This window comes from Heteronotia binoei, chromosome 7, assembly GCF_032191835.1.
Source record: "Heteronotia binoei isolate CCM8104 ecotype False Entrance Well chromosome 7, APGP_CSIRO_Hbin_v1, whole genome shotgun sequence".
In the NCBI taxonomy this organism is placed as follows: Eukaryota; Metazoa; Chordata; class Lepidosauria; order Squamata; family Gekkonidae; genus Heteronotia; species Heteronotia binoei.
Genome location: NC_083229.1, coordinates 49,751,484 through 49,873,379, shown reverse-complemented (window position 1 = coordinate 49,873,379; position 121,896 = coordinate 49,751,484). Strand labels below are relative to the sequence as shown.

General features: G+C 41.8%; 2 protein-coding genes and 1 non-coding gene across 4 annotated transcripts; 1 reads left to right on the top strand and 2 right to left on the bottom strand.

Moving 5' to 3' along the window:
* The first annotated feature begins 892 nt into the window (after window positions 1-892).
* ZC2HC1A (zinc finger C2HC-type containing 1A) lies at window positions 893-41,784 on the top strand. Of its 2 annotated transcripts, XM_060243604.1 has the most exons (10): window positions 893-1,062; window positions 21,897-21,973; window positions 22,294-22,410; window positions 22,777-22,812; window positions 27,245-27,386; window positions 31,359-31,507; window positions 33,167-33,242; window positions 34,044-34,152; window positions 37,867-37,977; window positions 40,424-41,784. In XM_060243604.1, exons 1-10 carry the CDS (start codon window positions 1,047-1,049, stop codon window positions 40,596-40,598), a joined length of 1,008 nt encoding a protein of 335 aa, XP_060099587.1. In that variant the 5' UTR covers window positions 893-1,046; the 3' UTR covers window positions 40,599-41,784. The 2 variants fall into 2 exon arrangements, with proteins under 2 accessions (XP_060099587.1, XP_060099588.1); XM_060243605.1 differs by lacking the exon at window positions 22,777-22,812.
* Window positions 15,442-15,516, bottom strand: TRNAT-UGU (transfer RNA threonine (anticodon UGU)). Its single transcript has one exon. It is a non-coding gene; the product is annotated as a tRNA-Thr (tRNA).
* A 3,836-nt stretch (window positions 41,785-45,620) lies between the features above and the next one.
* Window positions 45,621-66,928, bottom strand: IL7 (interleukin 7). The gene is made up of 5 exons (XM_060242952.1): window positions 66,283-66,928; window positions 56,161-56,291; window positions 50,759-50,833; window positions 47,371-47,481; window positions 45,621-45,980 (listed from the first exon to the last, which is right to left on the bottom strand). The coding sequence occupies exons 1-5, from the start codon at window positions 66,290-66,292 to the stop codon at window positions 45,846-45,848; spliced, it is 462 nt and encodes a 153-aa protein (XP_060098935.1). The 5' UTR covers window positions 66,293-66,928; the 3' UTR covers window positions 45,621-45,845.
* Window positions 66,929-121,896: the final 54,968 nt, after the last annotated feature.

Sequence of the window (121,896 nt, the reverse complement as noted above, 5' to 3'; positions counted from 1 at the left end):
TAGATGCAGGCCCATAGCTAACCAGGGGCCCATGGGGCCAGGCCCCCTGACAGTTGGGGGGGGGCCCTCTTCCCAGTCTTTCCCTCTCTTCTGTGCAATTTAAATTGGGTGGGAGGGGCACCCAGGAGCAGCTGCTGCCCCTCCCAAGCCATTTAAAGGGCCCACAAATCAGCTGATTGGTGGGGTCCAAATAGCATGGGAAGGGTGATAGGAGCAGTCACCAGCCTCCTGAATTATTTAAATGGCCCCCTCCCCTCATGGCCCCTAGCTAAGGGGCTGGTTAGGTGGTGATTGGAAAGGAAAGGATGCAAGGAAAGGGCGGGGCCTTTCAAGGAAAGTTAATAGGAAACACTGAGGAAGGAGAAAATGAGATGCTCCCTGGTCCCTTGCCTGTATAATTAGATTTTCTGCTTTCCAGTGGTGTGGCAGGAAGATCTCTGGGGCATGATCTTTCGGCTTCTTTGTCAGCCTGTCAGTATTGCAACGAACCCTAAGAGGCCTATTTGTTTTGTTTCTGAGCCCAGTCCTGTACCATGATCTTATGTGTACGGACGGTATTCATTCAACAGGTGAAGCTTTCCACACCAATGCATATGCAGGCCTGGAAAACTACCTTGAATTTCTGCTCGTCTTGTCTTGCTGCTGTTAAAGCTTCGCCGGAGGGGGGGGGGGAGTGTGGAGGAAAGCTGGCCATCCCAGCCTCTTGAAACAGAGGGAAGGACCACCGAAAGGACTGAGAAATATGGGCTAGAACTTCTAGAAGGCGTAAAGAACGTCGATGCAAAGGCACGAGGGAGCTGAACCATACCCAAGCCGCCCGGGGCATAAGCAAAACGACCCCTGTCTTGCAGAACGCCGCCAAAGCCAGCCCAACCCATCTCCTCCGCACTGCGCGCCGTGCCGCCCAGCTCTCCACTCCTCCTTGCGCTAAGAAGCCAATGGGCGCGGGGGATGTTAGTGGCGGGGAGGTGGCCATGTTGCTACAGCAGCGGCCGCACTTGCCTGGGCGGCCGGGAGTAGGAGCTTGAGGGTCGCTTTCGCACGCCATGGAGGGGCTGGACGGTAAGGGTGGAGAGAGAGGGAGGCAGGCAGGCAGGCGGTGGCCCCGCTGGCTGTGGAGGAAGGGCGTCCGACAGACGCAGCTTGGCCGGGAAGACAAGAAGGGTCGGCAGAGCCTTTGTATTTAGATGTGAGGGAGGGGGAGATTGAGGGGCGGTGAGCCCGAGAAAAAGGGGAGTCGCTACGAGGCTGAGGCCGGCGGCGGGCGAACGACGTCGACCTCTATTTTTTTCTGTGGAAAGGACTGGGTTTGGGAGGCGGATAGCCTCAGCCCTTACACAAAAAGAATGCTACTCTTCATCTGTTTCCCTTTGTTCGGGGGCGGTGTCGGCGTGTGCTGCTTTTGCGGGTTCAATATCCCACACCCTCCTCCCTCTCCCTGTCACTCCCTATTAACAGAAGCCGTAGCCAAGAGGCTGGGCTGCGTCTCAGACTGTTGTGGGGCGCGGTGTGTGTGTGTGTGTTACATGAGTGAAATGTGTTAGGATGAAATTCAAAGCGTTGAGGATGGGGTGGGTAGGTAGTCCAGCGACAGGCCCTTCGTTTTGTGGTGGACGTGTGTCACTGAAGCTAGATGCAGAACCTTTTTCTTTTTAAAAAATCGGTTTTCTAAACCTGATTAGATTTTAAGGGTATTTTCAAGAGTGATGCTAGGATTATTTATTTATTATGTCTGGAATGCATTACTGTCATGACTACAGGACCGGAAAGGATAAGAACCATTTTTAAAGCAACTGTTCTAGCCAGTGTAGGTTTTGTATTTCAATTACAGATGTGAAAAATGCAAAGGAAAGCAAGCAAACGAAGGAAAAACAACTTCAGTGTCATTTGCGGGAAAAGACCGAAACCTTTTATACTTGGAATGAGACCATGGCTGGCTTAAGATATCTTCCCCTGTGATGGAGTGGGGTTTGGCCAGGCTGCCTTGGCATGGCAGCATTCTTTCATTCCAGACCAATGACCTTTTATGGCTAACCTTGGCTGTTCAGTTTTAGAGTTCTTTGCTTTCTTGTTCGCATTTTTGTATACACAAATTAAACTGTGGTTAATAGTTTAACCCTATTTCATTGTCAATATTCTTGCATTCTTATGCAGTATGTGTATGTGCTATAATAAAACTTTGAAATTACAGACGCTAATCCATGTGACTTGTGGGGAGGGGATAAAAATTACTCATGTGTCCCTTTAGAACAGGGGTGGCCAAACTTGCTTAATGTAAGAGACTCATAGAATAAATGTCAGGTGTTTGAGAGCTGCAAGACATGAACAAATATCACACACACATCTTTATTAAAACTCACAGAAAAATAAAATACATATGTATGCACTTTACAACACAACCATGCTACAAGGAGACATTTTAAAAAACAAAAGCTGGGAATAGCTGTCCCCATAAAACCAGCGTAGGGAAAGGTTAGGGAATTATTTTTTAGCATCAGTGTGAGAAGGAAACACACATATACCATATAAATCAGTGGCCACCGCTTGCATCATTATGCATCTCTCTCTTTTCTTGACACCAAGGTTAGTAAATAGATCTCCCACAAGAGCTATGAAACTAAGGAGGAACCCTGTGCTGCCCTTTTAAATTCTGTTTCTCCTTCCAGTGGCTCCCTTGGCTCTTGCACGTTTTCCCCACTCTAGGCGACCTGTGGGGTGGATAAGCGCTTGCAAGCCTGACTATTTTCCTCTCGTTCCCCACTTCACACATGGCAGAAGTAGTGATCTGCCTATGGGTCAGTGCTCAGAGGATGACTGAAGTCCCAATGCTAAGCACACTTACTTCAGAGTAAACTTGCATTAAGTTCCTCCTCAACCTCCAGGAGCTGCGCATTATGTGTGAAAGAGTAGCATGTGGCTCCCAAGCCACAGTTTGGCCACCCCTGCTTTAGAACTACTGGAGTTGTTGGAGAGCTGCTTAAACCCCTCATTGGAATGAGTGTGCAGTGAAGGACTGAAGCTAGTGTACTTTAAGTTACAGAAGTGCTTCTGCAAGTAACTTTTTGTTTAAAACTACATTAAAATGTATATGAGGGCCTATTTCTGTGAAACACGAGAGTTCCTGGATTCTTCTCATTTAGATCTGTCATGAAAATAAAAATGTGCATGATTTTTAGAATCTATTAATATTTGCCTAGGAACAAAAGCAAGAAAAGTTATGACAGTGATGGTTAAAAACTATTAGATAGGCTGTTTATTAGTGGCATGCTGCCTACATTATATTTAGTAGTCCAGCTGTTAAATTACAGTTTTTAGGTACTCTTGTGTAGGGTTGAACATGGAACATTAGTCTTCAATTACTAATCAGTATACTGGCAATAATGTAAAGAATAAGATTCTAATAAAGTTTTTTAAAAAATAATTTGAAAGCTACGTTATAATAACTATACTTAAAACAATCCAGGTTGAACTATTACTCTCAATAGCAACAGTCTGTCTGGCTATCTGGTTTTGAAATCATCTATTAGTGGTGTATTGGGCTAGTACATTGCAAAAACATTGTCCTTGTTGGCAATCAGTAAATATACATCCTCCCTCCCCCCCCCCCCGAAAAAAGTGTCATATTTTTTACTTTCTTTGTGTGGTTCTTGATGTTACATGAAGAAAATGTTACTTTTAGATTTTTGCGGTGCTAATGACCTCCTTCCTATTGCCTGTTTGAATAATTTCAGACTAGTCGATTCCCCAAAAGGCTTGTAGAAGTTTTGTGTTTATACTCAAAAGGCAACATGAGACCCAAGAAGCTTAGATTTCTATAAATCTCAAGACATGGTTAGTCTTGTAAAGTTACTCCACAGTGAGCTTAGAATGGAGTAAATCTGTGTAAGACTGTACTACAAATACGGTTTTACTTTGTATAGTCAGATATGTTCCATATATGCAGAGGATAATATGCAGAATGTACTATTCTCTTTCAAGTTTGTTTGTAGCTATTTTTAAAATTATTAATGGCTATTTCGGTACCAGTTAATGCAGGAACTCAAACCTATATATCTTTCTCCCTAAACTGTTATTTTAAAGACTGAGATGAAACCAACCTTAATAAAAAGTAAAGACCATGAATTTGAATAAATGTTTCATAATAAACACTGATGTTTTAGAAACCTTTGAATTAAGACTTTCAGGATTTGAACCCACACACTTAGGAATTTAACCCTATGTGTTTGCAAATCACTTGCCATTCAGCCGAACTTTGCTATCAGGCCAGTGTAGAACAGCCTAATGTCGTTCAGACTTCAGCTGTGTTTCAAGCACAAAGCAAGAATTTAAGGATCATAATAGGGGCTGCAGCCACACATACTAAATAATGCACTTTCAGTCCACTTTCCAATTGGATATTGCCAGTTCACACAGTAAAATCCAGCTGAAAAGTGCATTATTTAGTGTGTGATCATGGCCTCATGCAGCTTAGACCAGTTGCAGGTTTCAAATACTTTTTAAAATTCATAAACATATATATAATTAATCATTTTACAAGTGGGAAATACTGACAGTTAATCCATATACGATCGTCAGTAATCATGTCATTGTAAAGCCTTATTTTATATTGGTCTCTAAAATATTATTTTGTATAACTGTTGTTTGTACTGCTTTGTTGCTGTAAGGGTTGCTTAGTGCCTAGGCAATGTCTCTGCTCTCTTGAATAGACAATGTGGGTCCATTCAGTGTGGCTGTGACCTAGGATCAAGAATAGACTGCTTGTATGGAACATTTGCCCCAGAAATGTTCAAAATAAATATCATACAGTGGAATTGCTGAAGCTACATCATTTTCTGAACCAAGGCTACAGTAGAACTTTCAGTGTTTTAGGAGTAAAAAAAAAAAAATCCTGGCTTTTACCCACATAATATTTTCTTAGGATGTAGCTCAGCTTTATATTAGTGGAACTGTAAAATGAACAATTTTAGAATCTTTTCTGAGAGATGTAAAGGCCTGGTTAAAAATACTTGAAATATTTAGAAGAAAAAAATATTTTTGTTCTAGTTTTTCCAAAGGTTGCTTTGCTGCCCCTCTCCAACAGGGAAACACCCCCTTCTCCCTAAGAGGCGGAGGACATCTTGGGTGATTCCCACCGTCCAATCAGGGAGGCAGGAATCTTAAAATCTTCCTCTTCCTGTGGCTGTGGGAACCACCCCTTGCTCAATTCCTTTCCTGCCTCGACAGGGAGAGCAAGTTGTTAGGATAGGCTCCTATCCCTTTATCTATTGAATTTAAATAATAATAATACCTTCCTATTTCTTTACCTTTCCCTTTTCTTTCAACTAATTCCACTTGTCTTCCTCCTTTTTTCCTCTGATTCTTTTTTTCCCCACCCTCAACTCTTGAGGAGAACTGTGCCACGGCGGCCTCAGGCTTTAGAGAAGAAGCCGTGGCGCGAAGAGGAGACAAATGGAGCACCATCCGAAGGATGACTTCATGGAGGACGACCCTGCTCCAGGCGCTTGGTGCGGGGCCGAAAGAACGCCTTCCGGAGCCGGCATGACCTCTGGGCTTGTGGCGGCTGCCCGCAACGTGCCCTGTAGGGGCGATCAGCAAACGAGTGGACATAAACGGTGCTGGTCTTCCCCAGCCGTGAAAGAGGTGCGAACTTCAGGAACCCTTCCCGGGTCCGGCGGCCATCTTGAGGAGCTCAAAAGGGCGCAAAACGGGGCCGACCAGCGGCGATGCACTAGTGAGCAGCAGGGGCTCACTGATGGCAACCTCCAGTCGGGAGACTTCGACCACGAAGATGCCCAGTCCGGTCTGGACGACGCACAGACCTGCCAGCCCCAACGGGGGCCAGGTAACGTACCCATGATGGGGTCTTCCTTTATTTCAGAGTTTTTAGAGTCCATTAAGCAGACTGTGGGTGCTGCAGTCAGGGCAGCTTCTCATAGGAGACCATGCCCCTCTAGTTCACATTCTTCTTCCAGGTCACCCTCCCCGAAGAGAACCAGGGATCGAGCCTGGCTTACTAAGGCACAAAAGAAGACGCTAGTCAGTGATCACTTGGAGAGTGAGAGATCTCTCGATGGGGGTCAATCTGAGGACTCATATGGGGGAGATCGATGAGGAGATAGAGAACATTACAGTTCCTTTACGATTTTTCAAAGCAGAAGAGTACCAACCCCTCTTGGCTAAGGTGCTGGCAGCGTTAGACCTTTATGTTTCTCCTGAGGAGCAGGAAACCACCAACCTCCTCACTAATCCAAAAAATAAACCCAAGGGGAACACTTGAGTTCTTTCCCCAGTACCAGTCTGTGGATAAGGTTTTTCCTTTTCCGGAGTTCTTCGAACACCAGTTAAAATCTGAGTGGGCTAAGCCAAGTGCTAGCAGACAAGTCCCTAAGTTTGTTAAGAAGCTGTATGACTTGCCTTCCTTTGCTAATGTTGAAGGTACCGTTGGTTGATGCTCTAGTCGCAGCTCTGCAGTCTCATGGGCTGCTAGCCGAGGATGGTCATGGCTCGGTCCGAGACAACTGGGACAGAAAGATCGACCTGGCTTTGAAGAGGAGCCATGAAGCCACGGCCTTAGCCATTAAGGCGTCTGCCACAAACTCTATAGTATCTCGAGCAGCAATCGTCTGGATACGACGCCTAGCTCAACTGTTACCCGATGCAGATAAGAGGATTCTTGAAGGCACCAACAGGCTTCTTAGGGCAGCAGAATTTTCTGCATATGCCTCCCTAGATTAACTTACCTTCTCCGCCAGAGCGATGGCTTCAACCACAGTAGCAAAGAGGGGTTTATGGCTTTGGGCCTGGCTGGCAGACATCCATTCAAAGTCGATAGTTTCTGCCTACCCTTTTCAAGGTGAAAAGCTGTTTGGAGACGCCCTGGACAAGATTCTGGTGGAGACGCGAGACAAGAAGAAGGCCATGCCTAAGTATCTGAGACGTCCTGATAGAAGGGGTTTTGGATCTGTCTCCTTTCGTGCTTCCACCAGCAACTCCAAATCTAAACAGGACTATAGAAAATCATCCTGGAGACAGCCCAGACAAAACTTCCGCAAAAACTTTTCTAACCCACGGTTTCAGAGAAACCAGCCCGACGGGTCGGACAAGTCCGAGAGGAGTTCCAAGCCCAATAAGGCCTGACTGGGACTCCATCCTAGTAGGGGGTTGCCTGTTACATTTTCACCAGGCTTGGGTGACCTCACAGGCCGATTCCTGGACTCTGGAAACTGTATCTTGGGGCTATGCAATAGAGTTCAAAGAACCCCTTTGGATCGTTTCCTCATATCTCCTCTTCGATCAAACCCGGCGCGAAGAGACATCACCTTCAAAGCGATATACCATCTATTAGAGATTGCTGCAATAGAACAGGTGCCATCGAAGCAGAGATGTCAAGGTGTTTACTCAATTTTTTTCACGGTCCCCAAGAAGAACGGGGACTGGAGGGCAATTTTGGATTTAAAGTTTTTGAACAGGAACATCAAACTATGCCATTTTCGAATGGAGTCCATCAAATCCATAACGGAGGCCTTCAACATCAACATTACATGTCATCCCTGGATCTAACAGAGGCTTGTCTTCACATCCTGATTCTACCGGCACACCGCAGGTTCCTTCGCTTCTGTGTGGACAGGTCTCACTTCCAATTCAGAGCCCTGCCCTTCGGCCTGGCAACTGCACTGAGAGTGTTCACCAAGGTATTGTTGAATCTGATAGCACACCTCAGGCAGAAGGGAATACACGTGCATCTGTACCTCAACGATCTGTTGATAAGGTCCGCGTCGAGGAAGTGCACGGAGTGGGATGTTCGACACACTATCAGTTGCCTTCAACAACACGGCTTTATAATCAATCTGCCCAAGAGTCATCTACGCCCGTCGCAGAGATTGGAGCACCTGGGCATGGTCATCGATACAAACCTGAATTCTATTTTTCTTCCAGAGGACAAGATATTAAAGACCAAGACCTTGGTACAACAAATGGTTCGAGAGTCATTGTCGTCTCTTCAGACCTTGGCAAGGCTCATGGGTCTGCTGATTTCAAACCTCAAGGCGATTCAGTGGGGACGTTTTCATACCAGGTCGTTACAGATGTTTCTACGCCCTTACCAGTTCCAGATCATGGAGAAGCATGCCATGTCGTTGACGGTGCCCATGAATGTCCAGGAGAGTCTACTTTGGTGGACCAAAGACACCAATCTATGCCAGGAGAAAATCTACTATGTGGAGAAAGAGATACAACTATTCTCCGACGCCAGCCTCTCAGGTTGGGGGGGTGACCCTCAACGAGATACCCATGCAGGGCCAGTGGACGCCCAAGGAGTCAAACCTCCCGATCAACCTCCTAGAGCTTCGGGCCATTTGTTTAGCATTGCTGCATTTCCAGGACCAGGTGACTGGACAGCATATTCTGGTCCGGACGGACAAAATAGCAGCAAAAGCATATCTAAACAATCAAGGAGGATCCATGTCCAGTTCCCTCCACAAGGCTGCCATGAAACTGTTCGGATGGGCGGAAGACCATCTGAAATCAGTCAGGGCAGAGCATATCAAGGGGGTCTGCAATATCAAAGCAGATTGGCTCAGCCGAGAGAGCATTCAATCGGGGGAGTGGTCCCTCAACAAGACTCTATTTCAGAAGGTAGTGGAACACTTCGGTCCACCAATTTTGGATCTCTTTGCCTCCTATCAGAATCACCAACTACCATGGTTTTTCACGAGGTACTTCCACAGTCAGGTGGAGTCCACAGACGCCCTAACGTCTCCCTGGCTGCAAGGTCTTCTGTATGCCTTTCCTCCAATTCCGATCATTCCGAAATTACTCAGAAGAATCATACTGTTCAGAGCCGAGGTCCTTCTGGTTGCTCCCCGGTGGCCTCAACGTCCTTGGTTTTCATCAATCCATCAGATGTCGATAGAGGAACCATTTCATCTACCAATTTGGCCAGACATGCTGTTTCAGGGCCCGGTTTGCCACCCACATCCAGACTGGCTGAGAGTGACCGTGTGGAGGTTGAGAGGAGATCGTTTCTAGGCTTGGGCTACACAAGTGAAGTAATGAACACCATTTTAGCTTCCAGGCAGGAGCCCACTACACGGATTTACAACATGTCATGGAAGGCCTTTCACAGGTGGTGCCGGAGAAAGAGTGTGGACCCACTACATCCTACAATTCCTAAAGTTCTCCAATTTCTTCAGGGCGGCCTTCATTCCGGCCTGAAGCTGGCTACCCTTAGGTGCCAAGTCGCAGCCTTATCTTCTGTACTCCAGCAGATAGATGACGTAAAACTGTCATCATATCCTCATATCTGATTTCTTAGGGGAGCTTCTATGAGTTCTTCCCCACAAGTTCATCGTTTTCCTACTTGGTGGCTGAATCCAGTGCTCTCAGCATTAACAAACCCACCATTTGAACCTTTAATGTCAGTTCTATTAAAAATGATGCGTATGAAGACTATCTTTTTGGTGGCAATAACATCGGCTAGAAGGGTTTCTGAGCTCGGAGCCCTGTCTGTTAAGTGGGAGCTGTGTGTATTTCACAAGGACAAATTTGTGCTCTACCCGGACCCTACCTTTCAACCGAAGGTTTCGTCTAAATTTCACAAGAGCCAGGAAATTAATTTGCCATCCTTTTGCCCGGATTCTAAGCACCACAAGGAGCGCACATGGCATACTCTGGATGTATGTAGGGCAGTCAAGATATACCTTATCAGAACTGAACCTATTCGTAAGTCAGATTCTATGTTTATTAACATAGCAGCTCCCAGGTTGGGCCAGAAGATGTCCAAGTCAGCCATTAGTTATGCCATTAAACAGTGGATAACAGAAGCATACAAGGCATTGCATCTCAAGGTACCCACAGGGATTACTGCGGCGACCAATGCCACTTTTAACAAGAACGCCTCTGTTGAAGAAGTGTGTAAAGCAGCTACGTGGTCTTCCATTTCCACATTTATTTGCCACTTCAAATTGAAAGCATACGCGTTGGCGGATGCAGCATTTGGTAGAGGAATCTTACATGTACTGCCTGAGTAGGGCGACCCCCCCCCCCGACTAACATACTGCTCTGGGAGTACCCAAGATGTCCTCTGCCTCTTAGGGAGAACGACCCTTGGCACTTACTGTGAGGGGTCCTTCTCCTAAGAGGATAGGAGGACATCTTGCCCTCCCTTCTATTGCCCTATCTGTTGGGCAGTATGTCTCTTTCCTGATGCAGCAGATAAGGATCCATGATCCACAGGCTGAAGACTACTGCAGAAGTGTGTATGATGATAGGACACTATTGAATAACAGTGTTACCAAGTTTTAACTTGCTATCTAAATATTTATTTATTTATGGGACTTTTCTTCTGCCCTGCAAGTGGGCTCAGGACAGCTCACAACCAATATTCCCTCTAAGCTATGGAGTCTTGTGAGCAAAAATTCTACTTTGTGAGCTACTGGCATTAAAGTTGTGAGCTGCTGCATAAATTAGTTTGCTCTAGGGCCATTTTTCCTGAGCTGAGACAAAAATGTGTGAGTTGGAAGCTAAAAAATTGTGAGCTAGCTCACACTAACTCAGCTTAGAAGGAACATTGCTCACAACATGTCATCCAACACTAAAACCATAATTACAGTAATTAAAGCAACCAATTAAAACATAAGTAACAATTAAAATTGATCTGGACCCATGCCCCTCCTGGCTAATTAAAGCTTGCCAGGAGGAGCTAAGATGTCCTATACGGGACATCATAAATAGATCTCTTTTGGAGGGTCTTTTTCCAACCCCTCTGAAAGAGGCAGTGGTCCGCCCCCTCCTGAAAAAGGCTACATCAGATCCGGCCGAATTGGCGCATTACCGGCCGGTCTCAAACTTGCCCTTTTTGGGTAAAGTTATTGAGAGGGCTGTGGCGTTGCAGTTGCAGAGTTTTCTGGATGACACTTCCACCTTAGATCCTTTTCAGTCTGGCTTCTGCCTGGGCCACGGGACGGAGACAGTGTTGGTCGCCGTCATGGATGATCTCTGGTGACATCTGGATCGAGGCGGTGTGGCAGTATTGCTGTTGTTAGATCTATCGGCAGCGTTCGATATGGTCGATCACCAGCTGCTGACATGCCGCCTCGCCGACGCGAATTACCATCAAGCCATCTTGTATATACTGAGACGGTAGCACCTTTATACTGTTTTTAGATTAATGATTTTAATGTTAACTTATATATTGTATAATTTATATTGTTCTGTTTATTGACTGTATTATTTTGTTTTATTGTTATACCATGATATTTTATATCATGCCTTGTAAGCCGCCCTGAGCCTGCTTCGGCGGGGAAGGCGGGGTATAAATAAAAACATTATTATTATTATTTAAAATTAGTTAACTGATTTAAATACCTGCTGGCTGCACTGCAAATAGTTTCTTTTTTTCAGTGTTGCTGGGAAGGGCAGTGACACACTCTAACTAGAATACATCAGTCACTAATGCCCATGATGTAAATAGCGCCATGGGTCTCTCGAAACAGGGAAGGCCAAAGTTCTGTTATGTCTGCTGCCTCAGCCAAAGGCCTGGTGGAACAGCTCCATTTTATAGGCCCTGCAGAATACGTCCCACAGGGCCCTGATCTCAATCTGGAGCATGTTCTGCCAGGCCAGGTCAAGGTGAGGCAAATTTCTTTCAGGCCAGAGACTATTAAACAGTGTTGATCTGAAGAGTGCAAGGCCCTTCAGGGCATGTATGGGGAGAGATGGCCTCATAGGTATGGTGATCCTTTAGCCGCATAGGGCCTTGTAAGTTAACACCATAACCTTAAACCTGACATGATACTCAACCAGCAACCAGTGCAGCTGGCACAGCACTGGCTGAATGTGCGCTTGCACAGGCATCCCACTCAGCAGGCATGCTGCTGCATTTTGTATCAGCTGGAGCTTCCAGGTCTGGTTTAAGGGTAGGACCACTTATAGCAAGTTGTAGTAATCAAGCCTGGAAGTGAATGTTGCACGGATCACTGTTGCCAAGTCATGGGAGGAGATGTAAGGGACCAGTTGCCTGACCAGTCCTGTTATGACTGTATGAAACTCTGTTAAGCTAATACATTTACTTTCGTTTACTAGCACAAGTATTTTGTACTAAACAAGTTATTTGATGTCTGCCCTGAGAGGCAGCTTGGTGTAGTGGTTAAGTGTGCAGACTCTAATCTGGGAGAACCAAGTTTGATTCCCCACTCTTCTACATGCACCTGCTGAGTGACCTTGGGTCAGTCACGGTTCTTGAAAGAGCTCTCTTAGCCCCACCTTCCTCACAGTTTATTTATTTATTTTATTCCATTTATATCCCGCCCTCCCCGCTGAGGTGGGCTCAGGGCGGCTTACATAGACATGCGTATGCATGAGTAGACATAGTAATGTGATGAGAAAACCATAAAAACAGAATAGTATAAAAACATAAAATACATTTCGGTGCTATGATATTAGCGTGGGGAGGGAAGGGAAAGGAAACCACTGTGAGACCCTGAGTGAAAACTGGTTATAAATCTAGTCTCTTCTCTATTTTCTATTTTCATATTTTTACTGCCTCTCATATAGCAAAAATAAAGATATAGGTACAGCAGTTTTTAAATCTTGCTCTCTCTTCAGTATTTAAAGTTATGATTATAGAAAATTAAGATATTTAAACGTTTGAATTTGTAAATATACCAAATAGTTAATTTTATATGCTAAATTATGATTGCATAAATGATGCCCTTTATATTGCTAATACAGTAAAGGCGGTATACAGTTATTAAGACAGTAAGCATTGAATAGATAAATAAAATACAGCCCCCGAATATGCAGAGATTTTTTGAGGTCTTGCACTGGTAATATTCATGGTGCAGTACATCTGTTATGTAAGGTATTGCTTAGCTTGACAAGGATTTCGCACTGATGTAAGGCTAATGCAATATTAATGTTAATCAACATACAAGTAGATGGCAAATTTCATTGGAAATGTAGACTGCATAACCATATAGATAAGAACCAACAATATGACTGATTCCACCCAGTCAGCATATCCATCCAGGGTTCTATGTCAATAAGCAACTTAGGAAAACTGAATGAGGTTCCAAAAAACAGAGAAAGTATAGTACCCACTGAGCAAATGGAACATGCCTCTTTAACAAGCAATAGTACCCATCAAACCACAACATCAGACACTATCTTTTAGTATGGGATTCCTGATCTACATTAAGAGGTCCAGCAATGGTTCAGCAGAATTTGCAGTAACCACAGTGCTAAATGCAGTCATATCACCGTCTGAGATCATACAATCTAATGTAGGACTGTTCATTGTACAACAGTGCACATGTGCATATATACCAAAGCATTATCTACAGCGCAAAAAGAATCAAACTGAAAAGAGAATTCATACAACAGAAAAAAGTAGCTCCATATTTTCATTCTCAGATTTTTTAAAATAGAAGACTGTTGTTTCTAATGCTTCTGAATGCATACCACTGGGGGCTTCCAGTCTGCATATATAAAAGTGGCACAAGAGAAAATCCTGTAAAGGTAAGGGAAGGTGGGGTGGGAACCCTGCATTTCATTATTACTGTTTCCAAATAAGGATCAGTAAGCATCAGGCACTTACATTTGTGTTGATCTTTTCATCAGATTTTCAGCCAACTGACATTGAGCAGATGAACTAGACACCAAGAAAAATTACAAGAGATGTACCTCCACCCATCTCTCAGAAGCTGAACTTGTGGTGCTTACCAAGTGAGTATATATATGCTGTGTGAGGAAGACAGTGGTACATGGGCTGAACATTGTGAAGAGAACGACATCAGTTGAAACATTCACATACTCACAAACCTTGGTTCTACACTTTGGCTGTATTCCAACTATAAGCCAATGGCCAGCATAATTAACCTGTATCCTATCTTTCTCCACAGGAAGGCATTCATTTGGTGTTTGAGCTGAAGTATGTCATTCATCCAGAGCCTAAAGACTAGTACAGCAGTAGACTGTGCAGCACCTGCAGATTCTGTGTGTTGTTGGAACGGCTTACCACTTCTGGTATTCCATAAATTCCTTGAGCAATGCAACTATTTCTCTCACCATGATAGTTTAGATTAAAGCTGCTTAAGGCAGGGATCTGTCCCTTACTGATATTATTTCATAAAACAGTATGTACATTGATGGCAGTATGGTATGCACATGATTTGTATAGTAATGTAAATAATAATATTTTCTGTATTCTTCTTTGCCTCCCTCAACTGAACACATATTTGATGAATCCTGATACGGGGATTTCAGTGATCTATCAGGAATTATTTATTCTTGAATCTAAACTAGATTAGATATGGGAAGTTCCATGATTGGATCTTCCTGCATTGTTTTAGTCACATGGCATCCTGATAAACCCTATGTGGTTTTGCCAGTAGAATCCAAGCTCCTCCTCTTCTGTGGTTAGCCGTAGAAAGAAAAAAAGTTGCCCATATTCTCCTTTCAACGCTAATAGGGGACTGGCAGTTTCAGTAGGTGAAAATTTCTGATGATTAAAGAATTGCTCCTCTTCTGCATTCAGCTGGACCTTGTAATGACTGCTATTTCTATTAAAATATTTCTCAGCATCTCATCTAGTTAGACCTTCAGTGACAGAGAATCTATGCTGAATATATGCTGTGCAAACATGAAGAGAAACATATTGCTTAAGCATCCACCTAGAATAAATAAACCATCCACATGCATGCATATAAGATAACACAGACAACGGTGGGACAAAGGGAGATGGTGGAACGCTGGACAAAATGACAGGTAGATTAGGAGGGGCATTGGGCAACCAGGCAAGGAAGTAAAAAGGGATTTTTAATTGATTCAAATGTTCATTGTAGCCTAGTACTGACACAGCTGTCCAGGATTTCAGCAAGTGGCTTTCTCAGTCCTGAATCTTGGATTCTTTGGAAATATCTGGGATAACTATTGTGATTTCAGGCAACTGAGCTATGACCTTTTCAGATGTGATCAGAGAGCTGTACCAGAGGCCGGCTTACCTTCAGGACTGCCTCTTCCCGTATGAGCCCTTTAGGATTTTACAATCCACAAACCAACTTCTCCTAGTGGTCCCCAAACCCAGGGATGTCTGTCTCGCCTTTTGGTCCTGGCCCCACCTGGTGGAAGGAGCTTCCATTAGAGATCAGGGCCCTGTGGGGCCTATTAGAGTTTTACAGGGCCTGTAAGATGGAGCTGTTCCACCAGACCTTTAGTCGAGGTGATGGGCATTCAGTTTATATCTGGCCTCCTCCAGTGATCCCAGGTCTGAGCACCACTTGGTGGATATCTTTCAAGGCACTGAACATATGAACATATGAAGCTGCCTTATACTGAATCAGACCCTTGGTCCATCAAAGTCAGTATTGTCTACTCAGACTGGCAGCGGCTCTCCAGGGTCTCAAGCTGAGGTTTTTCTCACCTATTTGCCTGGACCCTTTTAGTTGGAGATGCCGGGGATTGAACTTGGGACCTTCTGCTTACAAAGCAGATGCTCTACCACTGAGCCACCATCCCTCCTCACTGGTTAGTTTTAATGCTGATATTCTGATTATTTAACATGCATTTTATTTACTTAATGGTTTTTATTGTATGGTTTTGTGATGGAATCGCCCTGAGCCTGCTTGCAAGGAGAATGAAATATAAATGGAATAAAATAAAATCTAACACTAATGACATTTAATAAAAAATTTTATCAGGTGAATTGTATGGTTCTACCATTCCTCTGATGATCAAAGTGAATCTCTTGCACTTCCATGTTTTTCTCCAGTTCAGAATAGTTATTTAAAGGACTATATAAGAAAATGATGTTTTGAGTTACACAAACCCATATTACCTGAAGATTAATGTTGCATTTAGAACAGGAAGTTATAGCCTTCCTAGAATAGATATGGCACTTAGATATTCTATTTCATATTGAGCTCCATAATGTTATCTTACAGTATTTGAATGTTACGAAGGCAATTGTTACTATTGTTTTGGCTCTTGGAGGGGTAGACAAGGATGACATTTTTCCCGATCTACCTTGCATGATAAAGAACATAAGAACAGAAGAAAAGCCATGTTGGATCAAGCCAGTGGCCCATCCAGTTCAACACTGTGTCACACAGTGGCCGAAAAACCCAGATGCCATCAGGAGGTCCATCAGTGGCGCCTGGAAACTAGAAGCCCAAGAATACAGAGCATCACTGCCCCAGACGGAGAGTTCCAACAATACGCTGTGGCTAAAAGCCACTGATGAACCTCTTAGAACAATATTACTTCCATTTAACATTCTGTGTTGTCACTATACTGCTAGTTAAATATAAAGTATTAGCTGTTGAAACTGGTACACCAATGACTCCTGGCTTGACCACGGTGTTGTACTTTAAATACATGCTACCTTTTAGTGGCCAAAAATAGTTTGAAATATTCAGCTTAAAAAGATGGCAGCACAACATGAAGGCTTTTTAAAAATCCTGTTGAAACATAGGTAATTGGAACAAAGCAAGAGTCAAGTTGCACCTTTAAGACCAAAGTTTTATTCAGAATGTAAGCTTTCATGTGCTAGAAGCACACTTCATCAGACAAAAGTATGGAATGGCAAGCAGTCCTAAATACAGAGAAAGTGGGCAGTGAATTAGTATGCAGAGTCATGGAAATGTTTTTAGCAGATTAAAAAAGTCACAAGTTGGGATCTGGTGTTTGTCTTAAAGGTGCAGCTTGATTCTTACTTTGTTCTACTGCTTCAGGCGAACATGGCTGCCCACCAGGATCTATCTATAGCTAATTGGAGTCACGCTTGCGGCAGCAACCCCTTAAGGAGTTTTCCCTCTGATCATTACTGTTTTAATGACATGGCCTGTTTAGTTTACTCTCTAGGGACATGATACTATGTACACTATTAACATGCTTTTAAAGATAAATGTAAAGCTTAGTTTACGGTGAGGAGCTTGATGTTGCTGTATGATGAGGCAGGGGTCCCCTGCCACCAGGCCCTACATCCTGTTGCCGAACAGCCAGCTGGGGTTGCCAGGAGGGAACCCTAAGAGGTTCGGCAGGAAAAGAAAAAAAATGTTTTGAGAGCATTTTTTTAGAAATGCACTTTAATGAAGCACCAGAATTTTTAAAGTATATATGTCTGGTTTAGTTTAAGGGAGAGTAAATCAATATTTTAATTGGGTATTTTTTTATTTTAGCATTTTTTTATCAAATTTATATTCTGTCCTCCCCTAATGGGCTCAGGGTGGCTAACAGTTAAAAACCACATGGAATATTAAAAAACAGAATATACAACAAAGACAATTCCATAGTAGTCAATGATAATGGGTAGTAAATGATAAGACTTTTCCAATGTTGCTGCTTTCTGTTTGGTTGCTAAAGGCATTCAAAAGACCAGGCAAATACAGTTGCTGGACTTTTGCTGTGTGGAAGAGAGGCTGCAAAGCTCATGCTGCTAGGTGTTGAGTGTATACATTGAGTGGATAATAAGGTCTACAATCTGTTTGGCACTAAAAAAACAGCAGAAAAGAATCTCTCCTTGTCTTCCCCCAATTCACTCATTTCTTTTCTCTGACTGGAGAGATGAGAAGTTTGAAGGATCTGGGTGGGAAGCTGTGTTGATCTGAAGCAACAGAACAAAGTTCACTTTGTCAGACAGAATGGCACCTTAAAGACCACCAACATTTAATTTAGGTTGTGAGTTTTCATGTGCACACACACTTCTTTGGACAGCAGTGTACATACACGTGGAAGCTCACAACCTGAATGAAACTTTGTTGGTCTTTAAGGCACCATTGGACTCTAAACTTGAAGGATGTTCTGTTGATTTCTTCCCTTTTCCTGTTATTTTGTCTTTCCCATGTTAAAACATGGGAAACCTTGGCACCTTACAAACTAACAAGATATTTAGAGAATGTGCTTTTGAGGGTCCAAACTCACTTTGTCAGATATGTGTCTTGTTGGTCTCTAAGGTGCTACTAGACTCAAATCTAGCTGTTCTACTGTGGACCAACACAACTACCTTTTGAAACTGCTGTACTCTTCTCATGCTCAAATGTCTTCCTTTCCAAGTACAGTTGGCTAAGCTCTGACTTTTGAGATAGGAAAGTGATGTTTTTGCTGCAGCTCAGGACAAAGTGCCAGGAGGCCAGAGATGAGTGGAAGAAGTAGTGATGTTGAAGTCATGGTCAGTTGGGACCCTTTGTTTGCAAGGACACAACTCCAGGAAGCATGAGTTTCAGCTAGCTATAGGAAAGCTGAAAATGTAACCATCTCCACTCCATTTGAAAACATTGCAGAGTACAGACAAAGCTGCAAGGAAAATGTGGAATGGGTTTTAACATCCACCCCACTTTTTCCTTGCAGCAGCCAGTAAAAAAAAGGCAGGAAGAACCTGGGACTCAGCCTGCAAGCTTCACAGGATGCTTCAAAGACCCTTTGAAGCTACAGGCTGAAACTGAAAGAGTCTCAGCCTGGAAGCTTCAAAGAGCCTGGGAGCTTCAAAGGGTAAGGGCAGGAGGGGGGAGAAAAGAGCCCAGGGGACCTGATCAAAACCTTGGGAGGGCCAGATCCTGCCCGTGGGCTGGGTGTTTGACACCCTTGGTCTAATATATGTAATATATGTATCTGTATAGTTTGAGTAAAGAGTTCATACTAGGCCCTAAAGTTTGGAAGAGACTCCTAGATCTGGACCTGGTTTTTCAGGGCTGTGTTAAACTGTAGTTAGTGTATCTTAAACATTGTAAGGGATAGTGAAGGTAATTATGAGCATATAGGACAAGTACTTACACGATGCCAGTTGTAGAGTAAGATTCTATTGTGTGATCTGTTGGTGATCAAAAAAGGGACACTGCTATCAGGTATAACATTCTAAAATGTTTGCTTCAGATATACAGGTCAGACCTGGCCAGAAGCACAAGCCCATGGCTCTTAGCCCCAGGCCCACTGGATCCAGGCCTGGCTTAATATATAGCTATTTATTCTTATTAAAATTGTACATTTTTCTGTTCTTAGTAATTTTTGTAACTGTTGCAAGCCTCCTTAGATCTCCTCAGTGGGCGGGTGGGGGGAAACCCCAAATAAATATTCCATATAATTTAGTTTCTACTAAGGACACTTAAACTAGAAGGAAGTACTATACACATTCTTACAGAAACTATAAAGAAATCTAAAGCTTTGTTTTAGGGTATGTACTAACCTAAAGTGAAACTAGACTAGTTTCTAAAACTATTATTTCAGATAGCTGGTGTTTGGCATTTTCCTGCTATATCATTGAGTTACAAAGTTATCTGCTGGCAAAAATCATTGTTCAGATTTTTTTTGTTCAAGATTTTTTATCAAGAATGGGGAAAGTATTGGAAGAAGAACAGGACTGTCTCTCCCCTCACCCAACTGTTTGGAATAAGAATAGGACTCTTTACCCGGCCCCCCATTGTTTGGTTGAAATACAGAAGAAAATAGGAAACTATTCTGTTTCAAATGAGATTGTTTGTTTTGGGCAAATACAGTTGCAGTCAACTCTGGGCATCTGCCAAGAGCAATAGGGGATAAAAAATTTTGCCACTGTGTGACACAGAGTGTTGGACTTGATGGGCCGTTGGCCTGATCCAACATGGCTTCTCTTATGTTCTTAATAGGGGAAGGATAGGAACACTGAAAGGAAATATAGTGCTGCTGTGGTTCCAACAACGGGCAGTAAGTGTTGTGTATTCTACAATACTGCCTATTACCATTCTTCCATGAGTGCATAACAAGAACCTCTAGATCAGCTGAGAGACACTAGCATTCATTAGCCTTTTGAAAGAATGATGTTTCTTATTTATGTCAATGTTAATACTAAATAGATGTGAAGCATCTATTTATGAAAAATTATTAACACATTCTCTCAAAATTAACCAACTAGGTAGGCAGACTAAGCAGTTCCATTGATCATACAGTAGGATACTAGAAAGCACGTCTTCAGGGGGTTAAAAATGCAAGATGCCTGCTTAGTTATTTTGAAGAGTGGATCCAGGTTACTAGTATTATCTTGAGGTCCCATTTAACGTTTTACTTGTGTTTAATATAACAGATTTCCCCCCATAACATTCTGCCTCCGTTTAATTTATTAAAAGCTTCTTTTATGTTCGTGACACACTGTACTACTGGCTTCATCTGAGGAGGCTTACTTTCTTTAGTTAGAATTTCTTTCTGACACATTCTCATATGAACCTGTTCTTCTTGACCAGGGCCTGGCTGATTTCTATCTTGAGTAGGTCTGTTTGGTTTTTCTTTTTTCTTAGAATTCCTATGGTTCACCAGTTTGTAAACTTAAACTAGCTATATGGCCTTATGTTTCATCATGAGTCTCTTCTCTTGCATATTGTTTGTCTCATTCAGATCAATCCAGTTGAGCAGCATTTGTGAGATTCCCAGTGACACTGGTTGATTTGTTGGTAGGCTGAAATTTACCTTATGTCGTTCACTGCTTGAGGTCATCTGGTGAGACTCTGTTCCATGTTCCTTCTGTTAATAGATTTGAAAGGACATAGAATTGAACCATTCAGTGATGTTGCTTTAATATTTCATTATAGCCAGGGTGGCCAACGGTAGCTCTCCAGATGTTTTTTGCCTACACCTCCCATCAGCCCCAGCCAGTATGGCCAATGGCTGGGGCTGATGGGAGTTGTAGGCAAAAACATCTGGAGAGCTACCATTGGCCACCCCTGAATATATACCATTTGCCAGCCACTTAAATTTGAATAAAGCCTGATGAGCTAATTTCTTGCCATATGTTTGGTGCCATGGCCTACCATATGATATATCCGCGCCCCCCCCCCCCCCCCAAATACAGTATAAGCTTTGTTGGTTGGCACTTAGAAGGAATGGAGGTTGCCACAAAATACTCCAGCTTATTGGTGTGCACCAGCCATTGTCCAAATGAATCTGCTGAGACCAAACCCCATGCCATTGCACTTTGTCAGGACAAAGTGTCTGCAGCAGGAAGACAACTAGACCAGATGCCCAGGAGCCATCTGGCAGACCAGTCTCAACAGTGGAAGAGAGGCTGAAAGTACACATGAAGCACAGGGGGCAAATAATGGTTGTGTTATGAGTAGGGGAAGATTTAAGCATTCTCTACTCATGCACCAGCTGGACCCCACACATTCCAGGGAAGCATAGGCTTCCAGAATATGCCACCTTACCTTGCTTAGGATGTAATGTACATTGTGTAGTTAAGCGTCAGAATGTATATGAATGCCAATATTTGGACATTTGCTTGCAGACAAAACTTGAGCATTTTGTGTTGGCTACATAGTTGATTTCCTAAGCAGTTGTAATGAAAAGAATATTTAAAATATCTGGATACTGAGAACACAGGAATAGATCCTATAATATGGTTTTCTTCCACATTAAAGTGTCATTGAAAGTTTTCTACTTCGTTAGCCTATAATCAGGATTAGAATTATAAATTTTGAAAACAGATGTAGTGATTCTGGATATATTCAAAACTAATATTTTGGGTACACAGGGAGATTGCTCCCTTGAGATTACCATTGTTCTTTTCTGTTCCATGATGTAGCAAATGTCATCATTCAACTCCAAATAGTGTTTGCATAACAGTGCAATTATTATCTGATTATTTCTTTTAGAAACTTACGTGGAGCCATAGAATCTCAGTGTGGGAATCAGGGGCAGGAACCCATCCAGTACTAAGATTCCCAAGGATTGTAGTTCCACATGTTCTCTTAAGTGACTAAGATAGTGTTGTGCTCTCTCTATAAACCACTTCATGAATTACTTAATGCATGAGTGTGTTGTGCTTATTTATGGGAATAGTGAACAAGAATGTAGGCTAATGTTGTTCTGATTAAGTGATTAATGATTAAATTGTTTTGCCGTAATGTGCGGGATAATTTTGAGTCTGTGTTCCTTTTAAGGTAATGGAAGTACAGTGCAAACTGAAGATTTGTTACCATGCAAGATCTGTGGGAGGACTTTTTTCCCAGTTGCACTAGTGAGTAGAAAATTAGTTAACTTCAAGCAAGAAGAATCATATTTTTAAGAGTGGAAATAGTTAATACCAAATTGTTTCTAATTTCTTGCACTCTGCAGAGTCATACTTTCAAATGTTCATGTGTTTATTCTGAATTTTGTTAGATTTGCTTATTCAGAATAAAGTTGGATAATAATTTATATGATCAAATATATATGATTTATTCTGCCATGTTTTCCTGGATTATTTTTTATGATATAGGTATCTAGTAATTTGGGAGTGAGGGAGGGGAGATCTTGTTCTTAATCTGGCCTTGCATTTCTTTTTGTCCCCACTAATAGAAAAAACATGTTCCAATTTGCCAAAAAACTGCTACTAAGAAAAGAAAAACATTTGATTCCAGCAGACAGAGAGCAGAGGGAACGGATATCCCCACAGTAAAACCTCTAAAACCACGGGTAGGTACAGGAATGCTAGAATATGACAATATTTGACAGGCATAGATAATGCATTTGAATTACATGCATGTTATGGCTTCAGTGAAAGTTTATTCATATAGTCAGTTAAGAAATATATCTTAAACCAGTTTATTAACTAAAAAAGGATGTTTTTGAAATATGTGAAATACATGAGTAAAAAATTAGCCAGCCTGATGTTAAGCATATTTATTCAAAAGTAATTCCCACTGATTTCTATGAGCTTTACTTCTTTTTCAGTATTAAGCCATTAGGATTATTATGTTATATCTGAATTTAAGTAGTGGTGTTTATACTACATGAGACTCTTCAGAAGCACCTACTGAAGGGCCTTTTTTCCTTAAATAGTTGCAGCCAAGATCTATTGCAGGGCCATGCAGTACTGTGAGTATTTCTTATATTTGATATTTACTGTTGAACCCAGATTCTGCAGCAAGGAAACGTCTGAAATACAGTGAAGAAAAAAAATATGTTTCTATTTGAATCTAAGTAATGTTTTTACTCAGAAGGTTGTTTGTCCGTGTTCAAGAAAAGGTTTACAAAACACAAAAATAACTTTGCTTAAATTGAACCCCTTTCTGATTATGCAGAAGTTTTTAGGTTGCACAGAAAATGGCTTATATTTCGATCACTACGGCCAAAAGCTTGTTTACCCTTAATACACACAAGGGTTGATTTAGTATGATGAATTATCTAGCTCAGGTATTGAACTTATTTGTTATGAGGGCCAGATCTGACATAAATGAGACCTTGTCAGGCCAGGCCATTTCTATCATGAAATGTAATGCCAGTAGCAGAGATATAAACTTTATAAAGGACACAGACAAACACAATTAAAGATTTTTAAAAGCTTAAAATATGCTTCGAAGATTAGCACTCTTCCAATATTTTGTTTATTTAGCGGTCTCTGATAACTGACACCTCTTGCTCTGAATTATTGCATCAAAATCTGGAGACAATGTCTGTGCTGTAGCAATCTTGAGTATGCTGTTCAGGTGTTGTTCAGTTGTGTGTCTGTGAATTGCAAACCTTCTGATTTATTGACATTCATTACAGAAATTTCCCAATTGCTTTGAGCCTAAGACCCAGGGGAAAACATGAAATAGCTGGGCATTTTGTACATAAGTTACTTCATGTGCTGGTCAGCCAATGGAGAAAATAGAGACTTTGCCTCTGTAGCTCCTGTGCAATTGAGCAAGCCTGGCAAAGTAAACTGTTGATGCAGAAGGAAACGAGAGAAGCAAGCAGTGAGTTGCTCGTGGGCCTGATAGGAGCCCTCCAGGGGCCTGATCTGACCCTCAGGCCACACATTTGACACCCCTGATCTATCTGTTTCTAAATAACACCTGACTATGCATCAAATTATGAATGAAAGCCCAGGAATAGTTCCCAAAGAATGGTATCCCCTGTCCTAACAACAACAGGATAATAAGGCAGGTAGACGGGGAGAGTGTAATGATTAATCTGGCATATGGTACTTGGGAACAGTTGAACTTCTCTGAGCCAATTTTACTTTAGGCATGAAAATCTTGTATTTGAAAATCAATAACATCTGTTGAAATATTAGGAGCACTGCTTCTGTGTTTCTGTCACAACTGCTCCCACAGCTTCCTCTGCCTAGGATCTTGAAATTTGTGGTGAACATGATCAGGTGACCCAAACCCTGCTGAGCTATTCACCCAACCTGTTCAACCCCAGATGAACAACTCAAATAGCTGCCAAACAGAAACTGCCTCCCAAACATCTTCCTGATCCCTAGGCATTGCAGGGATCTAGTGAGAAATGTGGAGGTGGAGATCAAAAGCCAACTCTCAGCTGATACCAACTGAGTTTCTCTGTCTGTTCTCCTCCCCTCCAACCAAGCTTTGCTGTCTATTCCAACAAGGCTGGAACACAGGGAGAACAGGAGCAATCAGTAGAATAAATTTTGAGTCCAGTGACACCTTTGAGACCAACTATAGTTTATTCAAAGTATGAGCTTTCATGAAGGCACACTTCCTCAGATACATAGAAATGGAAGTTAACAGTTTATATTTATCGGCAGATGTCTCTACAAAGGTGAACAGCAAATTAGCATACAGCTTAAAGATGTTTTGATATATACAAGGGCTAAATAGCAATAACAGGCTAATTTTGCAGAGTATGTTTGGATTTAATTACGGGGGGGGGGGAACAGTGGAGTAATAAATATGTCAAAGTAGGAGACTAATGAAGCTATGGGCTTCATTTCTCTTCCTTCCCAAACTGTCAGCTTGGGTGGCAGAGAAAAGGAGAAGACTGCTCTTGTATCTGCAGCCCAAGCAGTTTCATGGGGGATGAGGAAGATGTAGCTGTTGTCTTGGCTGCAGGGAATATGAACAGATTGCTCATATTCTCTGCAGCCTATGCATCGGTTTGAGGTGGAAAGGAAACAAGAGTGATCTGTTTCTTTTTTAAAATAATATATTTTTTTAAGATTTCTTGTACATATATAAAAAAGAACAAGAAAATATAAACAATAAACAAAAAAAGAAAAGGAAAAAAAATGAAAAGAAGATACAGTGGAGAAACATCTTTACAGTTTAACCAAATCCAAAAATGTCTCAGCAACAAAGCCAAATACAATCACTTATTACAACAATCCAATTTATTCCTCTTAGTCATAACTCACCCAACCTTTCCTCTCTATATTATATAAACTTAATTACACATACCCTTACTCATCAAATCCACAGATCATCAAGTCAGTTTTTTCTTTTGCATGCAGAAAGTCAATAAGGGACTTCCAACTAGCAATAAAGGTAAATAATGTCTTTTTCTTTAATTTAAAAAGTATGTTTGGCCACTTCTGCTAATTCCAGTTTCTTCACCATTCCTGTTTGTATAGATCTCCAATTCTGTGCATAGAGTAACCTCACTGCTGTAATTATACATAGAAACAAAGTTCCATGACCATCTTCAAGTTGTCTGTCCATCTGTCCCAACAAAAAAACCTTCTGGTTTCAGTTGTATATTCATTTTTAAATCTTTTGTATTTGTAAGTATTTTTGCATCCAGAATTTTTTGACTTTGTCACAAGTCTACTACATATAATAAAATGTTCCTTCATGCTGTTCACATTTCCAGCAATTATTCAAAGTGTTTTCACTGCCACAGGAGGTGGTGGTAGCTACAAGCATAGCCAGCTTCAAGAGGGGGTTAGATAAAAATAGGGAGCAGAGGTCCATCAGTGGCTATTAGCCACAGTGTGTGTATAATTTTTTTGGCCACTATGTGACACAAAGTGTTGGATTGGATGGGCCATTGGCCTGATCCAACATGGCTTCTCTTATGTTCTTATGTTCATACGTTCTAGCCAACTTATCTGGTGTCACACACCATCTTATAAAATTTTTAAGTTTAACATTTAATATGAACTTCAGTTCCTTCAACCATAATCTTTACCACTGCTCCAGTGGTATATCATGTCCAAAATTCTTAGCCCATTTTATCCTTGTCTTTCTCCTTTTGCTTTATATTTCAAAAACAGTTTATACATTTTGGCAATAACACGAACATCATGTGTACAGAGGTCTTTTTCAAATACAGTCTTATTTTCATCAAAACCATATAACTGTCCATTTTAGAATCTTCCATGAAGGTTTAAAGAAACGATTGCATCAAATGTTGTTTCTCTTTAATTGGATCCATACAGCTGTCAAGCCCATGCCTGTTGTCCCTGCTTTGTCTCAAAACATTTACATCATGTTATATGCTAATTCATTTTTTTCAACTCTATAAATTTGAAGACTTTTCTCTCATTTCATTGTATCTGAAGAAATGTGTGTGTAACACAAAAAAGCTTATACCTTGAATAAAACTTTGTTGGTCCTAAAGGTGTTGCTCGTCTTCTTTTAATACATTTTTCCTTGGTTTCACTTTACACTCACCTTGAGTGAATGCTAAGTTATCCATTCTTCCTTTGGTAACATTTCTCATCTATAAAATGCTTCTTGTGTAAAAATCCATAAAGTCTTTTTAACATAACCTAGGTTTATATTTATCCCAAATCTTTAATAATGCATGTCTAATATAGTGGCTTCTGTAAGCTTGGCGGGGGGGGGGGGGAAGGGGGTGACCTGGTACTATAAATAGAGGTGAGATTGCTTCTCTCCCCCCACCTTTCTCAGTTTGCCAGCTTGAACTGTATAGGTTAGGATTGCATCACTCGTCAGTTCAAGTGGTGATTTTCCAGCTGAGAGAAAAGAACAGTCCTTTTCTCCCCACCCAAATACTCCACCTTGGGTGCAGCTGACAGTTTGGGGTGGGGAGAACAAAAAGGGCATCGACTGGGCTTCTGATCCAGTACCCCAGTTTGCTGCATCTCATCAAGGCTGGGGTCATAAAATGTTCCAGTCTGGGAGAGCAGAAGAGCCCAACTTCCAGTTGACCCTTCCAATCAGCTGAGAATCTGCTCCTAATTCCTCACCCCGTGTACTTTGTTGGGTGCATAGTGAAACTGCCACATTTGGAGATCTAAAGCTGGCTCCTGGCTGATTTCTCATCAGCTGGCAGTCAGATTTTGATTGCTGCAAATTTTCTGTACCTGCAAATAGACTGAAATAGATTGCAAACAGCCTGTGGCTAAATAAGCCGCCCAGTTGCCACCAACAGGTGTTCAAACATTCTTATTAAGTATAAGTTTTGTAGGTATGATTCTCTTTCTGAGGGAGAACAAACTTCACAGTGCGGACAGAATTTTATATTTAATGGTTCTAATGCAAAATTGGTTACAGAACTGAGAAATGCAGTTGTATCCAAACACAAATGTGTGTGTTTTTCCTTATTGGCTCCTTAGCCAGAGCCACCAAAGAAGCCATCAAATTGGAGACGAAAACATGAGGAACTCATAGCAGCAATACGAGCAGCCAAAGGAGTTGATCAGGTTCTTAAAGAAGGTGGCAAGCTACCACCACCACCACCACCATCATATGATCCGGGTAAGTTTGTGCTTGGTGAGAAAGAGAAAAGCATAAGTAGTTTGAAGAAGTGAAAAATCTAGCTAGCCAAGCAATATTACTTTGGATAATATTCTTTTCCCTGTGAAGTCTCACAAGTCTGGTCTGAGTATGACTGTAATAACATGCAGTCCAAAGCATATCAACAGGGCATTTTATGTTTTCTTTGCACTTCTTGTAAAATACTTTGCCCTGACCTGGATATCCCAGGCAAGTCCAATCCTGTCAGTTCTCAGAAGCTAAGCAGGGTCGACTCTGGCAAGTACTTGGATGGGAGACCTCCTTGAAATACCAGGCTTTATTCAGCCACCTCTCTGAATATTCTCCAGTACCCACAGTAGGGCAGTCACCAAAGGTTGCCATGACTTCCAGGTGCATGCACATATTTACACGCAAACACATGCACTCGGGCACATAAAAAAATACAAAAAAAAATTAAAGTATTTCATTTCAAGTATTTCATTAGGGGAGGGACTGTGGCTCAGTGGTAGAGCATCTGCTTGGGAAGCAGAAGGTCCCAGGTTCAATCCCCGGCATCTCCAACTAAAAAGTGTCCAGGCAAATAGGTGTGAAAAACCTCAGCTTGAGACCCTGGAGAGCCACTGCCAGTCTGAGTAGACAATACTGACTTTGATGGACCATGGGTCTGATTCAGTATAAGGCAGCTTAATATGTACATGATAAAATCACATTTAGCAACTGATGCCATTTGGAGTGGTCAGGGTAGTGTATATGTCTTGGATTAGTAGAATAGGGAAATAGAGTGTTAGCTAAATTAAAGAATTATTATGAGAATTGGCTTTCATTTTTTTAAGTGTCCCGTCCTTATGGGTATGAGGTTAATCTTTGTAAGTGTGTAGTAAATGTCCTCCAAAATGCCAAACTCAGTGCTTTCAGGTGGGGCATTGGTGCCATGCTACTTCCTTGACCCTTCTTAGAATGAATAGAATAAAAAAAAAGATGCAAAATAGACTAGTTTCTAAATGTTACACAAAATTAGAGAATCATGAAGGTGATTCCATCATTTATGCACACTGTAGAATTTGGATTTCTTAGGCACAGAGTTCTATATGTAAGTGTATAGCACAGATTACGCACAACTCATAGTAAAGTCATGCCTTGAAATTTATTCTTGCAATTCTGTTTTGCCTTTTCTCCGTTCGAAAGTCCATCACCAAGTCATTCTTATTTCACTGTACTGTCTACTCTAGGAAGGGGCAAGCACCCCATGCCATTGTTAATTCCTTGGTATCCATGGTCTGCCAATAGGCATTTCCATGATATAAAAATGTAACATGGAAATGATCCCACTATTATGCAAAAGTTGGGTCTATCTGCTATATGTGAAGTATATCTTACTTCATCTTGAAATGCTGAAGGGTTCTGGTTTACCAAGCAGCAGGTACAGCATCTAGGAATGCAAGTGACAGATTGAAAAAAGTGTGGACAAACATGGATGAGAGATTGAAAAACTAGTTGATGGTGGCAATAAAAATGTATTTCTCTACCACCATTTTATTGCCTTTCAGCAGAACTTACAGGGTTGCCACTTTCTGGAAAGCCAGGGAAATGGAAATTGGTCAGGAAAAGTCAGGGAAATTGCTCTGAAGTCAGGGAAATTGTGGTTAAAATATATTCAAACTGTGGATTTTTGACCTGCTGCAGGAGCATGATCTGTTCTTGTGGCAACTGGAATAGAGAAGTAGCAGAATAAAAGTAAAACTTAATGATGCCTTTTCCCAGCTTCACCTTTTTCTTAGCTTCACCCCCAGCAACCAGCCTAATTTGTTTGTTGAGCTCTGTCCCTGCATGATTTCCAAGGTCTGCCTGTAGAATTTGCAAAGCAAGGCTAGTTTAAACGTTTAGCAATATACAAACTTTAAACATCTTCACTGTTTTTATCCCTACCTGCTAGTATTGCATTTAACTTACATATAAAGATAAGCATGTTTTTGGGTATGGAATGGATGTTTTGTCTCCTGCTAAACCCAGCACAGAGTTGCAAATGAGTTTTGCTGCTGCTGGATTTCACAGGCAACTAGCACTTTCTACTCTGCACCATGCAAAGTAAATTTTGGAAATGTAATTGCTTGTTCCTGTTGAAGTTGCAGAGTAAAAGCGCTCTCACTTTCTTTCCTGACATCTCCCATGCATAAAGGTTGCAAATGAGGGTCGTCTGCTTCTCTAGATTGCAGAAACTCCACCTCCTTTCTTGCTGCTGATCTGCTCATTCCTACTTGTTAGCATTCAGAGTTTACTTGAAGTTTGTATCTTGGTGTAATTTTTGGTGCAATTGCAAAACAGATGTTGCTGCAGTTAACTTTGAAAGAAGCTGATATTAAAACCAATTTTGCACTCAGCTTACCCCGCTGTCATGTTCCTCTTTTCCGTGCAGCATCCTTCGGATTTCCCACTATCTGCTCTGGAGCTGCAGCAAACATCGCAGTTTTTGCGCGGCAAAGGGAAACTGGTTTTTAGCTGCAGCGATGTTTGCTGCAGCTCCGGAGCAGATAGTGGGAAATCCGAAGGACGCTGCGCGGAGAAAAGGAACATGACAGCAGAGTAAGCTGAGTGTGAAATTGGTCTAAATCTCTTACTTTGACAAATATTTTTGCTGTTGAGACTCGTGTAATTTAAGAGAGGAACATTAAGCCTTGCATTTTTTAACTTATGGTTATATTTGAATGGTGGTCAGGGAAATTGACAAATGTTGGTCAGGGAAAGTCAGGGAAATGAAAAATAAAATTTTAGGGGCAACCCTGACTTACCTTAGAAATTAAATGCCTTTTAAGTTGGGCCCTAAGTGAGATCAGGAAGAAGCTGCAATGATTTCTTTTCAGAACACTTGCTAGGTAAAATCATGGCAAGCCATTTCAGTACAGGCACTGGGTCAAAAGCTTTCATTAGTCATGTTTGCTTGGATGGTTTTCATCTTTTTTCCCATTTAAGGATGTAGACAGTATTCTTGAAGAGATCCACTGTGTTCTGTCTGGGCTACTTTGGGACAGCCTGAACTCTCCCTGGAAACTAAAATAACTAAACTGAGGCTATTGTACTTTGGTCACATTATGAGAAGACAGGAGTCACTGGAAAAGACAGTAATGTTAGACAGCAGAAAGAGAAAAACCCAACATGAGATGGATTGACTCAATGAAGGAAGCCATGGCCCTCTGTTTGCAAGATGATAGGACATTTTGAAGGCCATTAATCCATAGGGTTGCCATAAATTGTAAGTGACTAGACAGCACTTAATAATCCTTGTCTTAATTCAAACAAGGATAAACAGTTGACAGTTGTGCCACCCTTCTAGGATCAGGTGGGTTGTATATTCTGGGCATATCACTCCCATTGGAAGAGTAGAGGGTGTTCTTTGATCTGGCATTGCTGCACAAGATGGTAGCAACCTAGGACCACCTTTTCCTAGCTTCAGCTGATTTGCCAATTGTGCCCCTTTCTGAGGAATTGTGATCTGGCCATTGTTCTTTTATAATATATGCTAATGTTATATTGCCCCATTTATTTCATTGATTGATGCCATTGAAAGTGCTGACTCTTACCTTTAAACCTCTTAATAGCCTGGAGGCCAGTTTGCTTCCGGGAAATACTCCCATATGATTCCATCATCTTCAGAAGCACTTCTCCAGGTAGCAGGCTGATAGCTTTGGCACTCCCTTCAGCAGACTCTGCCAAACTCCTTCACTACTGACACATAGAGTCGGGGTATGTTGTTATTGTTGTTATAGGTTTTAGTCTGTGTGAGTGTGTGTGTATACACTAAACACATACAAGCTATAGACAGACAGACAGATAGGTAGAGATATATAGATATTGATAAATATGTTGTATGTTTTTTTAAATTGTAATCTAGTCTAGACCAAAAGTCAAAGTTAAAAATAAAATCAATAAATGAATCTGTGTTAACTTTTGTGGCTCATGGATTGCTGTTGAATTTAGATTACATCCAGTGCCCATATTGTCAGAGAAGATTTAATGAAAGTGCAGCTGATCGACACATAAATTTCTGCAAAGAGCAGGCAGCACGTATTCCTAATAAAGGCAAAGTGGTTACTGATGCTAAAGGGAAGCTTCCTACTAGATCCCAGGTAAATCTTGCTACCATTCTGAAGGTTTTTTTCCTGTTAATTTGTCAATAACAGGTTTTGAAGTCAAAAATCTTGTAGTTGAGACATTAAAACAAAAATAAGGCAGAAAGACACAGATAAATAATAACGTTATGAGTTCTGATTGCATTGTTATTTAAAAGCTTTAAAAGGAAAAAAAAGTTTTCTGTGACTTATTTTATGACTATTGACCACATTTGTTGGAGAAATTTAAAAACAGGCAAACAAATAATGAAATGCTAATGAAATTCAGTTGAAGAAGACTACTGCTTAAGACATTAAAGAAATCGTTGGTCAGCAAGAATAGCAGCCTATGTTCTTTGTATCCAAGACCAATCCCATATTTACTGGTTCACACATCCTGTATCATAAAGTATTTTTGCACAGAAACACAATGGTTAATCGTGGCATTTTGCAATGTCTATTTCAGAATTATTTAAGAGTAGAAAGGTGTTCTGTTTTGTTTTTAAGTATCTCTATGGTGGTACAGTGGCACTGCCTTGGAAAAATCCTTTGGAGAAGTGGAGAATGTTGTATGCCACTTTCGGTCCCTACTGGGGAGAAAAGTGGGGTATAAATTAATTATTAATCAACAAATTAATACATTGTTGTCATATGAATATTTTTCTGTTCATTATCAAGACATCAGTTTTATCAGAAACACAGCTTTGATCTGTCAGAATTTCTAGTTCTGCTTCCTATCTATCAAGCATTTCTGCAATTTAAATAAATTGATCAGTGTGAAAGTTGGGATTTTATTTACGAATAAGGAATATATGTATAAGAAGGTATCAGTGCTCCTGAAGGATGGGGCAAGTCTAACTGAATCAGCATTGCAATTTCTGGCTAATAAATTTTCTACAAACAAGGAACTGCTAGGACTTGTGGAAGCATCTCATTTTCCCTTGTATTCCCTCCCCCACTATTTCTTCTTTCCTTCCTCCAGTTGCCACCTCTCCTTTTCCTGCTTCCTTCCTACCCACTAGCCAAAGTACCTTTAGCTGCCCTTGGGCCCAAGTCCGTTTTTATCGTATGATAGAATATTGTTGTGGTTGCCTGACATTCTTTCCTTAAAACTTCTGTTCTTTTGGGGAATTTTAATCCCCTGATGCCCTCACCTCCCCCCGGTATATATTTTAGCTTTAGGACAACCTTCAGGTTGTAAAAAAAAAATATATATATATATATATATATATATATATATATATATATATATATATATATATATATATATATCACCATCTGTCCCTTGTTGCATTTTGTGGTTATAGTTATCATATAATCTGTGGCCCAGTTTGGAATGAGGTATTTAATAATTAGGCTTTTGCCAGAGGGAAAGAGACCTCTGGTACTTCTGTATACATTTTGTGAGAAGGTGATTATAGTTTCAAAAAATGGGATTGAAATGCAAACAAGCACATACAAACTAAATTAGTTTTTAATTAGATTCAGATAGATAGCTGTGTTGGTCTGAAGCAGCAAAACAAAGTTTGAGTCCAGTGGCTCCTCTAAGATCAACAAAGTTTTATTCAAGGTATAAACTCTTGTGTACAAGCACACTTTTTTTAGATACCAGTATCTTCCTGACTTGAATCTAAGCAGTTTAAAGTGTTACTTGATTTGTTTTTCTGTTTATTTTAGTACAAGTCACCATCTGTAAAGAAGATGCCTTCCACAGGGATAACATCGCCAGCCTCATCGCGTTTGCCACAGCCAAGTAATACTGCAAAATTATAACGAGAGATTTGATGTACTTATTAGGAATGCATGAATAGTAAAGTAACACAGTGCTAGAAAGATTCACTGTTAAAATGCTTATATGACATTCTGGTAATTTTAGGCTTTTGGTGTCACTTCTGTAAAATTGCAAGTTTCATTAAATTCAAATAGGATCCTTTGTGAATGGACTGCATGTGGGACTGACCAGGAGCTGGAGGCTCTAGCTATGTTCATTTTAACTATTGTTCTTTGTAAGTTGAATATCAGAATAGAAAATGATTGGTTATTGCATCTCTACATACTGTCTCTTGGGCTTGCCTATGTGCAACCTACATGTAGGTTTTGGTCATTTAATGATGTAGAATAAAGCAGGAATGGTCCTGGGTACCAGCAAACCAAAGTGGTAGAGTAGGAGAGACCAGAAGGGTGGTGGGAGAAATGTGAATAGATGGATTGTTAAATTTTCAAGTCTGACTTAAATGTAATAATTGCTACTTTGCAAAGCTACTAAATTTAAGATTCCAGTAAATGAAAGTTTCCAGAATAAGAACTAGCATGGCTCAGTAGCTAGATAGAGTGTGGGACTTTGGGGAGGGGCAACTTGGGTTTAAGTTCCCACTCAGCCACAAGTCTTTCTAAGTGATCCTGGGAACAAGAGACAACTTCAAGGGAATTCCAGGATCACTTTGTGCCTGACTTGGTGCTTCATTTCTTTAAGCCTTAGCTGGCCATCTGTGAAGACAGTTTTAAAAAAAAGTTCTAGAAATAGAAAAAAAATGTTTAATGCTTACATCAAAAGGTACACCTGCAAATAAAATATTGTCTACGAGTGGATCTACGGGAAACAAAACACAGAGTTCATCTCCAGCTCATAAAAACTCACTGAGGACAGCAAGCCCACAAACAGGGTAAGTGCACAATTCTGTGTACAGTGTAGTTTGAGGTGGCTTTTTTCCCTTTTAAAAATATCTGTTGTTGTTTTTGTTTGGTTAAATTGTTTCATAGTTACTTTGGGTATTGCCTAGAGGTATATATCCTGTCCTTTTAATAGTGGATTAATGCATCGGATGGGTGGGTGAAGTTTTTCATGGTAGCATGGAGGTAAATAACATCCCATTAAGCTTCTGTTAAAGTCAGGACAACCAGGACCCCACTGGGTCACTTGTTATGCTCCCCACCTCTAGAAATTTTGAGATCAAAACTCTGTGTAGGTGCAAAGCACTTCAGTCTGAATGCATAGATGACCCCTTGAAAAATAACCGTTGTAGGTAAACTTCCTGTTTTTTTCTCTTGAAGGGGTTTTCATTCATACATTGATAGCATATTCAGTTCACATTTAGTCTTGTGATTTTCGTTAGACAACTGTTTATCTTAAAAGCTTGCTGCATTTTGCATATCCCCACTGAGCTTTATTTAGTAAAGATTTTACGCTTCTGGTCTTGTCTGTGTCTTTCAGTGGGACTTTAATTAGCACAAATGTTTCCCTAGAAGTTGTAAAGAAAAACTAGGATGGTGTTTCATAAAAGTTGTATAAATGACAGCCATCTCTCATTCTGTGTAATTTCCAGTGAACTGATCCAGAACAGATACTGAGTTTATCTTTGTGGTGTATTTTTATCACAAAAAATCATCCCATACTTCCTCACAAGTCTAATAGCTGTTGATTTAGTGATTTAGAGTGGTAAGCTGCAGTACTGCAGTCCAAGCTCTGCTCACGACCTGAGTTCAATCCTGGCGGAAGCTGGGTTCAAGTAGCTGGATCAAGGTTGACTCAGTCTTCCATCCTTCCGAGGTTGGTAAAATGAGTACCCAGCTTGCTGGGGATAAAGTGTAGATGACTGGGGAAGGCAATGGCAAACCACCCCGTAAAAAAGTCTGCTGTGAAAACGTCGTGATGCGACGCCACCCTAGAGTTGGAAACGACGTGCTTGCACAGGGGACTACCTTTACCTTTCTATAGGTCAGGGGTATAATGTAGCATCCTTGTTGAAGCTAAATATGTCTGCTTCCAGTTGGTATTTGTATAAAAATAAAATATATTCTGTTACTGCTAGATGTCATCTAGAAAATCAAAATTACTTGGGAAATACTATTTTTTAAGTTGAATATTTTTCAATTTGCCCTCTAGGTGGCAATATATTCCTAGCTCTAAATAGAAACCAATTAACTAGAAGCTGTGGCTTTAAAAGCTTTTTTTTTAAAAAAAAAGTTGGAGGACTATACAATTGTGGAAAATGTGATCAAAAAGGCATTTTATTGCTACCCTAACATGTATATGGTGCTTGTGTATTTTGAATTTGGGGCCAGATAAAAAGCTCATTTTCTCATTTTATATGGGGAAAGAGAAACAAATCTAAAATTGGGGTGTTTCTGTGAAGCTACTGAACCTAGAAACATTTTCAGCAGAAATCCTGGAAATTTTTTAGCTAATATAGGGAGGGGACCAGTATTATCACTGTAAGGAAAAGAGGGAGATTATAGATTTCTGGTTAGTTATCTCATTGAAACATTAAATTCCAAAGTACACCCTACTTGTCACGTGCACACAAAAGCACCATGTACACAGAACCAGGACCATAGTTTCAAGTTCCTTTATGTTTGCTTCTGTAGAGACCAAGCTCTGCTAGAGAGGGGAGTGATATGTTCAGACTTGTTTTCATTCAAATGAATGAGGAAACCCTGTAATACTTGACAGTATTCATGCACATCTGAGCTCCTCTACAACTCTGTATCTGAGCCAAAGCAATTGATATTGCAGTAGTTCATATGCCTCCATATAATAACAATGAGAAGTGTGATACCTACTCATGTGCCAAGGCAAGTTGCTCACAGAATGAATTCCTGACCCGTACCATTATGGAATATACCAGGAACAGAATTTCTGTTTGAAAACATGAATGAAAAGTTGTTTGGAATTATCTTGCCTGGAGTATATTGCCAGAGAGGCTGCTAAAAACTTGCTCATAGGATTAAAATGTGTCTACTACTTCCTGTTTCAAAAAACACTGCAGTTCATGAGTATGTATTCATACATACTATTGAAAAAGAAACAAAAGGCACTTCCCTACTTGTGCATCAGGAGTGGCCCACATGCGCATTCACACTCATGCACTCTTCGCTGTTCAGAACTGCAAGCAATAGCTCTGTCTCAGTAGGTGGGTTCTGAAGGCAGGGATCCACTCTTGTCGATCTGTATAGTTTACCTGCATTGGGCTGTTGATATGGTGATTGGTCCTGCTATTGAAGGGCTAAATGACCAGTCTATCTCAACTATAACTCTTTCTCCAAATAAACAACAGGTAAGGATCTTCGTTGAGGGTAACATGTGATTCTCATTAAACAGCAAAAGGGGGGGGGGGGGGCTGAACCCAAGATGGCTGTGATTTATGATGGCCAAGCTGTCAAAATAAATTATTAAAAATACAGATATTTGTTATGGTGTACACATTAGCAAAAAAAATAGATTAAAAGAAATGGTCCAAATATCAGGTTCTTAAAACTTTTTACATACAGAAGTAATAGTTACCCATATACAATTGATTTTTCTATCGTATGACCAATAGACCACAGGTGTTTTGGTCTCCCGTAGGGCCTTCCTCAGTAGTCAATACTACTATTGCAAAACAACACATCCAGGAGTAAATATATGAGGAAAAAATTCTTTAGAGTCAGGTGATGCTTTCTCATGTGATGTGCAATCACTAAATGTTCACACATTAGGCCATGAATATTCCTTCATAGTAACTAAACATGGTGTCCAAATTATTCTGCATTGTACCAAATATGTGAGCCAGTTTGGTGTAGTGGTTAAGTGTGTGGACTCTTATCTGGGAGAACCGGGTTTGATTCCCCACTCCTCCACTTGCAGCTGCTGGAATGGCCTTGGGTCAGCCATAGCTAATGCAGGAGTTGTCCTTGAAAGGGCAGCTGCTGTAAGAGCCCTCTCAGCCCCACCCACCTCACAGGGTGTCTGTTGTACGGGGAGAAGATATGAGAGATTGTAAGCCACTCTGAGTCTTTGATTCAGAGAGAATGGCGGGGTATAAATCTGCAATTCTTCTTATCCAACGTGTCTGGATGTGTGTCACTCAGATCAAAAGTATCCATGGCCTTCTGTGTAAACTTTTGGTAATTGCACATCATATGAGAAAGCAACACCTGACTTTAAAGAAAATCTCCCCCCCCCCCCCCCATATATTTACTCCTGGATGTGTGATGTTTTACAATAGTAATACTGACTGCTGAGGAAGGTCCTAGGAGTCCAAAATGCCTATGGTCTACCAGTTGTATATGTGTAACTATTACTTCTGTAATAGTTTTAAAAGTCTCATTAAACAGCACCAGACACTGTAGCTTATATTCCAGTAGCTATTTGTGAGGAATTCATTTACTTGAAGAAAGCTGGAAATGTTTTCTGATAGTCTGGATAATCCTGTCTCTTGCTGCCATCCCAACCCTTGTAGTGTTCCCCATTGGTACCTTCTAGAATGCAGAGACATGCCCTAGCAGCAAGACTGCACACAGGCACACGGCATCTGAGCGTAGACACTGGACTGGAACCCGATCTTTGGATTGTTTCTTTTGAATTCCTTCTAATTTACTGAATTAATACAATTTTGTAGAGGCCCCATGAAATCACGGACAGGAGTGCCTACCGGTGTAGCACGAAATGCTGGCATGGGCATGATGGCAAACAAAAGAAAAAGCTATGGTACTGAAAGCTACTCTAACAGGTTGGTAACAATTCTTATAATCTAGCAGAAAGGAAGAAATAAAGTGCTGTTTTATGGAAATGTGAATGATAGAACTGTATGAATGATAGGGGGCTTGACAAATTCTCCATTACTTAACAGAGTACAGTAAGCCCTTTGTTTCAAACAACTTGCATTTGAAATGTATGTTTGGAAATTGAATGTTTGGAACTTGGAACATATTTCCCATAGAGATAACACGCAGTAGATGGTGGTTAAGTTCCCTTGCTAGCTCTGCGAAGTCTATTTAACCTATTATAATGCAACTAAAATTCTGTATGCTTCTAATGGGATTCCTAGAAAAAATACTGTTATAATAGCGTGTAGTAATTATACAAGATAGACAACAGAATTAAAACCCCTTTTCTTCAAATGCTGGTGTTTCCTTGCTTACGAGAAGTAGGCTTTGTAAGAGAAGACTGAAAACGCATACCCGAGATCACACTTTGGGAAAGGAGGGCATGGATTTCTTTAACTCATGCCCAATATCAAAAGTCTTCCAGTTTTGGGATCGCTAAACAGGGGGCGGGATTTAATGGGGCAGGTGCAGATTAGGAGGTCCAGGCAGCGCTGCCTCTCACCTGATGGGAGCCCAAAAAGTAGATGGAGGGACAGGAGATGTTTCCATGTTCCTACTCACCAGCTACACTATACCTGGCCTGGCACAGGGGAAAGCTGGATTGCTTCCTGGTCTCTGCTGTATTTGTAAGTACAGATTTAATTGTTCATAACAGGCATTTGTAAGTTAGGGGCTTAATGTAGTTAGGTAAGAGGATAATATTGCATATAAGTGCTGAGTGGAAGGGCTTACAATATAAAAAGTATACAATTATCCGACTTTTCCCTCCACAAAATATTAATTTAACTGAGTTAACTTCTCAGTTTACCTGCCATATTTCCCCATTTCTGTGTTCTTCAGAGTTTCATTTTGTTACAATCTTCATTAATCATAGTATCAGGCACAATACATGAATCATGCAGGTGTGTACTGCATGATTCATGTATTGTTTGGAATTTGTATCCCTCCCTTCCCTGCAATGGGCTCAGGGCAGCTCACAGCAGATTAAAATTACAAATAAAACAATAAAAACATTCTGCAGTTCAGCAATTTAATATACCAAGAAGGCTCATGGAACTGTAAAATGACCAAAATTTAAAAAGGGCAGTCGGCATACACTCCCCAGTTGCTGAATAAGCTAAGTTTGGGTGGAGGGGTGGAACAGGGGAGGCCAAAATAATGACACCTGTTGCCTCAACCAAAAGCGGAACATCTCTATTTTACAGGTCCTGTGGAATTGAAGCAGATCCCACAGGGCCCTTATCTCACTCATGAGAGTGTTCCACCACGGGGCTTTTTCAGCTCTGGCTCTGGTCGAGGCTAAACAGATGTCCTTAGGGTCTGGGACCACTAGCAACTGTTGTTCAGATGAGCATAATGCTCTTCAGGCGACATAGCAGGAGAGGCTGTCCTGTAGATATGTAGGCCCCAGACCACTCAGGGCTTTGAAGATTAATACCATAACTTTGAACTGGTTCGGTACTCCACTGGATTCGGTACTCCACTGGAAGTCAGTGAAGAGGGCAGAGCACTGGTTGTATATGTGCTCTAAGTGGTGTCCCTGTAAGGACATGCGCTGCTGCATTTTGAACAAATTGGAGTTTCTGAGTCAACCTCAAGGGCATCCCAGTGTAGACCAAGTTACAGTAATCCAGCCTGCATGTAACCATTGCATGTGAGGAAGGAGATAAGGGACCAGTTGCCTGGCCAGCCAGAGATGGTAGAAAGTATTTCTGGCAATAGCCGTGACCTAGGCAGCTTCATTAGACAGAGGAGAAGGATTTGTTCTTTTCCCAAAGGTAGAGAGGGAAAAGCAGGACGAGAAAGAAGGATCCTTTTCCTATCCTACCAATTTGGTGTAGAAGCAGCATTTGTCTTTTTGCCAGATGCCTACGTCTGCCATCTGATGAAATGAGGAATCCTACTCTGATGAGGTGTATCTAGAGATCAGCTATTATTTTCTGGCTTTGCTTTTGTAATCATCACGATGCCCCTTTCTCCTGCGTATTCATTTGCAACCTACTTCTCAGGAGATTTACCAAAGTCAAGTTTACTGTAAGATGTTACCTTGTTGAATGTGGGGACAGCGTCTGCTAATTTGGCTCCAGCCATGTTCACTTCTGGTAGAACAGTTAAGAATACATAGAAGACCCACTTTAGCCTATTGAACTTACACTTCCCAATGTGTGCCTGATACTTTAGCATTGTTAACTAGCTTTATTTGAGTTTTTGTGAGGTCAGCCTTTTTGCAATTGGACTTGAAAACTTAGTCCATGGGAAAATATTAGTATATATTGTTCTACAATATTCACACTTATTCAAATAAAACTTGTAATATGGTTTATTTTGAATTTTTAATACTTGATGAAGGACTGGATATGAGAGTGGAGACTGTTCATCTTCTGTCAATGGAGGAAGCTCTAAAAGCAGTGAGGGAAATTCACCTGCACAGTTACCAAAATTCTGTTACGAATGTGGAGCAAAATACCCAGTTGAATCTGCAAAATTCTGCTGCGAATGTGGAGTTCGGCGAATGGTTATGTGAACATGGTCTAAACAAGAAATAGAGAACCAGCTCTTTCATTGCTATGGCTGCACAGAAATCTTTGCCTTCCCATCAGAACTGACGCTCATGCACCATAAGTCATTTTCCAAGAGCTTGTCTTTTTCGTTGCAGAGTAATTTATATATAAATAGATATAAATATACTGTACATAAATGGGTAAGCACCTATAATTGTGCCATTCAAGATGCTCTTGAGACACTGATGGAAATTTCTTTAATGGAGCAAAATATTAACTAAAGAAATAGTAGAGTTTTTGTAATCCTGTTATGTATTATACCCATAAATAATTTTGTTGTCACTTACCCATGGAATACTAGCCCTGAATAATTTTTATGTAAAGGAAGTGTTAAATAATGATTTCCTTATGCTAACATTTTGTCAGCACATTACTTAGTTGGAACAGTTCATCCTGAATCTTAACAATCCTCCTGACTTATCGGCATTTTTCCTAGGTCTGCATGCAGAAGTCTTTATAATCTGAGTAGTTGCTTCTTTTGTGTATAATTGAAATATATTTCCTTCCTGTTTTTCACTTATCCTTAATTCACTTTTTTTAAAATGAACCATTTCCCCCCTTCAGATTCATCTTTAGTTTTGCAGAGTAACTCACCTTCCTTTAGGCATCTGTGGGACCAATCCACGAACCCATGCTGCCCGTAATTTATAATTTCATTAGATTTATAGCTTACTTTCTCCCACAAAAGGGCTCAGCGCAGGTAACGTTGTGGCAAAAACTATACAATCTGAAACAGTTACTGTTCTAATTCAATAAATACAATAAAATGATAAAATAAATACAATCAAACATAGTTAATAGATGGTGTAAAATCTCGCAGAGTAAGTATCTATTGAACTTACGGAGGAGAAAAGGGAGAAGGGAAGGCCAATCAAGATGGAGAACTGTCACTGCCTTCAGTCTTATGCCTGGTGAAACAACTCTATCTTACAGGCCCTGCAGACTGTTTTAGATCCTGCAGGGCCCAGATCTCACCCAGAAGAATGTTCCACCAAGTCAGAGTCAGGGCCAAAAAGAGCCTCAATGAAATTAATGGAATATGTGCAAGACCTTAGTGCATTTTGATCCCTTTCCCTATAACATTCTTCTTTCCCACTGTTGTAAAGCACTCCTGTTCCCTTTCTCTACAAAATAAAAGCATAAACACAGGCTGAATTGTTTGTCCTGCAGTCATTTCACACATTGTAAGATACAGTAGTAGAAATCACTTTTTTATCCTGGTTATGGAGCAATTGAGTTTCAAAACACATGTTGGTTACAACATCTGTTTTTGCGTTAGCAACTTCTAAGGTCAAACCAAAATTTACTTGTCTTCAGAATGAGCAGAGTGGTCCACCAGAGTCTGTAACCTTATTAGTATTTTCTTTCAATAATTTAAGGTATAAAATTGTACTTAAATGTGCCTTTCCCAAAATGATTTTGATAACTCTTTTCTATCATCTCCTATCCATTGTAAAGTATAGCATTTATTTGATCACTTGGGGGGTCATTCTGCCATTGGATGATTATTAATATAATATTAAAATTTCATTTTCAAAACCTGTTACAAATACACTGTTGCTAATTGCAGCTGACAATATACTTAGTATGCATTTAGTAGATCAAGGTAATTCTTCCCTGCTTTCTAGAGATGCAAGGCCCTAGAATTAACTAGTTCATTGATATGAAATTGTGAATTTCCTAGGTTTTTCTAAAAGTTGCAGTACCCCGATTGTGATGACCTCATTTTAATTCTAGAGAATGGTTACTATAGTATTTAGCAGGTAAGTTTTAGTTGCAATGTGTTACAATAGTTAGATAGTACTTAATCAGTTCTGAGAGTGAGACCGAAATGTATAGAATTTTGCTCAGTTCTCTTCATTCTGTATTGCTTGCATTATCTTGCAGTTCTTTCATGCAGTTCTTCCAGATATATTTTAGAACTTCATTGTAAAAGTTTTATGGGAACATTTGTGGGTTCTCTATGTAACAATGAATTTTATTAATGCAAAAAATAATGGTTGTATTAGCAATGCATATATTAAAGTAATCAGCATTCACTTCTGAGAAAACACTGTCTACTTGTAGTATGGAAAATGTAGTCCAGAAATAATTTGGATATCACTGTTCTATAGAAATTGTCAAACAAGGCTGATTTCAAAATACTTTGTTGAAATGAAGAGCTGCTACCTAGATACTATATGCTGTAGAGTAACTTTACTGGAAGCCCTTGGAAACTTGGCAATTTCTACTTCTGTCTTGCTGAAATGGACACTGAACCCAGTTTGCTGTACCATTAATTTCATTAGTCTCTGTAGGAAACATAGCCAATGTTTTATAAACCATGATGTTCTCCCAGATTTGATTAATTTGTGAGCAATGACCCAGTTTTTGCATACTGTCCGTGATGATACATTCTTATATTTGTGATTTTGAGAAAGAGTTGGGAACTATATTTCATGTAGGGTTTTATCAGTAGCACAAAAATTCATAGTGCTCATTGTATTGTGATGTGCAAAGGCTTATTAAGAAAGATTATATGTTAATTTAGAATCTGAGGTCTTAAGATCAACATCTTTGCATCCTTTCGGCATTGTGTTCATTGTCTTTGAACAGCAATAATCAGAGTCTGTTATGGATGCAGTTACAATTCTGATGTTTCTATGATAAATAATCCCCCCCCCCCATTCTGTTGCATTTTGTAATGGAAGCTCACTGCTGGGTAATTTTATGAGGTAGGCTGGAATCCACATGGCTACACACTTTGTCCTTGTATAGGCAAGCAACTGCTTTCTGGTGATAGCTTCTCAATGTTATTGGCCATTTGTGAAGGTTAACATGTTGGCATTTTTCTAGCACTTGATATCGCCAGCAAGAGCTGCAGCTGGTAAGAGGACAAGGTGGCAGTTGCTTCTATTTACCCACAGAAATTCTTCCTGCTTTCACATGGTATTCTTGGGATCTCAGTCATACACATGAAGAGAAAACTTTGGATGTAGATTCCTGAGTCCCACACACTTCTCATGATATATTCAAAAGAAATGAGGCTTCTCAGAATTTTTCTTTCACTCCATGTTCTCTAATTTTTTTTTTTTCAAATTTCAGCTGTGAAGTTTTATATGGATTTTTTGATTGGCCAATAAGACTTTGTTTACAATCAAATGTTGCTGTTTTGATATCCAGCATCATTACAGGTCATTATCTAAGTTTCCCTTTTAAATATATGAACACTGTGATTGCCAAGTTATTGAATCTCATTTAAACAAAGATGTTAATAGGGCATGAACTCAGAATACATAAGATTTCACTCAGGGCTACTTCGTGCTACTTCTAGTCAGAGACATTAATACCCATGTTATGAAAACCGCACTTCATAATGCCTAATGATAGAGTGGCATGTGGTGGGTTTTATTTTTATCCTTCTGATCTCAGATGTTAGTTTTTATGTCATGCTAATGTGTGTAGCCATCTTCCATTCCAAGAGGAGAAAATATAGCTGTTGGTCTTTGGTAGACTGCTGCATGTTTGGCATTGTATAGAATGGACTCGTACTACGTGGTTCATACTGAGAAGTTCTGAGTACTCTAGAGATCTTGCTGGATCCATTAGGATTTTGTGCAGATTGTGCTTTGCTTGGATGCTAACTATCTGAAGATGCATATAAAGTCTTACTAATCACCAAAGATCTCATTTATTTTTTGTTTTGTTTCCACAGATGCTTTAATATATTATGCCTGTTAAAGAATACAACTTTATTGCATCTGCGTTACCTCTTTAATGTATCAGATCCTTGCATTTTCCTTTTAACTAGTAAGAATCTAACTTCTACTAGTTATGGGAGCTTGTTCCAATGGTGTTTAGACTTTTGTAAACGTTCAGTCATTTCCCACAAAAGCAATCTGTAACTGCTTACTGTATGTTATCTAGGTTTTGTTAAAATAAAACAATTACGGCATACAGCTCCATTTTGTTTGTCCTGGTAGTATGTAATTGGTCCCTGCAGCTTATGGTCCAGAATGGCTATAATTAGTTGTCACCTTTACTGAAATCCTGGGTAGAGTTTGGACTAGATAAGTGCCAGCAAACCATAATGATGCTAATATAATAATTAGACCTATAAATGTTAACATTATTTGTTTAACATGGTAAATGGACAACTGCTTTCCTTCATCTCTGGAAATAAGATGGTACATCTTCGTAGAATTGGTATTTTCTTTCCCTGTTTTTCTTTTCAGTTTTAAATATTAAAACACAGTGAAACTAAAATGCTTCTAAAACATTGTGTAGGATACATAATTATGAGTATATTTACACTAAAGGAATGAGGATTGTGTAAAAAATCAAGTTACAATTATAAAAGCATTTGTTAACTTAAATACAAACTTCATAGCGGTAAAATACCAATATATTATTTTTAAAAAATGCCTTACAATATTAAGTTACCATATTAAGTGAATTGCTTCAGAGAGTCAACCCCAAATTTGAGCAACACTTGATCATCATTCCTGGAAGAACATTCTTGACTTGCACACACAAAGACTTGTCTTCACAGTTCTTATTGCATCTCACTACAAGCTACCTCAGCTGCCTCCATGCTCACATTCCCTAAACTAGATAATCCTTCTGTCTTTTATAAACAAACATTTTCCCTCTTCTAACCTGTCTTCTGCGTCAGCTATAAAATCAATCATGTCTATCGTTAGTAGAACTCCTCTTTACAGCCATGATCCATATATTTATAAAGACACACAGACTTGGCAACAGAGCAAGATGGGTAGCTGTGTTAGTAGAAAAGAGCAAGAGTCCTGTAGCACCCCAAAAACTAACAAAATTTGTGGCAGGGCATGAGCTTTCTTGCGTCGCTGCTCACTTCTTCAGATACCTCAAGACACTTGGCAAGTTGCTTTCTTGGTAGTTTTAAAGTGCTTAGCTGTTCTTTGAATTTAAAATATGTAATATATATACATGTATCAAAGGGCAAATAAAACTCTTAAGGAAACACAGAATTAATAGTATTCAGCTGCATTTGTTTGTATCTGTTGGTGCTGAGCAGCTCCTCAAAACACTGAGGGTATCTTACATATTTCCAACTGATTTCCCCCAGACACAGTACAACATTGTCTTATGAGGACTTTGCTGAACAATATTTGAGTAAGCAGAGATAAGATGTACAGGAAGTGCAAAGTTATTTAAAAAATAGTCCACAAAAAATGTTGTAGTTGCACCACGTTTCACGTAAGGTTCATATACTGCATCCAGCATAACTTAAACTTGCAGATGGTTTTCTTTATGTGACACGAGAATGTAGAATTTGATTTCTGGCAAGTGTTTGTCCTTTGACGTCTTTTTTCTTCCTTCTTGCATGCCTATATTAAACACAAGTAAATTGATTTTTAAATAGTGAATTGTTCATAGTATTTGTGCTTCAGTGAGCAGTGTCAGGGCCATACATAAACACTTGCAGAATTCAGACATAACATGAAACTGCAATCTATTAACAATGTTTAGTCTGACAGTCAAATCCTAATTTCAAAAACTGTCATTCACGTTGTGACTTGTCTTGCAAAAGTAGCAGTTAAATTCTGCTTCATTGCTTTCTATTGCACATGTGAAGAAAGGGTAAAATTCCTGAATTATTTCATGCAATTTTTAAAGTAGCCAAGGCTGTATTATGATTCTGATGAAAGAGGTATATATTTTTCTGGTCTTATGTTCTTACTATTAATTACAAATAACTGTTTTGCTCTTGACTTATTGATGTCACACACCTCACCACCACTCTGCGTATCTCTGTCTCCATCTAATATGTCTTTGTTCAGATTATAGTTTGTGCAATTGTCTAAACGAGATATTCCACTAACTGTGGTTAGTTGAGGCATCAGGCTAGAAGGTGAAACCTTGGTTTGATATCCTGATTCTCTGCTGCCCTTACCCAAGTACAAGTTAGGATACCAGACAATTCTGCAGTGGAGCAAAAAAGGCAATGAAACCAGCATTTTGTGTGTCAGTTTTCCCTTGGTATTTTGTCCAGAACCAGGAATGAGGAAATAGCTGATAGAATATTGCCTATAGATTCTCCTTTATTTTCTTATGCAAACAGTATAAGGAGGTTTTTTTAAGCTTTTGGTATGTCACAGAAGAACAATCCAAGAAAAAAGGGTAAAATAGTAACCATTAATTACTTTTACTGAGAACAAGTTCTTTATTGAAACTTGTTAATATATGCTACCAAAGTATGTTAACTGTCCAAAATCTGGTGAAAGCTGACATAAATGTGGGAATTCTGACCATTCTAGCTGAATTTGTGAATGTTCAAATCTAGATATTTGTCTGATAATGGCATTCATGACAATAGCATTATTTAAGCTACATGTGGAAGAAAATAAACTGACTCTACAGCTGTAAAAATGCACAGGGATGGCAGTGTGTGGAAGAACACTACCTAAACCAATTCCTTGTTTGTGGATCAAATCCAAGAAAAACATAAAGATCACACAGAAGAGGTCTCAGTGTAAACTATTTCCCACAAATCTTCCAAAAATAAGACAAAAATCATAAATATCTAAAATATGCTATAAAATTGATAACTTTTCCCATTAGAATAGTACTAAAATATGTACTGCTATGGCTAAACATTAGTAGTCTTATGACTTGTCCTTTCATGTTCATTGCTTTTATATATTTGTTACTGTACAGACCAGATGTATATGACATATTACAAGGGACACCCCATTAAAAAAAACAACCTGAGAATACCTGTAGCAAGCTGAATGTGTGGTTATAAACACTGATCATGTTTTTCTTTAAATCAGCATTCATGGTACAGTTGGATAGTTTCTTGAGCTTGCATGCCATATTATATATTTTCTGTGAAGAAATAATGAGTTGGAACGCAGTTAGAATTTACAAGGGGGGGGGCTGTGAGACTCACAAGGGGGGATCACATTTGCTCCACATACTTTCTAGAATCCAGTGTGGTCACTGGGCTGCCCTGCAATTGCTGCTGGGTTTCCTGCAGCTTCATCAGCCCTTCTGGCTTCCCTCCCCACGCTGCTCTCTGCCACTCACCCAGAGCTGCTCTGGGCAAGGCGGCTGAGACTTCCATCTCCTCCTCTATTTGTGACTCCCTGGAGCTGCTCTGGGAAAGCTGCTGAGAGTAGCAAGGGGAAAGTGAGAAACTTCAGCTTACTGTCCTTAGAAGCTCCAAGCAAGTTGCTGAAAGCAATAGGGTTAAAGAATTTTCAACACCTTTTCCTGGAGCTGCTCCAGGTAGCTAACTGAAGCTTCCCTCTCCTCCCCCTCTGCAGTTCTCCCAAAGCTGTTCCAGGGGAATCAGCTGAGACTCCATTCTCCTCTGCTCTTGGTGGCTCAGCTGGATCTGCTTTGGGCAAGCCCACTGGGAATTACACTCCTCACTTTCAGTGGCTCACCTGGCACAACTCCAGGTGGGGGCCAGGCCTGGTTGCAGCTTCCAGTCTCCATTATTGCCACAGCAGCTGCCACCACCAGGACTGTAAAAATAAGTGTTGTCTGCTTATGCACAGACAACACTCTTTTGTTTGGGGGAGAATTTAAACCCCTTTGCTTTTTTTATTGCCAGATTTTTCTACAAACCTAGGGTGTCCTCCAAGTTTGCAGAAACATCTGGTCAGTAAACGTGGCCCCAATCCACAAATACAAGAATTTGCAGGTAAAGGGCACACTTAGGAATTATATAGATGCAATGACAGTCTTTCAGAGTGACCCTTCAGAGCTGTCTTCAGAGGGCATTCAGTCATCATTTCTCCATCCACTTTTGAAAATTCAGTATTTATGAGAAAAAAGACAAGGCATTACTAGTCTGAATTTACAATCCTCAGTCCACTGTACTTTATTTCCTAATGTGAAAAACTGAAAATCTGATATATTGCTGAATTTTTTTCCTTCACGGCCTATGCCTTCAATAACTTCACTAGTATAAAATATATAAATAATATAGTAGTTAGACTTCCTCGCCAATGCAGGTGGTTCTGGCAATGCAGTAGGGAGGCTCTTCCCACCGATCTTGGCTACTCAAGTATAATACATGATTAAAGTATTATATAACTAACACTATCTCAATAGTGTGAGAAGCCTTACACAGTTTAGAACATAAAAATCAACTGACTATAGATGGGACAGGATAAAGAAATACACCCTCAAACAATTGCTTCTAGTTTCACATTTTCTCTTTAGATAAACCACAGTTTCTTAATACTGAATAGATGTAATATGTGTGCACATTCTCTGGAACACAGTTGAGCTGAATTTGAGGGGCACATTTCAGCCCACCACCACCACCTTTACGCACAGAATTGTGTACCCCTTTTGCCAGTCTTTCTGGAGTCCTCAAAAAGGGATCAACAGCAAATTCTGTCACAACTATCTTGGCAGCAGCAACACTATTCTCTTAGTGGGCAGTGGGGTTCTAGCAGTCTTTTTGCAGATCTTAACATTTACACCTAGTCATGCTGCATTTGCTGACATTTGGATATATCTAGTGAGTATTTTGCCTCCAAAGCTCTCTTTTGCACCAGAAATTTCCTAGTGAACATTCAATTTAGCCATAGTCCGAAATACTATTTATAATTGACATGTTCCTGTTAATGCTCACATGTCTAATAGCATGTAACCTCCATGGCACTGTGAGATTTTTAACATCACCACTCAGTATGCACAGAAGGGTCTTGCATGGAAATTATCAATATTCTTATCTCTCCCTTCCCTAATGGAGTGTATAGCAGCATGCGTGGTACTCCCCTCATCTCTCCTCATTTTTCTTCATAATCTCACTATGAGGTAGGCTCAGCTGGAAGGAAGTGACTGTTGAAATCACTCTGAGTTTGACTGGTTAGTTGAACTTAGTTCTCCAAGCTCCTAGGCCAGCACTCTAACCACTACACTGACACTGGATGTATGAAACCAAATATCTGGAAGGTAAATACATGGAAAAACCTTGTCAGATATACCAACCAGATTTAGACTTCCACTGAACTTGTCTGGCTGAACATGACACTGATCTTCCCATGTTTGGAATTTTGTGAGTCTTTACTGTACAGGCCAAGAGCTCCCCACACTACTGCTCTGTACCATATATCATATTTTATAAAAAGGGAAGACAGAAGTACACTATTCCAACCCTTTGCAGGAGTTTTCTCCTATTGTTTAGACACTTGCCTTTAAATCAGAACATCCTGGGAGCCACAACATACTTTGAACTGATAATATGGATAATCCATAGTTGCCACTGGCACTGACTGACGCCAGGAAAGGGAGCCTCTGTCCCCCAGCCAAATCTGAGGGTTGGTGAGGGCTGGAAGAAGAGTCTGTTCTTCAGCCCTAATTGTTCTCAGAACTGCAACTATCTACTTCTGGTAGTGTGAGCCGGAACTGGTATCAATATTGTAACCATACAGAACACTTCTAACAGCTGTGTTGTGTCAGTGTACAAAACAAATGTTAATTCCACACATACAGACTAAAGAATAAACAAACAAAATGATTCAGTTTGTTCACAATATCAGGACAAGCCTTTCTGTATGTTTAGGAGCTACCTCCTTTTCAAGACAATACTGTGGAAGCCAGACCATATTTTGTCACAAAACCTGAACCTTTCAGGAAGTCAGGCACTTAAAACAGTTAGTGAAATTATTGTAACAAAGTTAGAGAGCATAAGTCTCCAAGGTATTTGCATAAGACATGCAGAGATGTTAACATACTAGATATATCCATCTCATACAACTTTATGAAAACAACTGTCTTTATTACTAAACAGAAAATTTTCATCACACCTTTAGGAAAATTTAGTGTGGTCACCTGCATCTGGATAAAGTTGCTTTAACTGACATCTGCCTCAAAAGCCACAACTGGCAACCATGTATGGATCATGCAAAATATTAACAGATATGGGGCTGATTCAGCCTCACACACTCTCAGCTCAGCTTCATATACAGGCAACATTCTTCATCCCAATTCTTCCCTCGTTCCATTTCCAAACCAATTTCTTAGGCCAAATACCTGGCTACTCTGGGCTGAAAACTGGCACATTCACACATACTTTGGTGATGCTGCCAGGTACTGTTCTCTCCTCAGAAACAACATATGCAATACAGAATAAGCACACTACCTGGGTAGCATTGCAGATTAATCCTTCAGTGTTACTTTGCCTACATTCACCATCAAGGCGTTCAGATGTATTTACCTATAATAAATTATAGTGTTTATTATAAAGTCAAATTAACTCAAAATTTTCTATATTTCTCTTTCACGTGTAATATACACTAACATATGAGCAATCAATGACTAGCGTTCACGTCATGAATGAGGACAGAAGGGGTATGACATTTACGAAGACTAACCAGCATTGTTGACAACATCCAAGTTGGAAAAAAAACTTATCCTGCCGGATACGTGGAGTTTTACAGCCAGGAGGGAAAACTAAGCATCTCTTTAACAGGCTGAAAGTAAAGGTTGTCCCCCTGTACAAGCACCAGTCATTTCTGACTCAGATGACATCGCTTTCATGTTTTCATGGCAGACTTTTTACGAGGTAGTTTGCCATTGCTTTCCCCAGTCATTTACACTCTCCCCCCAGCAAGCTGTGTACTCATTTTACCAACCTCAGAAGGATGGAAGGCTGAGTCAACCTTAAGCCAGCTACTGAACCCAGCTTCTGTTGGGATTGAACTCAGGTCGTGAGCAGAGAATTTGACTGCAGTGCTGCAGCTTAAAAAATAGCAACATTTAGAAATCTTTACAACTGTCCATCAGCCCTATCTTCCATACATCCCCATCACTATGTTATGTGCTGCCCTTGGGGGAAGCTACAGGGCTGCCAAGCCCCCAGAGGGACTGGGACATTCCCCATCCCAAGGTCCTGCTTGACATGGCAGTGGGAGAATTTTTTTTAAATGCAGCCTCATTTGTTTACCATATGTTCTCACTGGAAGGAATTGCTGGATCTATGGTTTTACCATAGAATTTCTGGCAATTCCTAGAACTATCCTTTGTCACCTCCAATAAGAGCTTTTGGTAAGTACACCAGACTGCATTTTTTAAAATTGATGTTGAACTCCCCCTCTAGCCCTCACACTGACTGCCTGAAAGCAGCCTACATGGGGGATAGCAAAAAAAGAAAATACAACAAACTTGGTAGTAATGTGTGAGCTGTGCTTCTCAGGTACTGTTTTCAATTATAGCAACAGGTACAGATACACACATACCCATATACTGCTTATTTAGGGCCTAAAATAGCATGAATTTTCTAATGGGATACAATGAAACATGGAGTTGACATCTGTGTTACTGACTCACAGATATAGTAAAAGAAATTAAATACACTCACAAACAGGAGAAGGAAGGCTGAACTTTAGAAAATATGTAGATAGTCAAGTTGGGTGACAGAACTTTAAAAAGATAGCCAATATAGGTCTTTGCCATCATGAAAGCCAATTGTGTGAGTATGGACAGGCAACACCAACCATCAAAAAGGATTCAGAAGCGATGTGAAAAGCTAAAATGTGAGAATCAATGCATGTGACATACTATAATTTTGTCAATGTGGACAAAAGAATTCAATGGCCACTAAGCTATTTTTAAGAAAATGGTGACCTTGAACCAGTTACACTTACTGCCAAACAGACCTCACAGAGTTGTAAGGATAAAACAGAAGAAAGAGGAGAGATATAAGCTGCACTTAATCCCCATTGTGGAGAAAGATGAGTTATAAATGAATTTAAAAAAAAAGATAGCTGAAGATTGGAGGCAGATAAAAGACATGTTCATTAGTGAGTAGGAACAACAGAAGGTAGCAGACGGAGAGAGAAAGAGGAAATAGTGTGTGTGGGGGGAAGGGAGGAATAAAGGAGATTGTAAGGGACCCTCTACAGGGAGAGACTGCCAAGGGGAGACTGCATAGGAAGGCAATGGCAAACCACCTCTGCTTCTCATTTGCCTTACTGGGATCAGTCCCTCGCATACACATACAAGATACCCTCTACAAGTTCTTGTAAAATCCCTACTGCACAACTGGGCCTTGCTTGGCAGCTGACACCACACAACTGGGCCACAGTTTACCTGGGTACAGGCTGCCAAGGGGAGGAAGCAGGGAAAGCTGGAGATAGGAGGAAAGATAACAGTAGATTTGACTGGAGGGTTGAAAATGCAACAAAATGGGAATCCTGTCTTCATCAACCAATCATTCTTGGAGTCCTTAGGTAGCACAAACCAACATATGACAAACTAAGCAGCATTCTCTGAGCTTTCAAAGTGTAGTCATGGTAAATTGTAACAAACCATGGCTACACTTTGAAAGCTCAGAAAATGCTGTTTAATCAAATTCAGCACTCAGGAGCTACAGAGCAAAGCCTATTTTCTCCATTGGCTGAGGTTTCTGTCTTGGGGAGCAAGGGAGAAGGAATACCTTGCTTTGCCAGGCTCTTTAAATCACACAGCAGAGCTACTGAACCAAGCCTTTCTCCCTTCTATTGGCTGAGGCTCCTGCTCCTCCTGGGGAAGGAAGGAAAGAGCTAAAGCTTCCTTTGCCCATTTCCCTGGATCGCACAGGAGAGATACAAAGAAAGAACCTTGTTGTATATGTGGTTGGAATTGTATCAATGATATAGAGTTCTTGCCTGGCTCATTGGAGCCTGTACGACTGAGCTTGGGGACTCAGGAACAATAGGCAGTAGGATCCAAATTCCTGCTGCCCTGCTCCAATCATGAGCCCCCTGTTGGTTTGAATGGTCCAATAGCATGCTAGCATGGGAATTTTGTGTGTATATGTAGTTGGCCCTGTTGGCCCAGTCTTCAATCTTTTGAGGCAGCATATACTATATTGTATTAAATAAAAGATTTATGTTCACCACCACCTTGCCTCATCATTTATTTATTTATTTATTTAAGATTTATATCCCGCCCTTCCCACAAGTGGCTCAGGGCGGCTTCCAATAGTAGATCCATCAAAATTACACATATAAAGGGATCCATATTTAAAACAGATAAAACAGATAAAACAGATAAAACCCTAGTTATTAATACACATAAATATTTCAGCTATATATAAAAGGAATCCAGCAAGTTACAGTAAAATTCTCAAGCTAAGTAAAGGCTAGCCGGAAGAGGGTCGTCTTACAGGCCCTGCGGAACTGAACAAGGTGGGTTCATTGCATAGAACCCACTATATTATAAACCTTTAACAAGTGCTAATGTTTTAAGCATGTTTTATTTTAAGCTTTTAACAAATCTTTGTGTGTCATTTATAAAGTTTATATCTCTGCATTTTATGACACACACAGCCTGGCCCTACAAGATCTCATTTATGTCACATCTGACCCTCAGAACAAATGAGTTCAACACCCCTATTTTACAGTTTGTGAAGAAAGTGGAAAGCAAACCTTAGTGCACAAGCAGGTAAGAAATGTACACTCTTCTTATAATATGAAAACAGCAATAATAATTCTATTTGTATACGGTTATTAAGGGTCTGGGTTTGACAGTTAATGTGTTTGCTGTATTTTATGTTTTGGCGCTGACATATCTGGCAATGACTGGACCAGAGCGGCAAGAAAACAACTTGTACATAAGCTGGGGAAAAACCTATTCCTAGAACATAATAACATTAGTATCTAAAACTAAAAGTATGCCCATTTCCTAGCAATAGGCTATGGAATTATGATCCAAAATATTATTTAATTATAGGGTTATCACAGTCAATCAATTGTCCATGCTCTGAGCTATCTGCATGTTGGTTATTCTTTCAAAAGCACCATCAGAATCATAATGAGATTTGTGGGCAAATTGAGAATAATGAGCAGACAGAAACTTGATAATATACTTTGGCATGAAAATACACATTGACAGCTTCTAAGACAGTGGCCTACCCTAAGCTTAATTACGGGAATGAGGACTTTGGATCTCAAGAAGCAGGGAACCCATAAGGATTTGTGGGTGCATCTAATTTCCCCCCTCTATCCCCTTCCCCCACTATTTGTCTTTCCTAATAATCTTCATAAGCTCTTTCCTTTTTCTGCTTCTCTCCTTTCCACTCACTAGCCAACCCACCATTTCTTGCTTCCTGTGTTGATTTTTCCCTCCTATCCTCCGCAGTAACATATTGTGATGGCTAGATGCTTTCTCAGATGCACACCCACCCCATCACACCTTCCCAATAGAAGTGAACAAGTTGATTTTAGTTATGGCATGGACTGCGTAACCCAACGGGTTCCTGCACAACTAGGCTGAGCACAGCAACTGAACCCATTATGCAACTCATCCAGATTTTTCCTGGGTAGATGTGTGATAGACAGCTTCTAGTTCAGCAAATATCCCAGCCTATACCTTTTTACAGGGGAAGCAGGCAGTTACTAAGTGCCATCAGCCAATGAGAGGATGTGGAACCCGAGAAGGGGAAAGGAGAGTTAAGAGGAGGAAAGTCTGTCATCACCTAAGATAGGGCATGGGGAAGCAACAGAGAAATGGAAAACTACCAGGAGAATAGTTAGGTAGTTAGGTTTTGCCCACTGAAGGACAAGAACTCTGATATCTATAGAATAGGTACATAGGGCTCAGGGGCTAATAAAGAACAGGTATCCTGTGTTATCTAAGGGAAATAGTAGATTAGGGACTTGCGAGGTGACTGAGGAAAATAGTCGAAGAGACAAGCCAATCTTATTTCAATAGACTGAGATTCCTGGATTTAAGGAGTTCCAAAAGAAATCATTATTTCTCTTTCCGTGTGGCACAAATAGCCAATCAACTTAGTAATGCCTTGTGTGTGAAAATTCAATTGTTTTCAAGCAGAGCTCTGCTGTTCCTTGCTGTAAACAACCAATGGCTTGTTATGTTATCCATCAAACCACTAAGCAGTGAGCCCTTCGTAATTTATCTTTTTGTGTTGTGAAAGGAAGGTGGTGTGAATCAATGAGGGAGAAGGGGATGGGGAAGTAAGAACATAAGAACATAAGAGAAGCCATGTTGGATCAGGCCAACGGCCCATCAAGTCCAACACTCTGTGTCACACAGTGGCAAAATTTTTATATACACACATACACTGTGGCTAATAGCCACTGATGGACCTGTGCTCCATATTTTTATCTAAACCCCTCTTGAAGGTGGCTATACTTGTGGCCGCCACCACCTCCTGTGGCAGTGAATTCCACATGTTAATCACCCTTTGGGTGAAGAAGTAGTAGAAAATGTCTCAGAAAGAGCCAGTGTGGTGTAATGGTTAAGATTGTTCGACTAGTATCTGGATAACCCAGCTTTGAAAGTTTGAATCTCCACTCATGCCATGAAAGCTCACTGGATAACCTTGGACCAATCATACCCTCTCAGCCAAACCTCCTCACAGAGTCGTTGTGAGGATGGAAAGGAGAATGATGTAAGCTGCCTTGGGTCTCAACTCTCTACTGGAGGAAAAGGTACGGTATAAAGGAACATGTTGCCATCACAACTTAGGCTCAGAACGCTAAATTTTCTCATATAAACAAGCTTTTAAATATTTTTTGTAAATTAAAAATGTCTACCTACCAATTTTCCAAGATGATGTCTTAGAATATTCAGGTAACGATTCTGTAGACATTCCTTCTCAGACACAGAGGACACCTGTAGCATCAGAACTAGGAACAGTGGTTGAATCCCAAAGACATACCTTAAAAAAGCTAGATTACAAATTTGCATTGCATTAATTCCATTTAATACCAAGAATACCATATGCTTGGACAGTCATGATAACATAACTGATATTAATATTTAGTTGATATTTATTGGGCATATTTAATAATTAGTGATCAGCAAGATTATCTGAATCTAAACAGAAACAGTGGCTGGAGTTTAAATTAAGTTATACTTTCAGCAACCCCAGTAGAGAATAAAACTGCTTACGAAATGAGACATCTACTCAAGTAGAATCCAAACCACCTCTGTAAATCATTAAGAAAATTGGCAGAAAGTAAAAATTTTATACACAGAAAACCAGTTAGGACAATCCTGTTTGCCAGGAAGATGGGCTAACAACATCCCTGTCAACTACATATCTGATTAATATCCCTTCCATTTTGCTGACCTCTCCATCTCCCAGCATCAAGGTTCAAAAAGATGAGATGAAGTTTCTGCCATTCCCAAATGCTGGAAATAACTATGTTCAAATTTATAAATGTTCAAATATTTACAAATGCAGTCGGAGTTAAGAGTCTGACAAGTAAATTTCTCACTGCACACACATAACCAGCACTGGAAACATGAAGGATGTTCATTACCTACAAATTTATTTGAAAGATTTCTTTACCACTCTCTCAAGTGTCTGCTCAAGACAGCCAACAACATAAACTGAAACAATAACTAATACAACTTTATTTGTGCATTTAAAGTTTATTTATTGAAACTAAAACATCAGCAGCCAACAGCAGTATTTTAAAACAGCAAGAACGAAAATCAGCATAGAAGTATACATAGAAGCAACAGTAGGACATAAAGGTCAGTAATGTAGGTGGCAGTCACCTCACCTCTGGGGGCAGAGCATCAAGTATAATGCTTGAGATGAGTACCTTAGCTATTGGGCTAGACCAGGGTTGTCAAATGTCCATCCCGTGGGCCAGAACCAGCTCGCCCAGGGCTTTAATCAGCCTGCAGAGCTCTATTGCCCCCTTCCTCCCTCTCTTGTCCTTACCCTGTGAAGCTCTGAGGCCACTGAAGTTCCCTGCTCTTTCTGCCTTTTCTTTGCTGGCTGAAGCAGGAAGCAAAGCTGTAAAGAAAATGCAGAGTGGACTTTCTGGGCCCAGAGACCTTAAAGGAAAATCTATTCCACGTTTTCCTTACAGCTTTGTGCTGCAACATGTTTCAGTGGAGTGGAGCTCAGTTTCACTGTTCAGCATTCCTATTGGGAAGGGCTCAGTGGTAGAACATCTGCTAGGTAAGCAGAATGTCCCAGATTCAATGCCCAGCATCTCCAACTAAAAGGGGTCCAGGCAAATAGGCATTAAAAACCTCAGCTTGCGACCCTGGAAAGCCACTCCCAGTCTGAGTAGACAATACTGACTGATGGACTGAGGGTCTGATTCAGTATATGACAGCTTCATATGTTCATAAGGCCAGCTGAAGCTCATGTTTCCTGGAGTTGTGTCCTTGCAGAAGCAGAAGAAGAAGAGGAGGAGGAGATTAGATTTATACCTTTTACTACCTGAAGGAGTCTCAGAGTGGTTTACAATCTCATTTCCCTTCCCCTCACCACAACAGTTAGGGGAAGCCGAGAGAGCTCTTCCAGAACTGACTCTTGAGGTTTAATGCTTTGAGCCAGATTGTCTCTGCTGAATTGACCCAAGAACTGGTATCTAGTGAGTACTTTAAGCTGGAACCCACAGCCAAAGGGGGAAATTACACTGGAGAGCCATTGCCAAACTGAATAGACCCGCGGGTTGTGAGAGAAGCTTGTAATGCCCTGCCATTTCATGTTTTCTCAGGCTGAGAGCATTTTTATACGTTTAGTTTCTGCTGCAATCCTTGTCCCTTTTCTTGATGTTTTATTTTTAAAACTGCATTGCCTAATCTCACTATTCCTCCACCTTTCCATTTTAAACAAAATATTGCAAGTTTTAAGCATGTTTGTATTTTAAGTAAAAAAATACATTTAATTGTGTTTGTGTCCTTTATATAGTTTATATCTCTGCTACCTGGCATTACATTTTATGACACACATGGCTTGGCCCCACAGAATCCCATTTATGTCAGTCTGGCCCTCATAACAAATGAGTTTGAGACTCCTGAGCTAGACAGTATGGGAGGAGGTGGTCTTTAAGGTGCCTGTCCCACATCTTTTAGACCAAAATCCTGAGGACACATTCTTGGAAGTAAGCCCCATGAAATAACAAGGGACATTTCTGAGTAGATCTACTTATAATTACTCTCTCAAGGTTTTAATGGTAAGTACCAGCACTTTGAATTGTGCCCTGTAACAGGCTCAGTGTTGAAATGTGAATGCTGAGAAAAAAGGAGAAGGGGTCAGACAGCTATTTTTTCCTCAAGTGTTTTTTCTCAGTTTTTCCAATGGAAGAACTGGAAAATTTGGGACAGCACTGAAATATATTCTATCTTTAAATGAGTTAAGACAAGTGTTTACTAAATCAAAATGAGTAGTATGAAAATGTGCAAGACACTCTACAAATCAGATAATGAAAAATGGGGGACCTGCATGGATTTGTGAGAGGCATCTCCTCCCCTACTCTTTCCCTTCCCTGAAAAGCCCCATAGCTTCATCCCTTGTCCTGCTTCTTTCTCTGACCTACCACTGACCAGACAACCTGCCTTCATCTATCTGTCTTCAGCTTTTCTTCCCCTGGGCAGCTGGGAAAACTCCAACCAAGTTGTGAAGTGCTGGCCACTGGCCCAGCTGCACAATGGGGGACCTGAATGGACTTGTGAGATGCACCTCATTTCCCTTTGTATCCCCATCTCCACATTACTTCCTCTTCTTTTATTCCTGCCAGCCCTCATATCATCACCTTTCCGTGCTTCCTTTTCTCCTTACCCTCACCCATCCTCAGCTATATTTATTATTATTTACTTCATTTACATGACACCTCTCGCCACAATGGGGTTCCAAAGCAGTTTTAACCTGTGGTTAGTCTGAGAGTGTAGAACTGCTCCAAGGTTATCCAGTATGCTTCCATGGCAGGAAAGCAGTTCAAACAAGTGTTCCCTATAAGCTGAGTTAGTGTGAGATAGCTCATAGTTTTTTAGCGTCTGGATCACACACTTTTGCCTTAGCTCAGGAAAAATGGCCCCAGAACAAACTAATTTATGCAAACTAATTAATGCCAGTAGCACATGGAGTAGAATTTTTGCTCAGAAGACTCCACAGCTTAGAGGGAACATTGGTTCTTCAAAACTATCCTGTTCTAAAATTCTACCTTCTACATCACACTGGTTTTCATGGGATGGCTGCTATTGAACAGTAGCAAGCACCCAGGCCTGGATAAGTCACACGAGTCTGGTGGTAGACTGTCACCAGTAGTTGCTATTGGGCCTGGCTCCATAAATCCTTCCTCAAAAACCAAAACACTATAGAAAGGGCCCTGCCCACTGACACTCACCCTCCTTCTGCATTTTACTAACAGAAATCAAAGGCTGGAAAGTTGGTGTTACTATTGTGGTTGCCTAGCAACAGCCATTGAAGGCACTATAAGCAGTACTTTTAATATTTGGGGGGTTTTAAACCAAGAGATTTTCCTGCAAACTTGGGGCTTTTCTCAGGTTTTTAGGAAGATCTGCCTTGTCTGTCCATGGGTCTCATCTTCATACCTAACTAGCTACAGATGAGACCATGTTGAGAATTAGATATATTAATAATTCCTATGTATTCTGTACACATATACAACATACTTTGAAATATATTTACTGTTTAAATGTGAATAGCTTGTCTAACAGTATTTCATAATATATTATTAAAGAGTTCATTGCTTGCAATGTTATGAAATGTTTACATAGCCATCCTAAGGAGGTCACCTAAGAGTTCAACTCAGGCCTGTTCAACTGGCCTTAAGGAAGCAGTATTAGAATAGCACTGCTAATTTAATATTCGAATATGTTGGTAGTACTATTGTGACTGTATAAAACTATTTGGTTCACATATTACACATTCTTTTATTACAAAATTTGTTTTTAGATTATCAACTCTTATTTCTTTCTACTTCTCAGACAAGACATCAAAATGTAAAATACATTTGCTAAGGTAGGATATGATTCAGCAGGTATTGGCTATATTTCATTTTATTTGCAATATTGCCTGCAAAAAACCAAGCAATGTATACTTGTAAATGTAAAGTATGCCAAAAACCATATCTTAATAAGCTAAGTAAATTATAAATGATGCATTTTATATTGTTAAAGTTTGGGCTTGACATATACAAGGCATTTTTGAGAGCTAGGAGTCTGCCTTTGTACTAACTTTTACTAATTCACTAACCAAAACATCACAAAATAGTGATCACAAGCAGGGCCGGCTCGCCCACTAGGCAAACGAGGCACTTGCCTAGGGCACAGGGAGGGTGGAGGCGCCGTATTGGGCTCCACTCCTCCTGATGCCCCAGGCAAGCACCTAGTTTGCCTACCTCCCCCGCTCGCCTACCAGCTGCTACCACCTACCTGCCCCCTCCTTTCCCTTCCCTTTCCCTCCCCCCACCTGGCATGATCAGAGCGCACCATGACTGGGCCCTGCTGGCTGTGCATCTTATCTTTCGAACAACACACTGAAGGAGGCTTGGTTCCCCCTCCCTTCCAGAAAGGAAGGTGGAGAACCCTCCAGCACATTCTTCCAACGATAAGATACATGCTGCATCGCGGCCAGTAGGGCCCAGGTGCAGCATGCTCTGATCGCACGGGGGGAGGTGATGGAAAAGCGAGGGAGGGAAGGAAGGCGCACTTGGGGGGGGGTACGATGGAGTGCAGCACTGAGTTTCAGTGCTGCGGGGGGGAGTGCTGCCTGGGCGCCACACACCCTTGGGCCAGGGCTGATCACAAGTATCACCAGACAGGATGTTAAAAAAAACCCTATCCCCTCAAAGAAAGTGTCCCCATCCTCCATTGCTTCCAAAGGACTAAACTCAAAACAAAGAATCTCTGCAGTAAAAACTGAAGGCAAACCCAGCAGAACCAGTGCAACGTAGAAAATACCCAGCAGTACCCATGCAATCAGAGTACCCAGCAACCCCAGTGCCATTGTGGCAATGCCAGCTGATGTCAAGCACAGAATCACAGTCCAAATGTGTTTTGGGGGGGGGGGGAGAAGTCCAGCAGAACCAGTGCAAAGTACAGTGTCCAGTAAACCCAGTGCCTTCTGTTCACAATATTAACAAAGGTTTGCTACTATACTGTTCTTCAAACATTCTGTCACTAGGCAGGAAAGGGATGAGAAGGTCTTGAGACCACAAAGTGAAAATAATGGGCGGAGGGGCACAGAAATTTGGTGAAGGGAGGCAGAAATGCATGAGAAAAGTGTGGAAAAGAGAGAGAGAAATTAAGAGATGGAAAGCAAGAGGTGGGGCTGTGAGCATATAACTGGTGGAGCTATGAGCCTTTAGACTGCAAGGCTCCTCCTTGCCAGAAGCTCTTGCCCTGTGGCTCTTAGCCTGGAGGTCCTGTCAGAAGGTGAGTAGCTGCTCATAAGTAGTCTCAAGAGGCAGTGGAGTTTTCAGGGATTTCAAGATAAACAGAATTAATGGATTTTGAAAAATGAATCCATTTTGAAATGGATTGAGGCAGTACGGCTGGTGAGGGACCTAAGGCAGTGACATGCAAAGTCTGTGGGATGTTTGTATTCTTACCTGAAGGTAACAGCAATTACACTTACAGCAAGTGTAAGTTGGTAGCCCTACTGGGGAAGATAATGGCACTTCAGGCACGCTTGTCCACACTACAGTAAGGTGAGGATTTCATGAATAGAACACATGAAGTGCTCTTGAGAGGACAACAGGAGAAAGAAGAAAAGGTATCTCAGGGAATGGACAAGAATCCAATGAAGGTGTGTGGAAAAATGTAACCCACAGGAACAGGCCAATCAGGAGACATTCTAAGCCTCTACTGCTAAGCAATCAGTTCCAGGATCTCCCCACAGATACTGATTCTGAATCAATGGAACAAGGGCTATTTCCCCAGCTGCTATGAAGCTTGAAGGAAGTTTCTCAGGACCCTGTCGATGAGAAGACTCAAGCTTCTGCTCCCCAATATGGGAAGAGGTGTATGCTGGTAAATGAGGATTCCTTACTTGTCATCTCAAGAGGTATGCTGTCTACCAGGAGCATGCATCCAGGATGTGACAGAAAGTATCTCATCCAAGTCCTCTGCCTGGATGTAACTTCTATAAACTTTTGTGCATATAGTGCTTGTGACACCAGGAAATTCCCAGTGGTAAAGTCCTTGCCATTCCTCCATGGCACATTCCCAGCCATGTGATCCGCCCAGGCACAGCATGAATGTGCAGGAATGGTGTGAATGCTCTGCCATGTGCATGCGCAGCCCATGCCTATCTCAGCTGCCGGGCAGCCATCATCTGATCACTGTGGTACATCTCTAACAGGAACAGTTTTAAAGCCAAGAGACCATCACGGCAACCAGCTCGTATCATCCCACCCTGTGGCACACACAGCTAGTGTGGTATAGTGGATTCAGTACCAGCCTACAATCTGGAAGACCCAGCTTCAAATCCCTACTCTGTTGTGGAAGCTTACTGGATGGCTTTGAGCGAGTCACCTACTCTCTCAATCTAACCTACTTCATAAGGTTGTTGTGAGGATAATATAGAGGAGATGGGAAAAATATTGGGGAGAAATGCAAGGTATATACGAAGCAAAATTAAAATATTTATTTAAAAATCTGACCCCCTGTAACAGATCAGCAGTGGCATTTTAAGAACATAAGAGAAGCCATGTTAGATCAGGCCAATGGCCCATCCAGTCCAACACTCTGTGTCACACAGTGGCAAAAAAAAAAAATTATATATATACACACTGTGGCTAATAGCCACTGATGGACCTCTGCTCCATATTTTTATCTAACCCCCTCTTGAAGGTGGCTATGCTTGTGGCCACCACCACCTCCTGTGGCAGTGAATTCCACATGTTAATCACCCTTTTGTTGATCTTGACAAACAGACAAGCCTTTTTCAACTTCCAGGTACTGGATTGGGCTTGGATATATTTGCTCTAGCATGTGATAATGATGTCCTGCTAAATTGTCAGGGAAAACCCCTTGCTATGCAAACTTTAGATTTATTTTGGTTAGTGCAGAAAGTTTTGGACAGCAAGTAAATTCATACTTTAAATCAAGATATGGCTGGCCCAACTATTAAGCAGAGGACACAGGTACCTCAGGTAGAAGATTTCATATGGCCCTATGATGGTCTTACTGGGCTTGCAAGACCCAAGGGGCATTTTGTCTAATACTGCAACTAAAAGTCTTTTTGTCCCCACCACATTATTTCATGGCAACATACACATAGTTCTGTAACACAGTGATTCTTAGCATATGAATAATTTCAATATATATATTTATGGCTGCAGCACAAGTAAGTCAAAACAAAAGTAAGCTTTCAAAAAATGGTCATAAGATGTACTTCTGAAGCAATGAGATCATAATGGACATTCTTCTACTTTAGGAGATGCAGGAATATTTCTTCCAGACAACAGTTTCATGGTTAGGAGCCAGCACTTAAACAACAACTTCATATTCCTAGTTAAATGTAGTTCTTCTCCCTGCTACTACTTCTATTGCTATCAAGATTCCCAGTAATGAAGTGCTCATGCAACCTTTAAAGGGCATCCCCGTGACACCATCACAACACAACAAGGGACACAATTCACCATACCTCCTGCATGCACACCCCACTGTTGTATGAAATTTTTTAAAACCTTATTTTTATTTTAATGTTCTTTATATCCACTATATACTAGGCACATTCACAAAACCCAGTGCAAGTGAGAAACAAAAGAAGCAGCACTTGGTCTTGAAATAATATCTCCTTACTTTTTTAATTTGCTGAATGTATGCTTTAATGTATATCACCAGCTTCAAAGAGGGTGAGTTTTTTGCAGTGGAATAATACTCCCACATGCCCCCATTTCATCTGTATAATTAGAATACTATTGGGGGAAAAGCAATAGAGGGCACGAAGCAGGGAAGGATTTCTCTTCCCTGGAAAAAAGGAAAGGGGAATGTTAAAGTTATGGGCAATCAGTAGACAAGGGATATGCTTTATAGCAGGGGTGGCAAACGGTAGCTCTCCAGATGTTTTTGCCTACAACTCCCATCAGCCCCAGCCAGCATGGCCAATAGCTGGGGTTGATGGGAGTTGTAGGCAAAAAACATCTGGAGAGCTACCGTTGGCCACCCCTGCGTTGTAGCATTGCTTTTTTCCAATAGGGAAAAAAACAGCAGTATACAAAGATTGGCTGAGAATGTGCATGAAAGCAAGCGAGGCAAGAGGTGAACATTAAACAAGGAACAATTCTGCTGTTCTCTTATCTTTTTTAACCTCAGCTGCCAGCTGCTCTTCACTTGTGGCGTAACCCATGTGTTAGTGAGAATGAGCAGTAACTGCAGCTTGGCAGACTCTCATTTAGTCCTTGCACAAGTGAAACGGAAGACTTCAGCAAAGAGATGGGGCCATTGGATAGCATGGCAATGAAACAACATCAGAACTGTGAACAGGAACTTTAAGCATACTCCCTCCCCCCCATGGATTTAAAGTTTATTAACGGCAATACTTCAGCAGCAATACTACAGCTGTATCCTGTGAAGTGTTGGGAGAAGGAACTCTCAAGAGGGTTGGTGGTTAATTTTTCTGATCTGTCAATGGGTTCTTTTATGGCCCATCACATTAAGCCACATTAAAGGGCTACTGAGCCTGACAAACCCAATGACAGCTGTAGCACTGCCCATACAGCTTGTCACATCAAAGATAATCACTACAGACAATGATGGATCTATATAACTGTTGTATTTGGATATATACTTCTGTTGATGTGCGTGCAAAAAATAAGGCATAACTGCTGACCCACCCACCACTTTTTTTGTACTGAACTTCCAGCCTAACAAAGATATTTTGCTTGGTATTACATGACTTTTGGAACTAGGGAGCCAACAAGGCTACTTTCAACCCATAGAGGACAGCAATCCTAAATAGGTATACTCAAAAGTAAATCCCCCAAACAGGCTTGCTCCCAGGAAAGTGCTCTGACAGAGCAGCTAAAAGCACCTATTGCAGGCAAGTCTTGACTCTTGCCTTTGGACTTCAGCCCAATAGGTTTGGTTACAGTTGTCCGATAAGATATATTTACATGTTCACACACACCTCAAAGAAAAGAATACGATTTTACTTTCAGTTTTTCCATGCAGGTTCTAAAGCCACAAGAATTTGCGAGCATTTTTTTTTTTACGAAAAACTCATCTAGAGGATTTGGAAGGGTTTTAAAAAATATATTTGCACAATCCATGTTTTCCACCTTATTCTTGGATCTGCCCACCCTAAAGAGTTTACGGGAAAACGCTCCGTTCGCTTACAGGCGGGGGAAGCACCTGCTGGAAGCCAGCCTTGGCTATGGAGACAACCCACGCCCTGGCTGCTGGAAGGTAGCCCGCTGCGCTCGGTAAGAGCAGTTCTCAGCCGCGTCTGGCGCTTAACACCAGCTCTCCAAAACTGAGATGGGGGCGAGAGACAAAAGCACCTGGTATCTGAAACGCCGTTTCAACCTGCCCCAGCTCGCTGTAAACTCCTGCCTTTCCCTGGCGTTTGTTCCCAGGACATGATTCTCGGTATTCCGTTCCGCGATGCCCGGAATAAGACGCTCCTACTTTCGTTCTTAACTAGCTGGGAAATTCCCGCCACGGGCTGAAAGGATAAAAAGGCGCGGGGCAGCAGGGCAGAGCCGCATTGCATGCAGCGCCGCGAAGGACACAGCAGAGCCAGCAGGGAAGAAGGTGCGTGGCTGAAAGGCGGAGGTTGGTTGGCCGGGAAAAGTGCCAGGCGGACAAGCTGAGAGGGTCTCCGCTCCCACTCAGCGTCCTCCTCGGCGAGGCGATAAGGTGCGAGCGAAAGGGCTGGAAGAGCAGCGCGCACATTTCCAATCGCTAAAGCGGCTCTGCGCGCGCGCAGACGCGCCTTACCATGGAACATGGTCCGCGAGGAGGTAATTTGCTGCTCATGGTGGTGCCAGAGTCGTGCTCATAGTGTTCCCTGGGTACAAAACCTTGGCCGCGGCTGCAAAAGCAACGGCGATTAGTCCTTTTGTGTGTGTTTGTTTGCGTGCCCGCGGGCCGGGGTGCGACAACCTGAGCTACGCCTTCGGAGGTCTTCCAGGCACTTTTGGCGCCGCGGGACGAGACAGAGCCTCTGTCGGAGCCGAAGCAGGCTTAGCTGGGCTTTGCGGTGCGCCCGAGATTTCTGTCCCGTCCAAATTTACTTTCGCTTTCCTCTCAGCGCCGCTGGCTGTGGACTGTAGTTAGTCTGTTTGGCACAAGCGCGGCATGTTCGGTTGGAGTCAAGCCTTTCCCCCCACTTGTTGAAGCGAAGTGAGCGCCAGCGCCCCTCGAGGTGTCGTCCTGCAGACTGGGGCCGGCGGCTCTTCCCTGGGCTTCCTGGCGTTCGTTGGCAATATAAAAGTGGTGGAGTTGCTCCTTCAAAATGTCTCGGCGAGAGGCGTGGACGGAGCTGCTGGCGTGCTTTTTGTTGCTGTCCCGGCTGAATGGCAAGAGGAGGAGCGATTCCGCGGGTCTCCACTCCTCGCTCCCCATCAGAGGAGCTGACAGAGGCGGCCGAAGATGCACTGTTCATTGATAATTGAGAAGGGTGGGGTTTGCCTCAGACAGAGAAAGCTGGTTTCCCTCGTGGGTCCCAGACCCAGCCTGTCGCTGCAACCTGTGAAAACACCCGCGAACTGGAGTCAGGGGCGGGCAGCGCTGGTTGGTTTCTTCGTGGTCAGACACGTGGGCTGACATCAAGGAGTGGACTTCCCATAGTCTAAGGACTTCTTGGCGCTGGGAAGGAGGCAGCGGTTGCCATCTTGTAGGAACTAACCCTTGAGCCACAGGTAGCGCTGGCAAAGTGTAACTTGGTGTTGCTGGTCTGTTGTGGCACTCTGCATAATCCTGAATGATATGGGGGCTTATGAAGTCACACTATTTTGTTTATTACAGTTCATATTTTAGAGGGAGATAAATAAGGACAGTAGCATGATGTACTATTGGGCAATTATTTTGGCACACATTATGGAAGGATTCAGAAATGACTTTCTAGAAGTGCGCCCAAGTTCTCTTTCTGCCACAGGGATGCTTTTATCTTCTCCAGTCTCCCATTTTTATCTTCACAACAAACCTCTGAGAAAGGTAGTATTAAAATTAAGTGACTAGACCAAGGGCAACAGTATGCTTCTGGATGGAGGGGCTGATGGAATTTAAACTTGGATTTCTCTAGTCCTCACTCAGTGCATAAGAATCTCAAATTCTGCCAAAAGGTGCATCTTTACCACAATGGCTCTGTTCGTAACAGAACTCAACTATACTGAAACTTTCTCCTAGTTCAAAAGGAGAGAGTAACCACATGAGAAGGCTAATTGCATTAAAGCACCACTTGAGGACATCTGGTTGGCTAATGTGGAAAACACCATGCTGAGCTGGATGAGCCTTTGGATTCACAGGGCTCATTTTATAAAACATGTAGAATTTTAAAGACGAATACATTGTGCTGTAAGTTTTCATGAGCCAAAGTCCATGTCTTCAGAAATCAGGTGTTATCTATGTCCAGTGCTATAAATAGTATTTGTAGATTGAGAGTATGCACACCACAGTATGTCAATCAGTGACTAATTCCTAAGAAACTTGTTGGAGAAATCTTGTGGGTTTGTAACCGCACCACATGTAGTGGCTGTTTCAAGCAGCATTGCACAACGATTTCATTTTGGTATTATGATTAGAATCAGAGGCATATCCCAGACAAAATTTGTATTTTGAAAGAACACTTTCGTAGGAGAAAGCCCCACGGGGTAGACTTCGGCAGGATTCTGAGTCGAATTGTTTAGGATTGCATAGGTGGCTCCTTTAGAAAGTTGTTTGATTTAAGAGGGCTTTTACTGAATTTTATAGAAATGTATTATTTTTAAAATCTTTTATGGCTTGGCTGTTGAAGGGTTCTGATAATATAATCTGGCATGATACTGTTATTGTAATTGTATTTTTGTTCTGTCTCAGTGGCACACGCATTTGTCTGCTACCTTTAGTCTTTGTGGAAAAGGTAAGATTAAGAATATTTTGATCAAATAAATGCTGAGGAAAAGACCTATTGTGAAATACGCGAGGCACAGCTTCCTAATAAATAATTGACAGAACCTGTGGATTTCCCTGTGAGTTGTGAGATTCATTTTACAGTATTCTTTCTCAGTACTACTAATTTTTATACATAACATGCACTACATCACAACTTTGTGAATAAATACACATTCAGGCAAACATGAATTACAATGAGGCAAAAGCATCCCAGATTTTAACCTAGTTCTTTTAAACAATATTTAATAATCCTTGCAGAGTTCCTTATCTTTACTACATGCTCTAAGCTTTTATTGGAGATAATGACAATTTTAACAAAACCTGTAAAATCTTTCTCTCTGATTATTTTTGGAAGGACTAGGAAGCAAAAGAACCTTCCATGGGCCTTTTTACTTTTTGTGATTGGAGACTCTTGAAATGTGTATTGGAGTGCTATGAAACAAAATACACTTCCTTTGTTTGCCATACCTTAAGTGATCTTGTGGCATCTGAAGCTGTTTTCTCTCCATTTGTTAGGAGTCACAGTTATCTTTAGCACTCATTTTTTAAAATGCAGCAAAATGGATTCAAATACTTCAAGATCTATTTTTTTTCCTACGGAATGCAAAATCGAAAGGAGGGTTTCTTTCAGAATATACCTAGGGAAGTTGCAGAGAACTCTATTCGTAAAAACCCATGGACAAAAATTCACTTTCTGGTTATATTAAAAGTCCATAATGCTTGTTAAATGTTCTCTTTTAATTTCATTTTTAAAGACTTACGGCTCTTCATTGTGATAGAATCAGGTGGGTAGCTGTGTTGGTCTGAAGCAATAGCATAAGGTGCCACTGGACCTTAAAAGGTAGAAAGAATAGGTAAAAATCAGAGAAGAAAGACAAAATAAAGAGCAGAACAATAAAGTTAATTTAGCTCTGAGAAGGAAAAAAAAATTACGAGTACCTGCATTTTTCTTTGTAGCACTTAGCAAATGCTTTGGAATGTATCTTTTCCACTTTAAGGGAAACAGCATAAGAGAAAGTAATTACAAATGCAAACCCATCATTTTCATTGTGTGACTGAAAAATTTAATGTTAATTTTATGAGACAGTTTTCCCTATCTACTTTCTTCACAGGATGTGTGATTTTATAAACCGCATAGTCTTTTTTCTTTGTCTAAACAAAAATGTCTCAGATGCTACAGGGATTTTTCATGACACCCCCTTCACTTTGGCCGTTTTCGCACTAGCGTTTACTCCGGCGTAGCACCCCATTTACCTCCAGATCTTTTCCTGGTTTTCCCACCTGTTGCTCCGGCGCTGCGGTTTGCTCCGGCGCTGCAGGGGTTTCACGCCGGAGTATCTAGATCCACCTCCTTCCGGAGTTTTTGAAAACCTCCGGATCCACACCGGATCCACTCCTCGGAGTTTGCTGTGGGAAATCCATCCACGCCGGATCGACTGCTTTGTGGGCGTCACCCTCTCCCTTTCCGTCCTCCCACCCCATCCACCCCCTTGGCCAATCATCAGCCTTTCGCGGCGCTTCCCCAAAGTGCCGGCACGGCCATTTTTTTTTAAACTTCACAGTTTTGCGTAATAGCGATATTTCGAAATTAACAAATAGAAAAAAAAAAACCCTCCTGGAATAGCCTCAATTGCCACTTCAATTGGTTTCGTTAGAATTTTTTTTTATTATTATTGACTTTAGTTGCGTTATTTCGCTGTTGCGTTATCTCGATAATGCGAAAACGACCATTGTTGGGGGGGGGGAATCTAGTGCCGGTGCGGGCCAAAGCGTTCATGTGTGTGTGTTTTAAAAAGGGAATGCCTCCCTCAGCTGTGCCACCAGGATTTCTGGACCTGCACAAAATCGCCATGTATAAAATGGGAAGTTGGAGTCCTGCATTCTTCTCCCTGGCTACATTCCGCTCGGTTAGAAAATAGACGCGAGCTCGCTCTTCACACGCGCCACAGAAGGGGAAGGAGAGAATGGGGCGGGGGGGGGAGCTCTGGCAGCAGGAATCAGTCAGGTCCCCGTTGCAAGCGCCAGCCGGGGAGGGGAAAGAGAGCAGAGGAAATCCCAGCTTCGCCACCCGGGAGGGAGCGAGGCTGGGAAAGGAAGAAGCTGCCACACACACACACAAACCCCTCGATTTCTCTCTCTTCGTTATTGCGATATTTCGCAACTTCAGAATTTGGGGGGGGAATCTAGTGCTAGGATTCTCCACTGTGAATGCTTCTGTTAATACATAAAGGGCTGTGGAGGATTCTACAGCTGCAGCCAATCCATAAGCAGCAGCAGCACACGTGATGCGGTTTGTCCACGAAAAGAAGGGGAGGGAACAGCTGTGTCTGCTCGATGTTACGTTAGTACGTTAGTACGTCCTTACGCAACCAGACTTGCGCTTAAAAAAAAATGATTGACAGGGCATCGAACTCAAGTCGATGCCAGTGGGAAAACGATTTGAGCCGGGGCTTCAGGGAAGGCGACTCCGCAAAGAGTCACTAGTGCGAAAACGAGAAAAATGATCCGGACATAATTGCGCCGCGGAATAAGGGGAGCAAACGCTAAGTGCGAAAACGACCTTTGTTTGCCTGTTTCTGCACTCTTTCCAGCTCTAAGGTGAGACAACCAGAATAGAGTTTACTCTTCTGAGGGAGAAATCCTATGCAAAACTATGTCTTTTTATTCAATGGAGCTTTGTTCCTGGAAAGTGTTCTTAAGGTAGCAACCTAAGCATGGCTGCTCCATATGTGATTGATAACATTGACAGTTTTAATTTATTACATAGAATTTTTTAATACTTCCACTGCACACTGATATTTCCACTGAGCTATTCAACAGAACCCTAAGATCTTTTTTCCTGGTTAACCACTGACAATTCAGACCATATCAATTTATAAATAAAGTTTGAATATCATTTATATTTTACATTGAATCTCATCACTATCCGGTTTGTGGAGAATTGTTGAAGCTTGCTTTTTCAACAATCTGCATTGTTCATCAACATATATTTTGCCTTTCCCGTGGTTTACAAATACAAATTTAAAACATACAAAATACAGTAAAACCTCAAATAACCATAACCAATTGCCTGGAGCCTATACCCTATTAAAAGCCCTAGCAAATATTTCCCTATTAAAAGCCATAGCAGTGCCTATTCACTTATATGGATGGCACCTGCTCACCTCCTTAGGGATCTCATTTCATAGGGCAAGAGCAAGGAGAGAAAAGGCACAGGCTCTGTTCAATGCCACATAGACTACCTTAGATGGGGGAACAACCAGTAGCATTCTGAAGGAAGTAGCTGGTACACAGGGACATAGGGAGAAAGAGTCCTTTAGATATGTGGGTCCTAGGCCATGAATGACTTTTTAAGTCATAACTAGCACCTTGAACCTGTCCCGTATCTATTTTTCTCCTGGAGGGGATCTGGGGGAACACTGATTTAATTAGTAGATTTAATAGGAGATGGAGCCTGGGGAACCAGGAGAGGATGTGTCTGGCAGATTTGGGAGGGGGCGCCACCCCCACAGCCCCTGCCTAGTTTTGGCCATGCCTTGAACTAAAATCTGAAACAGGAAGCCAATGTAGCTGTTTTAAAATAGGTGACACAAGTTCTTGTCCAGTAGTCCCGTGACAGTAACTAGGCTATTGCACTCTGAACCAGTAGTAGTTCATCCCTAATGCCAGATCATTTATATATAAAATAAACAGCACTGCTTTCAGCACAGATGCTTCAATGCCCTCTATTTTATCTATATTATGATAGGTATATTCCGAATATTTCTTAAGAAAATTGTCTTTTCTTTTAAAGTTTGAATAAATTCAGAAAAAAAATCTCACAGGTATTTTTATGGCATGAACTTGTGCAGAAGCATATTAACCAACATTTTCATAGCCAAATGTAGACAACATTTGTTCTGCCAATACTAATGTAGCTGCTAAAATCAAGTTCCTTAAGATATACTTGTGGCCTTTTTGCATCATGTTGCATATAGCTTAAGAGCAGCAGCTTTGGATCATAAAGTACTTTGTATCTCAGAAATTCATGTAATACCTTTTAAAAAATGTCCTGACAATATATTTTCACAGCCAAACATTTTTACCACATACCTTTTAATTAAAGTCCATTTAGAACTTTAAAAAAAAGTTTTAAAGGATATAATGTCATGGATTTCATCCTAATCATTGGGATCTTAGAGACTTCAAATGCAGAGTTGAATTTTCCTCCCTCATCAGCCCACCAAACCCCCTGAAAAACTGGTGTTGAGGATTGGAGACCTCTCTGAACAAAATTTAATGCCAAGAAATGGGGATGCTACTGGTGGAGGAGAAACTTTGACCAAGAAATTGATATATCTCCTGTTCTCTCTCTGAGGCGGAAGCCATCTCTGTGGGTTATTCCCATCTATCCTTTAGGGAAGCAGGAAATACTTTTTTCTACTTCCTGTTGGCACCTTTAGAATGACCCGCCCTTCAGTTCTTTTCCTGCCTCTACAGGGAGAGCAGCTTAGATCAGGTCTTGCCTTTATCTAGCTCTTAAACTCTAGATTTTTCTTACATATTTTTCCTAATAACTACCTTTATATACTTTCTTTAATTCCTTCATTGTTCTGCCTTATATTCTAACTCATTTTGATGAAGATTAACAAATAAAATCTGCTGCATTCTCCTTCACAGGAGAATGTTCCTCCATGTTCTGTGTTTCCTTTCTATATCTTACCACTTTTCTCCTCTGCCTCCCTCCCTCTCTTTTGCATTACGAAGTGCTCCTGCATAATATTTTTACAATCACCAAATGGTGGAGGCAGAACACTCAGAGGTTTTTCTAACTGACAAGGAGTTAGAGGCATCTGCAGCTGTGATTGCTGCATATCTTTTAGGCGGGGCCGCCATGTCTTCGTGGCTTGTTTGTGCTGTCCGTCTCGACGGAGCCCAGCAGTTAGCAACAGTGGTGGCCAAATGACAGGCCAAGAAGTGCCATCTAATTTCAGTTGGGGTCAACATGCTGTGGCTTGTTTGTGCTATCCATCTCAACAGAGCCCAGCAGTCAGCGGCAGCCAAATGACAGACCAAGAAGCGCCACTTGCTGGTAGGGCATGCCAGTCCTTCAGGGCTGTCATTAGCTGGTGGCGGCCATTTTGGAGGCTCGGAGTCTGCATCTACTTCATTCCCTCCACATCAACTGGTCCTGGAAATGGGGTTGCATGTCCCCTCAAGGAGCAGGTTCATAGCTTGGGGGTACTACTGAACTTGGGCCTCCTGTTGGATGTGGCCTATAGTTTATATGCTACCAACTCTTTAATCAAACCTTGTGTTCCCCTTTTTATTTGATTGTGATGGTTGAGGTTTAAAGAACCTATAGGAGAGGACAGAGTAGGGAGTTGGGCATTCTTCAGTCAAGAAGGCAGTTGCCTCAGCGTTCCCTACTCTGTCTTCCCCAAGGCTTCCATAGGCTCTCATCCAATATCTTGTCAATTGCAACCAATGTTGGGAACCACTGAAAATTGTAATTATTATCATTTGTATATTTTTCTAATGGATAAAATGTGATTTATAGAGAGGTTTTACGTTGCTCTGTGGGTAATGTATTCTTCTTTATCAGGGGACAGTGGAAGGGTCAAGCAAATCTTACAGCAACCGTGGCTTGGATCGTACAGCATTGTTCCTCTTGCACTTTCTGATCACTGCATGGGCTTTCCTCTACTGCAGTGCTCCCTTCCTCTTCCCCAGCATTTCTGCATGTGTAAAGATTTCTTGAAAGACATTGATCTTCCATATTCCTCTGCTGGCAGCAGAGGAAGCTGATGCCACAATGGAGGGAAACCTCCACAGTTACCAGAGACAAGTGCAAGGAGAATAATGTCATAGGTTTCCAGCCTCGAGAGACAGCAATAATCTGTGAGATAAATTTGTGGTAAACATCTTTCCTTTTTTTGAGTGCTTGTGGGCAAGGCCTACCTGCTACAGGATGAAATAAGTACCTTCTTAGAACTACCTTCATAGACTAATACACCCCTCAGCCTTCCAGCAGTGAGTGTAGAAATATACATTAATGCAAAAACTTGTAGGTAAGAGGGGGGTGTAAGCAAGGAGTGTTATCTTTACTATGTAGGTAATTCATCTTGTGACCACTGTGTACCCTGTAGTTTTAAATTATTCTTAATATGCATATTTACTGAGTTCTTATTGTTGGTATATTTTCACTAGTTACTGTGAAGGTTATAAAGCAGGGGTGGGGAACGTCAGGCCCAAGGGCCGTTTATGGCCCTTCGAGATCACTTGGTCTGGCCCTTGGGGATTGCTGGGCTGAGCCCTCCCCTCATGGGCATTGTGAAGGACTGCTGCTGGGGTATGTGGGTACTTTAAAGGTCTGCTGGGAGCAGCTGAAGGGAGGGAGGGCTGGCAGGGGATTGTAGATGTCAGTGTTCTTAACCATTTTTTAAAATACCTTATAGCTCCATCCTAAATACCAGCACAAAAGGGCTTGGGATGATGACACTTCAATTTGCACGCGATTATCCCAGATGGTGTGGCCTAATATGCTAATGAATGTGTGAACTAATATGCTAATATTAGGGGATGTGGTCTAATATGCCTGGACCTAGGCATTTGCCTAGGGTGGCAGGCCAGGGTATGTGTGTGAGTGTGTGCTGAATTAGGCTCTCCCCACGTGACTTCAAATAGAAAAACAATTATTTGCATTAATTTTGCCAGCCTGAATCATTCTCCCTCGGCAGAATACTGTTTTTTAAGTTGATAATTTTGTATGGCCCGTGAATGATATTATAAATATCCAAATGACCCTTGGCAGAAAAAGAGTTCCCCACCCCTGTTATAAAGGATGGCCCAGAATAGAAATATGACCCTATATCCTACCCTTCCGCTAAGCAAAGTTTGAAGTCTTCCTCCAGCTTAAGTTGCTGTTCCACTTGAGGATGTGTCACTTAAGTTGGAGGGGAGGTTCCTTAGACCTGGAAGAACTGCTTCTTAGCCTAAAGTGGAATAATCCATACTGCAAAGATCAAATCTAAATGAACAGACAGCCCAAGTTACTGTGTCATGTACTTTCTATTAAAATCTGTTCTTGCTTAAACACAGTACTTGCTTAAAGAATGATGCAACCCAATGACTGTAAGTACATCTTAAAATAAGCTTGTTCCTTTTTTCTTCCTTTTGACATCCTTCATGTTAGGATTATTCTCTCTGAATTGCCTAAATAGTGAGGTTTGTTTTCTTCCTTTTAAAAAAAAATAAGGCTGGGTTTTGCTGACTGAAATAATGATAACTGCCCTTGAAAATAAAGTCACTAAACTTTCTTTTTTTTAAAAAAAAAGGAATACATGTTTCAGTTGTTCATATAGGGGTTTAACAAATTTCTCCAAGTTTGTTGTAAAAACCCCTTAAATTTTGTTTCGTGTTTTAATACACTGGGCTATGATGAAGCTTGTTATTTTGATTTTAGTAACATCTGCTTCAATCTTTCCACTGTATGGTCATTAGAAAAATATTGCTGGATTGCAGCCATAATTTTTATAGTCATTAACCTTATAATTATAATCAAGATTGTAGATGTCAGTGTTTTTAACCATTTTTTAAAATACCTTACAGCTCCATCCTAAATACCAGCACAAAAGGGCTTGGGATCGTGACTAACCCCTGTGCTAGTGTATTTATTTTTTATTTATTTATTACTTTGCATTTATATCCCGCCCTCTCCGCAAGCGGACTCAGGGCGGCTTACAGTATCATAAAAACAATCAATTCCATAAAACATATAAAACCATAATACATTTATCAGTTTAAAACTATTACGCTATCTCAATCCAGTCTGGCGGTATTGGGTTTTGACTATGACCACCAGCTTCTGTAGGATGTCCGGTGGCAGCCCATTTTCAGTCAACCAGAAAAGCCTGTCTAAACAGTTCGGTCTTACAGGCCCTGCGGAACGCCGACAAATCCCGCAGGGCCCTTATAGTATCCCAGAGACAGGCTGGTGATGAGCCCTGTTGGCAACACATCAGTATTAACAATTACTGCCAGACCTCTGATTCAGTGGGAGCTCACAGGAGCACAGCTCCTGAACCTTTCTGAGAGTTCCACCTCCTTATCCATTGATTAGTATGTGCAGCTGCATAACAGTCCTTGGATGAGCTCCACCACCTATTTTTCTACAAAATGACCCGATTACAGTGATATAGAACTGGGTGTTGTCAGAAGCATGGCTTGAGCATGCTTCCTAAGCCCCTCCAGCTCTGAATAAACCCATGATACTAATGTATCATTAAACTGTTTTATATTTGTTCTGTGTCCATTTCATAAATGTGTGCTTAAATGCCTTGAAGAGTTTCTTAAACTTTAATGACAAAATGAATGTCTTAGGGAGTAAGCATTGCAAAGCTGGTCTGTAGCACAAGAATGATTTTGCCATCTTATACAATTATGTACCCTTCTCAATAAAGGGCCACATTCGAGTTTAGAATTCCGCCCCTTTTAGACCACCCTCCCTAAATAAGGCTCAGGGCAGTTCACAACATTCAATAAATACACAATTCCAATAAATACAATAACAGAAAACAAGTTGAAACAAGAACAATCTAAACCAGATTATGTGAAAATATTTGTATCCTACTCCTTTAGAAGGGCAGAGAAATGAAGGAGGCTAGACTTGATGTCAGTCGTTGCTTGTGCTCAACCATAGGCCTGGTGGAAAATCTCTGTTTTGCAGGTCCTGAGGAACTGTTTTAGGTCCAGCACAAGATTACCACGGTGTATAAACCCCATCTTCCAGCACAAGACACCCGGAGTGACTAGTAATTTCTTCCTTTTGGTGTGTTTTCCTTTACTAGAGCTTTACTATGGATTTTCGTTTATGTTAGGCTTCTGATTGTCTCTTTAGACTATTGCAGTCTCTTCTTGGTGTTATTGTCCAGAGCACTAACTCTGGAACCCAAAAAAGAACCATAAGGAATTTAAGACCATCATGCTAATCTAGCAGCTTCCTACATCAGGGCTGCAAAACCTGTTCATGCAGTTGCAAAACCTGATTTGGGAGGGATGCAGTTTTTCCACATAAGGAGTTTGGACTTATAAAGGTCAGGTGCAGGGTCAATAAGATTCCTTGCACACTACTGATGCATCAGAGTTTGTTTCTAAAAATGTAAAAAACCCTCACATAGAGTGCTAATGGCCTCTGAATATGTGTATAGTTTCTTACTTTCCCTGAATGGGGAATGGACAATAATGGCAGGTACAGAGTATCTTTTGTTTGTGAAGGATATGCTTCCTTACCTAGCTTGCTATATGAACCACAATTATCAATTTCAACTCTAATCCGGTTGTCCCCCCTTTTTTTAAAAAAAAAAGTCAAGCAGCGGCAGCTATCTGCAAGTCTATTACCACGTGAAAGCACCACGTGTGCATTTTCAAGCATGCATTTTTCATTGCACTTTAAATATAGCCACTATCCTCATGTGATACCATAAACATAGTCACCATGACAACACACATACGCATGAACAGTATTAATGTTTTTTGAAATGTGGGTTTGTCAGAAAAGAGGAATAGAAATATATGAGGCATAAAATGCAGAGTTGAATGGTAAAACTTGCTTGACTGATTCCTCCCCCCCCCCCCCCAAACCCTTTTGCTTTCTATTCTGGCAACTAACTGGGGGTGGGAGCGGTGCAATAATCATCTCTACGTGGTAGTCTTAGTACTTACATGACCACTTAAAGAAGTTTTAAATATCAGGGCTTTGTCCAAGAATAACAGTTGTCTAACAAATAAGTTCACAAAACTGAGGGGTGCTCACAAAGCTTTACAGGCTTGCCTAACCTCACAGATTGACACAGTTATTTGAGGCAAATAGGTGGCCTGCAAGAGAAAAAGCCTCATCCCAATGTGCAAAAGCAGTTCTGAATGTTTACCTAGAAGCACTTCTTATTTGCTGTAGGTGACTGAGCAGGTGGCTGTTTGCAAACTTTTGTAACAGGCTGCTTCAAGTATGGTGAAGAAGAAGAGTTGATTATATACCCCACTCTTCTCTATCAGGAGTCTCAGAATGGCTTACTATTGCCTTCTCTTCCTCTCCCTACAACAGAAACCCTGTGAGGAAGGTGGGACTGAGAGAGCTCTCAGAGAACTTGTGACTGACCCAAGGTCACCCAGCTGGCTTCATGTGGAGGAGTGGAGAATCAAACTTCATTCCCCAGATTAGAGTCCACTTTTCTTGACCACTATGCCAAGCTGGTGAAACAGACCACTGTGCCAATATAGCTGAAGCCATATCTCTCTGATAAGACTCTAAAAGAATTACATTACTATGAGCATTACATACTGCTGTGGGTATTTGGAGATTTTTAAAAGTCTTGCTTAAAATGCTTCAAGAAGCAGTAATTGTAAGACTCCAGGCTAATCAGACCTGTCTTAGAATGTGTAGGAGGAAAAGGTGACTTGCTTGACCTTTTAATATTGTTGCATACAAGAAAGTACTTATTTTTATAGTTAAAGGGATCTGTACTTTTTTCATATGTTTTTAAACATGCCCTTTATTTTAAAAAAAATATTCTGCTCCTGGAAGTCTAAAATGTGTGTGAGGTGTGGGGGTAGGGTGGGGTTGTGAATACATGCATGCGGTATATAAATATATACTCACAATCTGTTAGGCATTTGAGAAGTTAAATATTTAAGAGTCTCAGGATCCATAATGCCATCCTAATAGTAGCTTGATTACAAGTGGCTTGCAATTACTGGAACTAACATAAGAGGCTTATCACAAAGTAAACATGCCTAAACTGGTGTTAACCCTTTACTACTAGAAAACAGATCTGAAATAAATTACTTGATCAAAAACTACATGCTCCTGTGTACATTTTAGTTGTTTAAGAAAACTTTTTAACAGAATATGCCACATACAGAAAAATTATATATTCTAAGCGATAAATATGATGATCACAGATCTCCCATCAGTCTGCAAAAGGAAATGGTGTAAACAAAAAGCCGCAATTCATGTCAGGGTTGCATGGGTAAAGAAGTTTTAAGACTTCAACCCATTATCATTTCCCAACTGAAAGGGGGCTGGCTGCATTTCTGTATGTAACAGGGAAACAAGGGGCGTTGTCTTCCTCCTTGCCTGAACATGTTAATGCTCGTGTTCTGTTATGTTCCAAATTATAATCAGTATTTTAACACTTTCTACTTTAATTTGCCTTGACAAGGATTGGGCTAGCTAGCTCAATCTCATCAGATATCAGCAGAATCAGGCCTGGTTAATACTTGGATGGGAGACCACCAAGGAAGTCCAGTGTCACTATACCGAGGTAGGCAATGGCAAACCCCCTCTGTTTTGTCTCTTGCCTTGAAAACCCATGATGTCCCCATAAATTGGCTACAATTTAACAGTGCTTTCTACCACATTTCAATTTGTGGGTTTCTTAAAGACTGTCACACACATTCCCACAATCTGTTTACACTAAAATACTTCAGTGAACACTCATGGATAAATACATCTACTTTACTATCATGGATCAAGCTATAACACATTAAAAATAGTAGTCCCTTCCTCCAGACACTTTAAAAAATAGTTTAGAGCTTCAAGCAGTGGCAAAAATGTTATACTGAAGAAACATTTTAAAAATAAGCTGCATTCACCTCCAGGTCACTACAGCATGTGCACGCTCTGAGTTCACTTATTCCCAGGCACACAAAAGCCCAATTCAGATTCAGACTACTGAGCAAATGGAGAAGAGATTTCAGTTTCCCTCCACTGTGCCATGAAACAGTAGCTGGAAGCTGCTGTTTGCTTTGGTGGAAATTTATATGTAGCCATCATTACTTGTAAGTTTCCGAATGGAGTAAATATGGCTCCCTGAGACCATTTCAGGTCAGGAAAAAGGAGGGACTGGAACTGGAGCCTGTTCTGTATCCATGCTGCAGGCCTGATCTAAATCAGGCTCCTGCACACCCAAGAATGATGGCACACCCCACACATGTGTGATCCAACGTCCTCACGGAAGCCAAAAAGACTTTGTATTGTGTGAATCAGCCCTAGGTAAAGATAGAGGATACTTTCTCTTGAAATTTACTATCATTATCATAGGAGTGTATGCAAACATATTTTGTATATCTTGGCACATAGGTGTACACATAAAGATTCTTGGGTTACACCCATAAATAAAGTTATGGAAATTATTAAATGTCTCTCACACAGCCTAAAGGTATAAAATCTGTCAATCACATGGTGAAGGACCCTGGTTACTACAAAAATTAGGGAATAAAACATTCATTTTTGTCTCCCTAGAAGCCTATCAAAGAAGAGGAAAACTCAGAGAAAAATCAAACTAAAAAAAATTGAAATGTGGTAGCAATAAATGGGTAGTGGAAAGAGGTAAGCATTATCAGAGATTTTAGGTTCCTGTCACACTGTAAAGGTCTGTAATTTTTGTACCTTGTATTAAGAACATAAGAAGTGCCAGGCTAGATCAGACCAGTTCAGCAACCTGTTTTACCCTGTGACCAAAAGATAGGTCATAGAGGCCAAGGTCTTCCCCTGATGCTGCTTGGTAGCATTGGTATTCAGTATTAAATAGGCTAAGTCAGGGATGGCCAGACTGCAGCTCTGGAGCCACACGTGGCTCTTTCACACATATTGTGTGGCTTTCAAAGCCCCCCCCCCCCCCAATCGGCCAGCTTGGAGAAGGCATTAAATCATTTCTCCAAGCCAAGTCAGCCAGTAGCTTGGAGAATGTATTTAAAGTTGCTTTCTTCCCACCTTTCTCTTTCCCATCTATTTGCCTTCCTTCCTGTCCTGCAGCTCTCCAACAGCTGGCGTTCATATCTTGTGGCTCTCAAACATCTGATGTTTATTCTATGTGGCTCTTACGTTAAGCAAGTTTGGCCACCCCTGGGCTAAGTATTCTGAGTCTTCAGCGTGACAAAGGAACCATCAGCCAAGACCAATGCAGCCCCAGGAGGGGGGGATCCCCAAACAGCCATCAAATTTGAAATCTACTTTTTCTGTCAAAGTTCATCTATAGTTCAAACATGTTCAGCACTGGCAGCTTAACATGATGTGCTCCTTGAGGTCACCATTCTCTCCACCTGCCTGTTATCACCTGCATCTGCTGCCTCGCCCAGAACAGCTAGCTACCATGCACGCAGCTATGCTGTAGCTTCAGAATCCACTCTAAACCATTGAAGTTCAAGCAAATGTGTCAAATTCTTTTGCAGCCTTAAAAAAAATTACAAACAAAATGATATGTTGCTGAACTGAAAACGGTTTCCCTTTCTCTGGTATTCCTTCTCTTAAAATAAACTGTAAATCTGTTTCAGTCCCCTTAGAGTCACAGATTGCCTTGTGCTGCTATTAACACTCTGCAACCTGTCTCAGAACAAAATAAAAAATATCTGATAAAACTGTGTGGGAGCATCCTGCTTTTGTCTACTGCAACCTCAGTTAATAGAATAACAACAACATCATTATCAAAATATTAAAACAAAGTGACTTGAATGTGCCCTTTAGGTTTTCATACAAAGTGCCCAGACCCTTCTCCCAAACCCTTCAGCTAATCCTATTTGATCTACACACAGCAACTTTCATAATATTTTCTTGCATTATTCTTCTTCATAGTAGTTTCAGCTAAACTGAATTTGCCTGACAGATGCATCTTGCATTGCAGTAAAAAGAGGCCACTATAGCAAATTACAAACACATGCTGGCAGCCAGAGAACTAGCTACTTAGTTCAAATCAATGTTAAGTCCACATAACCCCCTCTAGACTGCCTGAGCCACTGCCACTTCATCTTAAGGCTGCCAAGTCACAAAGATACCACTGTCAGAATTCCCCTGTGTGATGTCCAAAGGTACAGCATCCCAGCAGGAATCCTGACTTTAGAATCATCATCCTTATGATCTTTTGGCTCTTAAAGATCACAATCCCTAGCCTTATATATGTCCACTCTCTTGTTGTTCCCTTCCTGCCTACAGCTTACAGCCCTCCCTCCCCCTGAACTTTTGGCTCTGACATACATACTCCTTGGTTTGTCTTTTCTTCAACTCCTTGTCTCCAGCACCCATTGTTTCCTTCCTGGGGTCCTTGCTTTTCAGCCAGTTGCTACTTTGTCCCACTTCCTTTAAGCCTCCTGTGTCTTGGCCAGATTCCTGAACACAAAGTGACTTGGCTTTAATTGCTTTGAGGTTTTGGAGTCCCCTCTCTCATTAGTCTCTGCTTACATCTGTTCCCCATCTTTTGTACCATTCCCTCCATCTTCCCTATCCTGTTTCTTCTTTTTCCTCACATTCCTTTTTCTTAATTAATTGCTTAGATTCACACCTTCCACATGTCCCTTAGCTTTTCTATGTGGTTTCTTCTCTTATAAAGCTAATGAGCAAGGCTGTTTTAATCCAGCTTGCTAGCTTCGGTCAGGAAGTTAGAAAAAGATGTGGAAGCCCTTAGAGGCTCAATGATTTTAAAACCATTGTGTCTAACTTTTCTGATTTTTCCCGTTTGTGTTGTGATTGATTGCAAAGTAGCAATGAACATATCAATTTCTTTCTTCATATATGACATTAAGTATTATGCTTTTTGCCATCTAAAGAATACTCAGTAATACATTGTTTCAGTTTTCTCCAATATATTGTAGGGACACCAGAGGGGGAAAGGAGCAAAAGAAATAGCTTATAACTTCTGTATTTGTCTAAACACTATTTACCTGAAGTTTGTTCTATATTGTTGAAGGATTTAGCAGGAAGCAAATTATGCCTGCCTTGACCTGGTTATCCCAAGCTAGCCAGATATCATCAGACCTCTGAAGCTAACCAGGGTCACCCCTGGCTAGTATTTAGTTGGGAGACCTCAAGGAATACCAGAGTCATGATGCAGAGGCAGGCAATGGCAAACCACCTCTGAGTACTTCTTGCCTTGAGACCCCTATGGGGTTGCTGTAAGTCAGCTTTCACGTGAAGGCACTTTTCACCCCACCCCATCCCCAATTATAGCTATGGGTCCCCCCCCCCCCACTGCACTGTGACACATTCAAATCCTGCAATGTCCCACCTGCATGCAGCAAGAACCTCAGGAGTATGTCCCCTTCAGAGCAAACTATGTTCTCTAGCCACTACTCTATTGAAACTGATCCTTTAATTCTGGATCAATAGGATCTTATTGTCTTTCTCCCATACTATCAAAATTTTACATATACACACTCAACCTGCCACTGCCTCCTTCCCTCCTTCATCCAGGCAATATAAAAGAGAAAATATTTGTTTTTTAATCTTGTTCCTCTCAGTACTAAAAAGGAACACACACACTTGCACACCCTGTGTGCTACTTCCTATCTTTCCCCATCCAGCCTCTCACCAAAGTTTTTTGAGTCAATGCCATAAAACGTGCCTTTCACAAGTTATGGTAAGGGAAGCAGAGTACTGTCCCTCTTCTCCATTTACATTCAGGTGACTTCCTCCTTGGCAGCAGTTGTCAAGATAGTCCCTGAACCCTGCCCTATTCTGATCCTTTCATTAACTCCTTAATGATTTCCAAACCTATTTTTCTCTACACAATCTGAGCACATGCTCTTTTTTTTTTGAGGGGGGAATCTGTTAGAAACAGTATTTCACATTAGCAGTTATATAAGCAGAACTGAAAACAAAACAAAAATTAAGATCATACTTCCCCTTAGTGTAACTGGTCATTTAATTAAATATTTCCCAATTTTGTTTCCTCTGCTCTTTATAACCCCAATTGTTTAAAATATAACCAGGGATGGGACTAGAAGAATAAGAAGAGATTGGATTTATAACTCACCCTTCACTTGAAATCTCAGAGCAGCTTACAATCTCCTTTCCCTTCCCCTCCCCACAACAGACACCCTATGAGCAATGTTCCCTCTAAGCTGCAGAGTCTTGTGAGCAAAAATTCTACTTTGTGAAGCTACTAGTATTAAAGCTATGTGCTACTATCATTAAATTTGTGAGCTAGTGCATAAATTATTGTGCTCTGGGGCCATTTTTCTTGAGCTAAGACAAAAATGTGTAAGCTGGAGGCTAAAAATTTGTGAGCTAGCTCACGCTAACACAGCTTAGAGGGAACACTGCCTGTGAGGTAGGTGGGACTGAGAGAGCTCTCTGAAAATTGCTCTTGAGAGAACAGCTCTGAGAGATTTATGACTGACCCAAGATCATAGCAGCAGATGCAGGTGGAGGAGTGGGGAATAAAACCCAATTCTCCCAGATTAGAGTCTGCACATTTAACCACTACACCAAGCTGGCTCTCTATAACAGCTGATGGGACTATACTGCAATACATTCAAAAGCAGTTGTGTGAGGCAATATCATTCTGCAATAGACAGACTGGTCATACAATTCTACAGAATCTTTTTAAAAATATCTACAAGTACAGTCTAAGAAAGAAAGGGAGAACAGTGAGCAAAAAACATTCTGCAATAGTTTCAGAACAATAGATTCTACTTTGTGAACAAATGACAATTCAAGACAAAGGGGACTGTCTGGGTAAGAACCTAGGCTGCAGTTCTGCACACAGTCTGATTAAGTCTGAGCCACCAAGTGCTTAACCTGCATGACTCTGTGTAGTACCCTTGACCAAAGAACAGTACACTCCTATCTGGGATGGTCGTCCTCTTCCACCGAGCGCACAGCTTTGGGAGTGACACATGGAGCAGTGAGGGAGGTAGGGGACACCCGCCTAGCCAGCCAGATCAGCAGAATTAACCCTGGCGATCAATGGGGTGACAGATGTTGCAGCCAGATCGCTCTCACATCTAGACTCTGTGTAGTATGTAATCTTAAATAACTCTATAGCTTTCACATGTACAGAATAGATGAAAAGACATTCAGGCCTATACTAGCCAAGTGTAATGTAAGATTTCACTGTACCTTATATTTTAAGAGGAGGAGCATTCTTATAAGTGGAAGTGATGTAGCCCTCAACTGATACAGTGAATTAGCAAAATCTGGAGAGTTACCTGTTAGGTCTATCAGTCAACTGTCATTATTTCCTTCCAATTATATTTAAAACAATATTCTGTGTTATAAAATACCTCCCAGATCACAACTAGTTGTTGCATGGTATTTAATATGCATCAATGTGTATTTAATATGCACCAACACCTTTAAAGTTTGGTTTTAATTTAATTAATTATCTGCAGATGTTTAAAACATGATAAAATTTGTGAACCTTACCCAGCACTTATGAACAACTTTAAACATGGATTAAATACATTCATGGAGGATAGGTCTATCAGTGGATACCAGCCGTGGTGACTGAGGGAAACCGCCACATTCAGAGACACTAAATCTCTGAATCCCAGAGCCAGGAGGCAATATCAGGGGAAGGTCTCAGCTGGCCTTCCAGAGAAACTGGTTGGCCAATGTATGAAACAGGATGCTGAACTAGATGAACCATTGGCCTGATCCAGCAGGGCTCTTCTTACATTCTTATGTATTTATTTGTTTCTTCTCTTTTTCTTTGATGCATTTTCATCCTACTCTTTCTCAAAGGAGCTTATGTTACATAGACTGGATAATATCTACATGGACAGTTCCCCTTACTCTGTATTCCACATTATGGCTCATGAACAACTGAACACAAGCAGCATTTCTGAAAATGTCATGTACCTATCTATCACACCTGTATCCTGTCCTTCCTTCAAAAGAGCTCAGGATGTCTTACAAGCTTCCTCCAGAAATCTTACAAAATAGGCTAGGCTGAAAGACAGTGACAGGCTCGAGGCCACCCAGCAGGCTTCACAGCTACTTAGGAATCTGAATACAGATCATCCCAGTCATACTTCTACTCTATTGTTGTTACACTGCACCATGTGAGCAGGTAGGAAGCCAGCTTAGGCCAAACAGCATGGGAAACAAGTGCACTGAACCAGAACATTTGATCATACCAACTCTGACCTCAGTCCTCTGGTAACTGTGGGAGACTTCCTTGTAAGGCAGCCAATACGGCCTAATGATCAACATATTAAATGTAGACCAGGAACCTGATTTTTAATTTCCACCCAGCTATGAAGCTCACTTCCCTGTCTTTCTGTCCCATCTACATGAGAACAATTCTGTGTGGACAAAAAGGATGCCTGGGTATATACACTACACTTTAGAGTAGAGACAAGGTTCTGTAATTATTTATTTAGAAGATGTATAAGTCAGCATTCCAGAGGTCTGCTTAAGGCAGCTTACAAATAAAACAGTACAATAAAATCATTAAATTACAGCATAAAAGCAAACCCGCCAACCAGAATGTACACGTTTACCTAACAATTGAGATATCTAAAAGACTAACATGTATATTGTGGCATATTTTATCGCCTAATAGGGTTACCAATCCCCAAGTGGGGGCATAGGATCCCCCGGTTTGGATGCCCTCCCCTGCTTCAGTGTCATCAGAAAATGGAGGTGGGGAGGGAAACTTCTGCTGGGCACTCCATTATTCACTATGGTGATCAGTTCCCATAAGGTATAATGGAAAATTGATCTCTTTTGGGGGGGGCTGTTTTTAAGATAGAGGCACCAAATTTGCAGCATAGCATATGGTGTCTCTCCTTAAAACACTCTCCAAGTTTCAAAAATATTGAACCAGGGGCTCCAATTCTATGAACCCCAAAAGAAGGTGCCTTTATCCTTCATTGTTCCAGTTGAGGGAAGGCATTTAAAGGTGTGCAGTCCCTTTAAATATGATGGCCAGAACTCCCTTTGGAGTTCAATTATGTTTGTCATAACCTTGCTCCTGGCTCCACCCCCAATTTCTCCCGGCTCCGCCCCCAAAGTCCCCAGATATTTCTTGGACTTGGCAACCCTGTGGCCTAACCTGAATAGCCAAGGCTAGCCCACTCTTATCAGGCCTTGGAAGTTAAGCAGTGTCAGCCCTTACTAGTGTTGGATGGGAGACCACCAAGGAAGTCTAGGGTCACTATGCAGAGACAGGCAAACCACTTCGGAACATCCCTTGCCTTGAAAACCCTGTGGGATCACCATAAGTTGGCTGCGGCTTTTGCGTAGAAAACGTAAACTGGGTTTTAGCGGTTTACGTTTGCTACACGAAAGCCGCGACGCTTCCTGTATCTTCAGCGCAGATAGTGGGAAATCCGATGGACGCTGCAGAGAGTACAGGAACGTGACCGCATGGTAAGCTGTGTGCAAAAACAGTCTCAGTTTGCACAAGCAAAGCAGCTGGAAGCTTCATCTGAAGCATTATGTGGAAAGTTGTAAGAGAAGGTCCAGCTAAAGAAGATGCTGGGAGATCTGTAAGCAGATAATTCCATTGTTTATTAAATAGAAATAAGAAAGGAACCTGTGAGAGTCACAGGATAATCCCCCTGTCCCCATTTCCCATCCTGTAGCTCCATTTTACTTCCCTCTATTACTCCAAGTTCATGCTTAACCATCTTTCAGTTTTATAACTAGGTACGAGATTTCTCTTACCTCACAAGATCCCAGCAGCTATTTTAGTTGTCTATGCAACCAGACAACATGAGAGGTTGGCAAGAAATCCAAAATGTCTGCAAGTATTTCATGCAACAGTCTCAGGAAATGAAGGGACAAAATATGTTTATTTTCTCTTCCACCCCCTCCTTTTTAAGTTCAAGATTTTCTGCAAGTTTGGGAGTTCCCCAGGATTTGTAAACACATTCCAAGGTGTCCTTCACCCCATTGTGTGGATTTTCTGATCTGCATGCTGGAAGCTATGGAAAGAATTAGATATAAGGTACCAGCCCTGCTAGGTTTCATTGGAGAATAAGGCATTTAACTCTTCTACGCCAGCTGATTTTGCCAGTCAAACTGATATTCCCAGACTATTATTCGTGTTTTCATTAAGGGAGAAAATGACAGACAAAATATTGATGCTCATCTTTTTTCCTTCTATGGATAAAAGCAACATAGGGGAGGGATTGCTAAAACCATGTGATGGTGGAAAACTCCAGCTCCAGCTCCCCAACCCACATGGCCAAAGTCTTGATCATGCTCCTATTCAGAATATCCTTGAGAAAGCAAGATGACAAGGGTTGTATTTTTGGATTTTTTGGGGGGGGGAAATACCAAGTAAATAAATTGTGATAATTAAAACCTATTTGAATAAATTATTCTTCTTTTGTGTCAAAAGGATGCACAAGGATCTAAAAGGAGCACTAAAGCTGCATCTTCACCAATGGAATGCTGTTCAATCTTTCTGGAATTGCAGTTTGACCAGGAATTGTGCAAGCTCCCACCACTTTGTTTCTTCAGAGCCTGGACTTACTCTGGTTCAAGGACCCCCCATGGCTGGGTTCTAGTGTCAGAAGAATATGCAGGTGTTGAGGGAATGAATCCAAGCCAATTTTACTCACTTTCCATTCATTGGCATACATGAATGCATTAAAAATCAATGCCAAAGTGAACAATTTTTAATTCCCATTTATTCCTATGGAAGACACATAAGTAGGTATAACTAGTGAGTTGTAAAATGCTTGATTCTTCACTACATTGTATCTTTTATTTTTTGTAAAATGAAAGTTGTGGTCCTTTTTGTTTACTATCATAAGCCAACTTAAAGAGGCTAGCTTCTGTTAAGTGCTGTGAGAACCAACTGATTTCTAAATGAGAATGAAGTATGACATTGCCATGCACAGGGCTTTTTTGTAGCAGGAACTACTTTGCATATTAGGCCACACACCCCTGATCTAGCCAATTCTCCTGGAACTTACAGTAGGCCCTATACTAAGAGTCCTGTAAGCTCCAGGAGGATTGGCTCAGTCAGGGGTGTGTGGCCTAATATTCTGCTACAAAAAAAGCCCTGGCCATGCACAACATTTTGTTTACTATTTTGTTTAGAATGTTTACCATTCTAAAGTAGACATTAACCACTGTTGGCCTGGTTCAAAGTAAAGCAATACAGTGGCAGAGGGTTCAAACAGTGAATTTCATTCCGTTAATGAGCCATCTCTGAAGTGATCTGATGATTTCAAACAGCACCATGCTTTTTTCCTGCCCTTTTTCACTGCATGATCCTCCTTGAACCTTTTTTTAACATTCTAAATCGAGCACTATAGCGCTAGAACAATAAAATACTTCAATGTTGTCATGGTACCATTGAGATGCTTTGAGCACCCACTGCCCAAAGACCTACTTCTCCTGTATCTATGTAACAATAACCACAGTTCTCAGTGTTTTTCAGTGGTGTCAAGGCATCTCAATGGTGTCACCGTAGCACTGAAGTACTATATTAGTTTAGCACTATAACACTCAACATAGAACATTTTTTAAAACTTTGAGAAACATTGTACAGCAAAAAAAGGCGGGGAAAGGTGTGCACTACTGGAAGCACTACAGACAGTTTAAACAGCACACTACTGTGATTCAGAAGCATAAAGAAGAGGTGAAAATGGAAGAAAGCAGTTTACCCCAAGAACAGCTCAACCCTGCTTTACTAACTGGACACAAGTGGCTTTGTCTGAGCAGGTAAATAAGCAGCCAGTTGCTAAGCTGGTTGTGTCTGAAATGATATTAAAATTGTTAGCAACTGACTACCAAAATGGATTACAAAGCCTGTCTGAAAGGAGACTCAATAAACCTTTAATTGGAGTCAAGGGTTCATCATTTCCCATCTCAGGTATGATGTGGTTAACAAAAACCGTCACAAATCGAATCACCCAGCAGGGGGAGCCCAAACTGCCTCTTGAAGTCCATCTTGGAAAATCAAACCGAAATGGATTTTTGGGGTAGGGGAGAAATTCAGATGCCACCACATTTTTCTAGAGTTTCTAGATTAATATTTTCTGTTCATATATAATTTATAATGCTCTAGTCTGATGAAAGTAATGTTTGTTAATTTTAAGCAACTTCTCTTAGCGTATACTGATCATGAGAAATATGAAACCTAATGCAAATCTTTGAACACAGATACAGTTGCTCCAGTAATATGACCATTATTTAATACGTTTATTGGCAGTCTTTAGATTTATCATAAATAAATGGATGCATATAATATATCATTACTGAAAAATAATACACCCTTACCTCTTTGGACACACAAGCATGTAAAATATAACTTTCCTCCTGTCCATGTAATTTATGGAAACATTTGATCACTGCAATATGGATGACAAGCAGAGGCAAGATATTTGTAATGCAAACAACCATTCCAGTCATTGTAGGTTCTTATATTTGCACTACAAATGGACTGATACAAAAGCTTCATAGACAGATGCATCTTTATAGGCTACTTAAGGCAAGTTTACATACAGTAAACAACATCAGTTCCTATACATTCACCGTACAATTTTTTGTTCCTATGCATCCTATACATCCACCCAGGAGTCATTTTGTAGAAAAATAGGTGGTGGAGCTCATCCAGGGATTGTTATGCAGCTGCACATACTATTCAATGGACAAGGAGGTGGAACTCTCAGAAGGAGGAGGTGGAATTCTCAAAAAGGTTTAGGAGCTGTGCTCCTGTGAGTTCCCACTGAATCGGAGGCCTGCATCCACCATACATCATTTTCCATAATGAAGCAAAACTCAACATTTGCTCTCTGACATCCCCATACTGGACTACTTTGAAACTAATTTTTGTTACATGGAAATAGTGCATGGAGCTAACCTGAGTAGCAATTTAGGATTTGAATAGTCTTACAGATTGTCTTATCAGGAAACTACTGTTTTGATTTTGGCTGCTTGGATTTAATACTAAATCAAAATACTGAAATTCTTGTGTGTGTTAAAATATAAAATTATTCTCAACAGAAGACTGACATGTTAAGAACATCTTCAAATAGCTCTCCAATGAACTTCCAAACCTGACAGTAATTTTTAATTGTATAACAGAGACACATGGTTTGGAATGGGAAAAAAGTATAGGTTAGAGAACAGAAGTTGTCATAAGTCTGTGGATGCCATTTTCCAAAATGGCTGCCACTTATCCAGTATATGCCAATTTATAAGCTTGAGGCTGTAATAAAGTCAATGGTAACATCCCTGAAGCTGTAACAGTTACATGGCAAGGTAATTTACACAGTAAATTTTAAAAGTGCTGAAAGAAGAAAGAGCCCTGACAGGATAGCCCTATTTTGTCAGATTTCAGAAGCTAAGCAGGGCTCTGGCCATCATTTGGCCACTATGCAGTGGCTCAGGGCCACTATGCAGAGGCAAACCACCTCTGAATGTCTCTTGCCTTGAAAACCTACAGAGTTGTTGTTGCTATAAGTCAGCTGCAACTTGACATAAAAAAGATATAATTATATAGTCATTGTTTCTTTTGAGAATAAAGTTATTTTATTGATTATTAAATGTGTAAGTTTGTGTCATGTGCTTTAGAAATGGTGCTTGAAGTGGTATTTCATTAATACACAAAACAAATTTCAATATTTAAAATAACCAATAAAACCAAACAAAAAGGATAAACAAATCTGACTGAGGCCATGGACACAGCAATAATAGAACAGTAGCAAGAATATATAGTCTCAACATTTCATTTGCTGCCAAAAAAGTTTATAAGGAGGAAAACAGGCAGACAGGAGGATAAGTCTTCTGGGAATTGTCACTTGTTCTAACAGTAAATTGGCTGACCCCTTCACCATCCTGGGTGGATGATGAAGCAGAAAAACAGGCCACCCACAGAGAGGGCACAGGAACTCTGAAAAGCACAGGGGGGAAAATGAGATTTTATCAAAATGGAACAAGAGAAAAATTCAAAACCAGCCTGATGAGAACTGAAAGTACTCCATTAGGGAAAGAATGCTGAGAGAAATCTGATAAGGGGGGGGGGGGGGGGGTGGAGCTCAGCACACTCAAATCTAATTTATAGCAGGCTGATCTTGGGAAATCCAATCAGCTTTCCAAATGGTTATCCTTTCCCATTCTTCACCAGCAACACAGCTTGTATTGCTAAAAGACAGATGTGTACCTAGTATATACAGTTACACTGTATTTACTTCTAAATACCGTTAATTTGAAGGGCTTCCATTTAAGTGAGGACTTCAGCAAAGTATACTGGCCATGGAGTACATTTTCCAATGTAGGTATTCTCAGCAATTGATTTCTGTTGTTTGGAGATCAGCTATAATTCCAGGAGATCTGCAGGCCCCACCTGGAAGTTGGCAACCCTATGTTTGCCATAGTGTGTTGAACGCAATGTCATCTTCACCCAGAAGTGACTTTATTGCATCAAGCAACACTATTGCCAGATTATTTTAACTGGAAATGCCAAGGATTGAACCTGGGATCTTCACCATGTCAAGCAGATATTCTACCACTGAGCCACAGCCCCTCACTTCTTCCCAGCTTTATGGCTTTGGGTGTGACTTACTAGCAAGGTGTGGTGTGGCAAACCATTGTCCTGTATTGGCCAGAGTCATCAGCATAACCAGGTGCTCAGTGCTTGGAGACTGATGGTGCCTTCCTTTCTACCAGCTCTGAGTTTGCAGCTGAGTTCCTGAGTCCACACAGAGACCAATTCCTCACTAGCAGTTGATCTGCCCCTGGACTTCTGCTTTCCTCAGCTCAAGCAATCAATTCTCTACCAGTTGCTGTGTGGACACATTTTGATCCACCATTCATTCCAATTTCTCTTGCAGTTTCTTTGTCTTGTTTTTGGAGAGCAAGAAACTGTGAGGGAAATTGGAGGGAGTCATGGATCAAAATGTGCCCATGCAGCAACAGGTGGGGAATTGATTGCTTGAGCAGGGAAAGCAGAAACCCAGGGGTGGAGCAACTGCTAGCAAGGAACTGGTCAGAGTGTAGTCACAGTGACTGAAATACTAGGGTGAATTCCGGACTGAAGAGTATTTCTCTACACAGCACTTTATCACTTTATCATAGGTGCATTTCCAGTTCTGTACAGTGAAAGAATACTGCACAATTGTGTGAATTTGCTTTATTGAGGCACCTCATTACATTTTGGACTTGTTGTAGCTCCTCCATGGAGAAAATGATTTCCACCTGTGGAATCTGACTTTATGGCTTCCTCTCTCCTATTATAGCCCACAATTCCCCTCAAAAGTAAGTAATATTTTGCAGTTTGTTTTGGACTGCGGTGAGTTAGTGGAAGCTAGAAAGTCATGTTCTACAGGTGGAAATCCACCTATAGAAAAACTCTGGTAGTTCCAAGCCTGTATTCACTTAACTCTGGTAGAAAATTCAGAAATGGATACAGATTATTATTAAGAATATTTTAAAATGAATCCTTGGAGTCTTATTTGCCAGTGATAATCTGAAATTATGGTCTTTTAGTTCATACAATGAAATTTAATAAGCCACTGGAAAATCAGATAAAGGGATTTGTCTTGTAGAATGACATTCTGAACAATAGCTTTCTATGCATCCAATCACTTCAGACATGTCAAAAATAAGAGTAGCATGCTTGGGTGCCAGAAGTTATCCACACCTGTAGCGTATATAAATGACAGCACTTTATCTTGATAAAATTGATCTAACTCTGCATGAAAATGCTATGTAATTGAATATCTGAAGCTGAACTTATATTTCAGTGACCCTTCATTTTGGGTTAATTGCTTTAAAAGCAGCAGGGAAAAAAATAGGTGTAATAACTGAAGCACATTAATAGTTCAAACAGAAAGACATAATTTTAAAAATTACACTAAACCATAAAAGCTAGAATCACTTTACATATTCACCTTTCATTGCAGTTACAGTCTCATGCATATCTGTTGTGTCTGAACCTCTCTGATATTGGTCTTTGGATATTTTTGCATTCTTCTTTCCCCGTGGATTGTATTGGTTTGCTCTTCCTCTTTTTCTGGATATTACAGTCAATCCTTTCCTCAAATCAGATTCTTTCCTCCCCCCTCCCCTGAATTAAAGGTATGTTCCACCTTAACAACAGATAATAGAGGGAATATGTCTTTTTTTCCCAGGCTTCAGAAGAAAACCCAATAAATGAAAGAAGTAATACACTCAAATGAATCCAATTGCTCTCAGACATTCTATTGAAGAAGAAGATGATGATGATTTTGGATTTATACTCCACCTATACTCTAAATCTCAGAGTGACTTACAATCTCCTTCCCACCCCCACAACAAACACCCTGTGAGGTGGGTGGGGCTGAGAGTGCTCCCAGAAGCTGCCCTTTCAAGGACAGCTCTGAGATAGCCATGGTTGATCCAAGGCCATTCCAGCAGCTTCAAGTGGAAGAGTGGGGAATCAAACCCAGTTCTCCCAGATAAGAGAACCACTACACCAAACTGGCCTGAGAAAAAAGCAGACACATATTTTTTTTTAATCAGCCATTTTTAAAATCACCCATAGGGAAAGCCTTTGCACAAACTTTTACTACAAGAAAATGAGATCCACAGATTAGGGTGAACATGTAAAGTGATTCATAGTCTAGTGAGGAAATTCTTTTTGAGGCCTCTTTATTTAAATATGGATTGTATTTGAGAGCACACAGAGGTCTTGTGATTACTTATCATATATCCCAAACTTGAACAGTGTCAGCTTTGAATTGCTTTTCTCTACAACAAAATATAATCCTACATGTGTCATTTACTCAGAAATGTCCCTTTTTATTGTTGGGCTTATTGCCCACCAAGGTCGGAATAACGAGTCGGACACGATGCATTGGATTGAAATTGGGCCACTTTATTAACTTACAACATGAACAGCAAGGGTACCCCACCAGCGGCCTGGCCAGGGCTAGGGGTCACCGCGACCGCTCCCCTGCCATTAACGGGCGAGGACCCAGCCCCCCTTCCGGAGCTGAGCTGCTCAGCTCCCTCCAGGCAGGCCCAGCAGGGAGGCCCGCACCAGAGGGCCCAAACCCAGATGCACGTCTCGGCGGAAAGGCACCCTCTAGCCGAGCCTCCTGGACAGTCTGCATTCTCCAACCCGGGTCTCCAAACCCCAAGGCCGATCATGCCAGACCCCAAAATTTCCCCCAAAGTGGGGGATGCTTCACAGTCCTCCCCTAGCCGCATAGTGTCCTAAACCCCTAAAACCTGCCACTAATAAGGCCAAGTCTCTACTTAGGGCTTAGCACCCACCGGGAGGCCCAAAGCCACCCGCAACCCTTGCTGCAAATCTCTCAGAAAAAGCACATTACCCTGGAGAGCCAGTTTGGTGGAGAGCCAGTTTGGTGTAGTGGTTAAGTGCACGGACTCTTATCTGGGAGAACCGGGTTTGATTCCCCACTCCTCCACTTGCACCTGCTGGCATGGCCTTGGGTCAGCCATAGCTCTGGCAGAGGGTGTCCTTGAAAGGGCAGCTGCTGTGAGAGCCCTCTCCAGCCCCACCCACCTCACAGGGTGTCTGTTGTGGGGGAGGAAGGTAAAGGAGATTGTGAGCCGCTCTGAGACTCTTCGGAGTGGAGGGCGGGATATAAATCCAATATCATCATCATCATCATCATCATCATTTTCCGAGAGATGCACCCCATCCCCTCTGTAGAGGTCAGGACATCTCGCTGAAATATCCGGATGGGGTAAATAGTGGCCCAAACCCTTTTCAAGTAATTTTTTAATTTCTTTATTGGCTTTATACCTAGCTCTTTCTAAGGCTGCAGGGTCCACAGCATGACGCCACACTTGGCGGGGCAGCATGGCTGACCAAACTATCGTGGTGTCCGGCCATCGCTCCCTGATGCGCTGGAAGTCATCCCGGGCTTGCCACACCAAGGCCTTACCCTTCAATAACCCCAGATCATTACCTCCCAGGTGAACAATTAAGACCTGTGGAGGAGGACCCGCTCTACCTTTGAATAACAACGGCAGCAAGCCTGGCCACTGGAGGCCCCGGCGCCCCTGCCATTCGATAACCGCATGCTGGCTGAGTCCCAGCTGAGAGCCGACCGCAGTTCTCCGTGCTTGAAGACCAGCCCAAAACACGTAGCTATGGCCGCAGATGAGAACTCGGCACCGGCTCCTCTGGCCAGGAACAGCAGCATCTAAAAAGAGAAAAACCATTAAACACAAACGGAACCAACTCATGCACACAATCCAATGCGCTCATTGCCCACAAAAGGGGCGGATGTATGCCTTATAGGCTGAAGAACGCCAACGCCCCAGCCTCTGAATAGAGGTGGAAGGCAACCCCATAGCAGCCGCTGTCGAGGCCGCCCCAATTCTAAAGGAGTGTGTACCAAACCGCACCCCTGATAACCCTAACTCACCCAGCGCCCTGGACGTAACCGCCCAGAACTGGTGCTTCGTTAATGGCTTACCATCCATGTGTATAAACAAAAATCCGTCCTTGGGCCTGCGTACTGCCAAATAAGCAGCCAACGCATTAACTGGACACAACTCGAGCTCTGAACAACTACCCAGCTCGAGCACAGTACCCCGCTGCAACTGATCCGTCTTCGAGCGACGGACAGTAATGACCGCCTTAGGCCCCAACAACCTCAGGTCCCTCAGCTGCAAAGCCCTACCAGAAACATCGTTTCTAGACTGAGCAACCAGCTCACTCACTCTAAGCGCCCCAAAAAAGGCCAACAAGGACGGGGCATGAAATAAACATGCCTCAAAAGGCGAGGCACACACCACGCCCCATACCCTCTTCAACCCCTGCAGAATCGACGGAGACACCGGATTCCGCGTATCAGCCCTGGGTCCGGCTTCTCTAGCCCACCCCTCCAGCATCTTTCGAAGACGAAAATCTGCTGTATCTTCCCTATAACCAAGTGCCTTACTTGCAAAAGCCAATGCAGACAGGCACGCCCTAATAGATCGCACGGCCAACCCCTTACCTCGTAAAGACACACAGTAATGGAGCAATTCCTCCACCAGGAGGGGCCAAACCCTGCGATACCCTACCTCAGCCCGAAAGTCTTCAAACTGCCGCACGGCCCGCTCGTAAGACTTCCGAGTGCTAGGCGCAATGGCTAGACCTATCGCTCTGCAGGCTTCGGCTCTCCAATCTGCCATAGCTCCTGGGGCATTGGCACCGGCTCTCCGTCTGCCTCCGGGGCCAGCTGACGAAACCTCTCCATCTGTTTACGAGATAGAGCATCAGCCACCCCGTTGCTCACCCCAGGAACATGCCTGGCTAAAAACAATATATTAAGCCGCAAGCAGCGCAGAGTGAAGGCCCTCACCAATCTCATAACCCTCTGCGATTTGGATGAAAGGGAATTAATGACGTGGACTACTGCCATGTTATCACACCAAAAATGGACAGTGTGATTGGCCATATCCTTCCCCCACAGCCAAACCGCAACTAAAATGGGAAAAAACTCGAGAAACGTAAGATCTCGGTTTACCCCTACCTGCGTCCAGGAATCAGGCCAAACATCCGCGCACCAATGTCCGCGGAAATAAACACCAAAGCCTAAAGATCCTGCAGCATCAGACATGACCTGTAGTTCGGCCTCAAGCATCAAGTCGTCCCTCCAAAAGGAGACCCCGTTAAACGACTCCAAAAATTCCTGCCAAACCCTCAGATCATCCCTCATGCTGCAGGTAACCCTAGTTCTATGCTGGGGCAAGCGTAACCCTGCCATAGCATCACACAGTCTCCTAAGAAAAGCCCTTCCAGGAGCAACCACTTTGCAAGCAAAGTTGAGGTGCCCCACCAACTGCTGCAATTCCAGCAGAGTGACCTTCTTCCTATGAAGAAATGCATTAATCCTATCCCTTAGCTCCCCCAATTTCTGCAAAGGCACCCTAGACAACTGATCAATCGTGTCAATCTCAATCCCCAGGAAGGTCAACCTCTGGGTTGGACCTTCCGTTTTTTCCGGCGCTAAGGGTACCCCAAGTTCAGCAGAGAGCTCAGCAAAACCAGCCAGCAGCTGGCCACACTGCCCTGTCCCTACGGGCCCCACAAATAGGTAGTCGTCCAAATAATGAACAACGTCCTGCAACCCCACTTTCTTCCGCACAGCCCATTCTAAAAACGTGCTAAAATGCTCGAAAGCGGAACATGACACAGAGCAGCCCATCGGCAATGTTCTATCCATGTAAAATTGGCCCTCAAAAGAAAATCCTAAGAGATCAAAGTCACCGGGGTGGACGGGCAAAAGGCGGAACGCAGACTTAATATCGCATTTCGCCAACTCAGCCCCCACCCCGCAATGCCTCACCACAGCGATAGCCTGGTCGAAGCTGGTATACCTGACAGAGCATAAATGCTCTGGGATCCCATCATTCACTGACTGCCCCCTAGGAAAAGACAAATGGTGAATCAAACGAAATTCACCAGGCGTCTTTTTGGGCACCACACCTAATGGCGAGACCCTCAAAGTAGGCACTGGAGGCTGTAAAAAAGGACCAAGGATCCTTCCCTCTGCCAACTCCTTAGCGATCTTGTCTCTAACAACCTGTTCCAAACCTTTAACAGACTTAAGATTTCTAGACATAAACGCAACTCGAGGCCCCTGAAAAGGGATCCTAAACCCAAACTTAAAACCCTCCAACAGGTACAAAGCGTCAGCCCTCCTAGGATACTTAGCTAGCCATCGCTTAAGCGGTCCCACCCTTATCGGGCTGGGGCCCTTTCTTGGCTGGAAAAGCTCCTCCGCTCCCGCCAGGCTTCTTTGGATTCCTGCGCCCCCGGGCTCTAGGGCAGCTGTCAAAGGCGTGGGATCCACCACACAAGGGGCAGGCGTGCTTAAACTGGCACGCCTTTCTATTACACACCCCCAGGGATCCAAAGTCCCAGCAGAGCAAGCGGGGTTGAACCGCCTGCCCCGCTGTACCGCGGGGAGAGCTCGACGAAGCGGATGAGGACGCCCTACTCACTAAGTGACCACTATCTGATCGGTCACCCAGGTTAGGCCTAGCCGGAGACATAACCTGCAGCCAAAGCTGCTGGTGAATCCGATCCCACTGGAGGGACGGATATAGGGCAGCCCGCATTCTAAATTCCTGGTCGTACTGTAACCAGGCTGATCCACTAAAGGCAGTATAACCTTTATAAATAATGTCCAAATCTTGGAACAATGATGCCGCCCGCCACGGCTGCGCCCTGGCAATTACCCCAGCATAAATGCAGAACCCAGGCAACCAATTAGGCCATGTTCTGTCAACCTTTCTCTTCCGCAGCTTCTCCTTTTCCTTTTCATCTAATTCCTCCTTGTCTTTCTTTTCCATTTCTCGATAAAGAAGGGAAAATATGTCCACATACTCTCCCTTCAAAATCTTCTCCCTTGTAGCAGGAAGCAAATGGTCCCCGAGTGGCAAAGCAACCTCCCCAAAAGGCAAGGCTGTAAAAGGCACCATCCCATACTGCGATGGTGCGCCCAAAATGGGACCAGACCAACTCATCTGCCCTGTACCCGTATGAACACAAGGTGTGCCCTGCCCCCCTGGCCAAGCCCAATTCTGCACCAGCCCAGCCCCAGAAGGAGTAGGCACACCTAAGCTTGTCCCTGAGGTGCCAAGCCCGGCTACTGTAGCAGGTCCCCATGTTCCCCATGGCCACACCTGCCCAGACCCAACTTGCAAACCATCACTGGACCTACCTCCAAGTCCAGCCGGCACCACCGGCAAACCGATGCCCGACGTCCGCGCCTCCTCCACCGCACCTGCATCGGGGCCACTGGAACCGGCATCCTTGCCAGGCACGACTCCACCAGACCTGCCCTCAAGAATGGACAACCTGGTGAGAATGTTAGCCTGCCTTGCCTTTTTGGATTGCCTAACCTCGCCCCCTTTACTTAAGGAAGGAACACCCGCCGCCTGCTCTAAGGCCTGCAGCCTACTTAGAATACTATAATCCACCGTCCCTTCACCCTCCTCATCCGAAGAGGATGACGGAGGTGGTGGCCTCCTAGCAGGAGCTTTAGATGGTCTGAGTGCAGGCTTCTTGCCCTTAGACTTGCCTGAACCTTTACCCCCAGACATTTTGCCCACTTGCCTTATGAAAGGGGAAACTAAAATGGCCGCCCAACTGTCTTTTCACCCCTTTCTCAAAGAACCTAAAATGGCCGCCCAAACTGCCTAGCAACAGTCCCAGCTACCAACACCTCAAAATGGCGCCCAACTGTCTTTCGGCCCCTCTACCAAGGAACCCACAAAAATGGCCGCCCAAACTGCCCAGCAACAGCCCCAGCTACCACAGCCTAATGCTGCTCCACTATAACCAAGGGTGGTGCAGGGCTTTCGACTGACTCCACCTCCCGTGAAGACCAATGCCACCTAAAGCCCCTCGCCTGGCCCACGCCTCCACCAGGATTTAACTCAAGATTTTGAGTAGCCCAAGCTGCAGTACTGCAGCTTTAACACTCTGGGCTACCAAGCTTATGCAGCATATAATTACTGACACACCAAATACAGGATAAAGGAACCCTGGCAACCACTCCACCAGGCTAGACTAACCACCCCAACTCCACCAGGCTAGGCTAACCACCCCAACTCCACCAGGCTAGGCTAGGCTAACTACGTGAACCACCCAGCCCCAAGAGCCACTCAGCCTGCCGCCGTCAATCCGCTGCTCAATGAAGTCGATCCGCTGCACACTGAGGCTGAAGTCGATCCGCTGCACACTGAGGCCGCCGCCGTTCACGAGGAGCACAAGGAGGAGTAAAAGCACCCCTCGCTCACTCCGAAGCCAAAAAAAACCGCCGACAACACCAGCCCCCGAAAAAGGCTCCCCTAAGAGCCTCCCGAACGCTGCGCTCTCAATCCGATCGTCGAGGGACTGAGGAGAGGGACGGGGAGCTAGCCGTTGACGCGGCTAAACCCCGCCCCCTGCAAAGCGCGCCCAAACAGCGCGCAGACCGACTCTCCCGCCCTGGAGGGCAAACAGATCTAAGCAGCCTAGCAGCTACGCTGCAGGCTGCAAGATTACGATTCTTAGGCAATCTGTAGTATCTTGCTATGTAAATACTTTGTTTTATTTTTTGTAATTTAATGTGGGGCTTTATATGTGTGTTGCTGTAGTTTAAAATGCAGGCCTCTAAAATAAGAAAGGGTGTGTGTGAATGGGTGGTTGAAGCGTGTTATGATTGGATAGTAGCTATACCATAAGGAGCAGAGTTGATTGGTTTGGAGAGAAGGTTTGTGTGTGAGAGAGAAGAGACACTTGAGTGGGTGAAGAGTTTGAGTGAGGTGCTGAGGAAACAGAGAAATCTGTGTTCTCCTTCAGTGGGGGAAGTCATCCAGATTAGTTAGGTCACACCTCCTCTAACTCCAGGCAAGGCTACACAGATTTTCTTGCAGGTCTGGATAGCCCTACAACTCTGACAAGAAACTCTAGCCTAGCTCTCCTTCTCTGGGCAAAAACAAAAAAAAACATACCTACAAGATGGAGGAGGAAAGGTCTTTGGGTTCCTTGGGAACAAAGAAGTCTGTCATTCCTGCAATGAATAAAAAAAAAAAAATAGCAAAGGAGAAGCCCCTCCTGCCCAAAGCTTCAGGCACCAGGGATCAGCCACAAGAAGCCTTCCTGGTTCAGCAAGAGTTGCTGCGAGGGCTGATTGATGTGAAGCTTTAAGTCTCAGTATTGCTCTCAGGATGACAGTGCAGAAGGGACTCAGGAAGATTCAGCATGGTCCAACCAGTCTGGCGGCATCCACAGAGATTTAGAAGCTTCCGGGTGAGGGGCAAGTGCACTGAAGGCATTAGACAGCGAGACATTTCCTCTCCCCCCACCCTCCACAAAGTGATCAGGTCAGTGGCTGATTTGGGGGATGGCAAAGGAGTGTTTGGGCCCTTCAACAGACAGGGGGAGAACCTGATACCGGGGCCTATGCCATTGGGATTTTTAACACAGTACACAGGCAGGCTTACAGGTGCAAATATGGTGGTGGAAACTTTTTCCCCATAATTTTCAACACACAACAAAAATGGATGCTTCAGGCCTCCATTAATGCTTTTTCTCCAGAGTAATCAAACTGACCTGCAATCTCCAGGGTTCTCAGTTCCCACCTCGCCTGCGTTAAGTCCAAATCAGCCAGCAACTGAGTTAAGGGAGAGCAGGGGGCAAAAAAGATCGAGATCTAAGAGAGTGGCTTTCCCATCTCGATTGCAATCCTCTTCATCTTAGGAAATGCCATCTCCTTCGCCACCTGTGGCAAAGAGATTAAAATAATCAAAGAAAAATAAGCAGATTCTAGTCCATGCCTCAGAGGGTTCACATGATGAGAGATTTCCATCACCAGTGCAAGCAAGAGACAGGAAGAATTGGGTAAATAGCAAAACAAGAGGCCAACAACAGGCTTCCAGGTGTTCCTGTAGATCGGGTTCAAAGTTAGATGGACCACCTTTGACTGGGGCGCCACTCGTGACATCTCAGACAAAGAAGGAGAGTGGTCAGTAAAGGATACCTCAGCTCAAGATAACTCTTGTTGACTGTTCCAAGCAGAACACTACCAAATATTGATGCAACAGGTTACATGCACCTTAAACTATAAAACTGAACCATCAGAAGCTCCTAGATCTTCCATGTCAACCAGGCTGGATGGAAGAGGCTTCAAGAGACCAGTGAGCAGGTCATCATTGTGTCCTTTTCCAGATTTTTTAATGATGTCATAAAGGCAGAACAAGCCATTCCCAGTTGTGAAAGTTCCTTGACAGCTAGTGCCAAGACGTTTTACACCCTTCATTCAAATACTATGGAGGACCTGAAGGTGGCATTGGCAGACATATCAGTAGGGTGTCTCCAGTCAGGGGCAGTCTTGTCCAAATGCTTTAAAGGACTTAATGAATAGAAAAAAATGAAGCAGCAATTTAAAAGTAAAATGAGACTTCTTCTTGGCTATTAGGACATTGTCTGTACTCTCAAATTTTGCTAGAGCCATAGTAGTTTGGGTTGTCAATCTTTTGCAGGATTTGGACACAGATCCAGCAATGCTTAAGAGTTTCTTACTGAATATGAAAAGAGCAGCTGAGTTCACCTCTGACACTTCGCAGGATGCCATGCAGTTCTGTGCCAGGGCACAAGCAGTAGTTATAAGGAATCTATGGTTAAAGCTCTGGAAAGTTGATTCACTGTCAAAATATAATATTTCAGATGAGAAGTTTTCCTGTTTGTTGATGGAGCCCTTTCACTATTTCACTAGATAAAGTCCTAGTAGGGGCCAAATAAAAGAAAAAAGCCACGCCATGGACATGAGGCATCAAAGATAAAGATAGTAGAAAAAAATGTTATAATTCCTTTCACAATTATAGAGCTCCAATGCAGGGCAGGGAGAGCAAGGATTTTAGAGGCTCCCACTCTTTGGGATACAGAGCTTCAGAAATCAACAGAGATCTTTTGCCATCAACAAAGAGGACAGGAATCAATCCATCAAAAAGCCTAGTGAATGGCTATCTGATAGGAAGTCAACTCTAGTTTTTCACCAAGGTCTGGGCAAAGACAACATCCAATCGTTGGGTTAGAGTCCACCGCCCCACTGCCACATCATTTGATGTCGTCCCCAGCCCCAAAATTAGAACAACACTGACAGCTTTTGTGGCAAAACATTTGTTGCAGATTAGGGCAATAGAACCAGTTCCTTCAGGCCAACAATTCAAGGGATAATATTCAGGTCTGTTTGTGGTACCAAAGAATTCCACAGAGATTGATCTTAAATTTGTAAAGTCTAAATCATTGGGTAAACAAATACTGCATGGAATTGTTCTGCTTTATCTTACAAATAATCTAATGGGATGAATTCCTGATATCTCTGGACCTCAGGGAGTCCTACTTTTATATTCCCATACACAGTTTTTCCAGGCAGTTTCTCCATTTTTCATTTCAGGGACATTGTTTCCAGTACAAGACTCTTACCTATTGGCATTTCCTCATTGTTAGAAGTGTTTGCCAAGCTACTAGTCACCTTGGTGGCAAATTTGCAACTGCAAGGTATTCACATTTAACCTTACCTGGGATGGCAACACAGCAATTGAGGTCACCAGGACCACCATGGAGGTAGTTGGGGGTGTGCAGGTTTCTGATCAATGTTCAGAAAAGTCAGATCATTTCATAAGAACATTAGAGAAGCCATGTTGGATCAGGCCAATGTCCCATCCAGTCCAACACTCTGTGTCACACAGTGGCCAAAAAAATTATATATATTAGCCACACTGTGTGTGTGTGTGTATACACACACACACACACACACACATATATATATATATATACACTCTGTGGCTAATAGCCACTGATGGACTTCTGCTCCATATTTTTATCTAACCCCCTCCTGAAGCTGTCTATGCTTGTAGCCGCCACCACCTCCTGTGAATTCCACATGTTAATCCCCCTTTGGGTGAAGAAGTACTTCCTTTTATCCGTTTTAACCTGACTGCTCAGCAATTTCATTGAATGCCCACGAATTCTTGTACTGTGAGAAAGGGAGAAAAGTACTTCTTTCTCTACTTTCTCCATCCCATGAATTATCTTGTAAACCTCTATCATGTCACCCCGCAGTCGACGTTTCTCCAAGCTAAGGAGCCCCAAGCGTTTTAACCTTTCTTCTTAGGGAAAGTGTTCCAACCCTTTAATCATTCTAGTTGCCCTTTTGTGGACTTTCTCCAATGATATAATATCCTTTTTGAGGTGCGGTGACCAGAATTGCACACAGTATTCCAAATGAAACCGCACAATCGATTTATACAGGGGCATTATGATACGGGCTGATTTGTTTTCAATTCCCTTCCTATTAATTCCCAGCATGGCGTTGGCCTTTTTTTATTGCAATCGCACACTGACTTGACATTTTCAGTGAGTTATCTACCATGACCCCAAGATCTCTCTCTTGGTCAGTCTCTGCCAGATGTCTGGTTCATTTGGTGGACAGGATTCGCACAGGGCTAGCCATAATGTTCCTGCCAAAGGAAAACCAGGAGAAAATTATAGAAATAGTGAAAGGGGTCTAAAAGAGGAGGTCATATAGACCTCATGTCAATGGCCTAGACTTAATAATTTTCACAATAGCCTTACCTTCTTAGGCCGAGTTTCATTCCAGACTGCTGCAGTGGAAGTTGCTTCCTACCAGAAGGACATCAGAAAAGACACAAACAAATCAAATTGGACAGGATGCTAAAAGTTTCTCTGTGGTGCTGGACTAGTCCAGTGAACCCAAAAAGGGGGTTGAGTTTCTCTACAGCTTCACCTGGTAGTGACAACAGATGCCAGCAAAAGAGGCTGGAGTGCACACTGTCAGGGCCAGCTTGTCCAGAGCAAACAGAGGTCATTCACAGTATAAACTGGTTGGAACTGTAACCAATCAGACTACTGCTGATCTCTTACAAGGCAAGAAAGTATTAGTGCCTTCCTAGTTGCCATCACTTTGGTGTAGTGGTTAAGTGTGTGGACTCTTATCTGGGAGAACCAGATTTGATTCTCCCACTCCTCCACTTGCACCTGCTGGAATGGCCATGGGTCAGCCATAGCTCTGGCAGAGGTTGTCCTTGAAAGGGCAGCTGCTGTGAGAGCCCTCTTCAGCCCCACCCACCTCACAGGGTGTCTGTTGTGGGGGAGGAAGGTAAAGGAGATTGTGAGCCGCTCTGAGACTCTTCGGAGTGGAGGGCGAGATATAAATCCAATACCATCTTCTTCTTCACTTCAGTAAGCAGGTTGTCAGAGTTGGCAGCCTTGTCAATGAGGAAAGAACTGTGCATATTTCTCCATACCATGTCAACTAACAGATTTGACTATCCTTTGTTCCAGGCCAAAGCACCCGAAAGAGAAGGCTTAGCACAAGTTAGATGTGCAAAGAACTCTGCATATCTATCTAGACCGAACAAAGAATTTTAGGCTTTCAGATGCCTTGTTCATATCGCACAGCAACCTATCACTGGGGTAAAGAATGTCAAAGTCACCTATTACCTATGGGTCAGGACATAAATCAGTAGGGAGTATGAGGCACAAGGCCTACCGATGCCTAGCAACATCATTGTTCATTACACTAGAGTGGCAGCCTCTTCTGCAGCTTTCTCTATGATGCCTCCAGTGGAAGAGTTCTGCAGAGCGACCACATGTTCAGCATATTCCACCCTTGTCAAGCATTACAGAATTGACCAGATGGACTCTGCAGAAGGTGTCCTTCCGCAGAAGGGTGTAACAACAGGTGATGGAGTAGAAAAGAAGTAGAATGATCCTTCCCTGGATGACAGCTTGGGCATATAACCAATCTGGATGGCTTCTCCCACTGAAGGAGAATGAAATGTTAGAACCTACCTGAAGGTTTCTTCTCTTCAGTGGGGTGAAGTCATCCATTTCTCACAGAGCAAACAGAAAAAGAAAAAACTGTACCTATTGAATATGATACATATTCAGAGCTGGGCTATACTAAGCCAGGTGATTTAGTTGATCCAACCAAGAGAGATTTACAAGAAAAATTGCATAGCATAGCCCTGCCTGGAGGAGACTTGACCTAACCCGGGGGTGACCAAACTGCAGCTTGGAAGTTGCAGTTAGATCCACTATAAAACAAAAAAGAAAGCATTATGGTCAGTTAATTATAGCACACAAAAAACAGCCTTCAGCAATGTGTTATCCTGAGAAGAAAGGGATGCTTAGGCACTGATGGTTGTTGTAAGAATAACTTTTTCATGTTTTAAAATGGGAACTATTAGAGGGTAATTTGTTCATGATACCTACCTGGAAGTCATGTCAGAAAGTATGTTCAAATTTGTCCAAGTTTGCTTCTTCTGCTGGCAATACAGACTGGCAGTGAGATCCCTGGAAGAACAAGGTTTGCTCTGGAATCACCCACCGAACATCGGACTTGCCAGTCAGCAGATACCCTGGCAGCATAAACAAGCAGCACAAATAAGACTGCTAGAAGGAACTGCCTTCAAAGCACTTCCTTAACCAAACACTCTTCCTGGCAAATCACATTCATTTCATTTGCCTTCTGTTAGATGAATACCAGTGGCTTCTGCAGGTGCTCTGGCAATACAATTTGGGACTATCTCAGAGTACGGTACAGTGATCAGTCCTGTTTTCCCACAAATTACATTCTCTAGAATGGCCAGTTTATGAACATGTTTCTGGGGAGAAAAAGCTTTGTATCAATTTATTTCAAATTGACTTGAAATAGTAACAAATCACTTGAATCATTCCTCCTTTAACATAAAAATTGTTGTGTAATAAGTGGCAAATTACACAAGTGTAACTCAACATACTTGAATGGCCATGAGAAAACTCCAAAGCATTTGGATAAGCAGAAAGTTACATACAATTACGCTGCCTTAATTCTGTACTTCGTGAAGTGTTTTTTTAATATATATAAACTTAAGGGAATTCCCTGAGACAATTCATGAAGCATAGGTCCATCAATGTCTGTTAGCCATTAGGGCAGAATGGATCCTTCAAGATCAGAGGAAGCATATTCATTTAATACCATTTGTTGACAGTAACAACAGAGGAGTCTTTGACTGCATTTCTCAGCTTATAGGAATTCCAGATCATCCATATGCCCACTGTGGCAAACAGGATGTGAGACCAGATGAACCTTTGCTTACATCCAGCAGGGCTTATTGTGTGTTCATAGTAAAAGGACCTCTTTACAGTTTAATTGCTTTGAATCTGAGAAGATAAGGTAGGACATAAGTATTTTCATACGCTCCAAAAAGCAATCTAAAGGTCCAGAATGCCTCTATAGCCCATCATTTGCAGTATGAATTCTTACACTGGAATGCATTCTATTTGGCAAGGTATTTCATTCTGTTTACAGGTATGCAAACAGCTAATTTAAGTGTCATTTTTGAAAACAGGCTAACATAATGGAAATTATCAGAGCTGTAATTATGACAATACTGTAGTGCAGTCTGCTCAACAACTGTCACTTTATGGATAAAGTCGTGATTGTTTTAAATGGCAGCATAAAATAGTATATTTCCAGTGCAAGTTTGATGTTTCCTCTCATGAGAAATCACAGTATAATTTCAGCCTATTTAATCCAACAAAAGCAAACAGATTTTAGTAGTTTTCTCTGCAAAGTGCTCTGGTTGCTGACAGTTGGCTTTAGTGGCTTTAACAACTGTGAGTCAGGCTGGTTAAACTGAAGTGCATGAGCTGCTGGGTTTTAACAGCAGCTGAGCTGGATGTAGCATACCATTCTTCAGAACTGCTTTCTTTGCTCAAAGAGCAAGAATGGCTAACCTGTGCCATTCACATTTGTTTCCCCAATACAGTTCTTTTAGGGGAAAGCAGACAGCTGTATTGTTTCTTCCTTCAACAGACAGTTATGGGAAACTCCCTTGTGGTTTATCTGGCAACACTTCCTTCCTTTCACACCCTCTCTCAGTCAGCCACTATTTCCCCCTTATCATAGTCCAGTGAAACTGCCATTTCACATTGCTAAGTTGCCTTAATAATATCAAGACTAAAAAGAGAAACCACATCCCATGCACAGATTTGGAACTGGGAGAGCTGGCATTGTGTGGCCTTGTACAAGCCTCCCCTTGGCCGGGTTCCACGCTTTACCTGCAAAATGGGAATTACACTGCCCACCTTGCACACTGCTGGGGAAAGGATCAGGCACCTTTCAAGCAGGGCAGGGGCAAAAAATGAAATAAAAAATGGGAAGTGGGGGGGGGCTGAGCTGAGAGGAAGTTGGGAGCCTTGGTAGGAAGTTGGGGGCAGGCCCCAAGAGGCCACTCCATAGCTACAGTCCTCTTGGGGGCGGGGTGTATACCAGGAGAGGTGGTCCTGAAGGTTAATACCATAACCTTGAACTTGATCTGGTACTTAATTGAAAGCCAGTGCAGCTTATGGAGCACAGGTTGGATATGTGCCATACACAGAGCCTGCATGAAGACTCATGCTGCCACATTCTAGATCAGTTGCCATTTCCAAGTCATTGGCCCATCTCTATGTGTCCCCACTTTCATTGCCAAGGCTGGTTAACACCAAAGAGAGCCAGGCAAGAAAGTATTAGTGCCTTCCTAGTTGCCATCACTTTGATGTAGTGGTTAAGTGTGTGGACTCTTATCTGGGAGAACCAGATTTGATTCTCCCACTCCTCCACTTGCACCTGCTGGAATGGCCTTGGGTCAGCCATAGCTCTGGCAGAGGTTGTCCTTGAAAGGGCAGCTTCTGTGAGAGCCCTCTCCAGCCCCACCCACCTCACAGGGTGTCTGTTGTGGGGGAGGAAGGTAAAGGAGATTGTGAGCCGCTCTGAGACTCTTCAGAGTGGAGGGCGGGATATAAATCCAATATCTTCTATCTTCTTCATCTTCAAAGACAGAACCTTTTCTTTTCTGGTACTTTCTGGAACTCCATGTAAATGTTGGCATTTCTGAACCAGATTCAAGGGTAACTCACTATAGAGGAGTGAGTTACAGTAATCCAATCTGGAGGTGACTGTTGCATGGGTTACTGTGGCTAGGTCAGGTTGAGACAGGTAGAAGAAGAAGAGATTGGATTTATACCTTGCTCTTCACTACCCAAAGGAATCTCAGAGCAGCTTACAATTTCCATTCCCTTGCTCTCCCCACAACAAACACCCTGTGAGGTAGGTGGGGCTGAAAGCTCTGACAGAGTCTGCTCTCTCCAGAACAGTTTTTGACAGAGTTATGAATGACCCAAGGTCACTTCAGCAGCTGTATGTGGAGAAGCAGGGAATCAAACCCAGTTCTCACAGATAAGAGTCTGTGCACTAAACCAGATGAAACTGGCTCTCATAGGAGGCCAGTTGCTTGACCTGGTGCAGCTGGAAGAACACCAGTCTGACAATGTGTGTGATATGGGCCTCCACTGATGAGGCATTCAGGATCACACCCTGGCTTTTGACAGAATTAAGCTAAAAGCCTTCCAAATAAAAAAGATTTCAGCTGGCACCTAAACAAATTTGGCACCAAGAGAACATTTACAGGGAGTGCCAGAAAGTACCAGAAAAGAAAAGGTTCTGTCTTTGGTGTTAACCAACCTTGGCAATGAAAGTGGGAACACATAGAGATGGGCCAATGAGCATTTGCATATGGAGGAATATGGCCTTTATCAGGCCATTTAGGGCTTTGGGGTTAATGGCCAACACAGGTCTACAGTTGATATCAGCCAACTCCAAAAACTATACTTGCATGTTTAGTTCCCATTTTCTGACGAGCTTGGACTTTGTGACAAAGAGCAGCACCAAGGTAAATGCTCTGTTGCAAAAGGACATTTTTACATTTTCTTTCCTGCTTTGGGAATGCAACCAGGAAATGTAATGACTATATATCTCAGTCAATGAAAAATGACATGCAATGAACAAACAATAGTGGCTGTAAACACAAGAGCAGACGCATAATTTACAAGCCAGACAATATGAAATAGGACTCAGAATAAAAATACAGTGCATTTATGTATGAGAGAGAAAGAGATGGAGAAGAAAGCTGGGGGAACAGGGTAGGAAACAAGGAGGATAGTTCAGAAAACGCAATTACTTGCACAAATTTTAAATTGCCCTTCATCTACAGTTACCACCATGGCCCTGCAAGAGTGTTAAAATCCTTTATCAAAGCAGCAGGTCCTGCTTCTGGTCAAAACAAACAACACAAACAATTAATATCACCGCTATAAGTCATCAGCCTAAACGTTGCTATCGTTGCTATAATAAAACACATACATGGTTTTTTTTTTAGCAACATGTATCTACAGCAGCCCTCTTTATTTAATAAGAATATGCTGCTAGCCCTTTGATGTAAAAACTCTCTTGAACCAACCAGGAGTAAATAATTTACAATGTATTTATTAAAACATTTATATCTGGCATTTCATTATGATTCAAACCCCAATCTCTCTCCTCCAAAAAGATGCCTGCCATTCAAACACCCCCCAAAAGCCCTGGCAAACAGACCCGCCTTACAGTGCTTCCTGAAGGTGTCAGAAACCTCCTCCCCTTCATTTCTTTAAGGAACCCATTCCACAGAGCCAACATGGAAAAGGCCTGGCCTCTGGTTGATGCCAGAAAGACCATCCTAAATGGTGGGGTAGCCAACAGACAGCTGCCTAAAAAGCATAGTTGGTGCACAGGATCCTATGGAAAGAGACACTTCTTCAAATACATATGCCCCAACTTGTGAAGAGCTTTAAAGATCATAACCAGCACCTTGAACTGAACTTAGAAAATGACTTAGAAACAGCCAATGTAGCTGGACTCTGACAATAGTCAGGCTGCTGCATTCTGGACCAGTTGTAGTTTCCAGATTGTCTTCAAGGGCAGCCCCACAGTTACCCAAATAGGTCTACATGTGTAGGCCATGTAATGTGCAATGACATCTCCTTGGTAGCACAACGTAAACATGTATTTGGAATACTTCAATACTTGGGATCTAGCCTGTGTACACCAAGGTCAAGATTAAAACAAATTCTCAAAAAAAAACCCCAAAGAGAAATATGCTTCTTAAACAGAAGAGAGTCTTATTTAATAGACAGAAAAGAAACAAATTAGGTTAAGCAATTTGCAGAGGGGGACAAAAGGGAGTTACAGAAAGGAAAATGGATTCAAATGGCTAGCCATGTTAGTCTGAAGCAACATGAAGACTTATACCCAGAATTAATTTTGTTGATCTTAAAGGTGCCACTGGACTCCAATTTCATTCAGAAAGGAAAATGCACAGTGATAAATACAGCAGAAAACCTTTACCTAGAAAAACTGCCTATCTACTTGGGGAATTAAACTAAAAGGGGGAAAACAAGACATACGAGCCTGTTCCTGAAGAGAAAGGTGGGTTGTCCTCAATGTCCATGAAGCAGCATTGGAGGATGAAACTGACCAGGCAGGGGAAGGAGAAACAGAGACAACTTCTTGGAGCAGAAAAACATCAGGTCAACCAAGAGGCTGGGGTGACAGCATGCATTCCAAACCAGCTACAAAAAGTGGGGCTGAGGGGTAACTTGTTATACCTTTTTGCTGAGACTAAGTTGGGGACTGGGTATTGCAATGGGACGTGGGAATAATAAAATAATAAAGATGTAATCTTTTGATGATGAGTCAACCAGAAATCCTTTGTATTTATTGTCAAGGGTAGTCTTTTATCTTTTGCTTGGAGAGTTCCTAAACCTGGGATGTTGAGGGCTGGATCAGACATAAATGAGACCTTGTCAGGCCATGCTGGATCAGACATAAATGAGACCTTGTCAGGCCATGCCATGTCGGGCCAGGCTATATGTGTACCCATTTAAGATTAGGTGGCTGAGATACAAACTTTATAAAGGTCATAGACAGACACAATTAAAGACTTTAAAAAAACCTCATTGGTCTTAAAGGTGCTTTCTTTGTATTTTTCCCATGGGATCCAGGGAACTGGGCAAAGGAAGCTCTGGCGCTTTCCTTCCTTCCTCAGGGGATCAGGAGGGGGAGGAGTCTCATCCAATAGAATCATGGAGTTCGAAAGGACCTCCAGGGTCACCTAGTCCAACCCCCTGCACAATGCAGGAAACTCACAAATATTTCCTCCTAAATTCACAGGATCTTCATTGCTGCCAGATGGCCATCTAGCCTCTGTCTCCAAGGAAGGAGAGCCCTCCACCACCTCTCAAGGAAGTAGGGTTCCCAAATCCCCCGCTAGGCCTGGAGACCCCCGATTTGGAGCCTCCTCCCCCCGCTGGCCATAAAAGGGAAAGCGGGGGGAGGGGAGGGGGAGAACGGCAGCCCTTCCCACCCAGCCCCGATCGCAGCAGCCAGAGCTCTTCCGTTTTCTCAGGCTGCTTCCCGCCCCCAGTCAGCTGGCCGGTGAAGGGAGGGGAGCCCAGCCACGCCCCCAAAGGACCATGTGCCTTTGCACCTCCGGAGGTGAGTGAGTTCTGCCGGCTTCCTATTCCATGCCATAAAGTGCCCAGCTGGTGTGCCTGTGTTGCTGTGAGAAGCTGGCAGCAACTTGTGAGTACAGAGTCCCCTGCATCAGATTTGCCAGAAACGGGGGGGGGGGCGTGGGGGGGAGGGGGAGGGGGGGAGAGGGGGAGAGGAAAACGTCTTCTCATAGGGTACAATGGGGAATTGATCTGGAGGTTTCGGGGGCTCCGGGGGAGCTGTTTTTTGAGGTAGAGGCACCAAATTTTCAATATAGTATCTAGTGCCTCTCCCCAAACTATCCCCCAAATTTCAAAACGATTGGACCAGGGGGTCCAATTCTATGAGCCCCAAAAGAAGGTGCCCTTATCCTTCATTATTTCCTATGGAAGGAAGACATTTAAAAAGCTGTGCTGTCCCTTTAAATGTGATGGCCAGAACTCTCTTGGAGTTCAATTATGCTTGTCACACTCTTGTTCCTGGCTCCACCCCCAAAGTCTCCTGGCTCCACCCCCAAAGTCCCCAGATATTTCTTGAATTGGACTTGGCAACCCTACGAGGAAGCCTGTTCCACTGAGAAATTGCTCTAACGGTCAGGAAGTTCTTCCTAATGTGGAGCCAGAAACTCTTTTGATTTAATTTCAACCCATTAGTTCTGGTCCTACCTTCTGGGGACACAGAAAATAATTCCACACTATCCTCTATATGACAGCCCTTCAAGTACTTGAAGATGGTGATCATATCACCTCTCAGCTGCCTCCTCTCCAGGCTAAACATCCTCAGCTCCTTCAACCTTTGCTCATAGGACTTGGTCTCGAGACCATCTTTGTCACCCTCCTCCGGACCCATTCCAGCTTGTCTATATCCTTCTTAAAATGTGGTGCCCAAAACTGAACACAATAGTCCAGGTGAGGTCTTACCAGAGAAGAGTAATGCAATACCATCACATCACGTGATCTGGACACTATACTTCTGTTGATACAGCCCAAAATGCATTTGCCTTTTTAGCCACCACATCACACTGTTGACTTGTGTTCAGCCTATTATCCACTAAGACCCCTAGATCCTTTTCGCACATACTACTGCTAAGACAAGTCTCCCTCATCCTATAACCATGCATTGGATTTTATAAGGGAGAGAGGCTTGGTTCAGCATCTCTGCAGTGCAATTGAGAGAGCCTGGCAAAGCAAGCCAATAGAGAAAAGAGAGGCTTTGCTCTGTAGCCCCTGTGCGATTGAGTAAGCCTGGCAAGGCAAGCTGTGATGCAGAAGGAAGCAAGAGAGAGGTAGAAGAAACAAGATAATAGCCATTGCTTGGGGGCCTGATTCAGTACCCGGGCCACATGTCTGACACCCTTGGCCTAAACTGTTCTCTGGGGAAGATTTGAAAGTTAGATATGGTCAAGTACTTGTCTTGATTGGGAAAGGACAGGAATCTTCCTGTCTGGTTGTTGAGATATGGAGGAAATTGCTAGAATTGGCCCATTACTTATTGTTTTGGAGATCTGAATAATTATTTAGGATCAAATTATCTGAGAAGAGGTTCTAAAATCCCTGAGAAAAAATGGCTCTCAATTGAAATCCTCTTAGGGTGGGTATTTGCATCATGAAGAGAGGAGCTGTCCAGCACTCCTTTTTCCCTCAGCATGACTCATCGCCTTTTCGTATCAGTTTAATTCAGGCTCCTTCTATCAATCCTAGGCCTACACTAAGGTATATACATGTAGAAAATGGGGGGAGGGGGAATGCCAAAAATTGGGGTCCCCAAGGACAGGGCTAAGGGCCTCAGGTTGCAAGAAGAAGACATTGGATTGGAGAGCCAGTTTGGTGTAGTGGTTTAGTGTGCGGACTCTTATCCGGGAGAACTGGGTTTGATCCTTCACTCCTCCACTTGAACCTGCTGAAATGGCCTTGGGTTAGCTATAGCTCTGGCAGAGGTTGCCCTTGAAAGGGCAGCTGCTGTGAGAGTCCTCTCAGCCCCACCCACCTCACAGGGTGTCTGTTGTGGGGGAGGAAGATAAAGGAGATTGTGAGCCGCTCTGAGACTCTGAGATTCAGAGTGGAGGGCAGGATATAAATCCAGTATCCTTCTTCTTATACCCTGCCCTTCATTTGAATCTCAAAGAGGCTTAAAATCTCCTTCCCTTCCCCACAACAGGCACACTGTGAGGTAGGTGAGCTGAGAAAGCTCTGAAAGAAACTGCTTTTGAGAGAACAGCTCAAAGTCACACCAGCAAGTGCATGTGGAGAAGTGGGGAATTAAACCTGGTTTTCCCAAATTAAAGTCTGTGCTCCTAACCATTACATCAAAATGGCTCTTAAGAGCATTGGTGAATCAAAATGCCATTCTTCTTTTCAAAGAGAAAGGCAAGGTCCATAAGCACCCACAAGCTGTTAACCTTCTCTGAAAAAGGCAACGTCACTCATTCTAGGACAAGCGGATTCAGTCGTTTTACAATAGTGGTCTTTTCAACCAGCATTATTTCTGTTTTGTCTGAATTTGGTTCCATTGGAAAGTTAAACACATATTTAATATTCTCCCATTAAAATAGACTAATATGTTTAACTTTGGCTGGACTGAGTCCTGTGTCACTCACTATTTGACTAGAGTAATAGAAGCTGGAATTTACAATAGCAAATCATGAATAAAACATGTGAAACTAGGGTAGCACAACAGTTAGCAAATAGAGAAATTAGTAATGAATAAACTTACACCACAGAGCATATATAGTATAGTGGCAAGAATACTGGAGGAGACCTGGGTATCAGTCTCTGTTCCATCATAAAGCTCAGTGGCTGACAGGTCCATCACTCTTCCTGCCTATCCTATTTCAAAGTGTGATGATAAATTGGGGTGGAGGGACCATGAGCAGAACATAGGGTTGCCAGCTCTGGGTTGGGGGGGTGGGGATGGAGACTGGACAGGGTGGAACCTCAGCAAAATATAATGCCATCGAGTCCACAGTCCAAAGCAGCCCTTTTCTTCAGGGAACTGAACTTGGTTTTCTGAAGATCAACTGTAATAGTGTGGGATCACCAGGTGCCACCTGAAGGCTGGCAACCCTAGCAGAGCACTGTGGAGGAAGGTAGGCTTGCCAACTCTGAGTTGGGAAATTCCTAGAGATCTGGGGGCAGAAACTGGGAATAATAGAGCTTGGGAAGGGGAGGAAGCTCAGCAAGGCTGAGATACCATAGAGATCACCCTCTGAAGCTACCATTTTGTCCACAGGAATTAATCTCTGTAGTCTGAAGATCAGTCATGATCATGGGAGAACTCCAGGCCCTGCCTGGTTGGCAATCCTAGATGAAGGAGAGATTTTTTAAAAGTAGTAAACAACAGCAACACAAACCACATTTCTATGTGGAAGCACTGTGAAAGAATAAAACATTTAATTAGGGGCCATGACATAAGAACAATAATGAAAATAATCAGATTCAGTTTGGTAGATGCAGATAAAGTGCTAGGATCTTTTAAAAGGAAGGTAAAAACTACGGATAAGAGTTCATTTTTAATCTCTTAATAATATTTGCCAAGGTTAGAGTAATCTGTGGAAAAGCACTTATCTCTGTTCACAGATCAAAATTAGTTAACTCATGCATGTATTCAATTCACAAATTGGATTAACCAGTGAGAGAAAATGTCATGCAAATGTTGAAAAAGGTGAAAAGTTTGCACTTATATCTTTTTTACAGGAACAGGCAATTTGATTTTATAAAATATTTAAACATTTTATTTGTTGGTATCTTGTCTTTCAGGTTTTTTTATCTTACATTTCACATCTTACTTTCAATTGTGCAATGTGTGTTGTTTGTAACTTTATTGTAAAAATGATTTTAAAACTCTTAAGATAGCTCTAACCATAAATAGTCTGAAAGTTCTCTCAATAACCTCAATCTTTTTAAATGTTATCATTTGTTTTGTACTTGACTTTTCTTTTAGTATGTTAAAAGACACTTGTTATTGCACAGTTAAGTTTTTGACTAATTTTTCTAACTATTTCTAGATTATGTTAGTCTCACATAGCAAACATGTAATAGTTCAGATTGTCTGAGAGTAAAAAGTAAAGGCAGTTCCATGTGCAAGCACCAGTCATTTCTGACTCCGGGGTGACATCACATTCACGATGTTTTTATGGCAGACTTTTTCAGAGGTGGTTTACCATTGCCTTCCCCAGTCTTCTACTCTCCCCCCCCCCCCTAGCAAGCTGGGTACTCATTTTACCAATCTCAGAAGGATGGAAGGCTGAGTCAACCTTGAGCCGGCTAACTGAACCAAGCTTCTGCCGGGTTTGAGAGTAGTACTACAGAAATAATGACAAATTAGACATTCACTTTGCAGAGCTAGTTGGGATTTACGGCTTGTTTGTATAACTGTCCCCAGTGACTTGAAGGATCTTTCTGATGCATTAATACTGGATAACAAACATCAAGATAAGAGTTCAATTATGGTAACAGTAATGCCTTTAACTAAGGAGGCTTGCTTGAGAGATTACTGCAGAACCATCCTAAAGGTGTTTTTCTGTCACTCCAGCTTGAAACTGCCTGCTTCAGAGTGCCATGCTACTAAACAGAGGCATGTCCTTCTAAGCCCATTAAACTGAATGGATTTTAATGGGTACTGTGGTACATGCCCTTGTAACAACTAGATTGGAACTCTCTCCTGACAGAGATTCTTTTGTCTCTTTATACTGGTACCTTCTGTCCGCAGGTGAAGACTTTTGTGTTTTGTTAGGCATACCGCTAATAACCGTTATTAGTCCTCCTCTTTGGTTTTGGTGTGTGTTTGTACGATTCATGCTTTTATTTAATTATTTTATATATTTAAAATATTATATTAGTGTTCAGATGTTTTCATGTTCACTGCCTTGGGGAATCTGGATGCAAAGGCAGCATTAAAATGTTTTAAATACATAAAAGGATGTAACTCTGCTTTGGATGGCAATATCAATGTTGGCCTTTCTCTAGCATCCCTGGTACTGACCTGAAGATACCGCTGCCATTTCAGAGCTCAACATGAGCCTGATCTTGATTGGTCTCACAGTGCAACAGGAACAGGCACTCTTGTTCCCTATTTGCATCTTTTCAAGTGTCAAAATAGCTGTGTGGAATATGGCCACCAGTGGAGGGTAGGGTTGCCAGATCCTGGTTGGGAAAACCCTGGAGATTTAGGGATGGAGCTTGGGGAGGACAGGGACCTTGGTGGAGTACAATGGCATAGGGTCTATCCTCCAAAGCATCCATTTTCTTGGAAAGTCAGTTTAGTGTAGTGGTTAAAAGTGGCAGACTCTAATCTGTAGAACCAGGTTTGATTTCCCACTCCTCCACATACAGCCAACTGGGTGATCTTGGGTCAGTCACATTTCTTTCAGAGTTGTTCTCTCAAAAGCAGTTCTCTGAAAGCTCTCTCAGTCCCACCGACCTCCCAGGATGTCTATTGTGGGAAGAGGGAGGGAGGGAGATTGCAAGCCACTCTGAGACTATAAGTAAAGGGCGGGGTATAAATCCAATCTTTTCCTCTTCTTCCTCTTCCTCTTCTTCTCTGTAGTTTGGAAATCAATGTAATTCCAGGGGATCCCCAGGTCCCACTTGGAGGCTTAAAACAAGAGAAACACAACATGAATAACTAATACCAATGTATATCAATATTCTTCTCTATAATTATTATAGTATATATTCATTCATATTTAAATCCCTATTCTAGTCAACAACATCTAAAGTGTGCTTGGGGGGCATATTTGGTGCTTGGGAGGCACAGTGGGAGGGCTTCTAGAGTCATGGTTATATAGTGTCATATAACCATGAGAAAATTTGATAATATTAAGAAGCTACTTTGTTTTCCTTCATCTTTACCATATCTAACATCTCTCAATTGTTTCTTAACCTGAGCATTAGGTGCCTCTAGCAACCTTCATAAAGTATGCCTGCAAAAAAGTCAATATGATTGACTGTCTTATTTCCCTAAAACTTCCATCTCATGCTGGTCTCAGTTTTTTCCTCTTGCAGACAAAGTACCAGCCTGCACAGATAGCATTTTAGTTAAATAATTAAGAAATATGCAGCTGACCGTTCATCTGAAATAATAGGGTCCCAGTTTCTTAAAGAAAGCTATTTAGCTACTAACTTATGTTCCTGTTCAAGCTGAGTTATTTAATAACCTGACACACCTATCCATATGTGATATGAATGATTTGCTAAGAATTATGAAATAGACAAGATCCACACATCATTGACTACTGTTCTATCATTCATCTACTTCCTGGATTTTTTTTGACCACACAGGAAAGTCCAAACGGTAAGTTATTATGCAATATCCATTTATGCAGGGGTCATTTTGTATAAAAATAGGTGGTGGAGATCATCCAGGGATTGTTATGCAGCTGCACATACTATTCAATAGACAAGGACGTGGAACTCTCAGAAAGGTTCAGGAGCTATGCTCCTGTGAGCTCCCACCAAATCTGAGGCCTGCATTTATGTGTAAATCTCAGCACAATCTGTCTTCATGATGTTTCAAAAGATTCCAGAAGGCTATTCGTATTTGCCTATTGAAACAAAAAGAAATGTCATATGGCAAGAAGATTTGGTTATAGTTGAAAACACTATTAAATTCCCAAAAGATTTTAGAGAGTTCTGGAAACATTAAAGTTTGGAATATGTATGTTGTATAATATATCAACATTTTAGGCTGTAAGGGCTGCATACATTAATCTCAGATACCTGTTAAAACATCAGTTTGCCTGATATGCCTGCAGTCCTCCAGTCATTTTAGTTTATATATTTCTTGTGTTTACAAGAATGCATTGAAATGTCTGTTCAAGAGCTCATCTTTCTATGCTTCACTCCAGCTGCTACTTGACTAAATTTAGACATACCAATAGCAAGAAAAAGATTTTCAGTGCTGAGGACTTCCTTATTAATATGTTTGCCAAAATGTCGGTCATAATTAACAAGAGATTGTTCCCCTTTTTAATTTTCAAAAAGGAAGAATAAAAATGAACAATTTGAAGCTAATTACTAATTACGTTTTATACATTTTTGGAACAGAATGCTTTAAAAATATCCATCAGTATAGCTGTTCAAATCTTGCATCATCTCAGCCTCTCGATTATAGATTCTAGTAAAAGTACACATGGAAATAAATTTTTGTCTAATTAATATATTTTAGCTGAGTAATTTGTGCAGCAATCCTATGAAAAGCTGCACTAAGCCAAATGAAATCACTGGGTTTATTCTGGAGTAGCTGCATATGATTGCAATGTCTGTTATTAACTGGATGCCTAAACCCTAAATATGTATGAATGTAAGATGGAGAATTGCATGTATGATGCAGAAGTACATGTGAAGTGCCACTCAAAGTGGCATTTTATATGATATAGAAAATAAAGAAATAAAATATACCATGTACTAAGCAACAATCACGAAAGCTCCCAGAAAAGTACTAGGGTTTGTTTTTATGGATGTGGTTTTGACCTATTAACCATTTTCAGACGCTTTCACAAAATTTCCCATGAGGATTACACAGTGGTTTCTAAAGGCTCCGGAGAATATCCATTCATTCACCACATCCATTGCAGAAGATTGGCTTTTACCAGCACTCAAATCACAGCACTAAGTGACCAGTAAAATTAACATGTATATGCTGCTTAAAAAAAAAACACCCTGTAAGCTTAATTTCATGGAAAAATATTCTTACAATCATTATGCACAATATTTTTAAAATGAGAAGATATGAGAACATTATATAATAAACGATACAAAAATATCCAACTAATAAAGTGGAGTCATGGTAGTAGGATTACAATCTATCAGTTGCAAGTGTAAGAAATGCAATTAATTACTGTAATAATAACAACCAAATCTTAGTGAATCTGCTGGGTCCAGGTTTTTGCTCTATAAATTTCTAGGACATCTCATACATATGTTGAAGCGAAGAAATTAATCCATTTGTGATTAGTGTGCTAAAAGCCAACCTCACCATTTTAAACAATGAATATGTCAAAGGATTAACAGGCTTTGGAAAACAAGTTTGAACAGTAAAAGTTTATATGTGTTTATTTCTGCAACAACAAAAGGTAAAAAAGAAAAACTGGATTCTACCAAAAGGTTCCCCACCAAGTGGCTCCAGTACCTTTCTACATGATTGGTGACCCCACTACTCTCTCACTACAATTTCTCACTTAGAAAACTGGAGAAACAGCACAGTGGACGCTAGGGTAGATACTAAATGTGCACTTCAAGTATCTCTGTGATAGGTTTGACCTTGCTGGGTGCCAGCGCTGGATGTGCCTATGCCAACATTTTGTCCATTATTCAATTTCCTTTTTCTCTTTAATTAATTTCATTCCAGCAAGAATTTGGTAGAGGGTAAACTGTTCTGGCTGTTTTGGTTGCTTTCTTTTTAATTGTGTTTCTAAATTGGGAGCGACTTTAAAAATTCTGAGTAGTTTTAATTATGTGAACTTTATTACATTGTGTGCTCTTTAATTTGAAATTATCTATTCTTTTTAGTGTTTTTCTAATCAGTGCATTATTTAAAAGTCTTGTAAACTGGCAACCTGGTCAGTCTCCTCCAGTTCACACCCCATCAACTTGTATTTATAGTTAGGATTTTTGGCTTCAATGTGCATTACTTTGCACTTTGCCACATTGAATCTCATTTGCTATGTTAATGCCCACTCTCCCAGCCTTGACAGATCCCTTTGGAGTGCCTCACAATCCTCTCTGGTTCTCACCACCCTGAACAATTTAGTGTCATCCGCAAACTTAGCCACTTCTCTGCTTACTCCCAACTCCAAACCATTAATGAACAAATTAAAAAGCATCAGACCCAATACTGAGCCCTGTGGTACCCCAATGCTTACCACCCTCCACTGCGAAAATTGCCCATTTA

What these genes read in the sequence shown, in the direction of transcription:
- ZC2HC1A (XM_060243604.1), top strand. An exon ending in TAAAACCTCTAAAACCACGG is followed by an intron (nt 22,411 to 22,776) that starts GTAGGTACAGGA and finishes TTCCTTAAATAG; the next exon opens with TTGCAGCCAAGATCTATTGC. An exon ending in ACAGCAAGCCCACAAACAGG is followed by an intron (nt 34,153 to 37,866) that starts GTAAGTGCACAA and finishes ACAATTTTGTAG; the next exon opens with AGGCCCCATGAAATCACGGA.
- IL7 (XM_060242952.1), bottom strand. An exon ending in GACATCATCTTGGAAAATTG is followed by an intron (nt 50,834 to 56,160) that starts GTAGGTAGACAT and finishes AATTTATTATAG; the next exon opens with GTAAATACATCTGAACGCCT. An exon ending in TAATCTGCAATGCTACCCAG is followed by an intron (nt 47,482 to 50,758) that starts GTAGTGTGCTTA and finishes ATTTCTTCACAG; the next exon opens with AAAATATATAATATGGCATG.